The following is a 105,894-nucleotide window of genomic DNA, read 5'->3' on the forward strand; positions in this document are numbered from 1 at the left end:
AGCGGTGGTTGCCCGGTGCCTGTGGGGAGGGTATGGAGGCGGCAGAGCCAGGTTCATGGCAGGAGAATGAGAAATGGTGGTTGTGAACATAAACGGTTCTTGTGTCAGACTGGATGTGAGGGAAAAGTTCTCTCCTGTGAGGAAGTCCAGTGTTGGAGCCAGGGCTCAGAGGCTGATGGAATTTCGTAGGTGGAGGGTTTTAAGACCTCACAGGACAAGGCCCAGAGCTGAGCTCTGCATTGTGCCTGCCTTGAGGGGGAGGGACCCGCTGATGCCCCCCAACCTTAACTATCATGGGACTTTGTGGTTAATTAACGGCATCCCGCGGGGGGTGGCCGGGGGGTGTCACTCCCACGGTCCTTGCAGTAACTCCCCTCACAGCCGATGGCACCGGCAGAAGCAGCCGAGGCTCCCGGGGAGGCGCCGCATCCCCCGGCCGGGGCGCGGCTCCCGCCGTTACCCGCTCCAGCCCCTAGGTGGGCTCCCGGCCCCGTACGCCGGGACCGTCGGCCCCGCTCCCGGGCCTGCCCGGGCGGCGGATGGGGCCCGCGGGACTCCGGCGGGAGGGCGGGCGGGCCCCGGCGGCGCGGAGCAGCCCCGTCCAGCGGCGAGCGGGCCCTGACGGGCGCCGAGGGGAGCGGGGTCCCCTCAGGGCCGGGACGCCCCGTCCCCGCCGCGCGGCGCCTTCCCGCCCTCTGGGGCGAGGGGGAACCTTTCTTCCGCCCTGCGGAACCTTTGCGGCGGAGGCGCCTGTTGCTGCCCGGGGGATCCTGCGGCTGCTCCGGTGGGGGGTGGGGGGCCGGACGCTGGGTGATGCGGCCCCCGAGCGGCGGCTGAGCGCCGAGGCCGGGACGGAGGCGGGCGGGCGGCCGCCAGCTCCCGGGGCCCGCCGCGGCCCGCAGCCCCCCCCGCCCCCCGCCGAGGTGAGGGCTCAGCGGCGCGGTGGGGGCGCCGCCGCCACAATGGGAGCGGGCTGGGAAGGGGCGCGCCGGCGGAGGCCCGCGGCCGCCCGCCCCGCCCCGCCCCGCCGGGGGTGTGTGGGGAGCGGCGGGGGGCGACGGCCGCCCGTGGCGGGGGGCGAGCGGACCCCCGGGCTGGGGGTGGCGGGGCAGCGGCTGGCGGACCCGGGGTGGGGGGGTCGGAGTGGGGGCGGCGAGGAAACGGCCACCCGGTCTGGGAGGGCGGCGGGGCAACGGCCCCAGCTCTTGGGGAGCGGCGGGGCAGCGCCGCCGGGCCGGGGGGCGGGTCCCGGAGCCGGCGCGGCGGTGGGAGGGAGCCGGGGGCTGCGCGGCTGCCGGGCTGGGCCCGGGGCTGAGCCTGGGGGCGCGGGTCGGGCTGAGGCTGCACCCGCCCCCCGGGCCCTCGCCGGCTCCCGTGGGAGCGGGGCGGCCGGCCCGGGGACCGCCGAGCCCCGGCTTCGGGGCCGGCAAGGCAGCGCGGCTCGCCTCCCCCAGCATCCCGCCGCGTTTCGGGGCCTAAGCGAGTTTCTGATTTTGGGGGGCGTGGGCGGGCCGCCTGCGGGGGCTGCACCTGCCTCCCGTGGGGTGTCGTGACTCCTGGGGTGTCGGCCCGTGCTGGAAGGAGGGTACCGAGCCGGCGGGGCCTGCCGGAGCCCGGCTGCGCCGGGGTACAGTGGTTGTCACACTCCTGCTGTGACTGAACAGCAGTCATCTGTAGGACTGGTAAACAGACACGCAAAGTAATAATTTAGTGTCTGTGAGACTCGCTGGTGAGCTTTGGAGGGAGCTGGCTCGCTGTGTTGAGCTGTTAGCTCTTCTCGCTTGATCCTGTCTCACCACTTTTTGACTTGCTCCCTCCTTATATGTTTATGAGTTACTTTTGCTGGTGGTTACATTGGTGACTGGACGTTTTGGTGCTCATGTTTGAGAGGCGCTCGTAAACTCCATTGATTTCCCTTCCTGCCCCTTCATCGATTTGTACAAAACTGGTGCTTTAAAAAGTTCTTAGTACATCACTTTAGTCTATAGGCAGGTGGTGAATTTTTATTGTTCCCCCCAAATCTTTAAAAGGAAATAATGGAGCTCTTTTTTTTCCCTTTTTATGCTAATAAGATGCTGATGATCACATTTGCTTGTCTTTTTAACTTTATTAACGTTGGATATTCTTTGTTGGTTATTCTTTCTATGGTTATCCAACCGTATCACATCGTGCCTAGAGAATAATCACTTAGCCTATAGGAAATCACTGTAGAAACTTCTGTATTGGTTTAAGGTGTTCCTGCTGCCTGGCTGAAGGTGGTAAGTCCCCTTCCTGACTTGGGCTAATGGACCTTGTGAGCACACTCTGTCGGCTTCAGTGCAAAACAATTAGTTTAGAATAAACAGGCTTTGTTTTGGTAATTCGGCCCTAGGGGCAGTAGCACTCGGCAGAGGGATGAAAACAGTCTGCTTGGACCACTGCAGGTGCCTCTGACAGGAGCTCTGACCTGGCCTTGGTGTGCTAAGTGAGGCTTCTTTCCCCAGGTGTGAAGCTATACATCCTGAATATACAGAGCGAACAGCATAGCTTCTTATCCTGTGACATTACCAGCATCAGAATATAAGGGTTGTTCATTAACTGTAGGTGTTGAATGTGACATTTCCAAGAAAAATGCAGTTGCTGCTTTAAGAAAGCTGTTGTGGATGTGTGATGTTTTCTGGGTTGATGCTGCCTCAGACTGAATGCCACTTTCTCCCCCAAAAAAGCTGAATGTTTAGCAACTGTGTTCCACTTGTATTACACTTGGGTAACTGGTAACTTCTGCATCCCTAAAATCTCTTGAAATTCCAATTTTGGTACTCGAGAGTATTGCAAATCCTGGATGAGAACATCATGTGATCTTTTGAGAAGAACCAAACGTTTTCTGTCTCATCTCAATAGTGGTTGCATTTTAGTGGAGATTTGAAAGGTATGATCTGGATAGAAATTGCAACAGGCCATTACAGTGTTCTCTGGGATCCAAGTTGATGTCATGGAATAATTCAGATTGGAAAGGGCCTCAGGAGTTGTCTAGTCCAATCTGTTGCTCAGAGTGGGATCAACACCCAGTTCAGATCAGGGCTTTGTTCATTCAGGTCTTAAACCCTCCAAAGACAAAGATTCATCAGTCTCTGCATTCCTGTTCCAGTGCTTGACTGTCCTCACAAGGAAAAACCTTTTCTTTATGTCAGGTCACAACCTCTGCTGTTGCAGTTTGTCTCATGTCCTCCTGCCACACTCCTCTGTGCAGAGCCTGTGCACAGCCTTCCGTCTTCTTGATAACTTCCGTGTAGGTACGGGAGATCTGCTGTCACCTCCCCAAAGCCTTTTCTTCTCCCCTCTGGACAACCCCATCTCTCACAGCTTCTCTTCACACAGCAAGTGCTCTATCCCCCCAAGCATCTTGGTAGCCCTCCACTGAACTCACTCTGGTTTATCTGTGTCTTTCTTGTACTGGGGATGTCCAAAACTGCACGTGGTGTTTCAGATGGGTCTGAAAAGTGCCAAGTGAACGGGAGTGATCACTCCCCTTGATCAGGCAGGCTGTGCTCCTGCTGACCCAGCCTGGCATGCTGTTAGCTTGCATCACTGCCAGGGCGCACTGCTGACTCATGTTTAGCCTGCTGTCCACCATGTGTTACGTTTCATGTTTGTGTGTACCTGCACATGTATGTGCAGGTATGTAGCTCTTCTCTCTTCCCCCCGCCATGCATCTCTGAGAAGAGCCTTGTTATGTGTGTATGTGTGTATACATGTATGTGTGTATGTATATACATGTGCATCACATTACACCTTCTGCACCGCTGAACAATAGTTTTCCCATCCTTTTCCACATGTCCCAGTTGTCGCTAGTGGTGACTGTTGACTACCTGGCCTCTCCTAACTCTTCTACTGTCACACATACCCTGACTGGTTGTGCCTCCCAGCTGGCAGCTCTGCCTGTTGCATTGCCTTGACTTTGTTTCGCAAAATTTCATTGTGTCAAACACCTCTTTGAGATGTATCAGGTTACTAGGCTAGGAAGGGAGTGGCAGTGGAGAGAGACTTTTCCCATGAGGGTTGAGTTGAATCCCATTTGATCAAATTCAAATCCAGAATGTAATAACATAGGAAGTGTGTTTTCAAATAGTGTTGTTTATGCGTGTGAGTTAAATGAAACATTTAGATGCAGTATTTTTAAGAATGCAGTTAGTTGCAGCGCAATTACGTTCGTGTAATTTCTTTAAACTTGTTTCCTTCAGGTGCTCAGAAGTTTTGGGGAGATAATAGCCTGTAGGATAAACATTCTCTGATAACAAAGTTTCTTATTTTAACCTTAATTTTGGAGAACTTAGTTCCTGCAGAGGTTAAGTACTGTTTGATATTCCTAGATACTTGGTACAGATATAATTTTGAGACGTGTGTTTTCTGTTAATTTCTACATAATATTTTCCTGATTGTCATGTTCTGATGTTATGTTAATTGCAGCTGGGTTTGTTTCAGAGAATGCTCCTCACAAGACAGGAATTTGTTGTGTTTAAGCAACATTTTTAGCTATATAAAAATAAAAGTAATACTAGGAAGAAAGTTACTGATCAGTATTTCATATTGATAACCAAATGCTAATTGCACATACGTGCTAACAAAAATAGTATATCTGAAGTTGAAACAAGTTTTTGGGAAAAAAAAAAAACAAAAAAGGGGTGAAAAAGTGTATATTGCTTTCAGTCATGCAGATATAAAACTTACCAAGAATTGTTGCTTTGAAAAATACCTCAAACTATAGGAAATAGGCTTTTAGAAATTCTTGAAGGTCAGACATACCATTGACTCAATTTTATGTCTGAAGTGGAATAGCAGAATGTCAATTTAGTCCTGCAAGCGAGACTGATTCAGTGCTATTGTAATCTTAGAGCAGCTGTGATAATTTAAATCTTGTTCTTGCTCAGTGGTAATGCAGGAGTTGGGGTCAGTCTGACACCTCCAAAAATCTTGTGGCATTTTTAAGGTAACTAGAACTCATTTGAAGCGGGGGGCAGGGAGTATTACATCACTTAAATTTAATAACAGCATTTTCAAATGCTCTGAAATGTGCAAGTAGGAGCAGTGATTTGAAGTACCCTATGGTGGCCTGTCAGCCTGTCCCAAAGCTGCTGTTCTGCAGGTATGTATCTGCAAGTTTGAATGTGGAAACAAAGAAAGGACAAATGAACCAACTTGAGTATTAGTGACAACTGATTATTCAAACATTGAAAAAGATGTAAATGCTGGTATGCACCTGCCTAGAAGAAGTATTGATTCTGTGCTCAAGAAAATAACTTGCAAAAATCTTAAGGGGAAGACTTTTTAGCCAGTTGCTTCAAAACAAGGATGAAGAAATCTGTTAGATGCTATCAGTGTGGCTTGTAGTATGAACATGGAGTACAGTGTTCAAACCTTAGTGCCCTCTACTACCATCCTAAATCCTAGGAGGAGTTTCTGAGCTGTAAAGTGCAGTCACCATTAGCTTCTTGAAAACCTATTTGAAAAGGAGGAGAGTTGATGAGAAGAACCAGGTTCTTGGTGATGTGACTTGATGTGACTCTGTCCTCCTCCTCCTCTACGTGTGCATGTAGAGTTGTATTGGTAGAAGCTTTAGTAGACGCAATACACTGACACAAAACACTTTCTACTGCTATAACTGAAATTTCTAGCCAAGAATTAAGCATAGTAACAGAATCTCTCCTCTGCTATTGTAATTGGTTCTACGCTGGTAGACTTCTGCTGGCAGATAAGTAGAAAATCGGAGTTGGAGGAGCTCAATATACCTACATGCTTTCTTGTGTTACAAATACATTGAAACTTAATGCTGCACATGAGGAGGACTTTGATCAAGGCCTAACATGCAGACCAACATGCTTTACATAAGAGAGCCTTAAGAGAGGCACTAAACTTATAAAAGGAATTAAAGAGGTTTTGTAGTGATTTGGCAGATTACGGGCAGATAACATTGCTCTGGCATTCTCTGTGGAAAGCTAGCTTGATCTAATTAGCAAAGAACTGGAGCTATACAAGGGCAGAATTGATTAACAGAAGTGCAGAACCTTTCTGTTACTCAGCCAATCTGGCTGATCAGGTACAAAGAGTTTGTAGGGCAAGAACAGTATGGGAAATAATTGAAACGTGGTGGAGGTAACGTAATCTTTACTTGTACTTTCTTCCCTTGTCAATGAAAATTTTTACCTAAAATTTTTGCTTGTGAAGAAAGCTTTTCCAGGCCATCAGAACCATGAAAATGATGTTTTAGAGACATGATAATTCATCAAAGATTTTCTCTAGTCTTTGAGAAACTCAAGTCTTAGCCAGGATATCAGCATCAATTAAGTGTGGGTTGTTATATTTGGAGTTGTTGAATCCAGAATAAATAGGTTGTTAAAGTGTATTGATTTCATGTGAATTGCTCTAGCTGTTTGTTGCACCCAAAGCCTAATACAACAACCAACCAACCCCCAAAACAAATAAAATCTATGAACCTGACAAAGGAATTGTGGGGTGGAGATGCTCACACAGCCTGCTGAGTCAGCTTGGAAAACAGGATATTATTCAAAAAGGAATTGATTGAGGAGGACTGGTGGTAGGATTGACTTAAAATTAGTGAAGTGAAGGAAACTACTACATGGCTGGTGAGTGCCAGTGCCCTGGAAGATCAAAAAATTGTCATTAAAGCTCTTGTATCAAACACATACTTACGCATGGGACTTATGTGATATCTGTATTCCTGTGCCTCCTCTAATGATAATCAATGAGGGTGGTGTTGAAAAGTGAATCTTGTTCAACAGATACTGTTTCATGTATGGTCAATGAGTCAAAACCTAGATTAAAAATAGTAGATGTAGGAAACAGAACATGAATTGAGGATTTTTCAGGGATTTATAGTAGATCCAAGGCTTTGTAGTATTTTTATCGGTGGCCTGGAAGAAAACATGAAATTAGAGCTGATCAAATTTGTGGATTATGTAAAGATAGCATTGAGTAGTGAAGCATGAAGGAGGAATAGCAGCTGTACAGTGTCCTCTGAATTGTTTGGGTAACGGGGTCTAATATGGCCAAATATGGTTTTAGAGAGCTGGAACATGGAGTTATGCATGTTGTGGGAAAGACTGGAGGCTGTAGGTCTAGAATAAAGAATTGTGCTTCCAGAAACCAGGGACCTTGGAAAGGTTGACAGGAGTGGAGCAGGTATGTGGCAGTCTGTGAGTCCTCAGAGTAACATTGTAAATATGAGGGCTACTAAAATAAGCAAATTTTTTAAATTCTAATGTACATCCATAATAACAGGAAATACTGAATAAGGACAGAGAGGTGAAATCAGTTGGGGAATATTTTGACCAGGTTTAACGTTAGTGTTTTTAAAGAGATGTTCAAACCCAATGAAGATGTAGCATTAAATGTTGCTTGGGTGATTAAGTCACTCATTACAAAACTTTTTCTTGAAGTGCTCAATTGGTTTAGCTTATCGTGAGGTATTCAAAAGTCTCTCAATTTTCTTTGGGCAAAATAGGCTGGGTACCAAAAGGCTCTTTAATTTAGTGGAAAAAGATATGATAGAGGCCAGTGCCTGGAAGGTAAAAAGATTATTTCAAGTTAGGAAAAAGGCACAGATTGTTAACAATGAATGTGATTAACCATCGAAGGCATTAGGAAAATCCTTGTAACTATTAAAGGAAATTAAGATGTCTCCATCTCTAGAAGTCATCAAGTCAGGATGAAATATCATTTAAAAGACATTTGCACACTGACACTGTACATGTACTTGTAAATGTACGAGTGTACATGCCACCGTACAAGTACAAGTATTTGCACATGCCAAACAGATCTTGCCCAGTGGTGTTCAGACTAGGTCTCTCTTCTTGCCCGAACTGGCGTTAATCAAATGATCTGATTATGATAGCTGTTCATTTATAGCACTCCTTTAAATCTGTTAAGCATACATTTTCCGTCAAGGGAATAAATGTTCTCATATGAGCCAGGTACTTAAATGAAATCAAATGTTTGTGACCTCTTTTTTTGGGAAGCACTGTCATTTTTGATGACAGGGAAGGGAAGGGGCTGTATGGGGAAGGACAGGGATAGCTGTTTCCTTTCCTGAACAAACTGGAGTATCTGCTCCAGTCTTTTTCCTAAAAAATATGATAACATGCTCTTAAGAAGACCACTCACCAGAAGTGAGAGGTAAACTTTATATTGTCAGTGTTGGGGGCTAAGTCATTACATTCTGTAAAATTACTTTTTCACTGGGGGAAGAAATTGCATATGCTCATGGTGGCAGGGGTAGTTTTGAGTGTGAATGCATAAGGATGCAGAGTCTTGTGTTTCTCTGCCAGTATGAAATCAGTGTGTTTCTTGTTCAACAAAAGGAATGGTTTCTTTTGTGTCCTATCTGCCAAAGTGGTGAAGGATATAGAGAGGGGGAAAAAAAAACAACCCAAAGCTGTGAGTCCTCTCCTGCATTGGTCATTATGGAAATGACTGATTGCTTGTGGATTTTCAGCAGCCCATCAGGGATGTTTTCCTAAACCCTTCTGGGATTGTGATGGGCACTAGTCTGGTTGTGATAGCAGCTTAATCCTGGTAACCACCTTTCCAGACATCTTGATCTTTTCCCCCATCACAAGACAGGTGCATGCCCAGTCATGTGAACGCAGGAAGGGCCATGGGAAATACAGCCTGCGGGAGCTGGATGCTTTGCTTGTGGCAGATTGCTGCTAGATGGCCTTTTCCCCCGGTGCTCCCTTGACTTCAGTAGGAAATGGATGCATACACCAAACTGCTCTTGTGCAGAAAAGATGTTTCCAGCAAGCATCAGATGTAATATTGTTCAGTAGCTCTGGATTTGGGGAAGGGCAGGTGCTATAGCAAATGACTTTCTTATCTCTGAAAGACTGTCCTGCTGGAGGGTTACCTCCTCAGAGCATTTTCCAGCCAACTGCTACCTTTCCCCCTCCATTGCTTATATTATTATTTCATCAAGGCAGGCAAGGTCTTGTATTCTTTTCTTTGCGCTCTTGGGCTGTCCTGTGCAGGAAGACTTAGAGATAAAATCCTTTTGTTGAGAGAAGCTGTTTATATTTTAATCTTTGAATTTCCTTGCTTCTTGGGGGGGGTTGTCGCTCTCCTTACTGTTATCTTGTCTGACCCGTTTTGCTGACAAAGGGAAGGCAATGAAGAGAGACAGAAGTGGTTATAAGTGAACAGTTTCTTTACTTGCAGTCTTACAATGACTTTTTTTTTTTCCCTTTTTAAAAAAGCGATCTTCTGGCTTCTCTTTACAGTTGCTTCTGCTCTAGGAGTGTTTTAAGTTAGAAAGTCCTTCCCAATGTGTGTATTTTTCTCCTTGCCTGTGGCTGTTGTAGGCAGTTGCATCACTAAAGGGCTGGTAAAGTCTTGCATCTGGCCTGGGGTCTTATGCCTCAATGCAAGCTCTGGAGAATTAATACAGCTCGTTGCGTAGCCCTGAGATTTTGGTGATTGGCAAGAGCAAGGCAGCAATGATGAGTTATAATCATAGTCTAGACAACATTTTTGAGCTCTGTATGTCATTCTGGAGGGCTGTCAGCTTCTACAGCAGATGAGACTTGGGAGGACGCAAAGCTTAAACTCGAGACCTCTTTCTCTTTTTTTCTCTTAAAGGTAATCATTGTGAACTAGAATGGTTCTGAAAGTAATGATCCATGTATTTCTAAATCTGGTCTCTCTCAGTTTTTAAATATTTTGAAGTAATATATAAAATATACTGTCATGTACTATTGGTGGAATTCTCTAGTTTTTCAGGCCTTGCTGCTTTAACTACAATTGTTGTTATTATTGTGGAAGAATTGCACCACAAGAACTGGAGCAGAGTGAGAGATGAAAATGAAGAAGCTCCAATTTAGCTAACATTTTTTGCTGCTTTCCTTAAGGAAACTCCAAACTGATACAAAAAGCCCCACTTTGAATACAGACATTCTTTCTAGATTTCCAGAAACAATGAATCTTCCTTTTAAACTTCAACTTGTATTTTTTTCAACTTAATAGAAAAACCCTCACCTTTACCTTACAGAAATGGATTTGAAAGCTGAAATTTCTGATGTCATTGCTATCTTGCCTTCATTTTTTACTGTTTTTAGGTTTCAGGTTAGCTAGGTTGTATTTATTATATGCTAGACAAAAGAAACTCAAGCCTACCCTTTAATGGGCTTTTTGAACTCTTACAGATTCTAGTCTTGTTTTCTTCATGGGTGTCTTTTTGATTTGTGTTTACTGTCTTAGAAAATAAAAAAGCACAATAAAAAAGGATGGAGCAGAGGGGAAGCAAAAAATTTTTGGCTATTCCTCTGTGAAATCCCATCAGTTTCATGCTGCTACTCTCCATGAGTATTATCAGCTAACTCCACCTCTCTCCTTATTTATTGCAGGGAAGATTGAGGGGGAACAGAGTTAATTGTGCAGGAGTCAGGATGAGGTTTTGGAGGTGGGTGAAGCTTATAGAACTCAGGAGATAAGGATTCCAGTTTTTTCTACTTCTTTTTGTTCTACTGTTGTTCTACTGTGCTGGAACTCCTTCTGCATCCTGTACCAGACAGGTGTCTTTCTCAGGGCTGATGAGGGGATCTGTCTCTTCTCTCCTCACCCATATCTTCACTTGTCTGTGACATTATTTAGTATAAGGTTGTAAAACGTGGAAGGGGTTACCTGTGGCCTGGGTCAGATAATGGAGATCAAGAGTAGCAGTTTCTGGAGTGGCAACTTCGTTCCTAGCAGGAGAAGGGATGAGAGAAGACTTTTAGGACTTCATGACAAAGATGGTTATGCCCCCTTAAGCAGTTTGGGTGAAGTTGAAGTGTTGAATGAAACGAGCCCAAAGCAAGCAGGGAACATGCATGAGGGGATATGTATACCAGTATGTATTTATGGCCAGAACTTCACAGTGGCCCTTGGTTGCATATGATGGGTTGGGGGACCCTGCTCTTGTGGGAAGGTTAGTCCTCGAGTGGAGAAAGCAGTGCATGCCAGGAGCTGTGCTTTTTGAGCAGGCAGCAAAGTATACTGTAGATTGGGAGCAAAGCAAAGGTTTCTGAGATCAAGAATAAAATATTGATTCCCTGAAGATCTTGGGGAAAGGTCTATGTTCTAGGACAGCCCAGGAATATCTGCTTATCCTAGACATAATAAGACACAACATGAAAACAAAGAAAGGTATAGGGCTGAAGGAAGTGATTTTCTTTTATTCAGGTACTAAGAATTAGCCCTTGATCTCGAGCAAGGGTATCACGCCCAAAGGAAATTCCTCTTGATGAGGTTAAAGAAACTACCTGTTTGTTCTCATGGTGCAGATTGTATCACTTCGCTTTGTCACCACGTAGAGGTGTTCGTTTCATGAGTCCTGCTTGAGTGAATTTAGGAAAGGACCTGCCCTGACCTGGAGAAATTTCTGTCTGATAGTTACTAGTTTCTCTAGGTCAGGGCAGCTTATCTTCCTGCTCCCCAGAACAGAGCCTTATCCTTTCTTTGCCCCTTTAATGCTGGTACCAGCATGTAATTGCAAGGACCTGTTCATAGAATCTATCTTTAAATATGTTAAGGACTTGCATGAGGAGGTCTGTTACTATTTTGCTTTGAGTTCTGGGCAGCTTAAAAGTATTTGCTGTGGGGAGAGAGATGTACATATCAAGGGTATCTAACTGCATGATAATTTATGGTACTTGTCCCCTTTGATTGGCAATTGCATTGATTTTTCAATTAAAAAAAACCCAACAAAATGAACTTCAGAAATAGATACCTCTCCACACAAACCACATAGCGATGCCATGACTATTTGAAGAAAGAGACAATTGAGAGGATTAAGTATGAGAATGTTCATGTCTCACCTCAGATATGTGCACCATCCTTTTGATTGGTGTTTGTAGCGAAGGTAAGGCAGCTTTGTCACAAGGACCATCTCATTTTCTCAAAACGCTGTCTGTCCCCTATACTGGAGCAGCATTCTGGCTGCTAAGACCATGGCCCTGGGGACAGAGATGCCAGCTTGGTCAGGCCATACCCAGGGCTGCATGTTCCCACCATCTGACTGTTTTTCCCTTTGTGCCTGCACAGCTGTGCATGCAACTTTGTAGTAAATTGCATTTGGGTACTGAATTTTGCTTCCAGGTTGTTTTTCAGCTGAATCAGTTTGCTGTCCAGCCACACAGATAGTTGTGCTGGCATGATATGGGAGTGGTGTGCTAGTGGGAAGGAGCAGCTGCTGCAGAGACTGTGTCCGAAGCTGCAGTCAGAAAGAGTGAAAATGGGTAATTTAATCAACGCCAAATGTTTATTACCCTTCTGGTGCCTGTGAAATCTGAAAACTGTCTGTCAATGTCAGGACATGTCACTGTCTCTCAAATTGGTGGCATTAGCATCAGGTTTTGGTTGCCATCTTCTGTTTATCACTCTTTTATTTAGTCCTTGCATTATTTGCATCGCTTACTGATGAAACCAAAAGAAACAGCATTCCTAGCATAACATAACTTTCCAGAGGTTTAGATGACTTTTGCAGCATTGCTACTTAACACTTGTGTGAAAAGGCTATGGCTTCTTTCCAGAAGTAGTGCAAGAGTTGTATGTTCCTTCCTTTAAAAAAGTGCCGGGGTTATGGAGTGCACCTCAGCAACGAAACACAAGCTTCTGGGCATAGGAAGTAAGAAAAATCAGATTGTTTTTGCAGGGGATGTTGGGGTGTGGGAGATAGCAGGAAGAAAAAATATTTTCTTAAATCAAGAAGTTATTGTAGGAGTGGTGTCATCCATTGGCTTTTAGGTTTCTTGTCCACAGGTTGAACAGATTGAGGGAAGAGGACCAAAAAAATAAACCTTATGAAATCAGTGCCTTTCAACATTTAGTGTATGAAGTGTACCCCAGGCTCTAAATGGAGTAAAGCAATTGCCTTGAAAACTGGATGGCAAGATGGCTATTGCACAGAATAGAGAAAATTTGGGGTTGAAGAAATTGGCATGAGATGGGATATATGGGGAAAAGCTGTTATCCCAGAAGAGATTTTTTTCTGATTTTCCCTCAATACTGGTATGCGGTCCTCTTATCTCTGGAGGAGAATTTCCTGGGGAAGCTGGTTTTTCTGTGGGGGAAGCTCTTAACCCTGGACAATGCATAGTAAGAGTTACCCTAGCCAGCATTTTCAAGTTTCTGTCCACTATAACTTCATATCCTGTTTTCCAAGGAATGTGAGTAACTAAGGTCTTTATTATGTGATGTGAATTTATTTATTCTATAATGAACATAGTTAACTACTTGAGGGAAATAAAACCCAGATAACGAGTAGAGAACACTGAGGAGATGGGTGATCTGCTTAGTCATGCAGACTCTGTAAGAAAATGTTTTTTTTCTGACTTTCCCTTCAAAAAAATTGTTTAGAGGTGCCTTTTTCTTCCTCCTGTACTTAGCATAGCACTCGTGAAAAACAAGAGAGGAGATCTTATATTTCAACTAAATCAATACTTCTGGTCAGTGAAATGCTTATCTTAACAGAATGAGATACAGAGTTGTTAGCCGATGCTGCTAGGGTGGAACCTTTTTGTGAATATATGTATAGTTTTATTGTGATGAGGAGGTGCATCCTCTAGCAAGCCTTTATCGTTTGCCTCCTTCATTCCTAACAGAGAGAGAACTATGAATGAAATGGAGTGAGATTTTACAGCATTGCCAGTAAATCTGCCCTGGAAGTGCCGTGTAACTAGTTTTCTCTGTTAAAGAATGCTATTAATTGTACTCAAGAACTTCAATCAAAAGAAGAATTATAGTTACTATTCACATTTCTGAGTTCAGCCCAAATCAATAATGATCAAGAATTCCTACAATTAGACAAATGGGTAGTTTCAGTAAAATGACTTGGCAACCTTGATTCAAGACTAATAATTCAGTAATCTAATAATTCAAGAGAAAGGGAGGAAAAATAGAGATGGGACAAGAAATTCTGTTCCTGTTATATTTTGGGAGATACGGGCAGCTGAGTGTAGGGATGTTGACTTTCAACATATGGTCCCCTTCGCTTGGGATGGTAACATGTCAACAGGATGCTGGAAGAGCTGGCTTGCCTGCAGTTCCTTCTGTATTTGCTCACTGGGTACGGTTGCCAGTCAGGCAGCGTTTGCAAATGCTAAATGAGCTTTGATAGAAAAAGTGGTCACTTGGGGAAAGCAGTTGACTGAAACTTGCACTTAACTTTGAGAGGAAGAATACCCAAAAGGTTATGTTTTTTTGAAGATCACAGCTGAATGCTCTTTATCATTCTGCTTCTGAATCTTGGAAACAACATTTGGATTCTGCATGGGTATGAATATCTATGGAGTTGTCTGTTCAGCAAGAACAAGTACTCCAAAAGACATTCCTAGCATTTATGAAAGTTAAGTGAATTTATACATTTGGGAGATAGTGACATTTTTACTCTGAAACCTGTGTCTAGTAGCCAGCAGCTACTTCTGTAGATGACTGTTGTGGTGCTTATTCACCATACAGTGTTTTTTAATAATTTGCTAATATGTCCCTTTTCAGTTGCACCTTCCTGTCTTAGCATTGGATATGCTTGTGCCCGTTCATAAGGGTAATTAATGTCCTGTTTAACATAAGTTGGGAGTGGACAGTTGGGTATGATTACCAAAAGGGTATAGTGACCCGCAGCCACCGCATACGCAGTATTTGCATATCTCCTTAGCCAAACTTGCATTGTGCTGCTTTTAAAAGTCTTTTGAAAGTAAGCTCAAGTATGTGCAGTCGTATACTCACAATTTTATAAGCTAAAATTGTAATATGTATATCATGAGACTCAGAGCTCAGTTTCTTCTGTGAAATAATACTTATTATCTCTAATTGGGGTGTTTTTTGTGTGTGTATGCAAATGATCCCCTGAACAGTGTGTTGGATTGTTTGTACGGTACGGTGAGAGGCAGTAAGGTGCATTCTTTTCCTCTGCAGGCCTGTCCAAACCATTGGGAGGTTTTGAGCCAGCGAACTACAACCAAAGTGGTGGTTCCATTACTAAGGACAAAAGTACAGGAGGCTATTTCATCCAGTTGCTTTCCATGTGAGCTGCCTATAGTGTCAATCAAAATAAATATATTTGTGCAGGGTAGATAAAGATCAGTGTGAGTGTTTTATTTTGACCTGTTCAGTGGAGAAGGCAAAGATCAACAGGTTTTGGTGACTTTGTTCTCAAGACTAGCAGAAAAGTGACCTTTATAAGTGGCACTTACTGTAAATTTTTCCAGCACTATGCAAGTAGAATGTTCTGCTGGAGGGAATGACTCTGAAAGAAACCCATGTTTCTGACAGTTTTTAATCCTTTAATGGATTTTTAATCTACAGTGGAATCCAATAAAAATTAGTTTAATGTCTGATTACTTGACAGACTGGAACAACTTGGGTCTAACATATGCTAATTGTCATCTTCATATCATGCAAGTTCAAAACTGTTTATTTCAATTTCCTCCTACTTCAGGATTTTTTGGTTTTCTTCTTTCTTTTTTTGCTTGTGTTCAAGTTTCTTTGGTAAACTGTAGGTGGCATAAGTAATGCTTTCTTGTCGCTAGTGTAATTATCATTGCTGGAGGTGGGGTAGGGAATGAAGAGGAAAAAAACCATGCTGAATTCTTCTTTTTTCTAAAAACTGCGTAGACCAAAACCCCGGGTTTGAAGTCCAGTTCTGAAGAGGAAGAAAGATGAGACGTCAAAAACAAACTCCCAGTCGCCTGCAACTCTTTGTAGTGAAATGCAGACATATGACCAGAGGAAGAGTTAAGTTGTGTTTGCTTTGTGATCTGTTGATGACAGTGTGCAATGTGACTGGCGTCTGTCTCATAGGGGATGGTGGGTTGTCCTGGACCGCTGCTGATGGGAAAGCTTGTTTCCTGAGCACAGTTAAAGGCGCTGAATCATTCCCCTGTAATGAAATGTGATTCTCTGGGAGGCAAAGAAAGAAGAGTGTGTGGATGGAGCAATACTGAGGAAACAGGATAGATGAACTAGGCCTTTCAGCACTGGGAAAACATGCAATTTTCCTCATTCTGAAAGATGAAAACATTGTTTATGAGCTATATCAGAATGTTTCTGTGGGATGCTCTTCAAGGAGGTAAGCCATAATGTTAGCATATCTCAATGACCAAAGTCGTAGCTTGTCTTCACAGAGTGACAGTGACTGATCTGTACTTGAGAGGGGATTAGCTCTTTGTCTTTTCACTCCTCTCTGTTCCACTGCTTCTGTTTATGTAATTTATTCTTGATTTATTACATAACTTCTTCTCTGGCACCTATGTATAACAAGAGCTTAAACTCCTAGAGGGATATTTCAGTTATCTGGATCTTCCTTACTTCTGGGAATTGGCTCACATCTTGACATAGTTTTGGTACTCACAAAGGGAAAGCTTGGCATACCTCTCCCCTGAGATGGCTTTTAAAATCTGTCTTTTGGAATTTGAGAATGGTTATCATTAATGCAGCGTAGGCAAATTTGCCCCAACTTAATCTGCTATCTAAAATGTATTGAATATAATTTGGAATCCTGACATGCTATGCCCTACTATTGGTTCTTCCCCATCATTTGAAAACTTCTCGGGATTTTACTCCTCTCACAGGCACTGCTTGCTTTTCTATAGCTATAGCACCATGGGCAAAACCTGTAAAAGCACACTGGAACGTGGCTTTTGTGTTGAAATGCAGTTTCTTTGAAAGCAGAAACAGTGGTCAAGGAAAGAAAGTTTCCTTTTCTCCACGTTTTCTTCATCAGAGAATGCAAGTGCCATTTATACAGAAGTTGCCAGAGCTAAAAACGTAAATAGAGATTCTGTGAAGTAAGAGACAAAATTTTTGTTGATTTGTGATGGTGTTAATTCAAGTGAATATCAGTAATTACTGGAAGCAAAACTGATCACATGCTTCTTACCTCAGATAGCCTGAACTTTTACACAGCACAAAAAAAAACGGCTCTTCTAGGTAGGGTGGTTCACTGGTGAGGACATTCTGAGTATTTCAAAGGAAAGAGCTGATTTACAGGAAGCCAATTTCTACTTCAATATGATTAAATAAAATTGCTTTTAAAAGCAACGCAACATTGTTTAGGCAAATAATTGTATACATACATATATGCAAACACAAAAATAGTTTGCCCATTTCTGCTGGCTCTGTCCAGAGGTAAAGAGCTTGTCAGTGCCTTACAAAGTCTCTGTGGAAGTGAGTGCTGACATCCTACAAAGAGTATTTTTCTTTAAAGGTTACAGAATGTTGACACTCTCAGCATCCATTCTGAAGTGCAGGAGAGAAAGGACCCTGTGGCAGGAGGTTCCTGCAGCAGTTGATGAATGATGCTGGTGTGTGCCGCTGCCACCAGGCCAGGTTGTGTAATGATCTGCAGATGCTGCCATTGACTCGTGCTAGCTCTTTTTGTTCGGGATCGCAGTGGGAGCCAGGCCTTATGTAATGTTCATTGTCACGTTCTCCGTTCCAGCACTGTCATGTCAGCAGAGGGGAAGGATTAGCTCTCCCTTTTCTTTCTTTATGGGTTGGTTTTAGTTGGTTGCATTTTTTTTTGCTTTCTCCCACCCCTTCTTGCAGCAGCTTTTGTTGTTTTTGTTGTCAGGGAACAACCAGTTTCAGACTGTTTTTAGTATTGTGGTGCCTTTTAGGAAGGAGATTGTTAACCTAGAGAGAATAAAAGAGCAGGTCCTGCAACTCTCCCAAAACTGATATATGGAAGTGTTTTTTAAAGCACTCTTATTTTTTTTCTCTCAATTCCTGTTCCCCACAAATCACAGTGGGCTCCTTAATACTTGCTTCAAATGTGGACAAAGACTAGGTGTGTTGTGCCTGTGTTTATGTGGGATGGGGAGAAACACACTTGCCTTCCTCCTAAGGGTGGTCCAGGACAAGCAGATGCTCTCCAATTCATGATTTTACAGACTGCTTCTTCTCTTCAGTTTAATATTCCTGTAGTAAACACATCAGAGAGGGGATCAATGCCACTTAGTTTTGTTGTGATTTGAACAAGAGGAAATGGAAGGAGGAGAATTGTTTTCTTCCTTCCCAGCTAGCAGTGTGTGACCACCAGTTATCCATGAGTCACAGCTGAGAAACTGTATTGCTTGAGTCTTAACAGTCTTAGACTGCATAGGAAGGAGAGATTTAAATCACGAAGTAATCAGTTAAGGATGGCTTTAAAAGCAATTTGTGGGGGATATCGCTGGGAGAAAGAAGTTCCTGTTGATTTTTCAGTAAACGCTTAAGTTTGCTTTGTTAAGAACTTATAGGGGATCTACTAGACTAGTATTGGTCAGTAACCCTGTTGGCTCTTTTTTGAGAAAATATTTATCCCTTTAAGTGATTCCCCCCCTCCCCTGCCGTTTTTTCATAATAATGTAAAATAGAGATGTTAGTGTGTTATATAACATAGAGAAGTTCTAATGTTTATTAGAATCAAACTGTCCAAACCCACTGATCTCAGGTTTATTTCTTATTAGATTTTTAAATTGAACAGAAAAGTATTCACTGTTATTTTGCAATAACAGTGCAAGTTATTACTTGCAAACTGTTACAAGATTTTTTTATCACCCAGAGAAGCTTAAGCTCATGACTTCTTTAGTGATCCATCTGTACGCTTTATAATAATTTTCTATTAATTACTGAAGGCTACCTGTAAGATACCAAAACTGTGCTAGCAGCAATCTAGCAAAAAGATGAGATTTCTCCCGAGGAGCCACCAGTTACCTTCATATGCATCCAGTTTGAAGTGTTTGTGTGTGAGCTGCGTGTGTAAGAGGAATCTTATGGCCCCAACCAACCATTTTGCTGTTTTGCTGTGAAACAAAAAAGAAAAAAGGTAAAGGAAATTACTATTACCATAAAACATGAATGTATAGCAGAGACGGAGGAGTGTTATGCAGCACTGACTTTGAAATGCCTGTTTTATTAAACTATGTGCAAATCCTCTTGTGATTTGCCAGCATGCTTGATCCTGTTCCTATGGCCAGGCACCACAATGACCAATGTGAAGTCTTGGTTACAAAACAGGCTTTAAGGGACAAATCTTGATGAGTCCCAGATATTGGTCTTGGCTGGAGGCTGGGGAGGTGATGGAATCCTCTTTACTATTGAGCACTGTAGTAGCATTAGTGTTAAACCTGCCCTTTCCGAGGGGATTTGTATGGGATGGGTGTATACTCAGGAATGAGCATGTCCTGTGCCTAAATCACTTGTGTCATAGCAGACGAAGAGTTTCTGTAAAGCCACTTTGTCTTCTGTGGCTTCCTGGAGGTACAGGGGAATCCTGCTCCTCCTTGCTCCGGTGGGGAAGGACTCCAGTCTGCCCTGTCCTGCATCCTTCCTTTTTACTTGTTTGTATTTGTAATAGTTAATTAAATAATAGTTTAGTTTTTATAGTGCTGATGAGTCCTCTGATGAAAGTGATGATTTTGTACAGAAATGGGCAAAGTCACCACATCCCGTGATGCTGCTGTTGCACTTAATAGTTTGGCTCATGGCATGCATGACCCTGTGGCAAAAAACTATCACTTAGGAGGGAAAAAGTCACTTTCACATTTTTCTCTCCACTTCATACATAAGAAAAAAATGGTGATTTTAAACCTTTGCGGAGTGAAAGAAAAACACGAGGACAATAGAAATGTGTCCAAATTTGCAAGCCCTTGAAGTTTTTCTCATCCAGAACTGAGCCTCTTTTCTGTGCAGGCTGAGGAGGAGGCAGTCATCACCACATGGCATTTACTTACTATCTGAAATGTTCTACCTTAAAAAAGCAAAGCCCAAAAAACTTCAGAACTATTTTTATCTTTGTTGAAAGACAGGACATAATACATGAGAGAAGCTGTCTTGGATGTTAATTTGATGTGCAGTTGATTGCAGGGTTTAACTTCCTGGGTAGGATAAACATGACAGCTCTTTTCTCCTCCCTGAGTAAGCAAGAGGAATTTTTCAAAGTGTTTTCACCTGATACCCCACCCCATTTTCTCAGCGGCCTCACCATGTGCTGAATTGGGCACGGTACTGTATGGACTTCTGACTCTCTGTTGTAAACGGTGGTGTAGCAGGTTTGGTTTGTATCTCTTGGTGCTGGTAACCCTCCTTATGGCATACAGCTCGGGGTGCAGCTGCTTTTGTGGCAGGGCAGGAGGCTGGCGGGTTGATACAATGTGGGACAGCCAGAAAGTCCAGACAAACGGTAACTTTGATTAGTTGAAGGTAATCTGTTTATCTCTCACAAAGCGCCCTTCCTACAGCGATTAAATGTTGAGCACGGTGCGTCTGTGTGTGCAAAGGCAAGAGATGGGGCAGGTTGGAATAACTCAGCCATAAAACAGTAGCGACAGCTACAATCTGGCCCTGTTGTGTAATTCCCCTTGGTGGAAGGCTCCGAACTGGGTCAGATCGGTGTGAGAAATGAGGGCAGTCTTGCGGCTGTGTAATGCCTACCTGCCCGTGTGCCATGTCCCTGCGGCGGGCTCCCGGTGCCACCAGGCAGGGTGGGAGCCCTCCCGAGACCCCGGGCTTACGCAATGGAGAGCTGCTGCCGAGCTGCCAGAGCTAAGGAGGAGGATGGGAGAGAGGAGGACAGACAGCAGCATGACAATAGGCATAGAGGAGTTAACCATCTTTGTTTCACCCAGCTTCTGCAAGATTTAATTAAGTCTTTTCAAAAGCTTCTGTTGAACTCTCCTGCATATGGCTGGGGCTGCTGAACGAGTGTCAAGAGTTAGCTTATAAAGAACACGTACTTACTGCTAAACAAAAATAAAGCTTAGAATAGAGCCCTTTTGTACTCTAGTCTGAGAGACATCTGCTCTCCACTGGATTTTATTTTATTTATAGAAATACAAGGATCCATATCCTTTTCTTTAATTTTCAGAAAGTGTTCTGTGGGTTGTTTTTTTGTTTTTGTTTTTTTTTTTTTTTTAAGGTTCTGCAACAAATGATGAAACATGAGAGATGACACACAGGAGGATACTGATGGGAGAAACCGTATCATGTGTCATTCTTTGACCTGGAGCATATAGTGGCATTACAGCACTTCTGCTTTTCCTGTTTGTAGATGAGAATTAATTCCTGCCTTTTTAGTAGTGTTTGTATTCTTTTTTTTTTTTGGTTGATGCCTAGTTTGCTGGGATAGTAAAACATAGAAATTTTTTATATGCTTCTGTTGATATAGTTTCCAGCAGATAGCATGAGAAATGCTTTATAGCACAGTATGGACAACACGGAAATAAATAAATCCCCTTGAAATCCTAGGTGACCAGCACAGATCCACAAAGGTAACACTGCTGACCATCTCCTCCTGAAAGGTAAGGAAACGCATGCTGCTTTAGGGTCACAGGTTTGAGTACAACCTGTAAAGAGTAAAACAATGTTTGTTTTCCTTAGGGCTGAGTATCAGCTGAAAGGGAACATTGTTGCTGTTTAAAAGTGAAAATAAGCCACTGTATTGAAACACACATAGGCTTTAGCATAGCATTTGTCAGGAAAATCTTCTGATAATAGATGGCTTTGTGTCTGCAGTCCCTGACCGAAGTCACCAGACATCAGAAAGTAAGCAGTCCCAGACCTTGCAGAGCCCGGGGGTCACCGATTTGCAGCAGGCTGACAGCTACAGGGTGCAGTACCTGCCTACCAGCAGACCACAGAAGCTGTATGAATGTCTTTGGCTTGTGTAAACTGGCACAGTTCCACTTGAGCTAATTTAGATTTTGGCCTTTTCTACCATCTGCTTGACTAAACCAACTTACTTTGTGTGACATGTGTAATAGTGTAGTGACTTGAGTTGTCTCTGCCTGGTGGTGAAGTGCTCCAGGGACCTAGTGGTGAAAGGCTTCCCATTCCAATACCAATCTCTGCAAAGTCTGTTCTTCCCTTGTGTTTATTTTCTTTCAGACACTCTTCAGTGTTATTGAGGAGCTGAGAGAGCGAAAGCAGGAACTGATGACTTCAGCTGGAATAATTCAGCATACTTGACAGTTAGATTTTCAGCCCTGCTACAGGGGGCTTGAGTTGTGTCTTTAACCTTCAAGTTTCTGAGCTCATCTAGTTACTGCTGAAACACAGCTGAAAATGAAATTTTTATGTTTCTTAAAGTGTTTGTAGATATGTATGCTGCCTTATCTGCTTAGAAGTTGTTTGTTTGTTTTTAAAGCGGTTGATTAGTTCTCAAGCACTTCATAGTTTACACTGGAAATGTGGTATAAGCAGGGGGCAGTGGGAAATGAGTAACAAGGAAATGTTTCCCTCATCTTTCTTTAAAGCTTTCTGGGGAATGTGTGGGTAGTAATTCTTCTGAGGCTTGATTTTTGAACACATCCTTTGGTTTATGTTCCTTGAGGTCAAGATGCCTTCTTTATTTTCCTTTCTTGGTTATGTTTCTTTCTTTTCATCCATCTTACACAGCAACTTTATGATAATTCTTTGTGTATGGGAGTACCCAGGAGTAGCCAGGACTGTCCAGAAGTGACAGTGCATGATCTGAACAACTAAACTTGTGACTTTGTGATTGTCCTGGCCCTCTCTTTAGGCTTTAGTGTTGTTTTGTGCCATGATTTCTGCTGTGATGCACTGGAGTAGTGTGACAGAGGAGTTTTACACAGCCAGCTCTGGTTCTTGTCCTTTAGAGAAAGGAAATGCAAATTCTCTCTGATCCATCCTTCCTTTGTGTTTACTTTTTTTCTTACCCTGCTTTACAAAGGGACATACAACCTTTAAAAACTGGATCTTTGTTATCTTCTGTCTGTACTGTTATTAAGGTAAGGCTGTCTCTTCTGTTGGTTGGAACGGAGACTTCAGACAGGCTGTGATGAGTGCTGGGTGACCTTCGCAGCGGGTACAGCTAAGTCAGGAGGGTGGTTTCTGTCTGCAGCCCACGGTCTGCATACTGCGATGGTGTTTGCAGTGCTCAGGGATCAGGGTAACAGGTATCCATATGGGATTCTGAGTCTGATCCTTTTTTCTATGCTTCATGTTTGGACAGTAGTGTTATGAAATTGTTCACATTGTTTATTTATTTTTGCATCTTCATATAATCAGACATTGATACTAGGAATCTTTCTGCTGTGTACATGTCTAGGATGCCAAGAAAGAGGTGGATTTTTGACTGATTAGTTAATATATTGGTTCTGATATTGATTCTACAATGCTGGACCTATATCATCATGATACATTGCTTATGGCATCCATTTTCTACACAGGATTTTGTGCACAGTCTGATATAACTGTTATTTAAAAGACTGATGGCAGATTTGTGTTTTTATATGCAGTAATCCTGCTATGATTTTGAGCCTTGAGGCTCAGCGGTTGGGATTTACTGGGCTCATTATGTACCTCCTCTTCTTTTCTCGCAGGGCTGCCTCACGGTAGAACATGAGCAGGTAATGCACAAGGAGCACCACTGGGAATCATGTCAGACGAGTCAATCTCAGGGAGTGATCCGGACCTGGACCCGGACTTGGAGCAGGAGGATATGGAAGAGGAGGAGGAGGAAGATGAGGAGGAGGCGATGGAGGAGGACAATGATGGGGATGACGAGGAGGACCTACTTGATGAGAGTGGTAAGTGAATGGGTTATGAATCTCTGCATATATTTGTTACACAAAACTGGTGTTACTAATTTTGGTGAGTGACACCTTGGTAGGTAGCATAAGGGTTAGGATTTGTCCAGCACTTGGTAGGGAGAAGTGCTTATGTGGGTGTTTAGTTTAAATAGGATTTAATCTAGGTTAAATTTGGATTCCTGGCCAAAAAAATTTCCCATCGTGAAAACAAGCCATAAGCATAAATTGTAAGTGGGATAGAATTTTTAAAATAGCTACAGATTCTGGGGAAGCAATTACATAAAGAAGTAAGTAAATCAATTTACAATTACTTATATTATTAAAAGGATTCAGTGAAATTAAATATATTTACAGCACTGGCTTGCCCATAGGTAAACAATTTAATGGATGTTATGGGCAATTACTGCTCACTTACAATAATAATCTTTAACAACTGGAAAATGTTCTATTCTCACAGCATATTTTTGTTTGCTTGTTTGCTTTACAATATGAAAGGTGACAGTGCTCACTAAGTAAGTTGTTACCTTCTATTCTAACTGCCCCACTCTCCTCTCCAGTTAGGACCAATATAGCTGTTTGTGGACCTGTGCTGTGCAGGTTACATTTAAGCAAGATTAGGTAACTGTTCCGGTTCATGGCATAATTCTAGAAATATGTTTGTTGGTCCAGCAGAAGAGCTGATGTTCTAGGGCACATAGACAGGAGTGCATGGCTCAGGTGGGAATTCCCTGTGCTGTAGTCGCCACCAAACTCCTTGAATCATAAAACTACAGCCTGAGCCTAAGGGGATGCGGTATTTGCTTCCTTTAAAATTGTGATGTTTCTAATAATTTCAAAGGATGTACAGATTTTTGAATGCACCTACATAAACCTACTGAAAATAGTCTTCCTTTTCTTAGCGTAGAATGTGTTAAAAGACAGATACTTCTGTCGTCTTCTAGTTACTAAAGTATTTTTGTTTTCAAAGTGCGTTGTTGTCCTTAAGTGTTGGTTTTTGTTTTGTTTTTATATTATTTCAGCCACGTGCTACTTGAAGACACTGTTTTGATTTAAAATACTTACAAATGTTTACAAAAAGGAATTTTATTCCTCAGTTTTTATTCACATGATGGCTTTTCCTAATAAGAAAGCAGCAGAAATGAAAGTGTTAGTTCAGGTAAGAAGCAAGAGAATTCCCAGGAGATAAGAGATATAGGGCCACAGATTACTTTGTCTTGAAGAGACTGGCTGTGGCTTTGTTACTTTGTTCATGGGAACCTGCACCCAGCAGAGGAATAGGAAGTGTGATGGTGTAGGCGAACTTTTATTAGCAGAGAGGAGTGGCAGTATGTTATGTCCCAGTGGGTCACTCCCCATGGTTATTTTATCATAGACCTATGTATTTTATCATCTACATCTATATTATTGTGGCTGAATACTCATAATTGTTTGATTGTTTGATCATAATTGATTATTTTTTCCAACGCAAACAAAATTAATATATGTATATCAGAACATCACTAACCATTAATGACAGCTGTTTATTATGTTAAAACACTAGAAGCATGTTTATGTTTTATATTTTAGTGACTAATTAAAAATAAAATTTGACAAATTAGGAAGTAATAAGGGAGAGTAAAAAAGGCAATTTACCTATAACTAACATAAAATGTCTTTATAGTTGTTCATTAGGTACAGGAAAAACTCTCTCTTACACAATCTGAGCAAAGCTAGATTGCCTCTGAGGTTTCAGATTGTTTCAGCTTTAAACATGTCTGCCAGAATATCAGGATGCTTTTTGTGTTCTTAGCTGTATAATTATTGTTTTCTGTGGAGATGTTCACTCTGCTTTTCTTGATATCTCTTCACACACAGCTACATATTGCCTCAGAAATGTCATTTGACATCTATATTACCTTAGATTTAATATAAAACCAGTCTCCTGCTATTTGACCTATGAAATATAGCTAACTTCAGAATTAAGAGGATCATTTTATTTTGCCCATCTGATGTTTATAGTCCTGACTCTTTGTAGATGACCCTCATTCATAAAAACTGTCTTAGGGAACAGACAGTTACTTTTATTCACAAGAGGAAGGAAGTGCTCTAATGTTTATACAACGAAGCTTTTTAAAAGCTTGATTTTAATAATTTCTATTAAAACTTTGTTCTCCCTGTTCCCAGCTGTGCTGTTCTCCTCCCCTCCTCGTATTGTGGTTGTTCTGTAGATGTTCCATTTGGGATCCTCAGGGAATCCTTCCCTTGTGGATGGGCTCCTGCATATTTCTAGCACTACAAGATTTAGAAGATTATTAATCTTTCACAGTTATTTCCTTGGAAGAGTGACAGGCTGCATATATGTTTTGTCCAAACTGAAACTGATAACTTGTTTTAAATAATAGTGATTATCGCAAATATAAAATGTAACATTTTTACTCTGGCTTGCAAAGTAGTGGCTTTGTTTTAGGAACGTAAGTTTTTCATGTTTTAATGGTGACTCAAATTACTTAAGAACCTTCCAGGGTTAATGTAATGTTATCCACACCTGTTGGTGGATAGTATAGTCTCAGACTTAGCAGTGGCTTGTATTTTGCATGTTTAACCTGTTCTTGTCTTTTTGATATATGTTGTATATGGAATTGATACTCGTGGTGGTTTCAGTTCCAGAATTTTCTTGGAGTTCTTTTTACATTCTGGTAATTAAGAGCGCTGTCTTCAGTACTGGTGCAGTTTTTCTCATCTCTACTCAAAGTTTTGTTTGCATTTAGTGTAGGCTGTCCCACAGATGGTCTAGAGTTTAGTTTGGACCTTTATGGTACAAACTTTCAGTCTTGATCAAAGCAGTTCTTAAACATTCTCCCCCTGTCCTCAAGGAAGAAACAGCACAGAAGGCTAGTTTTCTGAGTATTTCTGAATATTTCTGAGTAAGTGAGAGTTAATAACCACATAGCTTACATCCTTTGTACATTTCTTCAGTGGTGGTCAGTTAATGAACCTTAACATCATGTGTAGGAGCACTTATAGCTTTAGTCTTTTTTTCTAGAGCACTTTTTCCAGGACATAGCTACCCTGACACTTATAACCCCTTCCCAGTGGCTGCCAGACTGCACACCCATCCTAGCAGCATGCTTCAATCCTAGCTGGAGGCTTCCACTGCTTTTCCAGCCTTGTCATCCCTGCCCACTGCATCTGTTTTCTCATCACTTGTGGGTAGCAGCACTTGTTTTATCATGTTTGATTTTGTGATATCAGTGCGTGACTGCTAAGAACTTTATTCGTTAACTCCCTAAATCCTTTTCACTAGAAATGTGATGTACTGATGACTGTAGAGATAAAGGGCTGTTTCAAGCCCTGCACTTTTTCTCTGATCCTGGTAGTTGCTCAGGGCTGTGTAGAACTCTGTAGGAATAAAAGCTAATTTGAGCAAAGAGGAAACAAACCTCCAGTATGGATTTTAGAGATCATTTCAAATGCAGGGACTGTTCATACCTCAGAGCTTTCCCGAGGAAAGCTGTTGAGTGTTTGAACGAATCCCACTGTAGTGCTCTGTTTTTCCACTTTCTGAATGTCTTTGGATTATTCTGATTGAAGTCTCTGGAATTAATTATGTCTTACTCATACATATTGCTGTAATTCTGCTATTAATAGTGATGGTAAGTTGCTTGTTTTCTTACCTCTGAGTATATGGGTTAAACACTTTTTTTTAAATGTAGTTCAGGGGTAAAAGTGTAAAGAGCTGCTTGTTTCAGTTCTCTGAAAGATGCCTTAATGAGCACAGGCATTCAGACACTGTTCTCAAAGGGTACTAGTTGTGTTTGCATTACAGGGTGTGTGGTACAGGAGACAGGGATTGGAATCAGTACTTCTGGGGTATAGCAGTGGACCATTTTCCAGTACCATGGTAGTACTGCAGTTCTTAATGTACAGATATAGCAGGCAAGACCAAATAGTAGCATATTAGATGCCACTATCGTAATATGACAATCTCCATGCAATTGGCCTTGTATTCTGCCCTGTGTTGTCCACTTTGCCTGTTTTCCCCTTCCCCATCCCCTCTTTCTTTCGGCAGGGCTGGGCATGCTAGCTCCATGGCATCTCTGTTTGACTAGTGGAGAACAGGAGAAGGTGGAGGCAGTTTGTGCTCCCTCTTCCCACCTCGGACTCATACTGTTCCTCCTTCTCCCTGACAAAGTGCTGGAGAAAAGCAAAACTGCTTTCTGTGGGGTTTCTGTGGACATGTGGACCCTTAAAGAGGAGTGAATGAGGAGCACAGTTGTGTTTGGTGGTACAGAATCACAAGTCCCAGGAGAGTGGAGGATGTGCAGGTGCCTGTGCTCTTTTGCACTGCAGTAGGGTGAAGGCACCAGGGCCAAATCTCATAATCTCTGAAAGATTGGCACAGGAGGTTAGTGAGGGGAAAGAGACCCTTTTCCTCACCCTAGCTTCTTATAACTGTGCTCATCCCTATGACATTTGATAGTATCATGGCAGATTCAGAGTTCCCTCTTGTCTCTGGAGCATGATCCAGAATGCATTTCAATGGCTGCTCTTTGAACTTGAGCGTGCCACTTGGAACTCACAGTTTTGAGTGTCCCAAGATACAGAGATCAGATGATAGCTACTGCCAATTCAGGTTTGAAAAAATCTTTGCTTTCCTTGAACTCTTGCTAGAGGAAAGCCTATTTATTTAAAGGTGTACTGCTAGATCAGCTTTGCGTACAATTTTCACTTGGTGGTTGGGGACAAAAATGCTGGCATGAAATTATAGTAAGAATGGATTTTGTTTAATGTGATGTTCCTTTGTTGCTCTTTGTAGCTCATAATCATGGTGCATGCAGCAAGGGGTGCAATTACATTGAAAGCAAAATTGATTTGAAGCTGCCTGGATAATTTCTTTGTCTGTCCTGATGGGGAAAATCAGTAGTTAACACCATACTTACTAGAAAGTTCATTAGCACCTGGAGTTATTAAAGCTGAAATTATTTTGGAAATCTGTTTTTAAAGTCATGCGGAAGTGTGGGATTTTTGAATGCTACATGAATGCATCCTTGAGGTGCAGGGAGCTGCTGCTCATTTTGGGAAATTGTGTTATTCATGTGCTTCCCACCCCAAAGTTGTTCTATCTTTTCTTCTCCCTAACAAAGTACTGGAACAAAACAAAACTGTGGTGTGTGTGGGAGTCCCCAGCTGGATGTGTGGAGTTGGGAATAGAGCAAATTTCTATCCTTACAGGGGAAGAGAGGAAAGTCTTTGGTATAAATCTGCTCATTTAGCAGGCTGCTCCTGCTCATATACATGAGTTTTTGCTTTTCATCTGAAGTTATTCTTATAAATTAGGTCATGTTATACTCACCTGTATAACTGAGAAGCAGAGGAAGACAGTCTCCTGAATTAATATACCCTGATAAATGATATCCTATTCTACATCGTTTTATATCCAGATTTAGAAAGGCTCATACTGCTGGAGGAAAAAAAGAAGAAAAAAAAAAAAGGGGGAGCTACTGTTAGAAAGTAATTTACCTGCACTTTTTACTTGAATTGGATGGTCCTGCTTGTATTGGTAAATGGAGATTAGTCCCAGCAACATGAAGTCTTTTTGCCTTCTACTTTTGACCAGACTGCACATCATTTTCTCTTAGGGAAGCACTGGTTTTAAGTTGCCCTCCCTATCTACTAGAAAACAAAATGCATTCCTTAAGAAGAGGATGAGCAAATACATACTTATTTCTTTAATCTCTCAACTCCTTTTAGAAAGCAGCTTTTCACAGCTGTGTCTTCAGGTGGTAATGAGGGTAGATGGGCATCCCAAGGTCGAGGCAGCCTCAGAGACTATAGCTGCCCTTCGAGGAACCCTCTAATGAGATGCTTCCATCTGCTGCAGTACATGGGCACAGTGGACTGGGTTGCATCTTGCTTGCTGCCTCAGACTGGTGATACATGTGCTTTGATCTCTTGTCCTTGTTTAGCTGAAGGCTGGTGGTAGGGGCTAAGGAAAGGCGCAGGGCGTAAGCTTGGAGTGGAGAGGAGGCTCTTTTTGTTGATTGAAAGTGGATGAGTTGGAGGAAAAGGTGGGGCAAGAAATAAAAATCAGGACTTCCCTAAATCTAGAAAAGTACTGAAGACAATCATGAGGGTTCCTTTAATTTTAAACTCTGCTATATTTTGTATGTAAGTGTGTCAGTAAGTAATAATCCTATAGTTTAATCTGCAAGTTACTGTTTGGAGAGTGCAAGGTGGATTTCTTGGGGGGAAGGGAAGGGTGGTGATATTTCCATTTTTTCCTTCTTGATGGACTTTCCTACCTTGATTCTTTTATTTTGGTTACTTATGGCTGGATGCAGCTCCCTCTAGAGTCCACCGGTACTATTTCTAAAGAAGCTAGAAGGGCATATTCTGGGAGAAGCAAACCTCTTCTCAACAGTAAGTTTGTTGCTTCCACAGTGGCCCTGATCTTTGTAAGCCTGGGAAGCCAAACCTGAAGTTCCATGTACCGCTGTGCACTTTGCTCTTCTTGAACAACCAGGTAGATTTTAATGTTTGTAGTGACTTTTCGTAGACTGTCTTCCAAGCCAATAATTGTCTGCAAAGAGGATGGCGTGTGTGGTATCGTAGAGGTACAAAAGTAATCACTACCTGTGAAAGAATTTACTTGTGAATTAGTATCCTGCATATTGGCATGTGTTTAAACTTTATCAAATTGATATGGGAAACTGCATTACCTTTGAAAATGATCCTTATGGATCAGTGTTTATATATGCTTTATCGTGCGGGTGCAGACTGCGGGGCTCAACCTCAAGTCAGCTGGTTGCGGATAACTCAGCAAGCGCATGTCTAACTGCAGATATTGGATGTGTTTCTCAGGTGACTTTCTATAATGAAGAAGTTGAGGGGTTTTTATTGTTTTCTCAGTTCCTGAAAGGGATAAGAGCATCTCCAAAGTTGCTTTGTGTCTGTTAAGCATGCACTCTCCGCCTCCGCAGATCTTACATTTGAGACTTGTGTTGGTTTCCTAAGACCCAGCAAGTTAGGAGCTGGCTGTCTTCTATGTTTCCACAATCCAGCTGAATAAAATACAGAACATATAGTTAGTATCAAAGGTGAAAAGAGACAGGATACTAGCATTTGCAGTTTTAGCAATCCTGATTACTGAGTAATGCAGAAAGGTTACTTTGAAATTGTAGGGAGCAGGGTTTGCCTCTCATTTAGGCAAAAGCTCCACTGATTTCTCTGGGAACTTTTCTTCTTTACAGAAGGCTGCATATTTTACCCATTATTTTTATTCTGGCAGTTTCCCTGTAGTACAGGGTGTCTTTCAGAACAAATGGTGTTTCTGTGTGCAGTCTGAGGGGTTTGGACCTGACCAGCTAGTAAGTGTCTGTGTACCCAGCATGTTCTATGGGAGCAGCTAATGCCCGTGCAGACCCCATGGCAGGCACCCAGCTCCCTTGAGGTGGCTTTACTGGACTCACTAAATGGTGACATGAAAAAAAAAAAAAAATCCTCTTGGGTGCTTTGCTGGGAACAGCCAGTACTGTACGCTTTGTTAGCTCCCTTTCTGCTGAACCCGGAGCTGCAGATTGCCTTGCCGGGCATTTTGTTTGTGTTGGGGCAGTTTTGGTTGTCAAAGGGTGATAGAGGCAGGTGAAAGTCCCTTGTCTACATGCTGTTTGCCCATAAATCTGGGAGGAAGAGAAGGTAACAGGCATGGAGAAGAGTGTGGGAGGAGTGGCGCCTGGGGTTTGTGGGGGTTTTATTGACTGATTCCAGCATTTTAACTAACCCTGTGAACTAGGTTATTCTCAGCAGGGTGAGGTGTGGCTTGACGGCTGCTGTGGGAAGGAAGGATGAGATCCTGACGAGTGCTGTCCCCCCAGCCCCCTTTGCAGGGAGTTACTGACTGACGATGTTGCAGGTCAGTCGCCGAGCCTTTCGCCGTCTGCCTGCTCTTTCCCAAAGTGCAGACTCGTTCCCAGTCCCTGCTTATCCTAAGCAGGGGGAAGCTGTGAATGAAGACGTTCGTGACTCCTCTGCCCCCCTGCCAGGCTCTCTGACAGCAGCTTCCTTTTTGAGAGGGTGGCACAAAGTCTGGCATAGTCTAAGTGTTATATAACCTGGAGTAATGACTTGCTTTACTTCTTTAAAAGGAGGTGATGACGCCAGAGCTCTGCTTCCTTCAGATCCTCCGATTGGGCGCAGGGACTGGCTGATCCCGTGAAATGATGTGGTATTATAACTAGCTGCGGGTTTTTTTCCTCTTTTTCTTCCTCCTTCCTTTTGATCTATTGCGTATGATGGAATACAAAATAGAAATCCTTCTATGCAGTTCAAGAACAGCCCACGTCCGTGGCTCTGCATTTCCTATATATATGTATATGGATTTTTTTCAAATGTTTTCTTACCTGTACCTACATGCTCTCTTTTCTTAAAGCTGCCACAAACGTGAGAGTAGCATGAATGCACAGGGAGCAGGGTCAGTGAGCGAGTGGTTATTAGCTGAACAAAGGATTGCTCCAAGTCTTCCATGGAGAGAAGTATCTTGTTTCTGCCTACTTTTCTGATAGGCTTTGCAGGATAGGGGGGTTGTGTGTTATTGGTCAAAAACTTGCTTTCCTCTTTTCACAAAGCAGCCAGAGAATCTCTTAACGAAGGACAATCACACTTACTTCTCTGTCACGTTTGGTACCTTTTTCCCCATGTACGTTTTCAATAATCAGCTTTGTACCACACCTAGTCATTGCTAATAAATAGTCCGTCATCTGCAACTTCTGAAACCATGATGAAATCACAAGGAAACTAATTAGTAATTTGTAATGTGGCGTTTTCCTTCTTGAACAGGTAAGGAGTGGTAAAGTGACTTTACCAAGGTCGCCTGATGAGTGTGATGAAGCCAAAGTGAAAATCCTCTGCTTTGCGTTTTAGGCAGCACCACTTTTATTTTCAAATGCACTAGGTGAAACATCTGTCTGTTTTGCATTTGGATTTAAACTATGCAAGGGGTCCTTATTTTCATTTTTTCTTGATTTATCTGTTATTCTGCTGGTGTTAATGACTGATTAAATGAAATGTGCATGTAGCTATATGTTGTACAAGTATAACTATAACATTTTTTGCCGAGAAGCAGCAGCAAGTTTGGAAGGAGGGGAACTACTTTAATTAAATCAGAAGTATTCTTCAGATTTTAAAACACAATATCACATCACAGTTATTTGCTTTACTTGTTTTAATCTCCTGCTTAGGCTTTATAGAAAACTGCAACACTAAACTTTCAGAAGTGTCTGGCTCATTGTTTGCATCAAAGTTTTTTGATGCAATACCCATTTTTTATTTTAATAAAGCTAGTTTGTACTACAGATATTGAAAATGTCTTGTTCATATTTTCTTCAACTTGTAGTTCACTGACTGAGTCTCAAATAAATTCTAAGTAGGAGTCAGAAGACATTATTTTCACTTGCAAATATGCAAATAGGAACGAGACAGGAGAAAGCTGCAAGATAAAATCTTTTTGGGCTAGGTGAACAGAAATGTCTAGTTTAAATCTGTCAAAACAAATTTTGTAATTAAAACATCTGTAGGTAATCTTCATCTATGTAAAATATTTAAATACTTGAACTATCAGAAGCAATTTTAAAATGGCACTTGTGTACTCTTAGCTTGTGATTTATGTCAAAATTGTGCTTAGATGAAAACTGGAATGAAATTAAACTGTACAAAATGACTTCTATGGTGCACAAATACATTGTGTCCTCTTCAGCAGCAGAAATGTAGCAAGTTATAGGAATATAAATATCTATGGTATAAATCCTTTGACTTCAAATTATCACATCTCGTCTAATAACAGCTTGTTTTCTTCAATACATTTAAACAACCTTTGAAAGCCTGGGACTGAAGTCTGAAGCAGTATATGTTTTGCCACAGTGACAGTCTGAAAAACATTTGCAGAAGGCACTACATTTTATCACTACCAGTATTTTGTGTGATTAGAATTTTGTTACATTATGTACAACTTCCCCCTCAGTTACGATTTAAATGAGTGTGGGAAAGAAAATAAACCAAGATTTATATTGAATACAAATAAAATTATAAAAACCAGATTGATCAAGTTTTATGCCTTACGGTTCAGTCCAAAACTCACTAAAGTCAATGGAAAGACTCCTCTGCTTTTCCAGGGTTAGTTTAGATCTTACTCATAAAGAGTTTTTATTTACAGTGCAGTGTTTGTTTAAAAACCAAGTGATTCTCAAAGCCCAGCAATACTCAGCTGCCAACAAATAATGTTGTGGAGTTCTAGGTTGATAAGCACCACCTTATACCATAACCAATTCAAACCTGATATTCTTGTGTGTTTTCCATGTTGCTAAAACAGGACGGGGAAAGTGGCCTTAACGATATTTGTACGTGCTACTAGCAGCTGATGATCAAGAGTGAAATTTGGCTGTCAAGCCTAGTTTGTGTTTGATAACTTACAATTCATATTTGTAGGCAGCTTCTCTACTTGTTGGAGATCAGTGGGGTGTGCAGAAGCAGCTGGTGGATGTGGAACATGCCTGTGAGAAAGCTGTGGGATGGGGAAGGGACTGCACTACAGGGTGATGATGAGGGTGAACAGCACCCAGGGCAGTCACTGGAGAGAAGGGAACCACCCTGGCTTGCAGGGACTGAGAGCATGGTGGCACACTATGGATCCAGTGCTTCTCACCAGTGCCGCACTTGGTGGGCTTGGATCAGGTCAGTGCTGAGCAGTCCCAGAGCTGCTCAGCCTGCAGAGTGAGCAGGGAGCAGTGGGTTTGAGAGAACTAGACTCAAGGTGGAGAATAGGCATGGGGGTGGGGAAGGAGCTACTGGCTTGAAAGAATGGGGAAGGAGAGTCACCTGTGATATGTTTTGGGATATTTTGTTGAAACTTTACAGTTGAACACTTGAGTTTCGTTTAATTTCTGTCCCCCCATCTCCAGTGTTCTCTGCTATACAGAGGAGACTGTCCTGAAAAACTTCAATTGAGCTTCGTGTGTGTGTAGGCAGATTTAGGTGTGAGTTTTAACCCTGATGAATTTACAGTGCTCAGGGATGCTGACATTGCTGCTGAAAAGACTTGTCAGTTGAATAAAACCTATGTTGTGAAGGGCCTTTATCTTGATGCTCTAGGAAAATACAAACTTTATAGTGATTTTTTTTTTTTTAACAGGGGAATCTCCAATGTTTGCAAGGGAACCTCTCAAGTGACAACAGTGTCTTGAGAAGCGTCTTCTGATGTATAGCACAGTCATACCATTGCAAAGAGCTTGTGGTTTGAGCGTGAGATAGGTGAGGTATGACAGCTAGGTAAGATTCCAGACTCTGTAGGGGAGGGAGAGCATTCTTTACTAGAAAGGCTGGCCTCACAGGAAAGCTATTCAGTAAATGGGCTTATCTATAACAAGATTACCTTCCATGAGGAGATCATTTTATAAACTGACTGTTTCTGGCAGATCTAATTCTTGGCTGTGTGAATACGTATTTATCATGGCTAACAGTGATGGCCTCACCAGTAGGCTGTCGTGAGTAGAAAAGCTAGAAAAGTTCCTTTGCATTTTGCACACTAAAGTGAAGAAGGAAATTCCCTTTTTATTGCTGTGTGCAGGAAAAGGTACAGGTTGCCTGTTTCCCCCAGTGTATTGAACTTCCATTTTCTCATGCTTGATTGCTGTAATAAGCGTGCCTTGGAAACTACCCAGTTGTATATACACAAATACTTGTCTTTAAATCTTGCTTCCCAGTTTCATAAATCAGTTAGGTCAGATGCTGAGGTCATGTTTGGTTATTTATTCAAACCCTACAAAGTCCTTATAAGGCCTGCTGCAAGGTCCTCGGCTATGTACTTTTCTTAATATATTTGTCCCTCTTTCCCCCCTTGATAAACACTGTTGTTCTTGTGTACCAGCCAGGCTATTTGAATCTGTGACATAGGTGAAAGGCTGTCTTGTTACTGAGTCTCTTAATTTTAGTACAGTTCATTTTTACTTTGGTAAAATTTATGTGGCTCTAATTATGAAAATAGCACCTTGGGTTTGTTTCAAAGTTGTGATGTACCCTGAAGCAATGAGTATGTTTTGATGGTAGCAAGCATTCACTGTGATCTACCACCTTCTCAAATAAAAGGTCTAACAAAAATGGCTGGAGTCACACAAAGGGTAACGGGGCTCTGCCCTGGCTGTGTTTGCAGACCTTTAGATCAACCTTTACTGTTACAAGCACAGCTCATTGTCCTGGAGTCATGCAGATCTGTGCCAGGGCTGTTCAGACACAGCCTGCTTCAGGCTTCTTGTGCCCGTCCTGGTTTTCCTGACTCTCACTTGCCAGTTGTTTCAAGCAAAGAGCTGACTTCATTATATGGACAAATGCTCTCTAGGAGCGGGCTGATTTAATTACGTGTCTATCAGCCCAGGTTTGCTGTTTGTTACTGGCCGTTGGGTATGCCTGTGAAGGGAATTGGGCATGGAGAAAGTCTCTGTAGCACGGAAGAAGGTTAGGCATGATGGTTAGCCTTCAGGGGTTCAACCACAACTTTAAAGTACTTAATCTGTCCTGTATTTACTTATTCTCTCCTGTACCTGTCCTTCTGATGCAGATGGATGATGGGAGGAAGGCTTGCTTAGAATAAGCTTGCACTCCACAAATTCTGACAGGTTGTTTCCTAAAAACTGGGAAATCTCATTCATAGTCCATTTGCTGCACAGAGAGCCTTCTGCAGACTAGTAGTGCCGTACCAGCTGCTGATTTAATGAAGTGAACAGGATGCTTTTTCAACTGTTACTGTGCAAACAGGTTACCCGCTCGCATCGAATTGCTCAGGTTTCAGTCTCAGTTGTCCAGGTTTCTTGGAAGATAGTAGGCATCATGCAAATAGTTCATAAAATCTCAGATAACAAGATTGTTTTCAAAGCCAAAAAGGCTGTACTTCTTTTTGCAACTCATTCCCCCACTCTTTTTCTTTTGTGCTGTGAAACTTGGAAGTGGGATTATGGTCCCGTGTGTCTCCTGCTCTGAACATCCTGTTGTCTGTTGGGATTCCCCTTGCACGGGGCCCCGCCAGAGCCTGAATGGTTATGTAAGGATTTTTATTTTATTCTCAGTCTTGGTCTCTGCCACTAGTTGAACTGGATCACGGGCTGAGTGAATGGGATCTGATCCGATCTGGACGGCGTGCAGCTCCTCCACTCAAGAGGAGAGAGACCTCCCCCGTACACACCCACTCAGCCTCCCTGCTCTTCTTCTCTCTTTTAAAACTCTTCCCAGGCGTAACCGAGGTTGCTCCCACTGTTTGGGAACACATACCGAAGCCAAACCGGCCAGGCAGCGCAGCTCCAGGCATTGGTCCCCAGTGGAGCAGCAGCTACCTCGGGCAGGGCTGTGTTGTTTGACTCTCCAAGCAGGGGAGGAGGTAGTGACAATTTTTATTTAGGCTGAACACGAGGCATATTTAACTAGTTATATAACAGTGACCCTGGTCCGTCTCGGCTGGGTGCAGGGAGGATATATGCGTACTGATTCCCGTCACACTGGCTGGGTGGATTCAAGCACTAGGAGCTATTTACCAAAGTTATTTTCAGAAACCTTAAGTGCAGGTTTCCCTGCCTGTACCCTGGACTGTTTTATCAGGAAGCATTTCCCGCTTGTGAACTGAACAGCCAGTGAGCGTGGATTTAGTGCTCACTGGGCTGCGGGCAGAGATAACGAGTTGTCGGGAGTGACTGGAAACTTTTGTCCTGAAGACCCTGAGACAAGAATAGCAGAAGGGCTGAGAGCGTGCGGCCACATTGAACAAGTGTTGGGGCAGAGTCGTGGGCAGAGGTCTTGCCTCAGTGCACTGAGCAGCATGTTACTCTTGGATGAGTCTCAGCAATTTCCAGGTAGGACACAGGTTGTTTTTTCGTGGTTTTTTGTTCCAGAAACTGCCCCCCCCTCCCATCCCCGCCCCCCCTCCCCTTCCCCCCCCTTTTTCTGTTCCTTCTTGCTTTCCTGTTACAGACCATCCCCTGTGCAGGAGCACCCTACTCAGGAGTAGGTAGCAAAGTCCATCAGGAACTGAGACTCAGGGGCTCTGGTTTTAATTTGCTGCCTACCTGGCAAGGATGGAAATGGTTGAATTTTCAGAGTCTTGCAGTGCTTGTTAGTTTGATGGAGGTGATATGAGAAGGAAGCTCATTCTTTCTTTGTCCTTTTAATGTGCTTTGGTGATACCACATTCTGGGTCTGGCTGTTACTGTTTCTGCTGCTGTCATATTGTAATGCTGCAAAAGTAATTTTTAGCAAGAGAGGAGGCAACTGTTAATATCAGTATGATTTTATATCTAGTGTCCTCTCCCCTACCCCCTTCAACTTTTTGGGCATACTTTACCCCAACATCCTACTCAATAAGAGTTTTAAAGGCTTCTCTTGTCAGTGAAATATTTGGTGACTTGCTGACTGGGCAGCAGTCTGGGCACCAGGCAGAGCTGTTGCTGCTTGCTCCAGATCCCCTAATTAGTGCCTAACAGACTAAGAGCTACTTGGCTTTTCTTTTTTTTCTCCCATCAAATGGAAGATGCTGGTGAAACCCTAATAAAAGTTTACAGTTTCGGGATGGCTGCCACTTAGTTTGCTTGCTGGTGGGATGATGTTATGTGTTGGAGAAAAAACTTTGTTCAGATTTGAAGAACTTTCTAAATTTGTAATTTAACGTGTTACTTTGAGGTCAGGTACTCGGGCATGCCAAGCTTCTTCCACCTTGTCCTGAACACGTGGCAAATACCTCCAGAGTTCGTGCTATGAATTTAATAGGCTGGTCAAAAATGGTCCCCAGAACTTCCAGCTCTGTGTTTCTCCTTTATTATAGGAGTCCAATGCAGTGTGGTCTTCATGAGGAGTTTTTATAGAAATAAACCATGCAGCATTTATTGTCCATTGGTGGGAGGAGTGGATTCTAGCAAAAAAAAAAAATAATCCATCTTTTCTTGCTTTTTTATTTCTCTGGTTGCGGTGGCAGGACAAAGAAGCAAATTCTGGGAGTGTGAACTGAGAAGAGAAAGGAATTACGACACAAAATTAGTTTGGATAAATGAGGAATCTGGGTGATACAAGTGGCTTATGTAACTCAGTCTAGATAATAGGTATAAAAAGAGAAGACAGGGGAGGGGAAGATGTTTTTGGAAATGAGACTGTAGGTCATAGGTGGAAGGAGAATGCGAGGTTAGAGGTCTTCCAAAAATTGGGGGTGGAAAGGTATTTTTGGGTCATTTGTAAAAATGTAAGAGATCAAGAATGCAAATAAATCTCCTTGTACAGCATTGCTCATCAAGTTATAAAGTCTGGGTCAAGGTTTATCACAGTCTGCTCTACCAGTGGGAAAGTTATCTCTGTTTGAGGAAGCATTTGTAACTGATCTAATGTGGTTATGCTCTGGCTGGTGGATCCAGGAAGGTCTCTGTCCCACTTCTCCATAGCCACCTTGTGCCCAGAAAGGGTGATAAAACTGCACAAGGTCACAGAGTGAGTCTGGGGCAGAACTGAGGCATCATGTTCTTCCCTGTGTTTATGCTTCAACCACTGGTCAGTATTTCTTTTCCTCTCTGGTTTACATGGCTTTTTCTCACTCTAGGTGCCTGAACACTTCTTTGGGGTGTACAAAGTAGCAAGTGCTTGTATATGCAGTGCTGTGCTATCTGTTTATTATTTTATAAATGTTTCTGGAAAGTCAGAGAGGATTTTAATTATTTTTATGGCAGCACCCACCAGCTAGTATCAAGGTTTTTTGCAGTACACTACCTATAGCCCATTTGAAAAGAAGCTGTTGCCCTGTAAGAAAAATGTCCCATAGTTAAAGAGCCCTGTCTCTTCCCCATATTCACATATGCTTCTTTTTTTACTGTAGAGGTAGTTGTAATTTTAGCAGCCCTCTGAAGGAAGCAGTGCTTGTCTTTTTTCCAGGCTGTAAAGGGCTTAGCTTTTGGGGTGTTACGTATTTTGGGTGAGGATGTCCTTGTGACATTGTTACTTCAATTTGTGAGAGTCTGATTGCTATGACCAACTTTGCAACCCTTTGTCAAACTCCTTTAGCAGCACACAAAGCAGCACCAATATTTTGTAAAGGAAAACTAGAAACAGATTGTCCTTTGAGTGATGATGTTTCATCCTGGTCTTATTAGCTTTCTCCAGTGCTCTTGGTCACTTTTCTGGCTGCACTTGATGGGAGAAGTGCCAGTGGAATGCAGTGGCACACAGGCTCAAACTCAACAATTTGCATTTTTCTCCCAAGTGATGCCTCCCTCATTAAACAGAGTCCTTTAAAATTCCTCTGAAATTACTTTAGAGGCTGAAGCAGAATAAGGGAATGCAGCTGAAGTTCTGTGCTTTGTTACAGTTCTAAAAAAATCCACAACTATGTTTTGTTTTTCCAAGTAGGAAATTATATTTCAGGAGAGGAAAGAGAGCCTGTTGGTCAGAGCATAGGACAAGGAGCCAACAACTTGGTAGTTACTGATGCCTACCTGATTTCTTTTCCTTAGTTTCCTCCTCTGCAAGATGGGCAGGAGGGTGTTTCACAGGTTATTGTGAGGACAGTGTCATGCTTGTGAACTCCTTTGACACTGAACTAGAGTGGAAATGCCAGGTATTATAATTCTGAAATCTCTCCTCTCTTGTACCATTGCCATCGTGAGCAACAACAAAGGAGCACTCAGATGCTGAAGGATGCTTTACGCTGGGATTATTTCCCATGCTGCTCTTATAAACTAGGAGTGAGTATCAGCTGTTGTCTGCCCCGTCCCTGTTAACAGGTCCTGAACGAAGCTATGGTGAAGGCTTGAGGCAGAGATTAAGGTTCAGCTTGTGCTTGTTGTTTGTTTGCCATTTTGGTGGCCTTGGAAGCGTGTGGCAGCAATAATCCCTTCTTTATTATTTCTCATTGCTCTGAGGGTATCCTGGTGTAAAGCTAATGCCACAACTCCCAGCTACCTAGTGTAAACTAATGCTTATGTAATCATTGCATAATGCAGAATGCTTGCTCCCCTACTCGTCCTCTTTTCTTAGTCCCTGAAATTCATCCCTAGAAGAGTCATGGTAGCAGCCAGCTGGATTCACTGTGCTGGGAACATGTCAAGCCCCCGTATGCATCTATTTTCTGAAGTTGGGAGGAGAAATTTATATTTGTTACCTAAATCAGTATTTACCCACCTTAACAGAATAGAGCAGACTTGTTAATTTTTTTTAAGTTCTGAACTATTGTGAAAATAAGTAAGGTCTGATGGTTAAATCCAGTTACTTGTGGTTTAGATCCCTATGGTAATTTTTGTAATCTGGTTGGCAAAACTATATTCTGGGTTACTAGTTAACTGGGGTAACCAGAAAAGGGAGGTTTCAGTTGCCTCCTGTGTGCAGCTTGTTGAAAACTTCCCAGCCCTCAGCCTGAAACACTTCCTGACTCTGGTGCAGTAGTTTTATGTAACTCGGTTGCTCTCTCACACCCCCAGCTAAAGGACAAATGTAACCCATCCCTGCTTCACTTGCTACCTTAACGGGTGCGTTTCCTGGCTTTGTTTCCCTGTCTTGACTAACGCTTCCAGTGTCGGGGCGGGGGGGGGGGGGCGGGGGAGCTCGTGCAGAGGAGGCAGTTTACATTTTAGGTTTGAGGACTTTTCTTGGGAAAAGTCATTTTGATTATATATCTAGAAGAGTGATGCCAGGTAGCAGCATTCTGCATTTTTCTGATTCTTGCCATCTCAAAGCACTATGAAAATGTTTGATTTGAAATTTCACAACCCTCCTTTGAACGTATCAGAGCTGGAAGTGGACATGAGATTGCCCAGTGCTCCAGAGTAACCATCGACCTTTCCTCTGTGGTGCCTGCGAGAGGGAAAACAACCTGATGGGCACCCCGCCTGGGCTGCATTGGGGGGCTTGTGCAGGGATGAGAGCGAGGTCCCGAAGGGGCTGGGCGCAGCTGCTGGGCGCGGGGCTGCCCGGAGCAGCTACCTGCCACGCTCCGGCGGCGCAGGGTGCCGGTGGCTGCAAGCCCGTGCCATACAATGGTTATATAAGTGCTCTTTGGTGTTTATGTAACCTGGGTCTCAGCGTCCGCAGTGTTGAGGCCTGGCCAGAACAAGAGCTCTTGGGTATTTGGGGCCTGGTTCTGCTTGCATAATCTCAGAGCTAGGAGGTATGTTGTCTGTCACCAAAGTTGGCTGTTTGATGTTCCAGTTTGCCTCTCGGCACTTCTTGGCTGCTTCCTTTCCCTTTGGTTTTTGGGTGGTATCTTCCTTGCTCCTGCCCTTCAATTCTGCTGCCTTTTGTTCCTGAAGGATTCCTTCGGGCCGGGAAAGGAGTTTTATTCTGCAGCATAACCTCATCAGTAACTGATACACTGAAAGACCTCTGAAGGAAAAAAAGGAAGGGCAGTGCTGCCTTATAATTTATCTTTTAAAGTTTTCCATCGATTGGGGCTTACTTCCTGCCCAAGGAGGAGTCTGGAGATGGGTTTGGCTTTTGTGTGTTCCAGGTCTGGCTCCCTCCCCGTGCTCTGGCCCACAGAGCCTGTGCTGGGAATGTTTTCTTCAGAGCTCATTTCACGTCTCTCCCCTCCATCCTCTGGTCCTGGGCCAGGGATGGAGGCAGCCTGTCATCTCTCACCAGCAATCTGCAGATTCCACATAGGTGTCTTGAACCCACAGTGACTGATGGCTCTACAGATATCTAGAGAAGTGAAAAATGTGTTACTCAGACTTCAAGCAGTGCTATTTGTTATACCAATATGACAGTCTGTGTCTGGTTACAGTGACAAGTATGAACAACAGACCTGAGGTGGATAACTCCTAGATAAATCAGCAACAGGAATGAAGATGTTAGAGCTGATGTACGTGCCGTTTGACAGGCGAGGGAAGCTTTCCCCGGGAGCAGGCAAGCTCTGGGGCTGGGCAGGCTCAGCCCGAAAGATGCCTTTGTGTCTTGCAGTACTGTGGCTGTGACTCAGCAGGACACCAACCACTGCAGCCGGCGGCAGAGCTGGGGCGAGAGCAATGGTGGAAATCGGTCATTCCTCCGATCAGTGGGCTGTGTTTTGCTGGAGTCGAGCGGGGACAGCATGCAGCGAGGGGCTGGGGGCTGCAGGTCCCGCTGCCCTCTGGGCTGGTGCGCAACACGCCTGGCCTGGGAGCTCCCCACAGCCATGGCCCTGGCAAGGGGAGGACGTCTGCGGGGGGCACCCAGACGAGGACAGGAGTGCTCCGTGCATGAGAGAAACCACCAGCATAGACAAAAGGCCGATCCCATCTCGGAGGGCTCAGCGCTGGCTCTTGTGCTGTCAGCGAGTGGGTGCCTGCTGGCGGCGGGGTCCCGGCATGCTGGCGGGGAGCGCGGCCAGGCGGGTGCTGCGGCGCGGGGGGGTAGGTGTGCCGGCTTATGTAATGCTTACATAATTAGGGCTTTGTTAAGCAGTTGTGGCTGGGAGGGGCGTCCTGCCATCGAAGACTGAGCCTGATTATTTTCTGAGCAGAACAAAGTCTTGTTGCTAATTAGCTGCACTGGTAGGGGCTGCAGGGGGTAGCCATGGCCCTGAGTCCCCAGAGGGGCTGTGTCCCACTGCGTCCCCCACACAGGGTGGCTTTCCTGGTGCTCTGGGAGGAAGGAACCAGGTGTTGATGTGTGTCAAGCCCTGGGAGGGGGCTTTGTGGCTCTCCTAGATGTTGCACAGGTGGGGCCTGGAGGAAGGGATTCTGATCTTCGCTTTTGCCTACACCATCCTTGAGGGGTTTCAAAAGGAATTTCCTGCCTCCAACCTTGGGGTGCTCAAGTGTTTTTGTAATGCTGCCTCTGTGAGAGGGTGCTCTGTGCAGACACCTCTCCTTCCTTCTTACGTGGCGTCCATGCAACAGCTGCACCAGTTGCATACAAGGAGAGAATATTCTGAACATGTTTAATTTATATTCCACAGCTGAATACAGAATGAACCAGAGCATTCTGTTGCCAGCCTCTGAGATGATTGCTGTGCTGCAGCTAGAGAACTGCTGTTCTTTGGGTGACAACTACAGTTGAACTCTGGCATCGCCTACACACCTCTCCAGTGCCCAATGCACTGGGAGAACATCACATAACCCCAGAGAACATCTTCCAGCCTGTCAGTGCCTTTGCAGTCAGGTTTGCTCTGCAGTTGCTTCTCTAGCCTTTGGCACAGTTGTAGTTCAGTGTGTCAGTGACTGCGAGTGTTGCAGCTGGAGCTGTGCAATTAGTCTTGTGCCATCCCTCAGTGCTCCTCCTATTCTTGCTTTGACAGCTCAGTACCGGCTGTAGTAGTACTAGCTAGTACTAGCTAGTCTCTGACAAGCTATTGCCCACAAACTGCATGGAAGTTCCCAGAAGGCCTGCAATAATATTTAACTGCTCCTTGCTCTTTGTGCAGGACAAAAGAGAGCTCCCAAAGCGAGAATTAACTCCTCGCTGCTCTGCATGCAGCTACCTTCCTCACCATGCATGCACATCCCTGTCCTTAGGGTAGGAAATAATTCCCAAAGACTCAGCAAAATAATGCTATTTGGTATCCTGGGTTTCCATAGTGAAATGATTTTTAGAAATAAACAAGCATCTGGTTTTCAGTGGTATGCCTTCCCTGGAGTCATTGGAGCTACCCTGGCAGAGAAGTTGGCTTCCCAGGAGGAGGGTGTACCTCTAGCTAGCCACGTTAGCTAGCTAGTAACTGAGGAGGCAAGGAACTAACCATCTTACACAGTGTTTTGTCCACTGAGGGGTCTCTGGGACCTTCTTGTGCAGCAGCCTCAGGTAGGGGACCCTCGGGTCTTGTCCTGAATGGCAATTTCTGTACTCCTAGGAGTGTTGGACCGTTGCTAGGTCTGAACTGTGGATGTTTACTTGTGTATGCGCACACACTTGGACTTATTGAGGTTTGCCTTGGAGTGTGGAGATTGGATGCAGCTGTAACACTGTTTCTCACACACCTCAGTGTCAGGAGAAGACCGTGTTGGTTGCAGAAATCTTGCACCTCAAAAAAAATGTACCTGCTGCTTCATGACACTTCACAGCAACCTGAGCCTCTCTGCAGAGCAGGCTCAGGTGTTGAGAGCAATTCACTGCTGAATCAAAGATCCTAGAGAATATTCTTCAGGCTGCATCCCGTGCTGTTTTAAGGAAAGTTTGAGAGTATTCTGCAAGAAGGAGGTGATGAGGTGAGTTTCATAAGCTTGGGTGCAACAGGAAGTGGCTGACTGTGGAATAAATCTTTTGCTGTGTTATGCATCATGAGTCACACCTGTGTGCAGTGTTTAGGGGCAGCTCTGGCAGTCACACCACATAGGGAGCATATGAGGCAGAGTCATACAGAGCAGTCACGACTCTTTTCCTTGCAGAGACTTCTAAACTGTAATTCACAAGTGTCGGTCGAGAAGCCAAACACCTCCCCCTGCTTGTATGTACAGCTGGGGGTGGTGAGCAAAGAAAACTGGCAACCCCTGGTCTGCAGCACAAACCAGAGACGTGCTGTAATCCGGTCTATTGGGTTGTGATGGTGCAGGCACATTTTAAACTCAAAAAGTGCATGAGAAAGGATAGTTGTGCCCCTCTTGGCATTCAGGGTACCTTGCAGGACAGAGTGCCTGAGTGTGTGCAGGTGTCTATAACTGAGGACTGGTGGGAACTGCCTGGGGACCCCTCAGATGGAGAGCTATAACCCACCTGAAGGAGCAGCTGCTTGACAAGCTCACTGTCTGCATTGATGCTATCACCACTACCCTCAGGAAAGCCTCTTTCTAGATCTGGTGCCTCTTCTGGTGAGCACAGTGCAAAACATGTAACAGCTGCTGTGAACCCAGCAGTTGGTGTTCCAGCTGATTCTGAGTGCCCACAGTGGGTAAGCATGGGATGGCTTTACATCCTCGTTGGCGACCACGACTGACCCATGGCTGTCTTCTGCTGAGCAGACTTCGGCCTGCTCTTTTGCCCAGCTTGGGCACATGTGGCTGATCTCCCTGTGCAAGGCTGTGCTGGGTTGTTACCCATGGGCTGGTGGCAACGCTTTTGCACTGAGGCAAAGTGGGTAACTGCCCAGGTCTTCCTAGAGTGCACTAACAGCTTAAGCATGATCAGGCAGTTGTCAACATGCAAACATGGCTGATGAATTTTTGTGTTGTGTAAAAAGCTACTTGTATAGCCATGTCAGAGTAGTGTGTTGAGCTCTTGTTACAAAACCATAATTGCATTTCTGTTGTAGATGTAGGCTTGGCAAAATTGGGGCAGGACTTATTCCATTGATTACCTGATGGGACCTGTTCAACAAGGCTGTTCCCACACTCCCTCCAACCCAAAGACTAAACCTGTTCTTATACAAAATAGGGTTTTGTGTGTGTAGTTACTGTTTCTTAATGCGTTTCTGTTCCAGTGTGGCTCCCAGTTACACAGCTTGGAGCTCACCATGCTTGAGCACAGCCACGTGGCTGCAGCAGGGAGCCTCACTTCTTATATGCAGTAAGATTTAGGCTGTGTACACAATGAGGAGTTTAATACAAAACAGCAACAAAACAGTTCCTGCTAGCAACTGCCAGCTCATGTCGCAGGTGTGGTGGGAGCTGTTGCATGGTTAGACTTGTGATTTTTATCATTGTGTTAGCTAAGCTTTGTGAAAAGCAGCTTTATTCATTGTAGTGGCAAGGATGGGACCAGCCTCAGGAAGCTGGCTGTCCTCTGAATCCCACCACACTGAATCAGTGTGATGTTTGGTACTGTCACTAGTGTAGAAGAGATCTCGGTATCTAGATGCGTATGTGTCAGGAATGTGGGCTGAGGCACAGATTGTGTTCCTCACCTCAGAACTTGTATTGGCAGGACAAACACCAGGCTGAGCAGACGTGGCTGTGGCAGATGAGGGCCTGTACTCAGTGCAGGACCAAATTTATCATCAGATTTTGGGCTTCAGGCTCCTGGTCAGATGAGAATTATATTTTAAAAAAACCTGTCTGATCCAGCTGTGTGTAGGTTTCATCACTTGTATTACATATGATTAGGAGGAAAGAAAAGGTAAAATGCAGAGGTGGAATGATCTACATAGGGATTGCACAACAAATATGAAAACATAGAGAGGAGACATGTAATGGCCTTACCTTTGGGTTTCTGAGCCTTTGGATTTTGTTAACATCACCCTCGTCCTGAAGGCACTCTTTCCTGGCACAGTGAGGGTGGCAGAGTCACTGCTGGAGGTAACATGGGGAGGGAAGTGCTTCCTCTTCCAAACAGCATGACTTTGCTCTCCGATGTCTTGTCAAGGTCCCCTGGGCCCAGGGTGAGATGGCAGCAATGTAACCATGGCACTGTTTGTCTCGGGATAGTCACTGCTTTAATGACTCATCTGGGAGAATGTGATCACGTGTGCAGCCTCCCTGCTTCCCTTTGCCCTATTTCATCCAATCTTTTGATCTAGTTATATAACCAGGAGTCCAGAGGGGTGGGGGGAAGGAAACAGTGCTGAAGAATTGCAGGTAATGTGACTGAAATGTGTCTGTAGCTCAAATAGCAGAGCTGTTGTCTGGGAAGCCCAGGAAACTGGGTTTATTCCCAGCACAGTTCTCTGTCTGCAAGTGAATGTGATGTGTGATGTCTGAGCTTGTAAGTTTAAGGAGTCATGGTGGGAAGGACACAGCTCCAAGACCTTGGCAGTGGTAGGAGAACTACCGTGATTGTAGCAGCAAACCCCTTTGCCTTTATCTTCACATGCAACATAACTCTTGCATTCATCGTGAGATCTGTTTCATCCCATAAATTGTGGATACCTGTTTTTCCAGTATGTGTAGGACTTGCTGGGACTGATGTTCACAGAAGTGTTTGAGCTGCTCTGCTTGTATTAGTCCATGGTGGGGTGAGCCCTGAAGTCCTAAATGGATTCTGACATAGACTTCAAGCAAATGCTGGGGCAGGCCTGGTGGGATGTCTGGAGAGGAAGCTTGCACAGTTGGTGCTTTTGACCAAGGTGTGAATCTAGTTCTTGTCATCTCAATTTTAAGAGGTGATACTGGTGATAAGGTTAATTTAATAGGCATATTAAATGTGGCAGCTGCAGAGGTGCCTGTACATGCAACATGCTGCACTGATGCATCCTTCATTTAAGCTCCCAGCTTTTTGAGAAGGGATGTTCTTTGTCTCCAGATCCCATGGAGTCACAATGTGATGCTTGTTAGTTCTGTATTACTTAATCAGCCACATTCTTCTGCACTGATGTCTTCTTTCCTTCAAAGTTCTGTCTAATTGTCATTTCAATTCGGTCATTAGCTCAGATACACAGTATAAGCAAGAAAGCTGATTATAAGATGAGGTTCAGGGTATCTCTTTGCCTGACACAAGGGGACAAGATGCTTCAAAGAAGCTATTACAAGGCTTGTCAGAAACAGTTTACTTCAAGGGAAGCTTTTGAACAGAAACATTTCCTTTCTGTGCTCTGCAAGCATTAGTTTGGTCACTGGCAGCCTGTTGAAGAGCAAAATGTCACATAGAACAAGGTGTCATTTCACATAGTGCTTTAAGAATGAAATCAGCCACTAATGGAAGTCTGAAAATAAGAGAATGCAGAGAAAAAGGAAAACGTGTGATTTATAGTGTGGAAAGAGTATTGTCACTTTTTGTTTTTGAAAAAGCTTGCCAGAAATTACCATTTAAATAATGAGTGGAGCCTGGTGATAAAACCACTGAGCTGCCTGCTAAGCCATGATCTAGTGTTTGAACCAGATAACCTCTTGCATGGTATGTTCTGTTAACTTGGAAGATGGTTACACAGGTGTCACATAAATGGAAATTTCTGCCCCACTTGAATGCTGTGAAAGAAAGAAAAAGAGATTTGTGTTCTGTGTTTTAATCAGAGTTCATTGGGCCCCTGTAGGAAAACAGTCCCTTAGGGGCAGCAAGTGCTCCTCATGGACTGAAATAATTTTGCCTTGTTTTCTTGTCAGGACACTTTTGGGCTGTGTTGAGTGGCGTTAGTCTTGGCTTTCACTGGGAACAGACCCTTCACTGTAAAACTTTTTAACGCTCTTTGAGCGGTGGCTGTTGGAAAGGACCCCAGTTTTGACCCTCAGAGAAACATGCTTGCAAACGAGTGACAACAGGGATTGTTGGTTCCCATTCAGCTCAAATCCTGATGAATGCTCGTGTAAAAGCCAGTTGCCAGCCTGTCACAGTTGTTCTCATGTCATTACCTCCTTGTCTTTTCAGACCAACCCCAGGAAGCTGTGTTCAGCGGTGACCATGTTGAACATGCGGAGGATGGAGAATGGCAGCGCTCTACTTCAACTACCTCATCTCAGAGTGAGCGGGCAGAGCGACTCTTGCAGAACCAGCACAAGAGCCTGGCCTCTGAGGACACCAAAAAGAAGAGGGCTCAAAAACCATCTCACATGCGGAGGAACATAAGGTAAGCAGCAGCAGGACAGAAAAAGCTAGGGTCCTATATAGCCCTTTGGGTAAAAACAGAATTTCTGGACGTTGCTTCTGAGCTACATTTTTGCCACTGCCAGCGAACCAGATGGCTTTTCTTTTCCAAAACCTTAGGATTTCACCAGTGGGAGTAGTATGATCTCAGACTGGAGTACTGTATGTGGGTGCAGACTTGTTTGGTATTTCAGAAGAGCGAATATTTGGTTATGGAATATACTGCAAAAATTGTGTATTTGCTGCTGGCTTTTAAGACATGTAATTGAAAAATAGTACCACCATTAGGTAAACATCCAGTTTCAGATATCTGCTGATGGGCATCCTATTGCAAACAGACTAAAATACAGTTCTTCCCTCTACTATCCTGGGTACTTGTTGGCAGGAATGCTGATGCTGTGACTGGTGACTGAAATGTTGGAAATCAGTTTCTCCTGAATTTTATAAAGCAGTAATTGTGTAAGTCACCACATATATTCTGGGACAGGTTGTGAGGTGGTAATTAGCTATGAAATTTTGTTCTAGGGGATCTAAAATTCTCAGAGGAGTCATAATGGAGCAGGAACTCCTGTGGCAGCAATGTCTCTTTTGCCCTGTATGTAACGTGCTGGTGGTCTTTGCTTCATATTTAAGCTTGTGCAGATTGATTTTCTTAAAGCTGAAGGAATGGCCATTGAGTAGACCTTGGAAACTGAGACTTCAGTAGGATGGAGGAGATGTCCCTGCAATGTAGGGTTGGGTAGATTTAAAGGCCAGTTTGAGGGCGCTGGATTTTACCACTGCTTGTACTGCACCTCTCCTCTGGCAAAAGAGCCTTTGTTTCCAGGGCTGCACATGTGAAACTGAAGCAGGGGGAAAGTAACTGTTGGATGTGGGTGCGTATGCTGGGTTGCTGAATTTTCCACCCGCACTGACAAGGGAAAAGTACAACCAGCACTCGGGTCAAAAGATTAACGACGTCTAAAAGCAAGAAATAGTTACAAGAAGGCCAGAAGAAAAGAGTGTGATTGTTAAGGAAAAGACTGATAAAGAAGATCCCTTTTGGAATTGCAAAAGCAGGAACTTATCTACTGGCTACGAGCAGCAATGTGTTTGGAAAGTACTGAGGGGAGCTATTTTTAGAATGCACAACAGTATATAAGGGCTTGCTGCTATTTTTAGAATGCACAACAGTATATAAGGGCTTGCTTGCTAATAAAAGTTTGAGCTTGGCTTCCAATCACATTGATTGTCTGTGGTCTTGTCTCCTGTGACCTGCACAGGAATTTGTCCCCACATTTGGAAGTAATGAAAATTACCTGTAAAGGTAAGGTGCTTTGAGAGCATCCTTTGAAACAATTGTTAAAGCAATTAGAGATCCTAGTTTCTGAAAATACTATGACAGAGGAGAATCAGGGAGATGATTTTTCATGGGGGAAGAATTGATGCCTTTTCTTCCCATATATCTTCTTTGCATGACTTTGTGCATTTCTGTTTATAAACTGCATAGCAATAAATAACATCCTTTCAGACAGAAGAACTAGTCTGTGATAACCTAGTTTAAGTATATACTTACCCACTCACATTTTTCCTCCTTTCATTATTTTCCTTCTGTCAAACTTCTGTCTTTTCCTTGACCAATAGTCGTGTTACCTGTAGCTGGGAAGCACAGTCTTGAAATAGCTGTAAAATTTGTCTATAGCTTTTGATGATGATGTTTCTAGCCTGTGTATCTGACAGACTACCTGGAGCTTGTCAATCATCTTTTGAGCCAGCTGTACAGCCATTCACATTTTTGGAAGAAATTGTTCCGAGTGTAACCAAATCACATTTCTCTCTTTGCTCCTGTGTTCAGAAAGCTGTTGCGTGAGGACCAACTGGAAGCCGTGACAAAAGCAGCCCAGCAGGAAGAGTTGGAGAGAAGGAAACGGCTAGAGCAGCAGCGGAAGGATTATCCAGCCACTATACCAACTGTACCCCTAGAGTTTCTTCCTGGTAAGCAGTGGGAATGCCACCTGAAGCAATATTTTTTTAAGGATAGAAACTGAATGAAGAAGATGGGAATGCTATGCTTGTCCATGATAGGACAAGGGGTAATGGTTTTAAACTAAAAGAAGGTAGATTCAGACTAGATACAAGGAAGAAATTTTTTATGATGAGGGTGGTGAAACACTGACACAGGTTGCCCAGAGAGGTGGTAGATGCCCCATCCCTGGAAACATTCGAGGTCAGGTTGGATGAGGCTTTGGGCAAGCTGATCTAGTTGAAGATGTCCCTGCTCATTGCAGAGGGGTTGGACGAGATAAGCTTTAAAGGTCCGTTCCAACCCAAACCATTCTATGATTCTATGCTGCACTTGGACTTTCAGGTGTAAACTCTTGAAACAACAGTTCCAAACCCCTTTTGGCTCAACGTAGTCAGTTCCACTTCTGAGCTAGTTCTGAATCAAGATGCTGTGGCTGTATGGTAAAAGGTACCAGGTCACTTTTGTTGAAGATATTTTGCCAAGTTAATTGTGTGTAAGCAGGGTGCTGAAACAGGTCTCTCTTGTCTTTTCAACAGCATGAAAGCTTAAAGCAATGTACTTGACAGAAATGTGATGTCCTTGGTCCAGATCTTATTTGTACTGTGAATGGTCTGGTTGGTAATGCATGGCTCTGGTACTAGGGGTAGTGGAGCAATAGACTGCGTGCACATATGTTCATGATGTAACCTTGTCCTTTCTTGCATGTTTCAGCAAGCAGTGAAATAGTAGGCAGTGTAAATGGTTAAGCATCACCCTTGTCTTTCGGTCAATATGTCATCTTGCATTGTCTTCTAACCTGGATCATTTCACTGATCTAATTTATGGCACAGCCTCTCAGACTAGTGTAAAGGGCAGAGAAGTGCAGTTGGAAGGTGTTGGGAGTTCTTGAGTTGACTTTGCCTCTTGAGAAAATGTATATTCTCCCTTAAGTGCAAGTGTTCAAAACATTTTTACATGGGGGGGAAGGAATAAGAGCTATTTAAAGCACTTTAACTGTTGCAGAGCAGGTTGCAGCCCCAGAAGAACGTCGTTGCTGGCTGAGTCACTGCAGCGGTGCTTATTTGGCCCTGTTAGCTAGCCTTTCTCCCCGCATGGCAATGCTTAAACACACAAACAAATGGTCTTGATCAGCAAACGTTGTTTATGGTATGTGGGATATAATTATTACAGTGTCCCTACTAACAAAGGGCAGTTATCATCCCTTCAGCAGTTGGTACTTTCTCTGCTGGATGAAAAACAGCTTTTACTTCTGAGAGCCAAAAAAAAGAAGAAGGAAAAAAAAAAAAGGAAAAAATGGACTTTAGCATGTTGCGTGGTCAGTGTGCCCAGCCAGGGCATGCAATAGAGAGGGTGCCATCAGCAATGGACTATTGTTTTGGCATATTGAGAAAGGAGGAGATTGTGACCCAGGAAGCTGAGTCATAGCAGTATTGTAGACAGTGAGAGTCTGTTATGGAAAATTCCAGGACTAAGTTATTGGAGCAAAAGTGGAAGGAAATACTGTCTGGTTTTTGAACAGTTTTGTCTCCTTCCCCATTATTATGAATTACTTATTGTTTGTAATTTATGTTTGTAGAGGACATCGTTTTCAGAACAGCAGAGGCTACCCAGCTCCCCCCTCAGGTCCTGGCTGAGGAAGTGATCTGCCTAGATAGTACCAGCAGTGGCAGTGAAGATGATGCTAAAGGAAAAAATAGCATTAAAGATGGTAAGTGACCAATTGCCTCAGCCTGGTCTTCTCACAATTTGCTGTTTATTTAGCCCCAAGTCTCCTGTTTCCATTTAGTCAGATGCTCCAGTAGTGAATCACTTCAGATTTTTGTAGACCTGTTGGTCTACAGTTCTGGCCTTCGAGTCCTAAACTGACACTTATAAAATGGCCAGTCAGGCACTCTTGCAAACTTGTGTTTATTGCTACTTTATAAATGCACTTAATTTTGCTAAGTGCTCTGATGAAGAATGCTTACATGAGATGTGGCATCATCTGCCGTGTATAAAAGGAGGATCTAAATATTTGGGTCTGCAACTGAAAGTGGGTTTTGTGTCCCTTGTCCCAAATGGATCTAACCTGACTCCTTTATACCGCTCTGGTAGAGCACTTCCTCCTGATTTCCTTGGTGGTCCTTAGACATTGTATGAACAGATAAAATGCATATCTGGGTTTGGGAGTTAAGAGGACATATGGAGGAGACCATAAAACGCTTACAGAAACTGTCTCATGTTCTCTTTGGATCAGCCCAAATTAATGTTCTCTGAAACATGGGGAAACTCAGGGAAACTCATGCTTTTATATACTGGTCTGAGGAGCCTGGTGTGTGCCTCTGTTGTGCTTGCTTGTTCAGAATAGGCCATTAGGCCAGTGTGGAATTGCAAAAGGTGGTAGCCTTATTTTCTTTATATGATTTTTTTCCATGCATGATTAACCCTGATGTCAAGTTAACCTTTGCCCTTATTCTCTCCTGTTTTGGTTACTTTACAGAAGTGATTGAGCTGAGTTCGGGAGAGGATGATGCCCTCCAAATTGTGGACAGCAGTGACTCTGGCAATGAAGGGGAGGAGGATGGCAGTGAAGAGAGCAGTGGCTCTCATGTGAATGATGCCTTAAATCAGTCAGATGCTCTGGGGCAAGTCATTGTCAACATCAATCATCCACCAAATGAGGAGGACATTTTCCTGGCTCCCCAGCTTGCACATGCAGTAAAACCTCATCAGGTAGGCTCTATTAACCTTGAAAATGCAATGAATTCAGGCAAGCCTGTCTTGTAGTCTCAGCAGAAGTTCTTTGGTGAGCTCTGTGTCCAGTCTGGTTGTGGTAGTGGCTGTCATGGACAGTCAAATGATAAGGACAAATTAAAGAAAGGCCAGGGCTATGTATAACTTTGGCTATTGTTATCATCAGACTTTTGCATATTTAGATGAACATTTTAAAAATACAATTATATTTATAAACAAACTAATCAACCCCAATTCAGATTCTCTGTCTGCAAATGAATTTTGATTTATTAGTATATTCTCAGGAAATTTTATAAGTATCTAAACCCAGTGATGTTCTGAGCCTTTCCTTGATTACTGTAGTAAACTTGAAACAACCCCTTTATATTTTATTTTCACGGTTATGCAATTCTGATGGGCTTGCTGCTCTGTAAATACGCACCCATCTTGGTTTTGTTCTCCCACCATTCTAATACCTTTTCTACTTTTCTGTCTAGATTGGTGGGATCCGATTCCTGTATGACAACTTGGTCGAGTCCTTGGAGAGATTTAAAACCAGCAGTGGGTTTGGGTGTATTTTAGCACATAGCATGGGCCTGGGCAAGACCATACAGGTCATCTCTTTCTTGGATGTACTTTTCCGGCACACAGAAGCAAAGACTGTTCTTGCCATTGTACCTGTAAGTAGCCATGTGAGGGTCTGGCTGAGGGGCTTCCTTGCACTACTACTTTCTTTGTGTAGAGAAGATTGATTAGTGTCCTGTCTCACATGAAGCTCCATCATACCCTTGCTCTTCTTCTCCCTCTTTCATTCCCTGTGTCCCAGAGTTTGCATGCTGTAGTCTGCTCCTTCTGTCTGGGCGTGGCTGGCTGTCATTCCCTATTCTCATTTTTGTTCTTAAAAACAGGAGCGACTCAAATGGGGTTTTTAATCCTTCCATGGCTAATTTTTTCAGGTGAATACACTCCAAAACTGGCTAGCAGAATTCAACATGTGGCTCCCAGCACCTGAAAACCTTCCTGCTGATTATGACTCCAAAGAGGTCCAGCCTCGCACCTTCAAAGTCCACATCCTGAATGATGAACACAAGTGAGTGCCAGTAGAATCCCTTTTGAGCTGTTGGACTGCATCTTATGGAACTGTCATCAGAATTGCTGTTGCAGACTGTTTAGTTTGGGCTAATTCTGTGCCCTCAACTCCCAGATCTTTCCCACTGTGCAGTTGTTGTGAATGCCGTCTTGAGGGGAGGATTTTGGTACCTGTGAGAGATTTATTGTCTCTTTCATTCAATATTTATATCTTTTACTTCCTTCTCACACTGCTGACGAGCCTTTCTGTTCTTCCACGTATGCTGAGATCAGGAACTCAGTTGCAGAGACACAGCTACTTCTGCAGAGAGGAGCAGAAGTGTTGTGGTTTGTTCTGGTGGTACACTGCTAGTGCTGTCAGAGACCTGGGATTCCTGAGGCATGTGCCTCTTCTGCCATGGGTCTCTTGTGTTTTAAATATGAGTTGGTTTTTTTTCCTGAGATTTTTCACACACTTAGGGATTCCTCTGCCTGACACTGTGACTTTCTGTGAATTGTGTTGTCCTGGAGGGATTCTGGCAAGTTATACAAAGCCTCCTTGTCAAGAAAGGAGAGATCAGTGATTGCAGTTACAGCCTGGTGTGGACTGTATTCCTGGCTTGTGGATCTCTGCTTCTTTCTGACTCATTTTTCTTGAATGGGTAAGGACAGTGTAGTGATCCTAGGGAGCTCTCAGTTCATCAGCTATGTTCATATGTTCATCTGTCGAGGTCTTCACCTTCTGGGTGGAATGTACTTTGAGTCTGCTGATGCTACTCCAGCCATGTGTTTACTATTGGATGGGATCTGGTGTCCTCTGGGAAGATTGAGGGAGGACAGTGTCTCGATCTGAACCAGTTCTGAGCAGGCTAGCAGGGAAGGAATAATTGAGGGACAGTAGCATTGGGAGAGACAACAACAAGGGATAAACGACTAGACGATTACAACCACGCACATTAGCAGCTTGTTCTGAAAATGGTTTTTGCAGAGGCAGTCTCCTCAACAGCTCTTTAAAAAGGATACTCTCAAGTTTGATATGCTTTTGTACATGACAAACTTCTATAGCTCAGTTCCTGTAAGGATTTCATTCTCAACCCTGTTACCTGTGGCACATAAAAGGGTTTTTTTCTTTTCTTTTGTACCAGGTTGTCTCCTAAAGAAACTTCATTGTATTCCTCTTTCTGGTTTGATGTGAGAAAGTGCTTTAATTAATTGAATGGGTCTTTTTTCTCATCAGACTCCAATCCAGTGGCCCAAACTGAAACTGGAGAGAAAGCTTACGGTTTATTTGGTTGGTTTATTTATTTTGTTGGTTTGTTTATTTGTTTGCTTGTTTTGCAGGACAACAGCTGCACGTGCAAAGGTGGTGAATGACTGGGTGATAGAAGGTGGTGTGCTGCTGATGGGATATGAGATGTACCGTCTCCTCTCGCTGAAGAAGTCCTTTGCCACTGGCAGGAAAAAGAAAACAAAGAAACAAGCTGTCCCTGTCATTATTGACTTGGATGAGGAAGACCGGCAGCAAGAGCTTCTGAAAGGTGGGAGGCCAGTCCTTGAGAGAGCGAGCGTGATCTGGTTGTCCAGCTGGATATCAACTCTGGCAGCACAGGGAAACAACCTATAACTTGCTTTTAGCATCCCTGCCGTGATCAAACTTTGCTGGGCAGGATTGTGTCTTTGGAGGCAGAAGGTTGTGGAGCTTTGGTTGATTCTTTCATTTCTTGTAGTAGCTGCAAGTAAGCACGGAAGGCAGTACACTGAACTCGGGGATTTGTCTGGGTGAGATTTGCCAGTCTGATGTGATGCAAGACACCCAACTTGATGTAGTGCAGGTCATTGAGCAGAAATCAAGGGACAGTCATGTCTGGTCATTACCACATTATGCTAAATTGGAGCTAGTGTCTAGTCACATTTTATTTCCTGTTTTATTTATCAGCCTTGCTCTTTGCCACCCATGAATACTGGGGGTTTTTTTGTCTTTCAGAACTACCTATCTTTCTGTGAAGTTGGTGACCCTATAAAACTAGAACTTTGTCTTACTCATCTCTAACTGACATTTAATGTTCCTTGTCCTCAGGGATTGAGAAGGCTTTGTCTCGCCCTGGCCCAGATGTGGTTATCTGTGATGAGGGCCACAGGATAAAGAACTGCCATGCCAGCACTTCGCAGGCCCTGAAGAACATCCGCTCCCGCCGGCGGGTAGTGCTGACTGGCTACCCGCTCCAGAACAACCTCATTGAGTATTGGTGCATGGTAGACTTTGTCCGACCTGACTTTCTAGGCTCACGGCAGGAATTCAGCAACATGTTTGAGCGCCCCATCCTGAATGGGCAGTGTATTGACAGCACCCCTCAAGATGTCCGTCTCATGAGGTATCGCAGTCATGTCCTGCATAGCCTGCTGGAAGGCTTTGTGCAGCGGTGAGTCCACAACGAGTTCTTAATGGTGTAGTCCATGCAAACAGCTCCTTCATCCTGGATTAGTCTGCTTATTTGCTGAGTTTATGCAGTACAGCTAATCATGCTGTCTTATAGAATCATTTATGTTGGAAAAGACCCTTAAGATCGTTGAGTCCAACTGTTAACCTAACGCTGCCAAGTCCACCACTAAACCATGTCCCTAAGTGCCACGTCTACATGTCTTTTAAATACCTGCAGGGGTGGTGACTCAACACTTCCCTGGGTAGCCTGTGCCAATGTTTGACAACCCTTTTGGTGAAGAAATTGTTCCTAATATCAATCTAAACCTCCTTTGGTGCGACCTGAGGCCGTTTCCTCTTGTCCTATCCCTTGTTACCCGGGAAGAGAGACCGACACCAGCTTCACTACAACTTCCTTTCAGGTAGTTGTGGAGAGTGGTAAGGTCTCCCCTCAGCCTCCTTTTCTCCAGACTAAACAGAGCCAGTTCCCTCAGCCACTGCTCACAGGACTTCTGCTCTAGACCCTTCACCAGCTTCATTGTCCTTCTCTGGATATGCTCCATCACCTCAATGTCTGTCTTGTAGTGAGAGGCCCAAAACTGAACGCAGTATTTGAGGTGCAGTATCGCCAGTGCTGAGTATGGGGGGATGATCCCTTCCCTAGTCCTACTGGCCACACTATTTCTGATACAAGCCAGGATGCTATTGGCTTTCTTGGCCACCTGGGCACACTTCTGGCTCATATTCAGACAGCTGCTGACCAACACCTCCAGGTCCTTTTCTGCTGGGCAGCTTTCCAGCCACTCTTCCCCAAGCCTTTAGTGTTGGTGGGGTGGTTGTGACCCAAGTGCAGGACCCAACACTTAGCCTTGTTGAATCTCATACAATTGGCCTCAGCCCATCGATGCAGCTTCTTAGGCTTGAGTTTTAAACACGTACCTTATTGCCCTTTGTGGGAGGATCTTAAGCATACAGAGAAGACCACAGAGGAGATTCATGGGTTAGCAGTTCCATATTTCTCTCAGAATCTCTGTCTTGTTCAATCTGTCAACTGCAAAGTGGTCCTTACGGCTCTGTTTTGCCTTGAGGGTAGAAGTAAAGTTGGTTTGGTTTGGTACCACAAACTCTGATAATGGAGAGCAACACCTCTAACTGCACCAGAGTGACCTCAGATTTATTTTGATGTCTTAATAGTTAATTTGGATATGTACTTTTTGACATCCTCTGCCTGAGGGTCTGAAAGTGTTTCATGAATCCTCAGTTATGAAAAGTGACAGTGTCTCTACCACTCTGGAAACACATCAGCTGTTTCTCAGATGAGGGTTCTAAGCTGCTGGACCAGTGATTTGAATGGAGTGTCTTAGTCGTTGGCAGAGCTAAAAAGAGATCTTAGGTCTTATTTCTGTTTTTCAACTGCTATGGAAAACAGGACTTTCATCACCCTCTTAACTCTGTGACCTGTGCTAGAAGGTTGTAACATTTGAGGTCTCTGTAATTGTGCTTACGGTTGGTATTTGGCTGCAGGGAGAGTATCTCGGAAGTGTTGTGCAGTAGAGAAGCATACAACTAGAGGTCTTTCTCCCTGCAGCCAGGTGGGCAAGAAGTCAAAATCTTACCCTACAGGCAGCCACAGAGAGATCAGATTGGGAAATTCCCTTCCCTCTATTTATCTCTCTTTCTTTATTTTCTCCACAGGCGAGGCCACAATGTGCTGAAGGTTCAGCTCCCATCTAAGGAAGAACACGTCATTTTGGTACGTCTATCAAAGATCCAGCGGGCCCTTTATACGGAGTTCATGAACCGGTTCCGAGATGCAGGCAACAGTGGCTGGCTGGGACTGAACCCACTCAAAGCTTTCTGTGTCTGTTGTAAGGTAGGTTTTGTCAGGAGATGTAAAGAAATATTGTAGTATGTAAGGGAAAGGCAGGAATATAAGTCAAAACCGGAGGTAAAAGCATGGTTGGCCAGGCACATCTATCCTCAGAGTGCTCTGCAATGGCCCAGCAGAATTGTTATCCCCATGTCCAGAACTGGGATGCAGGGATGTTAAATGTCTTTTTCAGATTTGTGCAAGAAACCTGCTGCCTTCAGCTGAACCAGTACTGGGCTGATACCTTAACCATTTACCTGCTGCAATGCAAACAAGCAGCTTCCTCTGCATTTGTGCTGTGTGGGGTGCACAGTGGCCTTCTGCTTTGTTCTCAGGGAAAGAACCTGGCAGTTTTAAAGTCAGGAAAGCCTTGGTTAAGATGGTTTATACCTTGTGTTATGGTAGAGTCATGTTTTCTGTTTTCACTACCTTAATGCAGTCAGACTGGTTTTCCCTGCAGTGCCTTACAGTTCCATGTGGGGATGGTGAGGAGAAGATTGAAGTATTAGTTCTTTCCTTTGAATAGCTGTGGGAGCTTTCAGTCCACAGTCACCGATTAGCAGCAGGCCAGCTTAGGCCTAACCACTTTCTTTTCTTACCCCTTCAGATCTGGAACCATCCAGATGTGCTGTATGAAGCTCTGCAAAAGGAGAATCTGGCAAACGAGCAGGATTTGGATGTGGATGACCTTGGCACAGCAAGTACTAATTCCCGCTGCCAGCCTCAGGGAATTAAAGTCAAAACAGAGAGTAATGCATTGGCATCACCAGTTGGAGAAGCTACCAATAGCAAGTTCCTCCAGAGCGTTGGCTTCAACCCTTTTCAGGAGAGAGCAAATCAGGTCGTTACTTACGAGTGGGTGAGTACCACTGCAGGAAAACTCTTCATTTGGAGAGTTATGATAAGCATAGGCTAGATACTTACTCTGAAAGGCTGCACCTCTTTTTGTTAGGACAGTTTTCTGAAGTAGAGCGAAAAAAAAAGACTCGACTATTTAAGAGTTGGAGATTTCTGTTACTTTTACACTACCACAGAGCATCTTGATAAGCATGTCTGCATGGTGCAGGTAGGGGTTTTGGGACTCTGATGAAACAGGAGTGCAGGCAGCACTCTTTTATACCATTGTTTTCATCTGACCAAAAAGGCTGTGGACTTTATTATTCTAAAAAAGGTGTTAGAGTGTAAGTTTAATCTAGTTAAGATGGTGGTAAATCTAGTGGGCTAGAGGAGAGGTCTTGAGATAAAGTAGAGAGTCATGAGAGGTGAAGAGAATGCTCATTCATCCATACTACAAGAAGTTTGTCATTTGGAGCTTCTGGAATGGGAGGTAGCAGCAGTAGTTGGGAGTAACGTTGTCACCTCGACCTGGCTGGATGTATATAACCTCTCTGCAATGACTTATTTCTCTCACCTTGAGACAGGATTGTTGAACTAAACAGGGAATGAGCAACTCCACCTGTAATAGTCTCCCGTTTCTCGGTAGGCCAAAGACATCTTGTGTAATTACCAGACGGGAGTCTTGGAGAACTCACCCAAGATGGTGTTACTGTTCCACCTAATTGAGGAAAGTGTGAAGCTTGGAGACAAGATCTTGGTCTTCAGGTAAGCAAACTATCAACAGCTGATCCTACAGTCACTAAATGCTGGAGCAGTTGAACCCCTCCTGGTGCTAGGAGGGTGTTACACAGGGTGAGTGGTGTGGTAGTTCCCCTTTTCTCCCTTGTTGTATTAGATCCTGGTTTTCTTCCATGGATTTTATACTTCTGCCACTGTCAAGTTTACTAGTGAGAGGTGTGCTGCCACAAGCAGGGTTTGACAACCCTCAGTGCTGTCATGGTTTGGGAAGAGTTCTGATGCTCCACTTTTGCTGCTGTGGGGGATTTCTCCTGAACAGAGATTTTGGTTTTGCAGCCAGAGCTTGTCCACGTTATCCGTCATTGAAGAGTTTTTGGCAGAGAGGCCAATGCCGAGTCCTCCAGGCTCAGATGGAGGAGTTCACAACTGGGTCCGAAATATCAACTATTACAGTGAGTGCAACCAATCTTCCTCTCTTTTGGTGTGACACTGTTTGATCCTCTGAGATGGACTAATTCCTGAAAGTGACCCACCATCTTCTTGTAGTTGTCCCTGGCTGTGAAAATGCTCTTCTGAAGCATTCTTCTGAAGAGGTCTCTTTCAGATTGTTCTTACTTTAGTTGCTTGGGAAGACAGTGTCAGTTTAATAGCAACTAACTGATATTTCTAAATCCTCTTTTTGACATCTTACTCAGAAGATGTTAGACATCTTTAATGTCTCACAGACTAGTGCTTTCTTAAGTTGTAAAAGATACTTTCTGGTTCCTGTTTGGCTGTTTTCTAGATCTTGCTTCCCAAACCAGAATCACTGTTGAACACTTTCACTAGCTCGGGGCTGTGAATTCCTCCTCCCTTCTTCCGCACTTTAAGTCTTGTTCTGGCATGGATTGTTGCTTTGTGTGGCTACTTTACAGGCCAGACCTGAGAGAAGCAGTAGGTATGTGTTCCTGATTTTTGCAGAGCTGCCAGAAGCAAGCTGCTGTGCAGGAACAGAGACATGACACCCTTCTGCATTCCTTTAGACCAGTACTCTCTGTGCTTAGATCCAGTCTATGGCTTTAACAATTATTCTTTCTCTTGATTCCTTGAGCTTCCAGCATATGTGAGACCTTAGTCCCTGCTGCTCTGGCTTGCTGTCTGTCTTGCCTAATATGGAGCCTTAATGGGCTAGGTGTGTTATAGCACTTCCAGTCTTGGCCTTGCCAAGCTTGAGTTATCTTTTGCTTGATCTTTTAGTTGAAAATATCCCAACCTGGCTGAGCAAATTAGGTACAGAGTGGTCCAACTGAGGTCCTGGAGTGCATGAGTTGAGGAAGACCTAGAATTGATTGGGAACCAGTGCCAAAGCTCAGTGTTTGGGAAGTGGTTTTGTTCTGATGGAATTCCCCCAAACATACAGAGCTTTTAAATGTGTCCTTAATTTCCTTCTCAGGACTGGATGGCAGCACCTCTGCCTCGGAAAGGGAACGACTGATTAACCAGTTCAATGACCCCAGCAACACCTCTGTTTGGCTCTTCCTTTTGTCCACACGGTAAGCTGGCTGGAGCAGAAAGGCACAGTGGAGGACTCACACTGATGCTCTGTATGCATATGGGTTTTCTGTTCTTAACTTCCTTTCTAACATGGTCTCAAGACTCTATGGAATGATAGTGCCATCTGCTTCTGAATTCCCTAGGGGTGTAGGATTTTAGCCTTAGTCCTCTGCAACAACTTAACAACAGTCTTGGAAACCAAACACAGGTTTGAAGTTGCCTTTATGACTGGAGGGAACTTTCCATAGACACCTCATGGACTCTTGGCTGTGATGGCTGCCCCTGTCCAGAAGCTTTGAAAATTGGCCAAGGCAGCAATTTGAAATTTGCCTTTTATTTCCAGTGCTGGGTGTTTGGGTGTCAACCTCATTGGAGCAAACAGAGTGGTGGTGTTTGACGCTTCTTGGAACCCATGCCATGATGCCCAGGCCGTGTGCCGAGTGTACCGCTATGGGCAGAAGAAGCCGTGCCACATTTACAGACTGGTTTCTGATTACACCCTTGAGAAGAAGATCTATGACCGTCAGATCTCCAAGCAGGGCATGTCAGGTAAGTGTGGATGGACATGGCACTCCACTCTTGGCTTTCACTCTTTTTTAGCTCCTTTAAGTCCTGTTTCTGTGGTTTTTTGTAACTTCTTTTTTTAAGGTTGAAGACCAGACAGCCTATGAAGTGACAGAGACACTATCCTAGGGCTGTGTTTCATGTTTATGAATTGGCAGTGATGTGAGATCCTATAAGAAATTCATGGCAGAGCCGTAGGGGTTGTAAAGACAGCATCCTGCAGCAGGGTTGTGTTGCCAGCCCAGTGCAGTGCCATTTACCTTCCCTGCTACTCTCCTGGCTGCTGCATGAGACTGGAGACTTGAGGGGTGGTCATCCTGTTTTCCCCTGTGCCTGGGGGATTACTTGTCTTAAACTGGGCATTACTTATTAAATAGCTCTGTACTTCCATTTCTCCAGCAGCAAGAGAGAAAACAGTGACATTAAGATATATATCGATACCTTTCACTGGTAGTGCTTACTTAGGAGCCAAGAATAATTCATTCATTTCAGTTCTGACCTGCCCTTGTACCAAAAGTATCTTTTGTGCTGGCTTGCACCAACTGTCGAGCTGCTCTCCTAGGGAATGCAGCTGAGGGTTGTGGTGACCCAAAAAGAGTTCTGCTGCCTCTGTCCTTCTTTGTCTCGAAACCCAGCTCCAGAGGCAGCAACCCAGCATGATCGACTCAGCATGCTGTCTTGCCCTCGAGGTGGAGTCCCCTGGCAGCTGGCTTGGCTCCCAGGAGGAGCCTTGATATAGATGTTTTCTCCATGTCCTCCTATTTGCCCTGTGTGCAGGAAGGAACATCCAAGGAAAACTTTCAGGCTTTTGTGAGGGAGGGACTGTGGCTGCTTTTCTGAGCTTTTGACTCAACAAAGTTCTGTAGATTTCAGCACCTGGTTATTAACTTGAGCCTTTTTGGTGGGATTTGCGAGAGGGCACATACTGACGTGGCTGCAGTTCTGTCCCAGGCCTTACATGTTTTTAGCCTTGCAATGTGAGACGGGACATCATCCCTAACTAGCTTCATGTTCCTACATGCCAGGAGCTCAGTGACCTGCACTGCATTGTTGTGCAGTCTGGAGCACAAGCATTTGTCAGCCTGACTTGGTCAAACAGGCTCATCCCTGAACACAGCTGATGATTTTTTTTTTTCCCCTGCCCTGACATTTGCAGAAGGCTTCTGAGGGCTGTGCAGATTGCAATGAGGGAGCTCTGTTGGGACAGGAGCGTAGGAAGGGCAGCAGTCAGCAGTACCTATCTCTTCCCTTCTCTGCTCACTCCTTTCCCTCTCTTTTCCAGATCGGGTGGTGGATGATCTGAACCCAGTGCTGAACTTCACCCGCCGGGAGGTGGAGAACCTGCTGCATTTTGTGGAAGAGGAATCCGACCCTGCTCAGCTCTCCCTCAATCCAAGCAAGATGAAGGAGTCTGTTCTACAATTAGCCTGTCTCAAGTATCCTCACCTCATCACCAAGGTAAGACCAACCTACTTCCTTGCTGGCACAGCACTGCACAGGCAGGAGGTCTGGAGGAGTCTGGCTGTATGATGGGGACGTGGTGACAAGAAGGACACATCTATGTGCTGATGGGAATAGGTAAAAAATCCTCTAGAGAGGGCCCTAAGAGCCTTGCCCTTCCCTGCAATATCTTCTACACATTTAGAGCCACGTCTGTCCTGGACAGATTTGAGGGCAGGTTGTCGGGCACCCCTTTCTTCAACTTGGTGCTGGGTGGGAAGGTGGCAGTGGCATATCCCAGCTTGCTGCCAGCTCCTTTCTTGGGATGGCTTTAAAGCAAAGCGGAGCCAGCCAGCACTTGCCTGTGTTGTGAAGAGTTTCACTGGTAGAGTGGTGTTGCAGAGTGGGCCTGTGGCCAGGTGTCATGGGGCTCTGGTGGCTGTGTGACGTCTCGGCAGGCTCTGCACTTGTGCTCTTAGCCTGGCCTGTGGCTCGTGGGTTTTGCTCTGTGCTTGTGGTAAGCGGTGGCCTTGGCTGGGCAGGCTTGGCGATGGTGAGTGATGGCTTAGCTGACTCTGTCACTCTTCAAGCTGAGCCTTGGTCACATCCATAGCGTTGCCCCACGCATGCTTCACCATCACCAGCTCTGCCTCCCAACTCCCCTCTTCCCTGCTCCAGCCTGGGATGGAGACAGCGCTCATGCAGGGACGAGGTGGCTGCCATTTGGGGCATGTTGGTTCCCTCTTGTGGTGTGCTGATGTCAAAACCTCAGTGCTGTGGGGTTGCAGGAGCCTTTTCAGCATGAGTCACTGCTGATCGACCGGAAGGAGCACAAGCTGACCAAGGCAGAGAAGAAAGCAGCCAAGAAGAGCTATGAGGAGGAAAAGCGAGCATCCGTCCCCTACACCCGGCCGTCCTACGCACAGTATTACCCAGCCAGTGACCAGAGTCTGACAAGCATCCCTGCCTTTAGCCAGAGGAACTGGTGAGTACCTGCCTCTTCCCCTTCTTCCCATGCTGTAGACATGAAATGAGGGTGCAGAGGACGCTTAGCCCTGTCGGTGGGGTCACTGCACTTTTCTTCCTCCTCTCTCACTAGGCGACCAGCCCTCAAGGGTGAGGACAAGCCGGTGGCAAGTGTCCGCCCAGTTCAATCCACCCCCATTCCTATGATGCCCCGGCACGTCCCCATGGGCGGTGCAGGATCAACCTCAAGTTCCAACCCTGCTGTCAACTTCCCCATCAACTATCTACAGCGAGCCGGTGTCTTTGTGCAGAAGATTGTCACCACCACAGGTGAGTTGCTGATGCTCCCAGTAAGTTGAGTTGTGATGCCCATGGTGAATTGAGGAGCAGGGTGAGTTGTTGATGCCCTCATGGGCTATGGGCAGACGGGCATCACAGCCACTGATACTGCCTCTCTACCTTTGGGTGGTTCCCCTGTACTTGGAGGACTTTCCCTGCAGGTGTGCAAGGGGCATGGGTCTGGCGGGTTGTTGAGAGTGAACTCCAGGTGAGAGAGCCTGCAGTACTGCCACCAGTTGTCCTTGTTGGGACATGGGAGATGCTGTGCCAGAGCAGCGTGGCTTTTGCTTCGTTGGAGCCTCTGCTGCCTTCCTGTGCTGCTCAGAAATAAACACGGGGCTTGCGCATAGGAGAGGCAACTGTGTTGCAAGCAAAGGGGTTTGGTGGTGCACCTCCCCACTCCTGACTGTGGCTGACATGTAATTTCACGGACACTGTTGTGTTTCTTCCCACACTGCCAGATATTGTGATTCCGGGTACAAATACATCCACTGATGTACAGGCAAGAATCAGTGCTGGCGAGAGCATCCACATCATCCGAGGGACAAAAGGTAAGTCTGTCTGTCTTGGTAAGACTTGTGGATAGGGTCCTAGCCAATGCTAGTTAGCAAAGGAAAGGATGTAAAAGCATGAATCAGTTCCTTAAGAGGAAAAAAAAACAAGAAGGGAAGGAGATCTGGACTTTGCAGTGGCTCTGTTGCAGCCCATGCTTTGGGTGTGCTGTTGTAGCTGATGCTTCAGGGCCATTGCAACTGTGGCTGCTCCTGTCTGAGAGGAGCTGTTGAACTTTGTGGCTGGGTGTCTCATTCTCACAACACCCACTGCACGTACTGGGACAGCCAAACACTTCCCACTGCTCCCAGAGCAATCTTAGGCCCAGGCATGAAGTCCCGTATTTCCCACTGGCAGCACATTGGGAAGGGGTGAGCTCCAACCCAGGAAAGCTGAAGGAGGGTGGAAGTGAGAAGGGAGGAAGGGGGCAGAAGCCCCGCACTGATCTCCCTGCATGGTCTGTGGGCTGGCCTTACGCAGCACTGCTGTCCCATTCCTGCCCAGGCAGCCTCGCAGGCTCACAGATCCAGGGTCCTAAGTTGAGACTGGAAACCATGAATGAAGTTGTTGTGCCTCTGTCCCAGGGACGTACATCCGGACCAGCGATGGGCGGATTTTTGCTATCCGGACCACTGGGAAGCCAAAGGGCAACGAAGACCGTCGGACAGCTGCCTCAGGTAGGGGCTTGCGAGCACTGCGTGGGGCTTGCTCACCGGCTTTCCTACCCGAGTGTCTGGGGCAGTGTTCCCTGGCCACATTCCATCACGCCTGTGTTCAGAGCTGACCTGAAATCTCCCCATGTTATCCCCACCTTCCTTTCCACTGTTGCCTCTTGGCCCCAGGTTCTTCTCCAAGGTTGTCTTTCTCACCTGCTCCATCTTCTTGTTTCCAGGCTCCCAGAGCTCCTCACTGGAGTCCACAAGCAATGGCAGACACAGTGCCTCATCACCGCAGCTCCCCAGCGCGGAGGAGCTCACTCGGCCCATATCCCCCGACAGCCCTGAGATCATCAGCGAACTGCAGCAGTACGCGGAGGCAGCGGCTGCCCGGGAGTCCCGGCACAGCTCTCCCAGCACCAACGTGGCACAAAGCCAGCCTGCCCGCATGGACAACGCGCCCGGCTTAGCAGCCCGAGGAGCCGAGCAGCGTGTGGGGATTCACTGCATGGCTCCCTCCGTGTCTTCAGCCCTGCCGGCCACCAGCCAGCACGTCGATGCCCACTCGGTGTTGGACTTACGGGGCAACAAGCGCAAGTCGACCTCGCCATCGGCTCCGGAGGAGCAAGCCCGCAGGCAGCAGAAGAAGCGCCAGTTGCCATCGTCCGTGCAGCCGTACGAACACGGGTACCCCGTCTCTGGTGGGTTCGCCATGCCTCCTGTCTCTTTAAACCACAACCTAACCCATCCATTTGCCTCCCAACCAGGAAACTCCTTGTACATGGGCACTGGCTCCTCTTATTACCAGCTGCCCAATTTACTCCCAGACCCTCATCTGGTGTTCCCTGTGACTACTGACCCTCTGCTGACAGCCGGCACCGCCAGCTCTTCTGCTGCTACCTCAGCCACCGCCAGCGTCCCCTCATTCATGCTAAACCCTTCTCTGACGGGGGTGCTGCCCAATTACTCGCTTCCCTTCACGCAGTCACTCCTGCCCGAGCCCAGGATGTTTGCTCCTTTCCCAGCCCCCGTCTTGCCTAGCAGCCTTCCCAGGAGCATGGCATCTGCCTACCCTGGCTACATGTCCCCTCACTCGGGCTATCCGGCCGGGGGCCTCCTTCGGTCCCAGGTGCCTCAGTTTGAATCCCAGGAGGTCCCAGAGGTGGGATGCAGCTCTAATGACGAGGACAAAGACGACGATGTTATAGAGATCACAGGGAAATAGTGGGCCCAGCTCCTGCTCGGTCTCAGCTCCGCCAGGAGGCAAAAGTTGCAGGACCTTTTTGAGAGTCAGGATTTCCCCTCTGGGCCACAGCAGCGGGTGGAGAAGGATGCGAAGGGTGTGGCGTGGGGGTTGTTTTGTTCTTTTCATTTTGTTTTGTTGTTTTTAGCTGTCAAGGATCTGAATTGTATTAGGGGCTGGGAGATGGGAGGGGGGATAAAGTGAACCTGCAAGGGCCCGGGGAGCAAGAGCCAGGGGAGGAGGGAAGCAGCAATGCAAACCATATGAGTGCCTCCCTTCCACGCTCTGTCTGTCTGTCTGTCTCTGTTCTCTGTCTTGTCTGGAAGGGGGAGGCTTGGTGTTGCGAGTCAGTGCCCTCCTCAGGCCTAGAGGCACGGGCTTGACCGCTGGCAGGGCCCAGCTCTCTCTCACATGAACTGCCTTATCTGTGAACTTCTCTCACTCTGGGAGGTGTGGGCCGGGGGGGTGACTCCAAGCAGAGGTTGGGGACAAAGTGTTTTTACCGGGGAGGGAGCGGGGGGGCTTCTACATTGTGTATGTTGGGGCAGGGGGGAATTGATGTAAAAAGAGAAACAAAAAGAAGAAACAAAAAAAAAGAAACAAAACACCCCACAAACAATTTGTCATCCTCTTCAAATTCACATGAAACTAGAGCAAGGGCTCCAGGCGGGCTCCTGCCGCAGCCAGGAGGGCAGGGCTCTGGCAGGGGGCTCCCCCGGGCCCTTCTGGAGGGTCCCATCCAAGGCAGGTTGGTCCTGTGGTTCTGATGCCAGCTCTGTGTGCCAGATGAGTGGAGCAATCCCAGACGTCTTGGTGGCTGTCAGAGGGGAATCCTGGTGACTTCCCCGGCTCCGCAGCCCTGCCAGGCTGTGTGAAGGCCATGTCTCGCCCCACCGTGGCCCACCAGATGTGGGGGTAGGTGGGCTCGCTGCTGCTTCTGAACAGCGCCAGGCAGTGGAGGTTGGGAGGGGACACTGGACCCAGTGCCGGTTGCTGTTGAAGCTGTGATTGGAGCGACTTCCCCCTGCACAGAATCTCTACATTAATTTATTTCATGAAGGCATAGTATTTATTGTTTGGGGGACTCTTTCTTTCTACTTTTAAATTAATTTCCATATCAAAAAAATAAAATGCTGGCCTCCATCATGCAGTGGTTGCTTGTTGGGTTGTCTGTGTGGGGAGAAGCAGCCGGTTGACCAAAGTGTAGCCTAGAAGCAGGGCCGGCTGTAGCTGACCCATGTCGTGTTGGCTGGATGTGCCCCATGGAGGGATGGTGGCAGAGCAGGGAGGAGCTGGGCCGGGTGCTCTGCAGCAGCCGGCGGGAGGATGGAGTCCTCTTCTCGTGTTGGGGCAGGTGGAGGAGCACGTGTGGAAGTCTCCTGTGCTCGTTCCCAGTGAGGAGAAGGGCTGTGAGGTGTGCTTTCCCCACACGGGGAGCGGCACTTGGCCCAGCCCGGCTCTGCCACAGGCGTGCAGAGGCTGGCCCTAGCCCCGACAGCGAACGCAATGGCTGCTCGCCTCGGCGCCAGGGCTCCTAAGGAGAGGTTGGGCTACCTGAGTGCAGCTGGACCGGGTGTGTGTGGCTGTGTGTGTGACCGCGTTAGTCTGGAGACTTCAAATCCAGGAACCTCCGTGTCACATCTGGGTGTCATCAGGCAGGAGATGTGCTCGCCTGTGTGGGATGTCCCTGGAGCGTGGCCGGGGCCTTGGAGCAGTGGTAGCTTGCAGGGGACCTCTCGGGCCGTGGAAGCTGCAGTCACTGGTGTTTGTTGGGACCAACTAGATGTAGGAAAGGGCAGGATGTCCTGACATCCTCCATCAAAGGGGTGCTGGAAGATGGGGACCTCCCTTCCTCAGAGAGAGAGAGAGGGGGTGGGGGTGTGCACGCGTGTGTTACAAAAACATAATAAAAAATGTTATGGGGCTTTCCTAGTGTCTTTCTCTGTTTAATGGACATTGTCTGTCAAACATAACCACACCATTCATAGAAGCCTTAGATCAACAGTTTAGCTATGCAAATTATTTTAATTATTTTTTTAAAAAACAAACATTAAAATAGTGCTTTCTTCTTTAACATATCCTAGGAGTTGAAAACCGAGGGGTTCTGAGCAAACTGCTGGACAACTTGTCTTTGGATGCACCATGGAAATAAAAATCAAACCCCCCCACAAAAGTAACAAAGCAAATTAACTGATGGTGTTCATGCAAGTTTCTCCAAAGACTTGACAGTGCTGCATCTGTGAGTCATGCCCTCCTGTGCTCTGTGTGTCCACCTCATGCACAACCCTGTGACACTGATTGTATGACGAGCTTGCCCAGATGTCCGTTGCATCCCTGTGAGGCTGTCGGTTTTCCGGTGGATTTGGGGAATGGACCTAGGCAAGGGCTTTCCTTGTCGAGAGTAGCAAGTGTTGAGACCTGCGGGTGCGTGTGGGAGGCCGGAGCATGAGCAGACCCTCTCCAGAGCCCTGCTGCAGCCCTGCTCCTCACTGGTGGTGGTCAGGGTAGTCGGGTTCATCCCAGGGACCCTCCCAAGTCCTCTCTCAACGGGGCTTTTCTGTGGCTCTGTGCTGGGACAAGGCATGAAGATTTGGCTAGAGGCAGTTGGCACCAGGGCTCTGCCTCTTGTTGCTCCAGGAGAACACCCGGGGCTTCCTGAGCAGGCCCTGGCACATCTCCACGCTGCTGTCTGATGTCCTCCCGGGGTTCCCCAGTGTAGCCCAAGCCCTGTGGCCATAGGAGCTGGAGGCGGCCAGCGCTCACCTGCCACCAGGCACATGCTTTGTGCCACAGGCTGGCTGTTAACCTCCCGGCACCAGGGCAAGGTGCAAGGGCTCTCCTGGCTCCTGTGTAGCCATGGCAGCTTGGAGACCCCTCGCTGCCATCCCATCGTGTGGCTGCCCCCAGATGTGACCCGCTGCGAGGGGCTTCCTCTCGCTGGCAAATGTGCAGCTCTGCCAGCTGCAGCACGGTGCCCCGGCACAGCAAATGCCCGAGTAGAGCCCCGGCTGCCCTCCCTGAGCACAGCAGGTCGGGGCGGCAACTCTCTGCCCCATGTACCAGCCCTGAGCACCCCCCTAACGAGGGGCAGGGTCTCCTGGGCCCTGTCAGAGCCTTGGCTGAGAGGTGGTCACAGAGGGAGCTGTGACGCCCTGACCATGGGGCTCCCGTGGGGGCTGACAGTGACTGGGACTGCTCCAAGGCCACCAGAGGCACCTGCTCTCCCACAGCGCTGTGGGAAGGGTTTCCTCTACCCCACGGAAGCCCTGAGGGTGTGTGGGTTACCCAGGGCCTTTTCCAAGTGGGGGGACCTGTCAGAACCCTAAAACCCCTCTCCCATGGGACTCCCTCTCCCTCTCATCTGCCCTCCGGAGACTTTTCTCCTCTTCAGCACGTGGTTCTGCTGCAGAGGGTCCCGTCTTGGTTTTCCTGAGCCTGGAACAGGGGCTTTCCCTGCACGGGTTAAATTCTTCTTTTGCCGCTGAATTTCTATCTCCAAATGACCGTACGGAAGCAGCAGCCAGTTTGTGGCGGGGCTGCGGGTGACACTGAGGACAGCAGTGCAGGACTCTTCGCTGGGGTTTTTGGACACTAAGGAAGATTTCTGAGCGCAGCGCCGAGGCCGGGGCAGAGCCGCAGGGGCCTCAGGGGCAGCTAGCTGCCTTCCACGTTGGCACCCAGCCCTCAGCCCTTCCTCGGGTGGGAGGTTTCTGCTCCTGGGGACAGTCGGACAAAGGCTGGGTACCACTGTGGGACATAGTGCTGCAGGCGTGGGGGGGCTGTGGCTGCTCTGTGCCCTGGTCTCAGTGGTCTTGTTGCCCCCTGTACTGATGCAGTTCCCGGGGCATTGTGGGGGGCTGCAGGGTGGGGGCAACACAGCCCAGCCTGGCCCGTTGTGGGCAGGATCTGCTGCACGTTGGCTCCTCGGAGTGCCTGGGAGGTTGGTGGGGTCGATGCAGGTACTCACAGAAAGCAAATGTTCTAGCAAGCAAAGGATGGGATTTCCATGGGGGCTTCACTAGAAATTATGTATATTTCGGCTTAATGATATCAGCAAATGGCTGAATGCAAGAGAATTGCTGTTGGTTTGTGGGTGGCTTCCAGGCCAACGGGGACAAGTACAGTGAATACCTTCACAACTGCTGTTTCTCGCCACGCTGGGATGACTTTTGTTAACCCAGTCTTGGAAGGACCGGGGGTGGGAGGGCTGGGGCGGGGGGCAGAGGTTAAAAGGGGAACGTAGTCCAGTTAGATTACAGTGAGATGATGGCTCCTTGCAACTCGGAGCAAGTGCTCCCGTTGAAGGGACGACGGTGTGAGTGAGGGAGAGCAACTTCTGCCGCCTCCTGGACCACCGCCTCCGCCCGCTGCCCGCGGCTGCTTTGCGGCTCCCACCTTGGTGGCACCCAGCTCAGAGCTGGAGTCTCTGGCAGATTCACGGGAGCCTGAAGGAGTCCATCACTGAGTCTCATTATGGGTTTTCTGTTGGTTTGGGGTTCTTTTTTTTTTTTTTTTTTGTCTTTTCTTTTTTACTACCGCCTTAGTTTGTGGCCTGTCTTTTTGTGGTTGGAAAGAGGAGTATTGCTAGCAGGGTGGGTTGGTCGGTTGGCCCCACGCATGATCATGTGCTTCCCTCTTCTCTGTCGAACGGGATGTGCTCGCCTGATCTCCCAGAACAGAGACTTTGAACAATTTGTTGTTTATATGATGTATTTATTTTTACTTGTGTTTCATGTCATTTTTTAAAAAAATAATAAATTGTAAGTTGGTATAACTGCCTGTTGTTTCTCTCTCTTTTTTTGGTAAAATAAATGTCAAAATTTAAAAAAGCAGTGCGGTTTGAAGTGGATCGGAGCTGGGCTGGGCATGAGCATCTCTGCAAACTCCAGGTGCCCCACTGCTGGAGCTGGGGCTCAGCACGCCGCTGTGTCCCGCTGCCTCCAGCAGCATTTGGGCTCTGCTGGTGCCTCCGCAGCCACCCAGGCGAGCCCCCTGCTGGGGCACCGTGCTGCTGGCTGGGGTGCAGCGAGGGGCCCGCTGCCTCCAGAGGGGAGGGAGCCTGGGGGCATGGATGTCCGTGGCAGGGCTGGATGCTGCCAGGTGTCAGGGAACCATTTGTGAGAGCTGGCTGTTTCCCTTCTCTGTCCTCTGTGCTTATTATTGCTGCTGATAACAATTGTCATTAAGGGCCAGGGGAAAACAAGGAGAATAAATAGTCTGCAGGGCGTAAATAGCTTTGAGTCTCGGAGACCCGGTGCGGGCTGCATGCCCTGGTCCCGGCGTGCCCCGCGGGGCACGTGGAGAGGCAGCGGGGACTGGCAGGGTTTGAGGTAGTCACAGCGAGGCGTTTCTGCACGGGAAGCTGAGAGGTGTCTCGGAGCTGATGCCCATGTGCAAGAAGGGCCCTGGAGAGACCAGAAGGGAGCTGGGGGTGGCCTGGCTCCCTCTGCCCCTCACAGGGGCTGGGGGTGCCTCCGCACCCGCCCGTTCTTGCTGTCTGGGGAGGGGTGCTGCCACTTCTGGTGCCAGGCTTTCTGCCGCTGCCTTTCCTGGTGCCGCAGGGCGTTGCAGTAGATATCCAGGCTGGTGCCCGGTGCCCCCAGGGCCCGCGGGAAGCCCTTGTAGCCCGGATGCAGGTCAATCCGGGGCCGGGGGCTCTGGTGGGTCCCTCCTAGCTCAGCCCCCTTGCTCCGCTTGTAAGGTGGCACCTCCATGGCCTCGTGCCTGATGACGCGGAGGCTGTATCGGGTGAGGGGCCGGGAGAAGGAGCGCTCCACCGCCTGGCACTCGTAGGTGCCCATGTCCTCCCTCGCCAGCTGGCGGATCAGCAGCCCTTGCTCCAGCACTGAGAAGTGGCCGTTGTTCCTGACCTGGGGCAAAGGCAGAGCATCGTGGGTCAGTCTCCAGGGACCAAGCCAGCCCTGCACCTCGTCCCTGCTGTCCTGTCCCCTGTACCTCGCTCAGGCCTGTCTCCTCGCCGTGCCGCACCAGCCACCGGACAGTCGTCTGTGGGGAGCGTGCCAGGCACTCGAGGAAGGTTGAATTCTTCTCCACCCCAAAAACCAGCTTCTCCACAGCAGCAGTCCCTGTGGGGGTGGCAGGAGAGGGGAAGGGGTGAGTACCCTGCATGGGAACTGTGACAGGTGGGGAGGGAGTGCAGCACGGAGCATCCAGCACATGGTGGGCTGCACAGGGTCTACGGTGGATGGTGCTGGTGCAGCTGGTGGGCACTGGTTTCCCAGCGTCATGCTGCCCGCCCTCCTGGGCATTGCTGGCCCCCGGGCAGAGCTGGCTGCCTGCACTGGGGCTCCTCGGAGAGGCCAGGGCTGGCACTCACCCTCTGCGGTGTCCTGGCACTGGCTGAGCGGGTCAGACTTTAGCATGTCCTGGCAGCGGGCACGCCTGTGGGAGAGCAGACAGGGCTGGGGGGTGGCATCTGCCCCGGGCTGTGGGACCCCCCTGTGGCAGAGCAGCCAGGGAGAGGGGGGGACCAGGGATGGCTGGGGCACTGGCTGGCAGGGTGACAGTAGGGGTCTGGGCTGACAGGTAAAGCCTCCAGGGCCACCAACTTGCCCTCCACTGCTCCAAACACCATCCCTTTGAGGGGGGACAGCAGGGCTGGCCCAGGCAGACGCTCACCTCTTCTCAGTGAGCAGGTGAGGGGCACAGTTCTTGCCGTCCCAGGTGCAGTAGGGGTCCCTGGCCAGGCAGCAGTCGGTGCAGGTTTTGCCGTAGAGTTCACAGCGGTACAGGGAGAGCTGGAGCAGCCCGTGGGTGCTGCTCACAAACAGCTCCTGCTGCTCAGGCAAGCGGAACAACAGCAGTTAGTACCCACGGCTGGAGACCAGGACTAGCGGGGGAACAGAGCTGCCTGCCCCGTGCTGGGGTGGGGGCACTGGGAGACAGCGGGAGAGCAGGGCAGAGCCTGCCACCCCCCGACTGACCTGGCGGGAGCCCATTCCCTAAATGTGCAAGCCCTGGGGCCAAGGGACCCACACAGAGGGGCTGGGGCCAGCTGGCCTCTGTGCCCTGTCCCTTGGCTGCTTTGGGAGGAAGCAGGAGGGAGGACTTACCCTCTTTGGTGATAATTTCATGTCCAGGATGGGAGAAGGCATCTGGAAAGGAAGGAGAGAGTGCTGCAGCCATGTTGGTCCCTCCTGGGTGCTCCAGCCTGCCAGTGGGGCTGGACCCCGGGGTGGCAGGGTGCTGGGGCCTGGCCCAGGTCCCTGGTCCCAGGTCCACCTGCTCCATGCTCCAGCCTGGGCCAGCCCTCCTCAGTGTGAGCAGCCCGGGGCAGCCCTGCCTGGCAGCTGTGCTCTCAAACCTGGGCTCAGACCACCCATTTTATTTTGGGCTCTGGTGTGCCACCCCCATTCCTGCTAGGGACTGGACAGGGAGCTGGGAGATGACTTGGCTTTGGTTTCCCTGGCTCCCCTCCATGCTATCGGCATCTCCTGCCAGTCAGGACGGGCGGGAGCCACCAGCAGTGAGGTGAGGGACCTCCCCGATAGAGGCCAGTGACTTGCTGCAGGAGCTTGCAGGGAGGATGCCACAGAGCGAGGGGAGGCCGTGTGGTCCAAGCCTCTGTGGTCCAGCCCTGGCCTCTTGTACCTTAGTGACGCTGATCTCCTCCAGGCTGATCACCTCGGTGCCATGGCTCACCCCACCAGCCAGCCCCACCTTCAGGACTTTGCCTTCATCTGTGAATGCAGTGGGAGAAGGAGCTGTCAGGGCTGGGAGCCACCCAAGCCGGCAGGGCCCTTGTGCCATGCAGGCTGCCCTGTGGTGACAGCGTCCCCAGAGCTGGGGTGAGTTCCCACCTGTGCCGAGGAAGAGCACGTCATAGTGCCGGCTCTCCATCTCCAGCCTGTGCACCAGCAGCCGCCGCAGCCGGTAAGGTACATTGACCCTCACCAGGACGGGCTGGCGGCCCTGCGGGTACACAGGCTCCCACATCAGCTGGTGGGTGCGCATGAAGCTGATCACCTCATCAGGGAAGTCCTTGGTGGACTGCAGGAGGGGGTCGTACGTCTCGCTGGGGCACTGCGTGGCAACATGGGGGGCTGCTTTAGGGCCAGGCCAGCCCGTCCCGCTCCCCCCTACCCTGCTCCCCAGCCCCTTACCGTGCCGGGACGGGGATAGGGGACACGGCCCTTGTATTCCACCCAGCGGTAGTCGAATCCCTCTTTGTGTGCAAAGGGGCCGCTGAAGGCAGCTCTCACGGCAGCCATGGAGTAGACACAGACAGCAGAACCACTGAAGACACCGCTGCGGGGGGAGCGCGGGGCTGTCAGTGTCCCTGCTGCTCCGCCAGGGACAGGCACATGCACACCCACACCCAGCCTGGGAGTCACGCACGGCACCCAGGGGGTGACAGGAATCCCTTTGGCACAGCCAGTCCAGCCTAGGGGACCGCTGGCTGTGCCCATGACAGAGCCGGTGGTTTGGCAGATGGGCTGGTGAACCAGCAGCAGGGAAAGCAGTGAAACAGGCAGCGGCCCTTCCTCTGCCAGCTGGGTGCTGGTCCTGCCCTTCTCCCCATGGGGCAGCCCTGGTGAGGGGCTGGTGGGGCTGGACTGCTGGACTACCCCACGCAGGGGCCAGCCAGAGCCCTGCTCACCTGGAGACTGTGAAGAGGCCAAAGACAAGTGGGTTCTGGGGATCCCTGGTGCGCAGAAGGAAAACATCCTCTGCAGAGAGAGAGGTGGAGGTGAGGCACCCAGGAGCTGGAGCGCCAGGCTGGGGGATGCAGGTGGGCATCCTCGATGTTGTGCCCACCTCCCTGGGGCATACTGGGAGGAGCAGCCGGGGCGGAGCAGTGCCGATCCCGGCTGCAGAGCGGGCTGTGCACTCACCGAGCTGGTCAAAGTGGGTCTCGGTGCCCTGGGGCCCAGGGATGGAGCACACCAGGCGGGCCTTGAGGAACGTGCTCCAGCGGTTGATGAGGCTGCGCTTTCCTCCTACATCGTTCTGGCAGGCACCAAGAGCCAGGCTTAGTCCAGGCTCTCCGAGCCTCCCTCCCCACCACACGCTCCTCCATCCCCACAGCAGAACACCCTCAGCCCCGAGTCCTCTGCTCTGTGGTAGGTGTGTGGTGACACCCTCACATCCTGCTGCTGGCCCCTGCTTGGGGTGCCCCTTGGCCCAGAGGAGGTAAAACCCCACCTGGTGGGACATCTGGCCACGGCATGTTGGTCTTTGGTGACTGACCTTGCAGACCCGGGCCACCCTGGCGTGGATGTGCCGCCTCTCCCACTGCCCAGCTTCCATGGCTGTCTCGCGGAAGAAGATGTAGACCTTGTCATCGTGAGGGTTGTAGGTATCAGGGATGGCGTAGGCGCCGATGAATGCAGGTTCTGCAGGGGCAAGGAGCAGCACAACGTGGCACTGTGCCCTGATCTGACCCTGTTGTACTGCCCTTGGAAGCCCTTGGGAGCAGCGTGAGACGCTGAGGGTATGCAGGGTGCCCCATGGAGACCCTGCTACCGGGAAGACAGAGCCCCGTTCCTGGTGCTCAGGCTGCAGAGTGTGTGCTGGCACATGGGTCCCACCAGAGGCTTCATCAGTGCTTCCCCCCCACCCCCGGAGAGGAGAAGGGGACTAGACTGCTGAGCTCTGGCCCCAGTGCTGGCCCCAGCCTCTCCCCAGCAGTCAGGAGAACCCCCCACGCCCCACAGGTCCCCCCAGTCTTACCGTGTAGCCAGTGGTCCTGGTTCTGCTCTGTCCGGATGTAGCTCTGCTCGGCCCCATGGACCCAGGTCCGGAAGAAGGCAGCACTGCTGCCCATGAAGTCACTGGAGGTCCCTGAATACAGCTCCCCATCTGCAGGGTCAGAGGGAGCATGCATGGGTTGGGGGTGCCACTGCTGGAGGTACCCTGGCAGGACTCCCCTGTGTCCTCAGAGGCTCAGGGAGAGTGGAGGTGGCACAACCTGGCTGGGAGTCTCCCCCAGACCTGTGACCCAGCACGGCTTCTAGTCCCCAACCCACCTAGACCTTCCACAGCACCGGTATGAGGTGGGCAGGCTGGTGACACCTCACACCCCCATGTGCGGGCTGCTCAATCTACACCCTGCATTCACAATTCTGTGCAGGAACTGCGAGGTTGGATTGAGCCAGGGCAGGACTGGGCTCTGCAGGATGGCTTCTCTCACTCGCACCCACTCAGGCACCAGCCCAGGACCGCAGCCATGCACAGCAGAGCAGGGCGCAGGCACTGCTGCCAGTGCCTCCCAGCACAGACCATTCCCAGTGCTCCCACCTTCCAGCATCACCTCTGCTCCCCGCTCCCTCTTACCAACAAGGAGTCCCGTGAAGGGTTCATGAGGGCTGTATGGGCACCGTCCTCGCCCCGATTCCAAGGAGTGGGTCACCAACCGCATGGGGGGAGCCCCAGGACCCTGTCACAGCCAAAGGGGAGATGTCAGCCCAGGGGAAGGCTGGAAACAAGCTGGACATGTGAAGAGTGGGAAGGAAGCTGATGTGCTTGGCTCTGCAACAGGTGGGTCCCTCAAGGGAGCTGCCAGGACTGGGTCCTGTTCCCACAGGGCACCCTGGCACTGCCAAGCCAGGACTGCTTCTCATCACATGCACCAAGGCCATGCAGGCGACTGTGCCGTGCTGGCCAGACACCCTTCCCAGGCTATGGGGCTCCCTCTCCCCGCCACTCGCTGGGGAAGAGGATGGGGACATGCTGGGGGTCTCTTGCCACCTTCTGCAATGGGGACGTGGCTGGTCAGGGCGTCCCTCACCTTCCCCCTGGCTCCCAGCTGGATGAAGGCACAGACGGGCTGGTAGGACCCAGTCCCACAGGCAAACACGTGGGTCCTGTTGAAGGGCTGGAGGAGGCGGATGAAGTTGGCACACTCCGTCTGCTCAAGGGGAGATGTTTGTTAGTGGTCTAAGCCCAGGTCTGGGCATTCGTGCCCAGCCTCGTGGCATGTCTACTCGGGATGCAGGAGCCCAGCCAGATCCTCCCTCAGCTGCCAGTAAGCTGAGCTTAACTCCAGCTGGCTCAACACCCTCATCTCAGGCAGACCCCACACTCCCTTTTGGGGTGATGTGGGTGTTTAATATCCATGGCAAACCACAAAAAGCCATGAGCTGGGGGCTGCCAGCCCTGCTTACCTCCACGTTCTTCCCTGCCAGCTGGCAATGCTCAACCTGCTCCCTGGAGGCTGGCCAGAAAATCTGCAACACAGAGACCCCACCAATGCAGCCCCTGCTTTCCTTCACTGGCCTGGGTCTGCTGGCTTCCACGGGCACCAGTTGGAACGGGGTCTGGCAAAAGCTGCTGCCACGCACATGGTGAGGACATGGAGCTGCTCTGCAATGGGTCTGACACCCCCTTGGGTCCCCAAGGGCCTGGCCAAGCTCAGCGGGCAGCCTGCCAAATAGGCTGAGAGTGAATCTGGCGTGGGGACAGAGCCTGGGTGGGCCACGGCACGCCCAGTCGGTGGGCAGGCTCTCCTGGATCCCGGCCCATGGGAACGCCAGGCTGCAGTGCCTTAATGTGCTTTCCTTTTGTTGGGCTTGAGCTGCACACCCTGCCAGCAGGATGTCTTGGGATGACATTAGAGGACTCACTGCTGGAGTTGTTGTAGCTCTTGCAGCAGCAGCAGGGACTAGGTATGATAGCAGGGCTCTGGGCACTGCCCTTCCACTCGCACCCCACATCCACCCAGGTCTCCTCTCCTGGCCAAGACGCTCTGTTCCTCCCTGGCGTTGGTCTGTCCCAGAGGGGCTCAACAGCGCCAGGGATGGGTTGACCCCACTGATTGAGACATCCTGGTGTAAATGTGTCCCTGGTGACATTAGAGCAGCCCAGCTTGGAGCACATCCACCTCCACACCCCGGCACTGGAACGAGGAGCGGCTCCCAGGGAGGAAGAGACCAGCCTGGCCAGGGTCGCACTCACACCCTCCTCCCAGCACTGACCTTCTCAGGCTCTCTGCTGGGATGGTCCAGGTGGAGCAGGAAGATGTGGTTTTTTGCTCCCACCATCAGCCAGGCCCTGTCTTCATCCACCAAGAGGGCTTGGAAATCCAGGCCATCCCCTGAGGCCAGCAACAGGCGAGAGCTGTTGGATTTCAGCAGATCTGAGGAGCACAAGGTGGGAGAATGAGAAACTCATCCATGAGTCGCACAACAAGCAGCCAGAGGCCCTGTGCTCCCCCTCTCCATGACAGCTCTGGCTACCCCACCTTCCCCAAGGGAACGCAACTTTCCTGCCATTGCCTTAGCAGAAAAACACCATCCTCGGTGTCCCAAAGCTCATCATGAAGCCTCCACTCATGAGACTACCTGGAGGAAACAGTGAATCACCCCTACAAAGAGGAAAACTGTCCTGACCTTGCTCTGGGCTGGGCTGGTTTGCAGGCTGTGGAGCAGGACAGTGGTCCAGCCTGAGGAGCCCAGGTTGCTCAGCTTCCAGCCTGCCTTTCAGAGGAGCTCTTGGAGCCCCAAAGCCACTGCACCCCGAAGTCATGAGGACAAGGCTGACAACAGAGGGGACTTGCTCACTGTAACTCCCATCATGTTTTCCCTGGGCTTCAGATCAAAAGAGTTTACATAAAAAAGGTTTTGGCTATTTGCTGGGGCAAAGCATTCCTTCAAGGTTATGCTGTATGGAAACACAGCTGCCACAGCCCAGTCTGGACATCTCCTCTGCCCCCAGCAAGCCTTTCAGTCTGTGAAGTGTCTGTTGGCTGCTGGGCTTTACCCCATGCACAGGGACAGGCAGGCAGATGGCTGCACTGGGACAGACAGACAGATGGATGGCCTGTCCCTGGCCTAAGGAGCTTGTAAGGGAAGTCCCCAGCTGTGTCCTGGGTGCCACTCTGACCCTGCATCCACCACCCTACATTTCCCCCACTATATCCTGAGACACAGCCTAAACCCAGCATTAGAGTGACTCAGGAAAAGGGCTTTCAAGAGCATCCCTTCGGCACTACTGGAGGGAAGAGCCACCTTGCTGAGGGGGAAAGTGTGCCACAGACCCAGCGTGCTCCGTGGGGAGTGGAGACAGGGCAGTGGGAAAGGCTCTGCTCCTCAGGCTGTAGCTCCTCCTGTGCAGAAGTCTGGGGGTGGCTAGCATGGCCCCTCCGGCACAGTTGCAGACGTGTGGGTGTGCGAGAGGGACAATAAGCTCTTGTGTCTTGGTTAACCACTCCTGAAACAACATCCCTGAGGCCCGCATCAGTCCGTGATGTGCAGCGCCAGGTTTTGGGCTGGCTGCCGGGGCGAGCATCCCCAGCATGGCAGCAGCTGCCATCCCAGTGAGCACTGACTCCCAGGGATCGAGGCAGGGGAGACAGGCACCAAGGTGGGCCTTAGAGCTTCCAGAAATCATATCACTTTCCACTTCAGAAGTGGTGGGATCCAGCTAGGGAGAGGCTGAAGGCTGGCAACGCTGGCACGGCTGCTCTTGGTTTTGGTGCTGTGCAGGGAAAGGTGCAAAAATAGGGCCATGGGAAGGGGAGATGGAAATGGGCTGCTGCTGGATGGAGACTGGAGGGAGGTGGAGTGCAGCTGGAAACCTGGGGTGATCTGTAAGACCCAGGCTGAGAAATTACCCAGAATCATGCGGATTGAGGCTACATGTCAGGAACTGAGGGAGGGAAGCTCTCAGGGGGAAGCGGTGACTGGGAGCATGGGCGGACGTGCGGCCTGGGCGCAGGTGGCGTGTACGTGGGCACGGGCACAGCTCCGTTCAAAGGGGACCCACTGACCCAGGAGGTTGCGTCTCTCTTCCTTCCACCCTGTTTCCAGGGCAGAGGGGAAGCGGGGCCAGTGCTTGCAAGCTGGAAACGCTACTGACGTCGTTTGTCCCTGCGGGGGGAAGGACCTGCTGGGCCCCAGACAGCAGGCAGGGGTCCCTGCCCGGATCCACACTGCTGCAGCCAGGATTGCTCCCAGCTAGCGTTTCCTTCTCCCCTTCCTCCGGGGTCAATGCTCCAGTTACTGCAGGACACAAATTCACCTCTGCCAGGCTCCCAGCCATGTCAGGGAGCTCCTGGCCCTCCTCCTGCTCCCACAAAAATGGTGCACAGCCCACTTCACTCTCCGCTACCCTCAGGTGTCCAAGGGCTCCCCTCTGGATGCTGTGGATACAGGGGAGCAGATTTCCAAGCCATTTCCCACCAGCTGAATGTGATTAACAGCTGAATTCCTGTGCCTGCCTGCAGGCCATTGTCACTGCTGGGTCCCCAGTGAGATGCATTGCCCTCCCTCCTGTGCCTGCCAATGCTCCTGGCAGCTGCTTGACCCAGGGCGAAATGTCAGGCAGGGTACTGGGGACTCAGGTTGGGGTGGGAGGGAAGGTTAAAGGCTGATCTGGTACATGGGTGTAATTAAGTGCAGTGGGGACAAGGCTGGTCCCCGGGAATGTCACCTGCTGGTCACCCTCTGACCTGACCCAGCCCCATCCAAGGACAAGGTCAGGCAGGATGATGGAGGAGCCCTCCCTGCTGCTGTGATAGTATGTAGGAGGACCCAGGAAGGACTCACTGCCCTGCACTTGCACCATGAGACTTCTGGCAGGGTTAATGACCATGAGGGTCTGAGCCTGACGGTCTCTGTGGCACGGTTCTGCTCCCTCACCCAGCACACGGCAAGTGCTGTGGATCCAGACCCTGTGCACAGGAAGCTGCTGCGCATACACCAGCCTCTTCTTGCCCCCAGTCCAGCTACACACACACAAGGCATTTGATCCCAACCCCGACCCTCGGGGCAGGGAACCAGGCAGTCTCTGCAGCAGCTGTGCTGTGGCTAAACTGATGGGTGAGCCCAGAGAAACATCCTCTCCTTTGTGTTCACTATCTCCCAAGGCCACGGTGTTTTTCTTTATTGTTGGGACCACTGTAACTGCCTTGTCCCATCCATCATCTCTGCCTGCCCCTTAGCTACAGCATCCTCAGTGCAAGGCGACCCTGGGCTTCCTGGGGTCACAGCCCGGCTGTGCCGGAGGGCTGTCCTCTCCCCTTCCCCCAGCCCATCAGACCATGGAGAAGATCCCTGAAGCCCAGGGGAAGCTTGGCGTTAAATCAGGCTCCAGCCCCTCACTGCTGTTGGCTGATAAGAGACGTGCCAGTGCAGCTTTTGGTGCTGATAACCAGAGACCCACCAGCCTCCTGCACTCCTGAGCACTTGCTGCATGGTGATGGCTTCTGGGTCCTGCCCGGCTGGGCTGGCTGCAGATCAGAGGCTGGCAGAAGACCCATTTGCCAACTCCTAGCTGTGCCTGCCCTGGATTATTACAGTAAGGGGAGCTGGGAGGCGCCCTGTGGTTTTGGTGCATAGCTGCACTGCTGTACGGCCTCAGAAAACAGAGGCTCAGCCCTGGGCAGCGTCAGGGCTGACCCAGCCTGACCCAGCTTACCCAGAGGCTGCCCCTTGCATGGCCATGATTGCTGGAGAGCTATTATAAACCTTCTCCTCACCTCCTCAGCAGGGTGGGAGCCGCTGCTGTTGTTCTTGGCCCTGTGCCCTCTGCCCCATCCTTCCTTTGCTCTCCCAGCCTTCGGTGCTGTCATTTCCTTCTTGCAAGCCTGCTTGCATCTTCTCCCCCCACCCCGCCAAGGGCTCTGCCTGCCACCCCCATGCTGGGATCTGAGGGCAAGGCTGATCCTGTAGACAGACTCTCAAAGGCCTCCTTTTATTTTTTTTTCTAGAGGCTTTTAAACCTAAACTTCTCAAGGCATTGTGTCCTTGAACCTGTCCCATGCTGTCCATGAGTCACATCCCCTGCCATTGTTAGCGTTGTCCTTGAGCCCTCCTGATGCTGGGAGCTTCCTCTGCTGCCTCTGCCCAAGACTTGAGGGCTTTTGGCATGTCTGGCCCCAGCACACTGTGGGGCTTTGAAGTCAGCAGTCCCTCTGCACCCCCGCTGCCCCGGCAGCCCTGCTCTGCCTCCTCCAGCTCCAAGGCAAGGCAGACCCTGCACCATGTTTCGGAGCTGAGCTATCAGCAATGTCATCTCCCTGCAGGGATATCCTGCATCCCTGGGAGGTCCAGCCCTCTCCAGCCACAAACTGGGGGCATCTTCCACCTTGCTGGCTGTCCCTGCCTGGAGAGCAGCTTCTCAGGGTGATGGAGCAGGCCAAGAGGGTGGCCCCAGAGCTTTGATGGCCCCACGCACTGCCACCTGACAGGTGTGGAGAAAGGCTGGTTGAGCCCTGCTGACTCCACGTCCAGGGCACCTCTGGGGATGTGCTGTCTGTCCTTCAAAGCAACTTGCTCTTTTTCATGCAGGCGAAGCTGAAAGCAAGTAAATTGGCCCAGTCCATGCTGCAGGTCCGTGGCAGGCTCTAACCACCCAGGTCATTCCCCTGCAGAGACCCTTTCCCTACAGACTCCCTTTTTGCACTCCTCTGCTGGGCTGTGTACTGTGCTACCTGTCAGTCTGCTCTTGTTGCACCTTCAGATCACCAAAAGCAGGCCCCCCTTTGCATCAGGCACACGAGAAAACTGTGCCTCCCCTGAAGAGCTCATAATCTAAACAGACAAGACAGATGCAGGGGGGAAGGGTAAAGTGCAGCAGGGAACAGATCTGCACAGTGGATCAGTCTCTCCTCAGCAGGAAAGGAGGGGTAAAGGCAGAGGGGCTGAGCTGGGGCAGGACTGTGCTAGTGGGAGGCAGGAGAAGAGGCTCAGTGTCCCCACTGCTCTGTGAGCGTGAAGAGAGAGGACACTGCCCTGGGGCTGCCCAGGTCAGCTCTAGCCCAGGACACACCATAAGATACCCAGAGTGAGTCTGAGCAGAAGGAGACATCCCTTCTGGTGCCGGTGTTGTGCTGGACCAGGGCAGGACATTGCCTGCTCAGCTGCCTTCTCTGATGCCAGCAGCGCCAGTGCAGCATCCTCGGGGGCTGTTCTTGGAGCTGCATCCGTGAAACATCTCGAGGACCCAACATGTGATGATGTTGCAGCCACAACTGTGGGGCTACTGCCTGCCTCCCCTGAGTCCTGGTTGCCCCCTTCACTCCCTGCCTGCAGGATGCTCTCCCAGCCCTCCCAAGCAAGGTGCAGACCCCAAGGAACTTCACCCTTACCTTTGTAGGCGAGGCGAAGGCGCGGGGCGTGCTGCTTCCATGCCTTGCTGCTGCCCAGCTGCTGCAGGAGGAGGCAGAGGAGGAGCACGATGAGGGGCAGCCTGCGGCCGGGGGCAGCATGCATTCTGGAGCTCAGCAGTGGGGAGCGGGCAGCTCGCCCTCACAGCACCATGGTCCAGCGCCGAGATGCCACCTCCACTGCCAACTGCAAGCAGAAAAGGGGGAAGGTTGCAGTGCAGAGGGCTGTGTGCGGGTCAGGACGCCTGTCTCACCGGCCACTGGCTGGGAGGGTGTTCAAGGGACAGCGAGTGACAGCCTGGCAGGTCTGCAAGCAGCTCGTCCCCCAGAATATGTCAGGCCAGCTGCCTGGCGAAGAGGAGCCACCAAGAGCAAGTGGCCAGCCCCCTGCACACCCACACTGCTGCAAAATGAGCTGGGGCTGCTGTGTAGTCTGCTGTGGGGGGAGGTCACAGCCACAGCGAGCTTGGTGTACTGGGCCGGGACGGCAGGGCACAGGCTGGGGACCCTGCAGCACCCGCCGCAAGAGTCTCGTCAGTGTTTATCTGAGCAGAGCACCTGCAGGCTGCCAGGGATCGGGCCGGGCCCACCCTCCCCAGGGAGCACGGGCTTGGCAGGAGGCAAGGCTTGTCTTGAGGAGCTCCCGCCGCCCGAACTGGCCAGGCTGGGAGGGAAAGAACGGCCCAAGGTGGCCGGTGTCTTACTGGCTGGACTGTCCTTGCAGCCTCAGCAGTCACCAATGGTTCTGGTAGGGTGAGGAAGATTTCTGAACATCTCCATCGGCATGAGCCATGCTGGTCCCTGCTGGGACACCCTGCACCCCCTACCTTTGGGAGCTGGCAGAGCAGCTGGTGCTCACAGGACCAGTTTGGGTACTGGGAAAGGCAGCTGTGGCTGGGACACCTGCTCACCAGCTGGCCCAGCTGCCACCTGGGAGCTCCGGCGTGTTTCATGTCCAGGGACTTCTGAAGACCAGCTATTACAGCATGCTGAGGGGAGGTGTGTGGTGTGATGCCAGTGTGCCCACAGCATGTGGTACTCAGGAGTGCTTGGATTTGAGCATCCTGGAGGTGACTGACATGAGGGAAGAGGCAAGGAGTGCTTGGGGTGTAGTACACCCTCCAACAGGTTTTCAGAGCTTGGGCATACTCTGCTAAATACCTGCTCAGACCCCAGTGCTTGTCCAGAGCCTGAGGACGGGTCCCTAATATTCATATTATCGCAGCTTGGGGTTAAATCTTGTCCCTCTTACTCAAGGGGGAATGAATGTTTTGAAACGCTGTCCATAAATGCCACTTTTGTGATCCCTTCAGCATCAGCTGTGGCTGTGTGTGCACATGATACATCACTCTGGCCGGTAGCTCTGCAAATTGCCTGGTCACCGCAGACCTCTGCAAGGCCACCAGCATCCGTTGGCCCTGGGACGCTGCAGGCTGGAAGGACTCTCTCACATTTACACCCCCTCAGAGACATACAGGGTTTCACAGCCTCATCCGCCAGCTCCCACACCTCCCGCGGGGAGTGGGGCTGGCCTGCCAGCTCTCAGCAATTAATTCAGGCAATTTAGATGCTTTTTCCCCGCTTACAAATGTCCCAGTCCCTAAATGGCAGCTCTGACTAACTCCCCCTCTTGCTGCATATAAATTCTTCCAGGCCCATGGCTGAAAGATTTAAAATGAGCTTTTTGGCTCATTCCTGGCCAGGGGCTCTTGGCACAAGGAGCAGGGGATTTCTGCCGTCCCAGCAAAGGCTGTAGGAGGGATGGTACAGCCAAGCCTGCCCAAGTGCCTTGGTGTCTGCCTTCCACAAGAAGGAGCACTTGGGTCTGCTTAGGGAGGAGGCTTTGGGCTTGCAGAGTTGGGGTTTCTCTCCCTCCTGGCAGAGAGGGAGCAGGCAGCAGCCCGTGGCCAGGCTGGGGTGCAGCCCCCTGGCACAGCTCCTCTCCTGCCCGTTCCCTGCCCTCGCTTCTGCCTTGCTCTCGCTCTGGCCAGCATAACCTGCTGTGCTCCGGAGCTTTCCACCATTCCAGGAGACCTGGATGTGACCTCAGGGTGGAGGTTGTGCTGTTTTCTGTCTCTCTTTGGTTTGGGGCTGCTTTCTCAACCCATCTACCCTTTTTCTGGGCAGACTTTTCAACAGGCCAACCACTGCCTCAGGAAAAAAAGCACTGCTGGGTTTAGCTAGGTTTAAACTGTTCATTGCTTGACACGCTGATTATAGAGGGAGGGGTTCACAGGTAGGAACCCCATCAACAACCCTGGGGTCCTGTTAACAAGCAGCACTGCTTTTGCTTCCCACAAGGCGGAGATGCCAAGCAGCTTTCCTGTGCTGGGGATGCTTCAGCAATTTCAGCTCTTCCCCACACTCAGCTGCCTGCAGCAGTCTCCCAGACCCATCCTGCTGATGCGTGGCCATGCCCTGAACGAGCACTACCATCCTGGGAGTCATCTCAAGGACATGCCTAGCATTTGACAGGGATTCTTTTTTTTCCTTTGCCAATGTACTTTTGGTTGCTGGACGACATGGGAAAATGCTGGCCTCTAATTGCAGCTTTCTCTAAATGGAGCAGGGCCTGTGCTAGGCTTAGGTTTGGGCTAAACCAGCTCTGGGAGGAACTTTTTATGACCCAGAGCTCCAGGGGATGCCAGGGTGGGTCAGGATTCTGCGGATGGCAGGCAGGGCACCGCTCCTGCCTCCAGACATGCTCATGCATGGCCATGGGGTGAGTTTTAGGGATGCTTCGCATGCCTGCAGCAGGGGCCGGGGCAGGCATGCACGCTCCCAGAATTTCATCTCCTCACCCTGCGGATGCCAAAGACAGGTTTGATGGTGGCAGGAGCTGCAGTCACACACAAGAAGAACCCAGAGCCCTGACAGAGCTGGGTGCAGGGACAGAAGAGGTGAGGATCGTGCTGGAGGGGCTTGCAGTGGACAAGGAAAGAAACAAACTGTTGAAGGATAACTTCCAGTAAGAAAGGCTTCTCCTATATGTCATTTTTTCACCAAGACTTCAGGGCTCTTCTCCATCATGCCCAGGCAGTGCTGAGGGACTCGGCACATCCATCTCCTGATGCACAGCTAAAATCCCAGCAGCAGCCCCCCCGCAACCCAGCTGTGCCTGCAGTCCTTGGCGCAGGGACATCCCTCGCTGTGCCAGTTGGAGCAGGGACCCTGGGGGAATCACGCAGCAGGGTCACGTCCCCTGCCTGTAAACCTCTGCCCAAAGCTGCCTGGAGGTGAAGAGCTCAGCAGAGGCAGAGTTTACACTGAGAGGGGGAGCACGGGTGTCTAGTGGATGGAAACAAGCTGCGGATGATGAATCCAGGGTTAAATTAAACACTCCCGACAGCTTTAAATAATCAACTGTCTGGAGCTGCAACTATTTCTATCTCAGTTTGGAGAGGGAAATGCTGATGAGGGCAGGCTGCTGGGCGAGGGGACAACTGGGGGTTAAGATTTCATACTCTGGGCAGCATGGGGCATGAAGGGGAGGACATGGGTGATTGTAGCTCTGTTTTGGGGGGTGGCAGTCACCAGGAGTACCTTGGTGTAGGTGGCACGGGTGGTGACACCACAGTGCTGGGCTGACTTTGTGCCAGCAGTCCACCAGATGCCGTGGTCCCAGTGGTCATCCTGTGCCCTCCCCTCCCTCCCTTTCCACCAGTCATTTGCAGAATTCCAACAGGTTTAAGGCTCTGGGCTGTCATCTAGAGCCACTGTTTCATGGCATGGTGGTGAATTTTTCCTTTGGAGACAAAGTCTCCTGGAAGGTCTTGCCAGAAACTGAGCATTACAGGGAAAAGACAAATCCCTCCTGTTTGAGACATGTGGGTATGGGAGGGAGTTGTTTAACCGTGAAAGCACCAATTTCCTCCTGACAACGCCTATTTGCTGCGATGCCATGAATAGTGTAAAACAGCCCAAATTTCAGAGGGGGAAGGGCCTTGGCAGTGGATTTATCAGGCTAGGGATTATCTCCCAAGAGGGAAGAACGTGCTGAACTTGATCTCTTCAGCGATCCTGCATCACTAAGAGCAGCCCCCCGTGCTGTGGCTCTGCCCAGCACAGCCTGCCATGTGCTCCACCACTTTCACAGGCCCCGATTGTGTCCCAGCTAATCCCCACACGCCATTTGCAGCCTAGTGCCTTCTTCAGTTACACTGTGGGGCTGGCCAGGCCACGGGCAGGGGGTGATGTGCTGGCCCCAGCAGCTGGGGGACCTCAAGCGAAAGGAGCTGGGGGGAGGAGAGGGGCTGCACTCTGGTGTCAGCATTCAGCCGCAGTGACCCTCCCTGCAGGGGGACGGAAACACTGGGCTAGAACTCGCTGTGAAAGAGGAGAGCTTCAGGGATCTGAGACCCCCTCCATGGGGCTGATGCTGCCCGAGGCTCCCAAGCAGCCAAGCTCTGGCTCCCAGACCTGAGCCCCACACTCTTGAGACTGTCCTGCCTCCCTCAGCAGAAGCCCTGAGCGTGGAGGGGACCCTCTATACCTGGGAGGGCAGGTACCCCTCTGCCACTTTTGGGAGACAGGAGAAAGGAGTCTTACCCAGGCAAAGAAACTGAGGATCAAAGCTAGGCAAGGAAGTCCAGCAGGCAGGACAGCTATGCCCTGCCATCAGGGAGGCTCCTCCTCTCTCGTGTCTTCCCATGGCTCAGCCCCGGTGCCCGTCCCGCACACACGCATCTGCAGGTTAATTGGGTGCACAACGCATGGTCTGGGCCGTGTGAATGCAGCGCCACGAGTGCAGGGAACGTGCACAGCTGGAGCTGTTGGTCGTGTGCCTTGGTGTGCACCCCTGTCCATGGATGCCCCTCTTCCTAAAGCACTGCCTGCCCCCCTTCCTGCCCTCACAGGCACAGAAACCCTCTCTGCTCAGCCTAGGGCTTTGGTTGTTCCCCTCCATCTCGCGCAGGATGATGGATGCCCCAGCAGCTGCAGGAAGAGGCAGCTGCTGTCTTTCTCCAACCAGGAGGACAAAGCCACTGGGGTGGGCTCTCGGCTCCCTCCCTGCCTTCCCCCAGAGCTGCCTGGCCAGGGCAGGACCGACACTGGGAAAGCAGGCGGTGCTGAGCTGCATGTGGGATGGGGACAGAGACTCGGGATGCTTCTGCAGCATGACACAAGTTGGGACCACAAAAGTCAGTGCCAAAACTTGAGTGGCACTGAGGTGTCACGGTGTGCCCTGCGAAATGGCAGGGTTTCAATGAACCCCTCAGTAACACAGGTCACACGTGACCATGCAGAGCCCCAGAGATTGAGGGGGAGCAGATTTCGAAGGGTTTGAAAAGAGGAATCTTTCAATAGCGGAGCAAGGCTGAGGTTGTTCAAGCTTCGCCCGCGTTTCTCTGCCACCACACAGCAAGGCTGGCCAGCAGGCTCCCTTCCAACCGGGACATCTCCTGACAGCCTCCTACACTCCCGCCTCCTGAGATTAAAGCCTGCAATCACAATTAGCCCCAGATCACCCTTCCTTGCCAACCACCGCTGCCAAAGCATGCCAAGCATGGCAAGTGGGGAGGAATGAGTCCCAGCTGCTGCTGGCACACCGCAGCTCTACACCGCCAGCACCTCACCCCTGCCAGGCAGCGGGGCTCCTCGCTGGCGGGTACCTGCTGATAATGGTGATGGGGCAAGGTCTGGGTGGTATCAGGGGGACTTCACTGACTGTGGTGACACTTCAGAGCGTGAGCGCTTTGCTCCCTTTTTTACTTCTTACTTGTGCTGATGGGCAAACATTCCTGGTCCCTGAGACCTGGCATGTCACATTAAGCACACACCAGCTGCGCCACCGCACAAACATGGACCTTAGGCTCCACAGCTGGTTTTCCTCCTCCCTTGTTGCACAAAGCTGTGTCCATCCTGGGTTGTGAACCCGCACGTCAGCACTGCCCCAGCCCCGGCAGAGCCCAGTTGTCTCTGCCCTCCTGTGCAAACAGGAATTTTCTCTCTGCCTGGGGCCTTGGTAGGTGGGAGCCAGGCTCAGCTCCTTATCTTTAAGCAAGGGGTAAACCTTTACATTTGGAGGGTCAAATACAGCATCTCCTCTAATGGTGTTTGCCTCTCTGAAGTTTCAGTAGCTTAAGGCACACTCCAGTTGAGAAGCATCCTTTGAAAGCAAATGGGGAATTACCAAGCCCAAGGCTGGCCAGGATTTTAATAATTGTTTATGAAGGGATAAGGAGTTGGCTTCGCTTAACATCCTGCTAATCCCTTTCTCAGGGGGCCCTTACGTTTCCCTTGCTACTGAGAGAGGTGAAGCCCACTCTGGCTTGGCTCTCAGGTGTCAGGCTGGGAAGGTGGCCCAGTCCCCAAGCTTGTCTCCCTGCATGGTGATGGGCACCGTGATGGGTGGGTTGGCCCGTGCTTTCAGGCAGCAGCTCCTGCAGGGTTTTTTGGTGTTCCTGAATGTGCTGCTGGATCCAGGTAGTGCCAGTTGAGTAACCTCCACCATTCCTGTCTCTAATTCATCCCAAGGACATGCAGCACCAGGGAGTTAGCAAGCCCAATGTGCAGAGAAAACTGTATGGAGGTGCAGCGCAATTGCACCTTGCAAGTCTCTCACCTAAAATGCTGCCAGAGTACAGGCAGCTTCCAGTGTCCTAGGCAGGCAGGGACTTCTTGGGACTCTGCACGCCCTCTGGGTCTGTCCTTGCCATACCAGCACCCCACTTGCCCACCTCTGATCACAGCTTTCATGCCTGCATCCCCAGCACAGGGCAGTGCTGAGGTCCTGCTGCCTAGCCCCAGCACCCCTGGCTGCAGGGTGCTGCCCAGGCCAGGGCTCCCGGAGCGGGCAAACCACGCCAGGACCCCAGCTGGCAGTGACACAGAGGCAAATTTGGAGGAAAAAGCCTGGCTTCTCCCCAGACAAAGCAGAGGGTCGGGGAGGTGGGACAAGTGAGGTGCAAGTGTGTCTCACGCTGGGCAGCAGCCATACAGATCATCTCAGCCCAGCCAGGATTGACTTCGCGTATTAAACTCCAGATTAATTTGGTGTGTTAAACTCTGGGTTGACTTGACATATTAAACTCCCAACCTGCTCCTAATGCAATTGAGAAGCTTAAAATTCTTTCATCTTTGGGAAGAGGCTTGCCACACTCTGATGTTGTGTTAAAGTACCCAAGTAAGGTAACGAAGAGGCTCTGTGTTGCCCAAGCCAGCTCCCCAAAGCCTCAGGAGTCCCCAGAGGCAGTGCCTCATTCCTCAGAGCCATTTATATCATGACGCCGCCCACCAGCTGAAACCCCCCTTGTCACCTGTGCACCACATGGCCCGACATTCAATACAACCCTTAGGACTCTCAGGGAGCTCTGCCCCACTCAGGAGTTTTTTGGGCCACAGACCTTCCAGGCTGAGTCTGGGTGAATCGCACATGTGCTAAAACCTGGCAGGGGCTCCAAGGCCAGGAGTCAGCATGGACTCTAACCCGGGACAGGTTTGCTAATACTTCTTGCCCCAGGCTGGCTGAAAAGCCTCTGCTGGGGAGAGGGCCTGGGTGACACCCAGGGTTTTCATACAGAGCTTGCCAGCTCTGGGTCACCAGCTCGAACCTGGGCAGGCTCAGCCATCATCAGACACCTACTGTCATGGGCCGCCCGTCCTTTGGTGGCCACTGGAAAAGAAGCGGTGGGCTTGGTCAGGGTCCTGGTGGGCACATACCAACATCCTATACCCCAGCAGAGAGCCAAGGGCCGGAGACAGCTCCATCCCCAGGGGTGTCTCATGAGACAACCAGCCCTGGGGAGGACAGAAGCATCCCTGCTCCCTGGACAGGCAGGCTGCAGTCTTTTCCAGCACTCCCAAGCCAAAGCCTATTGCTACCTGAAGTTGCCAAGGCATTTTGCAACAAACCTGCACAATTTGTAACGCGCATTTTCTTCATTCACAGCGGGATTATTGCTTCCCACCTCCAGACCTATTGGGCAGGGATGCTCAGCACCTCTCAGAGAGCTGTTGGCTTTGCTGTGTTTCCCCAGCTATAATCCCAGGGCCATTCCAGGCAGGAGCTGGCTGTGAAGCACCTGCTCTGCAGTTCAGTGACCCGGCTCATCCGCTTCACTTTTGCCAGCCAGTGACACAGCTGCCAGTCACACTCCCAGGGCCTCTCGCTGTCCCAGGCAGAGCTGCCTGCCTCCCCCAACACTTGAAAGCTCTGCAGTGTTTTCTTTTCATCAACGGGAACCCTGCTCTCTGTTCTCCCTGGCTCGCTGTGCTAATTGGAACAGGCTGGACAGGCGTGGGGGGCTTTGCTGGAGAAAGTATTTTAATGAGGATGGAGGGTGCCTGGACTGTTATCTGCTTCTTCTCAGAGCCTCTTGGCTGGGCTCCTCGCTAATTACAGCCTGGATTGCCGGGTAAGCTCTCTGGCTTGCAAGCCTTGGACCCCTGCAGAGCACCACGCTCTGGCAGCCTCCTCAACGGGCTGCCCTTTGCTCCAGCATGCTGCTTGGGGAGCCAGGGGACACAGCTTTGCCTGGCGGTGAGCTCCCGAGTGGCTGAGCAGCCTCGCAGTCCCCACCCCACAGCTCTGCTGTGACAAAGGGAGTTGTCTGGAGCAAGGCTGCAGCTTCTGTACAGGGTAATTCTCCTAGGATCAGTGACAGCAGAGACACTGCGGATGGACACCAGGCTGTTCACCCCAGCTGGCTGCTCATTCATTCTTACCCAGAAGACACCAGGTCAGCTCCAGGCTGAGCTGAAGATGAAGGCACATCTGTCAGGGGTTGGGGTAGGTCAGTTGCTGGTCAGCCGCCGTAGCTTTTGTGCAAGGGGAATCAGGTTGACTGCTGGCAGCAGCATGCTCCAAGGTAGACAGCTCCCCTTGTTACCATCATAGAACCATAGACAGGTTTGGGTTGGAAGGGACCTTAAAGCTCATCTAGTCCCACCCCCTGCCATGGGCAGGGACACCTTCCACCAGCCCAGGTTGCTCAAAGCCCCGTCCAACCTGGCCTTGAACCCTTCCAGGGAGGGGGCAGCCACAGCTGCTCTGGGCAACCTGTGCCAGTGTCTCACCCCCCTCACAGTAAAGAATTTCTTCCTTACATCTAATCTAAATCTACTCTCTCTCAGTTTAAAACCATTACCCCTTGTCCTATCCCTACACCCCCTGATAAAGAGTCCCTCCCCCCTTTCCTGTAGCCCCTTTAAGTACTGGGAGGCCTCTGTAAGGTCTCCCTGGAGCCTTCTCTTCTCCAGGCTGAACACCCCCAACTCTCTCAGCCTGTCCTCACAGGGGAGGTGCTCCAGCCCCCTGATCACCTTTGTGGCCTCCTCTGGACCCGCTCGAGCAGGTCCATGTCCTTCTTATGCTGGAGGCCCCAGAGCTGGACACAGCACTGCAGGGGGGGTCTCTCAAGAGCAGAGTAGAGGGGGACAATCCCCTCCCTCGCCCTGCTGGCCACACTTCTCTTGATGCAGCCCGGGACACGGTTGGCTTTCTGGGCTGCAAGTGCACACTGGTGGCTCATGGTCAGTTTTCCATCCACTATTACCCCCAAGTCCTCCTCCTCATGGCTGCTCTCAATCCAACCCTTGCCCAGCCTAGATTTGTGCTTGGGATTACCCTGACCCATGTGCAGGACCTTGCACTTGGCCTTGTTGAACTCCATGAGGTTCACATGGTCCCACCTCTCCAGCCTGTCCAGGTCCCTCTGGATGGCACATCCCTGCCCTCCAGTGTGTCGCCCACACCACACAGCTTGGCGGCGTCGGTGAACTTGCTGAGGGTGCGCTCAGTCCCATTGTCCGTGTTGCCAACAAAGAAATGTTGCAAGCATTTAACTGGCTAGCCAAACCGGAGATAACCCAACCCACTGGATGGTCACAAGTGGAGGTACCTCCTCACAGCACGACTCCCCATGCCAGTATCCCCAGCTGGCCAGTGCAGCTCAGAAGCAACCACCACCGCCTACCATGCTCAGGGTGCTGCTCCCAGGACACATCGTTCCTGTCCAACCCCTATTTCATGTGAAAGCCTCCCAGTTCTCCATGTACTTATCTGCACAGCATCCTGTTGTGGAAGTCCACCATGGCTGTCATTCTGGTGTGGAGCTGAAGCACAGGTGGACTAAGGGTGACTTGCCCATGGTCAAATGGGAACCATAGTGGGGTAGGGATTGACCCCAAGTGTCCCATCTCCCTCCAAACAGCAGTTCATTCCTCCTACAGCACAGACCAGCTCAGCACTAAGCCTGACTCTACCATCAACCATGCAGGAACGAGTGTGAAGCTCCAGCACATAGTGGCAGAGCTGTCACCACTGGCCTGTGTGGGAGCACACACCGTGGGAAGACCAGCTCTTCCCTCAGCAGACAATGAACAGATTGAAACTGAAAGCCTTTTTTTTTTTTTTTTTCACACTACAAAGTGCTAAGGCCAAATTAGCTGACATCAGTGGTATCCTCCTAGAAAACAAGGAAACAAACCTGAACTCGATGGTGGGAGAAGCGGAGTAGTTCGCGCACACAATAAATGGCAGCTTGCCAGCGTGCGAGACAAGAACAATAACTCCATACGGCCGTGTGCTGTGAAAGGCATTGTTTTAGGGAAACCATATCCTGGGCAGGCTCCCAAGTCAACTGGGGGTGACGTCGGCAACAATTGTGCTCCGTGTCATGCCATCCCGCTGGCAGAGCTGGGCTGTGCCGGCCCAGAGCACGCGTGTGGCATGCCTGCAGGTACAGCAGAGCCGGGGCTGGTTCGGGGGGTATGTGGGGTCACTGACCATGGAGATGGCAGAGACCAAATGCCCTACAGTGCCCACATTGGAGAATAAAAAAGGCTTATCTCTGCCAGGAATATGGAGTGCTCCCTCCCAGGTACCATGAAATTACTGTCATTCCTTGGCATCTAGCTACAAGTAGATGCTGGGTTTTTTATGGATGGGGTTTGGGATAATCTAGTCTTTAGGGAGGCAGAATGACTCGGTCCCCTACACTGTGAGCTCAGCTCTGCAACCTTACATTGGCCATTTTGTCACTCTGTGCTTCAGTTTTCCCAGGCAAAAAGAGTCAAGAGAAGGTAGAGCTGTCTCCTGTGAGCAGGAGTAGGTGAGGAAGTGATGGGTGGCTCACAGAGACCAGAGATGACCAAAGCTGGAGACCCAGTTCAGAACAGGTTTTCACCCTCTTTCCCACTGCAGCTTGTCCTCTGCAGGAGCTTCTTGCCACCCTGAGCAGGGTGGAGTGGGTGCCTCTGAGCAGACCCCCCTCCCAGAGGAGGGGTCCTCAAAGAGGGTAGGTGAGACCAGGTATGTCCCCCCATTCCCCATCCAAAAGCCATTCCCAGCTGCCCCCCAGGGCCAGGGAGTTACTCAGCTGACTGATCTCTGTGTCTTTGCTTTCAACACCGGGTTTGTAACTGCATAAGCAAGCGCCTGTAAAGACCTAATTACCCCGTGCTCTCGAAGCCGCCTCTTGCTGTAATCCCAGTTGGAGTGGGGATAGACCAAACTTGGAGGAAGAGGCAGCTCCAAGAGTCCAGGAGCCAAGGTTTACAATAAATCTTCATCCTTGCTGTAAACAGCCCCTGAGAGGGTGTCACAGGAGCACAGCAGAGAGTGAGGCAGCCAGAAACCCTCACCAGTGAGAACATCTGCCAGCCCTGCTGGCTCAAGGGCTTGGTTTGGCAAAGAGCGTTAGCAGTCAGTCCTGCCGAGGACCCTGGGCTTGGCTCCCGCTCCCTCTGCTTGAGCTCAGCACTGCTTGGCAGCCCTGTAGCCTGGCATCACCTCTTATCTCGCCAGCTGAGATGGCTCCGATGTGGCACCCCCTCTCTGGCCTCCACACACAAGCACATTGGTATTTGGGAGAACGACTTACATCCTTGGGGGTTGCCTGTTTAAGTCTCGACCTAAGGAAGCGGAGCAAATGATGCATGTCTTGCATCCTTGTGGAATTCGGTGAGATTAGATTAGGGATGAATTCTTCCCATATTTCTTATAGAGCTGATATCTCTGCCCTGGCTTTCCAATTGACTTCCCCATCCCTGGCTCATAAATCACAAGGGTGTTTGTGTGTCTGTCATTTTCAATACCGTTAACTCTGCAGGAGAAACCTATACGTTACAGCAACCCATCATGTCAAGTCAGTGACCCATCCGGGCTGCCAGACCCCCCTCCCTTTGAAGGCTGTGCGAGGCCTGGCCGGAGGAAAGCTGGGACACGCTCCACTTGGCAAAGAGAAAGCTCCCTGCGGCTTGTGCACGGGTCGCGTGGCCGGCATGTGTGCGGGATAACTGCAGTTCTGTGGCCATCTCTCCTGGAGCACTTTCCTCTCTTCCCTTGGGCACATGGCTGCATCAAAAAATGCTGGTTTCCAGCTTAGCAGAAATTTCATGCCAGTGCTCAGCAGCCGGATTAATGCAGTTGTTCCTTATGGGCAATAATCTGCATAACTAAACGCAGTCATGGCAGCAACCTGAGGCTTGGGGCTACTCCCTGCCTGTGAAATGCCTCCTGACAATTTCCAGTGGACAGTGCATCCCTCGGCCAGGTTCCCCGGCTGCCATGTAGGGCTGCCACACACTTTCAGGAGCTGTAATTCATGCCAGGGGTGGTCTTATTTCAAGGATAGGAAGAAATAACCCTCTTTCTCTTAAATTAAGTTTGTCAAGTGCTTTGTTATTTGTTTCTAGACATAAATAAACATTTAGACTTCTCCCTCCCACCCTCACCCTGAGTATCACAGCCCTGTCACACTGAAACATCCACCCAGAGGCATGTAAAGCTCCTCACTCCCAGCCATGCATCCCCAGGATCTGCAATGCTTCTAAGCAGAAGATCATTAGTTAAATGACTCCTTTGGAGAGCACCCAGCATTTCTCAGGCTCTGTTTCTTTTCTGCCTCCTATATTGTACGTCCTGAGGTTTCTGAGGGCTGAGGCATTGCAGAGCGGAAGGGTGAAGAAGTACCATTTCCCTGTCCCGACAGATTTCATGCAGCCTGAGAAGGGGACAATTCCCCCCACGGACCGGGGAGGCTGTTTTTCCTCCTCAGACCAAGGCTGTCACAACCGCTTGGAGGCAAATGATTGATTTTTATTTGGGGGTGGGGGGAATCCAACAAAGCTGTCTTTGAGCAGTGGAAAAGTCCCCAGCATGGGTTAGGCGTTAGTGACAATCTACCCAATATCAGGTTTCGGGCTGTTAAACCTTCGCAGCAAAGTAGAGCGTCAAAGTCAAGGAGCTCCAGAAAAAAAAAACCACCTCTGGAGACAGAGAGCTTTACCATAGCAATAAAACCTCCTAGAATCGAAGTTAAGGCATTAATAGATATAACCGTAAAAGATTATTACCACAAACATTTCATTGTGTGCTACGGCAAACTGAGCAGCAGAATAAGCTCCTCTCTCTCTGTAGGAGCTGGGAAAAGACAAGTCACTCATGAGTTGCTCTACACACAGATATAAAATGCGACGAAGCAGAGGGTAGAAGCAGACAAGCTCACAGCGGGTCAGACCTGGTTCAGCCGCCCGGGCTGAGCTGCTCCCAGCCGGCTCTCCCGGGGAGAGAAACAAGGCAGCCTAGTCCAGCCTAAGCTAATGAACAATTAAAACCATCTCTCGGCTACTCACCAAGGAGCCTGCGGGATCTCAGCGGCGATGAGCCCACTCTGCTGCCAGCCCAGCGGCCTCCAGCGAACCCAAAGCACCTGGAGGCTGCAGGCGGCAGGAGGAGCCGGGGGTGGCAGCCGGGGGCTGCCCCTTCATTCATAAAAAAGCCGCCCAGGCTGCGGGCAAACCCCCGTCCCGCTGCTCCCGGTGTGCTCGGCCGGATCCGCGAGCAGCAATTGCCATCTAGTGGTACCTGGGTTTATCGGGCCGGGGGCTCGCATGAAGTCATAGGAAAGTGTTCGGCTTTTCCCCCGAATATTTCATTCCTGCAGCTCAAGGCACACCTAATAGGGGTGGGATAGTAAAGCAGCCCATCAGGCGCCTCGGTCCTTTTTAAAAATTTTTTTTCGAGTAAATTGGGAAACCAAACTGCAGCGGGGTGGATGGGGACCGGAGGCACACAGGCACCGTCCCACTGCTGCCTGGCGGCGGGGATTTAGAAAGGAAAGCTCTGGTCTGCAAGCGACTCAAGAGCAAAACGTTATGGAAAGGGAAATCTGGGAGGATTTGGGCTCCGATGGCTGTGCACAAGCCCAGTGCAGCAGGAGCAGACCCATACATCCAAGGACTTGACCTACGTACTATACATTTACAATGGATTATTTTTTTTTCCACTCCAGATGAGCCCTGGGCTGATGCTGTAGCCTGAACGCCCATCAGTGGCCAGGGAGCGTGAGGTGCATGCCTGGAGCACGCTTGGTTTGGTTTCATCTGAAAGGAATCCAGCTGACCCGCTCCCAGGCCTGAGCTCTCCAGAACTGCTCCAGGATGCAATCCAAAGAGTAGTAAAGTGGGAAAAGCTGGGGGATTGGTTTCAGAAGCGCACCCCTGAGCCAAATTAACGTGCTGGAGCAGGCACGCCTCAGTGCTTTGGAGAAGAGGGACTTCGCTGTGTAACCGCCTCACGCCCGGAGAGCTGTTTGGCCCCTCTCCTAAGCCCCAGCAATAGGAAGGACCCAAGGGAGCTGCCTGAGATCCCAGCAGGGCCAGGGAGGGTGTCAGGGCCCTGGGGGCACTCACTGGCCTCAGGTGGGCTCCCCACCCACCTGCTGCCTGTTGGGCTGGGGGCTCCGTTTAAGCCCAGGCCTGGGTTATCAGCATTCTCCCAAGTTGTGCTGCAGGTCAACTGCTCTCCTGGAGGGACTTCAGGCTGATGTAGGCAGCCCTGGCTCTTGGCTGTACTTCGGACCAGTGTTACAGGCAGCTTTGTCACCAGCTTGGTGGTGGGACCTGTCACTACCACCCTGCTCGGTGGGACAGGGCACCCCCTACCCTGGGGTGACCCTTGCTCTTGCTGCCCCTCCTCGATGGCAATCCAAGCCACCCCAGCACAGGCATTCCAGCTCCTCAGGCCAATCCTCTCCTTCTCTCCGGATCAAGCCCAGTATGGTGTGGTGTGAAGTGATGTGTGTGACGGGCATCCAGCAGCATGGGAGCTGCTCACCAGGGTTGTCTGCAACAGCTGCATTCGTAAGGTGATGACTGGATGCGGGTCCAGGGGGTGAACTTCACGCTGTTACCCAGCTCTCTGCCATTCCTGGACCAGCCCATCCTTCCATTGTGTGGGATGTCCCTGTCCCCTGGGGGTGTAATGCTCCCATTCCCTGGCTTCCTTGAGGCACACCCAAGCGCTCCGCAGGGCAGCGAGGTGCACTTCAACAGCCAAATGGGACTGGCCTCCTCCAGGCTGCAAATGGGCTGAGCAACACGTGCATGGAACAGAACCATGCCCCAGGAGGTGAGGAGAAATGCTTGGGGCAGCGCTGTGCACAGCTGGGCTGGTCTCTGTGCTGCTGATCCACTTCAGCTTCCCGGGGATGGGGACAGCCCTGTGTGTCCCAGTGCAAGAAGCAGACACTGGATATGTGCCAGCACAATCAGAGCAAGCTGTAAATCCCCCCACTGTGACTGGAAATGCTATAGAATCATAGCTTGAAAGGGACCTTTAAAGGTCATCTAGTCCAACCCTCCTGCAATGAGCAGGGAGGGGCATCTTCAACTACATCAGGTTGCTCAGAGCCCAGTCCATCCTGGCCCTGAAAGTTTCCGGGAATGGGGAATCTACCACCTCTCTGGGCAACCTGTGCCAGTGTATCACTACCCTCATGGTAAATTTCTTCCTTTTATCTAGTCTGAATCTACCCTCTTTTCGTTTAAAACCTCTTGTCCTATCAACTGCTGATGCCCTTTTGCTCTGCTGGGAGTAACCAGCACAACTTATTCTCCTTCCAGCAGCATGTGTGGCTCCCCAAGGGAGGAGGGAAGCGGGTGCCAGGGAAGGAAGCAGCACGAGTCGGTGGACAACACCATGCCCAGGGTGGTCTGGAGCGTGCGTCAGGGGATGTGCCGCAGCAGCAGGACCCTGAGCACATACGGCAGAGCTGGAGCACTGGGAGGTTAGTGTGGAAGCTGTGTGTCCTCTTGTCTGCCTGCTGCTGTAGGGAAGCTTTTTTTTTTGTGGTGTTAGTTCCCTGGCCCAGCACTGTCTTACCCATGGTGAGGGGTGCTGCTGGGGGTCAGCCTGCTGCCATCTTGTCTCATTCAGCCCCTTCCACACACACACACGCACCAGCAGCAACTTGGCCAAACCATAACCCCTTCAAAATGTGCTGGCAAAAATGATCCACTTAGTATTTGGACAAGGGCTTGTGTCTGTGCTTATCTCAGCTATTCTGGTTGTTATGCAACTTATTATAGTGTCATTCATCTTCCGTTGAATCTTTGTGCTACTAGTTGGAAGTCCATGAAAGTGCAGTTTCGCAAAGATACTACTTGTTGACATTTGAAAGCGTAATGTCCCCCATGCAAGGAACAAAGAATAGAATGGTGTTTCTTATATGTATATGCATAAATACAGAAATATATAACCTACATTAAAATGGGGGCATGATCTGAACAACAACTTCCTCTGAACACTTAACTCCTGTTCCTCTTGTGTTAAAACATTAAATGAGTAAAATTGTTCATGTTACTCATCTGGTATTTTCCCATATTTAACTAGAGGCATGTACAAATTTTTATTACTCTTCTCTTTCATTTCAAATGAAGAGAAGGCCTATGGATTTGTTTGAAAGACACAAAAAATGGCTAACTGCAATGTATTCACTCCTAAAGATTCTTCAGTAGAAGTAGCCCACTCATATTCTGCCTGCTGGTGGCCTGTGCTTTTGGGGGTGTCTTGGCAGAGCTTTGCCTGTTGAGGACCTGCCTGAGCGCCAAGTCCAGCCGTACCTGTACAAGTGTGCAATGCCCCTGATGGCCAGCAGTAGCTGCACTGGTAGTATTAGGCAAGAAATCCCCGGGGGCTGGGTTTTTCTAGTTCACTTGCAGCTGAGTGGTAGAAACCCAATTTGTGGAGCATCAGGTTTTGCCTCTGAGAAAAATAAGGGGTTTAATGCTACTGTTGATGGAGTGGGTGTGCCTGGGCTGTAGAGATGTGATATTTTTCTATGCCAAACTGTGCCACGCTGCAGAGGGAAACAGCCCCACGGTATATATTCGCTGCAGAGTGTCTGCCACTGCCGACTTGCTCTGCTCCCTGCAGCCCATGCTCCCCTTGCTGTGGAGGTCCACGGGGAGAGCTGAGCAGGAACTACACATTAGGTAAAGGTTGTGTCACTTCTGCTCTTTGGCGTGGAAGCTGGAGAGGGCCACAACTGAGATAAAGCATGCTTGTTTTATTCAACCCACAGCAGAAAAGTCCTGCTCCCACCTTGCAGAAGGACAACTTGCCTGTGTCTTTTCCTGGCTGTGCTGGAGCTGAGAGAGGCACCACCAGCCCCATCCTCTTTCCAGCTGCACCTCTTCTCTCCTCAAAGCAGGTTACTGCTGTGGGCAGAAGCACATTCACTGGTTTCTTTCTCTTTCCCCTTATAAACGCTTTCCTCATCCCACCTTGTTTTCTTTGTTTTAGAAAGCACAACTCTAGCTCTTTACATCAATACGTTCCACTTATAAGGTCCTGAATCACTGCTGTATTAATATTAATATGAATAAATATTAGAAATTAAAGACTACCTACTTGCTTTACATTGGGAAAGCGGGGAAAAGCAGCTCTTGGTCCAGAGGCTCTCAGATGTCCGAAGCAGCCTCCTGCGTACCAACATCTGCGGCTGACGGAGCTCAGAGATGGACCCTCCCTTGGGCAAGGGTCCAGGTGGAAGTGCCCTGCTTATGCCTCCCACCCTCTAAATGGTGGACTTAACCTCCCCTGTGGTCCCCACTGAACTGGCCAACATGAAGTCTATGGCTCCTACTGCCTGTTCCTAAAAACATCGCCGGGCTGAGCACAGTCTGGCACCAGTGCTGCCAGCAGCCGTGTCCCAGGGGCAGTGTCCTTCCTTACCCATACAGGCCACCCTCTTCAACCCCTTGTTCTGCCTTTTCTTCCCAGGCTTCCTTGCACAGACACTTCCATTCGTGCCAACCTTAGTACTGGTTACAGATCACCCCAGTCCTCCTCCTGTGAATAATGTCTCCATGCCAATCAACTGCTCCAACACAGGACTTACCTTGTGATCTGTTCCAATACTCTCATCAGGACCTTCCAAAAAATAAAAGTAATTGTAATCTTTGTAATTGTAATTTTAATCCAAAAACTAAAAATAATTGTAATCTTCAGTCATACCCATCACCACAGGATGGCATGCAAGGCAACATGCTGAACATGGCAACAGCACTAGCACAGTTGTGAATTATCTTTGAAATACAAACAAAGTAATTATAAGGTGTAAAGATAGTTGCAACACGGCTGTGGCTTTAGGTGACCATCCTTTAAAAAATATTAGACATCAAAACCACTATACCAATGATAAATAGTCAGGGTTTCTACATCACCACCTATACTGCTGTTTCCCTAAGAGAGTATGACGTTTTCTGGCTTAGTGCTTCTTTTTAATGCTTTTAGCTTCTCACTCTATTTATCTGTTCCAGTTCATTAACAACCTCGTTGTAGTCACTTCATCCCAGCCCCAGTGGAGGCTCCTCCACATTCCCTAATCCTCGATATCCCCCAGCTCATGCACAACATGGGCAGACACCAGGCTGATGTATATATGTTCATACTTTACATACACATGCAGATTTTCAAGGGAATACACAGAGGCACCTGCTGGGTTACCTTAGGGAATGGGAATCCAGAGGAATTAAGCCAATATCAAATGCAGGGATTACCTTGATTTTCCATGAGCTGTACTGGGATACTCTCTCCAGTCTGGGCGAGTGGCGTTTTCAGGCCACACATAGCACATCCCCTTGAAATCCCACACTTCTCTTAGTAACATGGTATTGTTCCAACATCTTAAGCCACAAGCAATATTTGTGATTTCCCATAACCATTTACTATGATCCTTAAAATAATGTAAGCCAACAAATCAAGTATTTCTATGATTAATGTAACTAATGGGAGGTAGACCTATCTCCAGTGAGAGAAAAAGGATTTCTCTTGATTGGAGACAGATGCACCTTGCAATTAGGGGTTGGGTGGTTTTTTTCCCCTCTTTTCACTTCAGCCTGTCCCTGTTCCTCTCTTCTTCCTGACTTGAGCCCTGGCAATTGGCCTACAAGGAAAGTGCTGTGCTGCCTCTCCTTTCACATATGCACATCATGCTGACTACAAGCAAGCAAGCAAGCAAAGGCAAAGCTAAGCCAAGGAACATACATTATTTAGTGAGGTCCATCTGTCCAAAGGAAGCTGCTCTTACATTTGTCTGGTTTATTTTCTTTTAATTAATTACGTATTATCACTTGTTAACAGGTTTTTCACTAAGATTAATGTACCCGCTTAGCAAATTAATAAAATCAGATAAAGGGTTCCTGCAGTTGGTGGTTGTCAAGGCTCCCTCCTATTTCATTTAGGAATGACAGTCTGTGGGTGCTCCATTTTGGCACACGCAGGTGCCCAGTACACCCGGGCGCAGGACAGCTTGTGCAGCAGCTACTGATCTGCTCCCAGATTCCCCACTTCCCTCCAGTGCCGCTGAAAATGATGTCCCATTGCAGTCATGCTTCCTTCCCCTTTCTGCGTGAATAATTTCCAGACTCGAGAGCACCAGTTTGCTCCTCCAGACCTTGCAGCACCACGACTGCTCCCTTTTAGGGAGTTCATCCCCGGGAGCCCATCGCGTTCCCTGTCCTTCCCCCGCGTGCCTGGGACTCCCACAAGGACCGACGGCCCGGCTTGCTGCCCAGGCTGCAGACCTCTGTTACAGTCAGGGCCTCCTTCTGCATGTTTTTCCAAATTCTTTGCCCTCGTGTGGAGATCACTAGGAGGAGTGTGAAGGGTTGCTATGCTCTGAGATTTTGCATTACTCACTCAGGCTCTAGTTTGAGATAATTCCTCACTATTTCCACTCTTAACAGAGCTATTGGGGTCCTGTGGTTTCGGGGTCATCACCCGTATGTCCATTAAAAGCACCATTATTGTCATTACCCAGAGCTTCCCAATCTACAGACCCAGGCACGCCACTCCTGGCCACTGATTGTGCCATGTGGTCCCTGAGTGTCTTTGTTTCAATGCACAAGCATGGAAGCGACCCTTCCTCCATCTGAACTTTCACATGGTTCCCTAAAGCAAGTTTCTTGAGCAGCTCCTCTCCCCCAGTTTGCACAGGAGCCCCTAGACCCGCCACAGAGGGGCTCCCTGGCAGGAGGGGGATGTTACAGACCCTTGGTAAACAATACGACTTGCCCTGGGCACAGGTGTTCCCCCTCCTCACACCCATGTACTCACCAGCACCGCAATGGTCATCCCCACCTCCACCATCGCTGGGTGCAGCACCAAGGACTGGGGTGCCAGCGAGCGAGGCCCCCCTGTCCTCTGGGGCTGCCTGTGTCGGAGACAAGGAAATGCAGCTTGGACAGGTCTTCTGCTGCCTTGAGTAGTCGTCAGCTGTTGCAGGTGGCCCTTCACCTCCAAATACTGCTGTCTTCAGCTTCCATGTCTCCAGTTTTCCCTCCTTCGGGATACTTGAAAGCGATGTTGGGGCCTGCTCTCCACTGGGCAAGCAGGAAAGCAGCGGTGGGTGCCAGCCAGTGCAGCTCCAGCACCACCCTCCTGCCATCGGGCAGAGAACCTGCTCCCACTGGCTGCTGCCATCAGCATTGCCCTTCTCCGTACAGGCCACACTCAGCCTTGTCACCCGCGGTCCCTGCCGTGCTCACACACACACACTGTGCTTCAGCCAACTCGTCCCCGTTCCACATCCCTGCCCAGGAGCTGCCCCTGCACCTCCCGGGGCTGCACAAGCAGCACTTGCTCAATGTGGCTTCTCCTCTGACAGAGGGAGTCCCTTGCAGGCCACTACA

The 105,894-nt window shown here is 48.8% G+C and overlaps 2 protein-coding genes across 7 annotated transcripts; one reads left to right on the forward strand and one right to left on the reverse strand.

Annotated features, from left to right (window-relative positions):
* The first annotated feature begins 792 nt into the window (after positions 1 to 792).
* Positions 793 to 72,678, forward strand: RAD54L2 (RAD54 like 2). Of its 4 annotated transcripts, XM_074836511.1 has the most exons (23): positions 793 to 923; positions 23,349 to 23,555; positions 48,747 to 48,945; positions 50,797 to 50,936; positions 52,544 to 52,675; positions 53,447 to 53,679; positions 54,177 to 54,359; positions 54,636 to 54,769; positions 56,089 to 56,285; positions 56,825 to 57,167; positions 58,862 to 59,039; positions 59,644 to 59,895; positions 60,520 to 60,638; positions 60,948 to 61,063; positions 62,044 to 62,143; positions 62,488 to 62,693; positions 63,991 to 64,166; positions 64,937 to 65,133; positions 65,248 to 65,444; positions 65,915 to 66,004; positions 66,590 to 66,682; positions 66,898 to 67,362; positions 69,989 to 72,678. In XM_074836511.1, the coding sequence occupies exons 2-23, from the start codon at positions 23,405 to 23,407 to the stop codon at positions 70,054 to 70,056; spliced, it is 3,969 nt and encodes a 1,322-aa protein (XP_074692612.1). In that variant the 5' UTR covers positions 793 to 923; positions 23,349 to 23,404; the 3' UTR covers positions 70,057 to 72,678. The 4 variants fall into 4 exon arrangements, with proteins under 4 accessions (XP_074692612.1, XP_074692609.1, XP_074692611.1 ...); XM_074836508.1 differs by lacking the exon at positions 69,989 to 72,678 and having other exon boundaries at positions 66,898 to 69,050; XM_074836510.1 differs by lacking the exons at positions 793 to 923; positions 69,989 to 72,678 and adding an exon at positions 24,578 to 24,714 and having other exon boundaries at positions 23,502 to 23,555; positions 66,898 to 69,050.
* Positions 72,679 to 72,830: 152 nt separating this feature from the next.
* Positions 72,831 to 98,593, reverse strand: LOC141928385 (semaphorin-3D-like). Of its 3 annotated transcripts, none has more exons than XM_074836513.1 (18): positions 98,551 to 98,593; positions 84,955 to 85,159; positions 79,841 to 80,001; positions 79,031 to 79,093; positions 78,655 to 78,774; positions 78,201 to 78,303; positions 77,598 to 77,726; positions 77,115 to 77,260; positions 76,760 to 76,874; positions 76,525 to 76,594; positions 76,028 to 76,172; positions 75,725 to 75,947; positions 75,516 to 75,604; positions 74,978 to 75,019; positions 74,544 to 74,701; positions 74,242 to 74,306; positions 73,860 to 73,990; positions 72,831 to 73,774 (listed from the first exon to the last, which is right to left on the reverse strand). In XM_074836513.1, exons 2-18 carry the CDS (start codon positions 85,076 to 85,078, stop codon positions 73,358 to 73,360), a joined length of 2,301 nt encoding a protein of 766 aa, XP_074692614.1. In that variant the 5' UTR covers positions 85,079 to 85,159; positions 98,551 to 98,593; the 3' UTR covers positions 72,831 to 73,357. The 3 variants fall into 3 exon arrangements, with proteins under 3 accessions (XP_074692614.1, XP_074692615.1, XP_074692613.1); XM_074836514.1 differs by lacking the exon at positions 98,551 to 98,593 and adding an exon at positions 93,640 to 93,701; XM_074836512.1 differs by lacking the exon at positions 98,551 to 98,593 and having other exon boundaries at positions 84,955 to 85,469.
* Between the last annotated feature and the right edge of the window lie 7,301 nt (positions 98,594 to 105,894).

Source organism: Strix aluco, chromosome 11 (assembly GCF_031877795.1).
Source record: "Strix aluco isolate bStrAlu1 chromosome 11, bStrAlu1.hap1, whole genome shotgun sequence".
Taxonomy (NCBI): domain Eukaryota; kingdom Metazoa; phylum Chordata; class Aves; order Strigiformes; family Strigidae; genus Strix; species Strix aluco.

Bases quoted from the DNA above. Each gene is read 5' to 3' on its own strand.
- RAD54L2 (XM_074836508.1), top strand. From the start codon at position 23,405: ATGTCAGACGAGTCAATCTCAGGGAGTGATCCGGACCTGGACCCGGAC. The intron at 61,064-62,043 runs GTGAGTGCAACC...TTTCCTTCTCAG, and splicing joins CCGAAATATCAACTATTACA to GACTGGATGGCAGCACCTCT. The intron at 64,167-64,936 runs GTAAGACCAACC...GTGGGGTTGCAG, and splicing joins ATCCTCACCTCATCACCAAG to GAGCCTTTTCAGCATGAGTC.
- LOC141928385 (XM_074836513.1), bottom strand. From the start codon at position 85,078: ATGCATGCTGCCCCCGGCCGCAGGCTGCCCCTCATCGTGCTCCTCCTC. The intron at 77,261-77,597 runs GTAAGACTGGGG...TTGCCCCTGCAG, and splicing joins CCAGGACCACTGGCTACACG to AACCTGCATTCATCGGCGCC. The intron at 76,875-77,114 runs GTCAGTCACCAA...GGTGCCTGCCAG, and splicing joins GGGTGGCCCGGGTCTGCAAG to AACGATGTAGGAGGAAAGCG.